This window comes from Clupea harengus, chromosome 12 (genome assembly GCF_900700415.2).
Source record: "Clupea harengus chromosome 12, Ch_v2.0.2, whole genome shotgun sequence".
Classification (NCBI taxonomy): domain Eukaryota; kingdom Metazoa; phylum Chordata; class Actinopteri; order Clupeiformes; family Clupeidae; genus Clupea; species Clupea harengus.
Window position 1 is genome coordinate 18085439 of NC_045163.1, and position 144179 is coordinate 18229617.

The following is a 144179-nucleotide window of genomic DNA, read 5'->3' on the forward strand; positions in this document are numbered from 1 at the left end:
CCACTGGACTGCGCTTCGAAGTCTCGAGCTAAACCGTGGCTGCGCAGGAAATGACGCAACGACATGTCGCTCTTGAGTTGCCTAGTAACCAACAACATGTTCACATTCGGCGTGGAGCTAATTTAGGCTTCGTTCACCGGCTATATATGGTTTACTTCATTTAGGTAGTGCATCAGAGTCATCCCTTTAAATATTTCTAAACTGCCATACTCATAAGTCAGTAAGTGCCTCACACAGGCTACATTGCTGCACAGAGCAAGTCATTCTTGTTTAATGCACTGACCCTAGATATCCCATGGCAACATGGCACAACATGCTGCAACACATTAGGCCTAATCAAATTAACATCAAAGTATAATCAAATGTTTTCAAGATGCTCTTACAACAGAGGATGACCCTTCTCCCATAAAGAAATAGTTACTAAACATAATGCCCACTCCAGAGCAAACGCATCTTTAAAATATTTAGCTATCGTTAAACATTTCAATTTTACATCCATGAAAATGTTTTCCTTTTGATTGGGGTGTTGGTTGTTTGCAATGTAGTTAGTCTTTGCTTACATTGGTAACTTTTAAGAGAAATGTCATGTGCAGCCTCAGTGCAGATATTAACAGCCCCGCCATATCAAGCTTGGATTAGGGCCTTCTGAGAGCGCTTCATCTCCGCTGAGTTTGACTGGCAGGGCCTGAAATAATGAGCACAGGGCTCTGCCTCCCGCCCGCCAGCCATCCAGGGGTCCAGGTTATCACTTGCAAATCTGCAGGATTCCCAAGTTGTCTGAGGGATCGCAGTCTACCTGGCAAAAGCTCATTTGAAAGGAGATAATGAGGAATTTAGTCATTTTGTCTGAGCTGTCAGAGTGCTGGTGACTCAGTGTGTGTGTGTGTGTGTGTGTGTGTGTGTGTCTGTGTGTTGGGGAGGGGGGTTGAAATGATTGATGTAGGTAATTAAGAGACGGAGGACTTGATGGCAGACAGCAAAAGCAAACAAATTTACGAAAAGAAAGGAGCGCTCCCTCAATTGACTGCCAGATTTAAAGACAAAAGTAGCGCCATTCAGCTGAAAGAGAAAAAAAAACAGAGAACAAAGGTAATTAGCACCTCTGCTATCAGCACTACTAATGGTTATGGCTATCTGTCTTATTTTAGCTTCCACTGCAGAGAGCTGCACCTCTCCGTGACTGTGGTGCATGTCAAATCGCCTATGGAGTGCAACGGCCTTCCTGGATGCACACCCAATTTGACAAGAAAATGGGTTTTACTGTGCTCTTCGGACATGAGTGACAGCGGTATGGAGGTAACTAATGATGAGTCTGTGTTCGTGTGTGTGCATGTGTGTGCATGTGTGCGCGTGTGTGAAGGGGTAGGAGTGTGTGGAGCGAGATGAGTGAGAGAGCGGACACACACACACACACACACACACACACACACACATTTGGATGAATAAGCTTGGACTAAGATAGCCTTTGGAAATGAGGGAAGATATGCGGCAGCCTAGACACATGAAAATTATCTTGACCGCTGTCTCATTATTCTAATCACCCAGCACTGAGAAAAAGAGACTTAAGTCAAGTGCTTTATGTAATAGGCTTAGCCAAGGATGACTCACCTGGAATCACCAGTTTTGCACAGTTGCAAAGTGACTCTCTCTCTCTCACACACACACACACACACACACACACACACACACACACACACACACACACACACACACACACACACACACACACACACACACACACACACACACACACACCTGACTAATATGAGCAGCATTACGATTGGACAGAGACAACCTAAACACATTCACAGATCAGTGGTAATGGTTTTGATCTGTGAATCTATCATCCCATCACATTAGAGGAAAAAAAATCACATACCACAAAATAATAGAAGAGAATAGAAGAAAGCCTATAACAATTGGTTGCATTGTTTCCTTGTTCAAGTATTGGTCTAAAATGTCTGATAGAACTATTGATTTTTAACATTCTACTTATTCTTTGATTAGTATTGAAAAGTATTTAGCCAAACCTGTGAGACTAGGTTGAGTAATTCCAAATACACACAGAGTAGAAGGAGATTTTAGACTCCATATTAGCTGAGATGTACATCTGCATCGCTAGGCAGTAAATATACTCTTACGCGGTTTAATTTGCCGTGCACCTCTGCAGAAACATAAGCTATATTACTTCATGGGTCACGCTTCCAGATGACAGTTTTCTAAATTACATGTAGAGATGTTGATTTGTCGACCTCTGTGTACCAGCGGTGTCACATCATTGAATTACAAAGATAATTTACCTGGTCCACCAGTTTCCGTATAGATTAGGGGGGAGAGGGGTTGGTTTGAACACAGTTAATGTCGATACCACTACAGGGTACTGCCACAAAAGAATTACATTAAAATCATTGACTTCTTGGCCTGAACACATCCATTCTGTCAAAACATCTGAAGGTCACTAACCGTTGAGGTGAGGACAACTTTTAAATTTTCAGTGTAAAAAAATAAAAGCCCCCCTCACTAAATACATTATAGAACTGTGTTATATAGAGATACCTGAAATGTATTATTCTCAGTTGATAGTGATAAGCTATATTTTGATAAGGAATTTGAAAGTCTGTGGTGAGTGATGCTAGCTAACTGGCTAACATCATTTTAGTCCAGAGGTGTGTCCTAATGTGGGTGGAGTTGATTGGCACACGGATTTAGTGTTTTAAATGAGAGAATGAAAGATCATAACTACTATTGTGTGAGCAAATGTTATTTTCTTGAAATGGTAATTAATGAAAAGGTAAATTACGAAAAACTGTTATTTGGTTAAAAAATTGAATATTTTCTGGTTCTGATTTGAATTAAATAAAATGATTTATATTTGCCATGTCAGTCTTTGTAAGTATAGCATTTCAAATCTGTGCCGGCCAACCCCATTGCATGTGCCAACCAACCCAATTGCATGTGCCAACCAATCTCAGTGCTGGGGCTGGATGGCACAAGCGCACAAGCGTAAATGTCTTTACTCATGAATAAATCATTTTAGGAACATTAAATGTATCTGGTTTTCTCTATCTTTCAGTTAGTGCTGGTTAGACACATTTAACATATGGCATGACTTAGAGAGTGAAAAGTGTGCCAAGCAACCCCGGTCTCCAGGGACAGACAGACTTGAGGTGGTTGCTATAGCTGTTATGGCACCAATGCATTTTTATTACTGGTATGAATTAGTTATCCTCCCCAGCAGGGGTGGAGCTAGGAGTTGAAAACATTCAGGGCTTAGCCCAGACCTGTAGGGGGTTAATTATTTTTTTGAATTCTGCCAGCTACACGCACCATTTTCCCACAAGTTGAAACAGAAACAGACAGCCTAAAGGCAGCACATGGCATGCAGGGCCTGTCGTCTGTCTGACTCACAGGAACATTACCCTATCCATTATATCACACTGCTTGTCTACATTAAAACTTAAGAATACTTGTGTAACCCCAGTTCTTTGAGAATATGAGTGAGGTATCTCAGATGTAGGAATGTGCATGATGTTGAAATGATGTACACATTTCGTTGCCTCTGTACTTGACAGACTGGATGTAACTATGCTTTCTCTGGCACATTGTGTTTAGAAATATTTAAAGTGCGATGACAATAAATTGAAATTAAAATAAATTGAATCCAATCCAATGTTGGGGTTCCACCCCACCTATACATGCAGACACAAGTCCCTCTCTCGTCATTCAGTGTGTTCTGCGTATCTGTTCTCGTGCACTGCTGAGATACCTCACTTCTATTCTCAAAGAACCGGGGGTTACACAAGCATCCTTTGCTCATTTGATGTCAAATCATACTTAGCCCTCCAAGATTACGAAACAGCATTATGACTGTCTGAGTCACAAACACGAATCTGTGTAGGTTTTTCTGTCCTTTGATGGGGACTTTTTCGTGTCTTGCAAAGTCCCATGTGTAAGTTGACGTTTGGGTTTGGGTAAGACCACATCTTAAAGCACCCACAAGGATTTTCAAGGATTCACTTGGTATCTCACATTTGGGAAGATATGGATAACTACCGCCTTGCAGATACGCTCACCGAAAGCAGATCTGCCAGAGGACTGAACAGTGGGGAAGTGCACCCCTAGATCACTTTGATCTGTGGCCGTTCCATCTCCTCCCAGTGGCGCTATGTGGGGCCATTAGCTGAGCTCACAGTCAAAACACAATGTGCCAGAGAAGGCATAGTCACATCTAGTCTGTACACACTCTTACAAATGTGTCAGACGATGCCCAGCAGACAGTGGCCATAATCTGCTGAAGAGATATCCCCCGAAACAATGCCCATGATGCAGCCATGCCCCTAGTGGAGTATACCCGTAATGACACCGGGGAATGCAGACATCCACTTACATACGCCATAGTTATCGCCTCTCCCACCCAGTGTAAAGATAGGTAAGCTCTTATAAGAGGGGCAAAGAGCTGGTCTCCTTTGCACCATGATCTTGTCTTTTCCCACATACATGCAAAGCACCCGTACGGTACACAGTGCCTGCAGCCTCCTCTGTTCAGCGGAGGGGAAAGGAGGAGAGCACAGAGCTGCTAGCTCCTACATATCACAATTCCTGAGAGACACCCGAGAGAAATCAGTTGGTAACCTCCAGTCAGGAGTGGACAGTCAGAATTAGAGGACTAGCTTTCATCTCAGTGGTGCTAATACTGAACATCCACCTGAAGAACACTGTCTGGTAGTGCAGCATACAGCTATACTTGCTGCTCTTGTGGTATGGTTAACAAGCCAACAACCACATGAAGTATACTCGATAGCATCCCTATTGAGACGGCCAAGGCAACCAAGGAATCCACTCAATGTTGGATTTGGCTGAGGAGAAAGAGAGAGAGTGAGCAGGTCATCAAATGAGTTGACTGCCTCCTGAGGTGTCTCACTTCAGCCCAATTTTGGATGCCAATTTCCATCTTCATCATTGAGCACTCTGAAAGCGCTGCCTTAAAATCACTCCTCTGTCCTTAGCCAACCCCACTTCATCTCCAACCACATCCCCCAGTCCAAATTAAACCTGCTATTGGGGGCTTGTGTTTAAATGTCACTCTGCCCCCCTGAATCGTCTCTGGGGTTGGACGGCAGGCCAGGGTGATATCCATCAGCTCATTTTAATTCAAGCTGTGGGACATACTTAATGAGGTGCTCACAAAAGCCAACATTAATCATACGTTTGCCACACCATGACCTAATATTACACATGCATATTCATTAAAAGTGAATGCATTACAGCATTATGAAAAATTTCATAAAGGCAAATCCAAGATGTACAGGAGTTATGGTTGGCAGATGGCATCACTTGGACATAACATATACACAATGTAAGTGCAGCATACCTGCAAATAAATGACAACGTTAACCTGGAAAAAGATTATCCATTCATTGCCATAAGGAAAACGCATTGGAAAACAAACAGGTGTTTCAAGTGGTTGCACTTTTTGAGCGAGTCTATTTTGTGGTTTGGTGATTTCAATACTCGAAATAAACAAAGTAATCTTTTTTCTATCATGCTCTGATATCTTGTTAGGGGGCAAATGAACAGCTTGGAAGCTTGCAGTGAGTGCGCCGAAATGCCTTCCGGCCCAAACAAAACCTCTCCCATCATACCCTTGCCTGCTGTCACAGATTGCGAACCAGGGGGGAGTGGGATTAGACTCCCAGGTTGAGGCCGGCTGATACCTTGCGGTGGCAGCTGGAAAAAAAAGATGTAAAAAAGGCACAATTCCCTGTTGTTGCAACCTCCTAGTTCAGCCTCCAGATTTTACGCTACATTACTGTTGGGTATGCCAATTATTCATCTGCAACCACGGAAGGAGAGGGCGAATTAAAACAAGCACACAAATCAGAGCTGAGGACTGTGACTAAATACATTATGTTCCCTCTTCATGGCTTTGAAAGCCATGTCTGCTAAGCCATGTTGAGTGAGACTCTGATAGAGTGGAGCTCACCCAGAGGAAACCTGAGGCTACAGACAAACAAAGGAGATGGAACAGGAGAGCGCCCCCTAGAGGCAAATATGCTTCTGCAACATCGAGTCAAAGAGCTCTTTGAAACACAGCCTACAGGTTGATAGAGACAAACACACTGGTTTAACTCGCACACCTCCATAAAAAGGCTTGTCAGTGATGTTATGACATCATGTTTGACTGAAAACTGAATAAACAGTTTGCCAAGCTATAGCCAACAGCGACAGCAGACAAATCTTGCATGACCGACAGGATTTAGAGCAGAGCTTTGACCTGTATTCTGAGCTGTCTGTACCTTCAGAGGATTGACGTGTGTCCAATTGATTTGAAATGGCAGGTCAAGAAGTTATGATTCTCAATAGTCTTGTCATCCCATCATAGTGGCTGGACAAAAATTGACCCAACTGATTTCAGTGGCAGGACAAATCTGTTGGTTGCGGTTGTGTTTGGGGAGGCAGAGGCCCTCCTCCTGAAGGGGCTGGGCATGTGTGCTGCTGTTGCAGGGCTGGTCGGAGGGAGATTAGACGCAGGCAACAGCAGCTGAGCTGGCCCGCTCCGGCACTGTCAGATCTCTGCCAACAGCAAAAGCTCCACAAACCCTCAACCCTCTGACTCCTCCTCGGAGTCTCATCACACCATGGGAGAAAAGGGAGAAACAGACTGGAGCCGTGTTGGCCCGAGCATCTCTCATGGCGAAGAGAGATGGTAACCTTTTAAATATCTATGTCTCAAGCCTCCAAAATGAGTTATCTCATAAACACAGCGGCTTCATGTTGGATTGACAAGGCAATTTGAATTTGTGGGTGCTTTAAGATGTGGTCTTACCCAAACCCAAATGTCAGCTTACACATGGGACTTTGCAAGACACGAAAAAGTCCCCATCAAAGGACAGAAAAACCTACACAGATTCGTGTTTGTGGCTCAGACAGTCATAATGCTGTTTCGTAATCTTGGAGGGCTAAGTATAATTTGACATCAAATGAGCAAAGATGTAAGTAGAGATGGGGAAACAATCATGCAGGTTTCATTTAAATTCCAACGTCAGAGGAGCTGGCACGTTGTCATAGATCACAGTCATGCAGAAAATTGCCTGTGTTGGAGGCACAGATGCATAGACGCCGAGCAGATTCACACACCGGTTCCGACAGCCCGATCTCCTGCCACAGCGCTCCCCACTTACACAGAGACAGCCCACTCGCCCGTCTGCGCTTTCGGTGCCGCGGAGAGGCTGTCACAGCGGTCTCTGCTCTATCACACACACGTTGTTCTCTTGCAGCATTCACTCCTCCTCAAAAAAAGATGAAATATCACAAGAGGTTAGCAATAAGACCGACTGAAAGAGCAGACTGTCAGTTAATAGAATTCTTAAAACATGTCTTTGACTACCGGAACAGATTGACATGGCTCATGAAATGGTTACGAACAAAAAAAAGAAAAATATGTTGTAGGTTTGTGTGAGTTCATTAGTTTTGAGGCGTTCATGGCGAGGCTAGTGGGACTAGCGGGCTAGCAGAACAGACATACACTGTGAGCCATTGCTGAGGAGTAACCTCTTCATCATAAACATGTTTCCTCACAGTGTGTGTATTGCATTGTTGCACTACATCTCTCTCAGGAAATGGACCAGTGTATCTTGCATTCAGCATGGCTGTCAATATCGTTTTAAGTATGGCATTAAGAAGACATAGTGGATTGATGGACCACTCACAAGCCTCGACAGTAGTTTCCTCACAATTTAAAGCCATCACAAATGACAACTGCATTTTCTACTTTAAGGTAGTTCAACCAACTATGAAATGTATCTCCTCATTCTCATGCCAGTGTAACAAATCCAATTACATTTCTCTGTGGAAAAAGGGAGTTGGACTGCAGTGACACAGTAGCCCTTTCGCTGCATTAACAGAAGAAGAGCCACATTCTTCATGGTCTTTGACATTCTGCTGAACTACTAATTTTGTGCAGCACTGGCAAGCAAACTTTATTTTGGCATCTACTGGCGTGAGCTGCAGTAGATCATAGCAGAATATAATTTTGAAGAGGTCATCCATCTCTTAAAAAAAAACAGCTGCTAGCTCATTATCCCTCAGTGGAGATCCTCTTCGCTGTGCAGAGGGCAGAAGGGCGGAGGGCAGAAGCATGTGTGAGTTCCACAGACTCATTATGGCCCAGTCGCTCCAAGCCCAACAAGTGCCCTACATGGGCTTGAAGACATTGGATGTTAAAAGACACGACTTAATGGTAGGCCACTGGAAGTCACTTCTTATATAGCACTTCAACTAAACCCACATGGCCACCAGACTCAAAGCTGGCATGGAAGGGAATGTCAGGCTACTGGGATATTTAATATGATATACAGTAATATATCTCATCTTCCTGGGAGAGAGACCTGCCAGTGGGTTAGAATATGCCGTAATAACTAGTTGTGCCGGCTCACGTTTCTGGTGCCTCCCTGTGGCCAATCAAATTGACTTGCCTTGTGAAGGCTCCAGCCTTTCTGCCAATGTCATTTAACTCAATTTGTTATTTATCAGATGAAATTTTATACAATAAATGAATCAGTGGTCTTCCTTTACACAATTGCCTTTCCCCCCTCTATTACTAACCAAATTAGAGGACGTTTTGCATTAAGTAATGCAGTTTCTTGTATTACTGCAAAAGAAAATAGAGAGTACACAGCAAATATCAGCAAAGGGCCAATGCATGTGTAGAGCACCAGAGGATCTATTAAGTAGAGAGAATAAACACAAACCTGTAGGGAGGTTCCACAATTTACAGGAGATGGAGAGACTTATTAATTCTGACAGCTCGTTGTGAGATTTAGGCTCCTACTGACAGTTATTTGGCAGCTGTCCTACATCATAGTGGCCAAAGACAAAAGGCACAGGAGCAAAATATGGCCATGCATAGAGAAGAATCTGTAAAAACATTAAAATAAACGAGAACAAGTTCAATCTGCAAACGATAGAGCAGCACGTGGTGAGAATGTACAATTGCAAAAAAGAATGGAATCATTTGGTGTGTAGTGAAAGCAAGTCTGAAGAAGGGCACAGGGCCTGTTTTTGACAATGTGACGGAGAATGGTGTGTTTGGATTCTGGAAACATAAAAAGACTCCAGCGTCCGCTTTTCATGTTTGCCTTCTGAAACACAAGATAGATTTGCATTCATCTGAATGTAGGGCCTGCCATTGGACAAGTGAAAGGAAACTACAGAGGAAAACGAGCAAAACAAGCAAAAGAACAGTCAAAATTCAGCAAGCAACTGAGTTTAAAGGAGGCAGACAATTTTTTATTAAATTGCTGAAAATGAAAATAAAAACTCCCTGTAGATGTAGTCAAATATGAATAGTGGGGTATCGTTTAGATAACTACCTAATGTTTGGTTCCTGTTAATGAGATTTTTTTTGTTCTGTGTGCATTTACCAGGTAGATCTAGGACAAAAGCTAGCCATTGTGTGCTCTGTATCATGGGTCTTTCTGACAGCTACATTTAGCCGACTAATTAAATCCCAACCTTCATTCAGTCTTAATAAGACTCCCGTTACGATAGGTCTTGTTACATTTGACAAGAGCAGAGTTTTAATAGTACCAGTTTGTTGGGTGACTTGTTGGGTTAATGTGCAGGGCTTCTGTGTTTTGAAATTCTTGCAGGTAGGTTCTTCTGTGCATAGAACCCGGTTGGTTGCATCAGCAAGGAACATTATTGCATGATGTAGGTCTTGGAAGATCACGCAAATAGAAAGTGGCTTTTAGGACAGGGCTTATAGCTCTTGTACACACATGAAAGTGTTTTTGCCCGCTCACCAACAGTTCCACAAAAAAAAAAAAAAACACACACACACACACACACCGGGCAGTCTAGTGGAGGCTGGAACATTGAGTAGTACAAGAATTGGCACACTGAGTAGGGCATGAAAAATCATAATTTGACTTGTTGCTATGGGAAACCTCACATTTTAAAGGCGCCTATGAAGTACAAAACAACAGGAATTTGGATCAGACAATTTAGATAATTAGACACCTCTGTGTATAATGTTACTGATTATGAAACAAGGGCTCCAAGTCACTATGCTATTACTCCAGTCCTGGTACATCTACATAAAGGCATCCTCCCATGTCCAGCAAATGTGGTCAATGCAAAGGCATACTCTGTGGTCATTTATATGAAAATTGAATATTAGTATCTGGCAGTCAGCCAGAGGTTTGTCAAGTGCATGACTGAATGGAACGACAAATGGCTTAAAGGGAAACAAACTGTCAGTGGAAAGGGCACGGAAAAGAGACCAATGCACTGACTACTGAGATTATTAGTGAACACACTGCAAAACAGAAACACTGCGAACACTGAAATCTACATGGGTAATGTACCAAATCAAAGCTTGCATTTCTGCAAGTTTGGCACTGACCTCAGTATACAAGATCCAATGAATGAGTTCTACTCCTTTCCATAGTAAACTGGCCATGCTATTTCACTGAGTTTCATATTATTCTTAGACAGAACATAGACTTTTCACTCAATTTTTGTCAGTGTGCAACCCACAACCACACACACACAGCCACACACACACACACACACACACACACACACACTTAAACAAGCATCAGCAGCTTGATGGAGGATCTTTATGTAGTGCAGGAAGCCAGAACAGAACACTATATACTCCAGACGGAAGGAGTCTGTAACATCTGCTACAAGTGTAGTTGCCGTTCCACACCGTTTTCAAAATGCTATGGCTCATCGGTTGGGATCTCACTGGGCAGTTGTGTCACCATTGAAGATAAAAAAGGTAAAATTGGGCAGAGCCTGTCAATCAGACAAACAAGTGTGGCTTGAGGCTCACGGTGAGGCAAAGTCAACTTGTGCAGACAGATCCAGCCGAGCACAGAGCAATGAACGGTCAATCAGTTCCAGACCGCAGTGGAAGATCTCAGAGCAGTGCCAGCATAGGCCGGCCGGCACCGAGCAGTCGCCCAGCCGACAGAAGAGAAGTAAACTCATTACCACTCGGAGCACTCCCCAGACACGGCCACTCTCTCACTGACTGGCACCGCAGGTGCGGCCGCCTTGGACCCGGGGACCACGGCAGAAGAGATCATGAGACACTAAGGCAAGACAAACGGATGAATTATTTATGTTTCAATTATACATGATGGCATAAAATGGGCGAACTGGCAGTAATGCATGCCCCCATCCTGTACATCATTATCGGAGATCATTCTCCAAATGAAATGTGGAGCATTCTCACCAAACAGAGTGGGAGAGTGACTATCTCATAATGCTGTACCGTAAAACTGATTGATAGTGCGCCGCCTTTGACTGATTGCATCATTTGGCACTAAACGTTTTGTCTCTAAACAACTGTTAGACGTACACAAAACATAATGCTTTTGTAACACACTCTTTCATCCTCTGAAGGCTTCTTGTGTCCCACTACGGCTGGCAAAAACATCCAGGTATAAAAAGGTCAGATTATTGCAGTTGGGTTGGCCTCAAATGAAGTGCAAAAGGGCATGCGTCGCTGATATTTAGTTATTTGAAAACAGTGTATGAAAGCACAGCAAGTTCGATACAGACATTAGACAAATGATGAATAAATATTCAAGATAAAATCCTTAGTTTTTTTATTAAATATTTTCTCTTTCAGTTACTTCACTTTCTTTTCGGTTTGCATACTTTGTTCACCTGGGTGTGTAATTGGGAATCAAAATAGTGACTGAAAGGCATAATGAATCAGCTGAAAGACAGAGAGGATAAACACGGCAGTGCGATAAATCTAGTGAAACCACATGACTTGAGCACTTTAAAGCCAAAGCCTTCTTCTTGCTGTGGAAAAAGACAAAAAAAGCATCACTGGAGGACATCCGTGGGGTGAAGCAAGCAGGCAAGATTGATTTAAATTAAAAGCTGCGGCAAGAGGACGCATACAAAATACCAGGTGTCTGATCAATCAAAGACTCTCAATGAATTATTTACATCACAGAAGCATTTCCAGAAGAATTCAAGTAAAAAAAAAGAATAAATCAATATCTAAAAAAAAGTGCAAAGGGTGACATGGCTGTGGGAGGTGTTTTAAATTAGACGCTCACTCGGCCCTAATTACTTTGACGGGCAACTGGCAATGAGCAAAGCAACGAGCAATGACAAAAGTCCGCCGCGCACAAACTAAAGCGGATTTAATAACTTGTCAAAATCATTTTGCCAATTTAATACCATGAGCAAGATCCTAAGCGCAAACATGGGTTGGTCAGTGCAACACTCCCACATGCCACACTATAGCCTTAAGTTCATAAATGACGGACTTTGCTTGTTGCCCTTCAATAAAATGAGGGCATTCTGTGTTCATACATTTTCACAGCATCAAGTAACATATTATGGACTTATTATTAACCCATAAGGACAAAGAGTGGTGTTGGCAGGTAAATCACACTGTGTATGTGGATTGGCCAGCTGGCATAAGGTTAACCTGCACTGTGCCAACCCCTGACCAACGACAATGTTATATCACCATGCCACCTCTAGCCTTGTGCAAGGCCTTCAACAAAGAAAACCTCTCATAGTAAACACACAAAAGAAGCGAACCACTTGAGACGCGGCATTCGCCTTCACCCTAGGTTGCAAGTACTTCTTTCAACCAAATACTGGGTATGTTTTTTTTGCACATCGTGTTTGTTTTTTAGTTTTTATTATCCCCTTTCTTCCTGTAGATAAGAGTTCGGCTGGTGGCTTTGAACATTTGATCTGTAATTAGAACCGCTGAAGCAGAAAAAGGGTCTGTTTACAGGGAGACTATTTTTCCACTTCACCAAACCAAATTGAGTAAAATTAATGAATAACTGGAATCGAAAACAAAATTGACCCGCGCGCCTTTGAGACGAGCGTACGTCGCAAAACTTTCGCTGCATCTGTGTACGGCAAAGAGACATAAATCCACCAGGCTTCTGAGCCCAGCGAGCGTTACATCTGACAGAATGCAGTTCCAATGCGTCTCTGTATATAGCTGAGGGGCTGAACGTCAACAAAGTGCTGAAGTAATAAAAAAAAAAATAAAAAAAAAAAAAAAGACACTGAAGCACAACAGCAAGGAGAGTGCAAGTGACATTCACTGTACCAGATATTGATATATTAAAAAAAATAATAAAACTTTATCAAAATAAACAGGCATTTGTTTATCATAGCCCCACTTGAACTGAGATAAAAAAAAAAAACGAAGATATATAGAACACAAATGGACACACTGACATTATAAACGGTCTGGATGTTCCGCATCTAAAACACGCAGTAACTGTGATTCATTTCTGTGAAATATCTGTCCTTGCAGTTATGATTGTGTTTTTCCCCACAAAAAACCCATTCCATTAATTTCCTTAAAATGTTAATTTTTCTTTTTTCTGGACCCAAGGAGATGTCATTTAGAATGATGATGTCTGTTTTTCGATGTTCCTGGACAGCCTCTTGGATAAGACACATTGTATACAAAACATTACAAATGATGGAAGTGCCAGGCATCTAAATCACAGTGTATGAGGCCACCATTCCTCTCTGGTCACTCCGAGTTCTCAGGCGTCACTGAATCTGTGTGAAAAGATCAGTGATTTCACGTCATCGCAGAAACAGCGTCCTCAACAGGATGTTCCTTATCAGGTTGGCACATAATCCACAGTCTTGGTTCAGTCTTCCAACGTGGAAGAAAGGATGAGACTAAAGCACGCTGTGTGTTTTGTGTTCTTCCAACATACCAAACTGGAAATAAATAATAAAGAAAACTTTTTTGCTCCGGAGCATCAGGTTTTCCCATTTCTTTGTTCAAAGTGTTTGATATACATTTTACATTTATACTCTCTGAGTCTAGAATTTTCATTGACCTCCATGTACGAGAATCTCAAGTCCAAGGACTGGAGAGAAGAAAAAGAAAGAGAGAGAGAAAAGAAAGAAAAAGAGAGAGAAAGAGAGAAAGAAAGAGAGACAGAGAAAGAGAGAAAGAGACAGACAAAAGAGATAAGGAGAGCGAGAGAGAGAGAAAGAGAGAGAGTGAGAGAGAAAGAAAGAAAGAAAGAGAAAGAGACAGACAAAGAGATAAGGAGAGAGAGAGAGAGAGAGAGAGAAAGAAAGAAAGAAAGAGAGAGAGAGAGAGAGAAAGGAAGCCCTCACATGGTCTTAAATCCCTTCATTTCAGACCTGTCAGAAGGTCTCACCTAACTGATAAAAAAGGCACACTGTAACAGCTGCCAGCCTCCACACACCGGGTCCCAGTGGAGTTTGACGCCCTTCTCTCAATCTGTGCGGCGTCCCGTGAGGGGGACAGGGAGGAAGAGGAGAAAAGTTGATCCCGTTGCCTGACCTCGCTTTCGTCCTTTCAGGAGGCGGATGGCCAGATGGGCAGTGGATGCGCCTCCGTGTTGAAGACGTATTTGTCCAGGCTGATGAGATCCTCGTCGTCGGAGAGGAGCAGGAAGAGATACTTCAGCGTCTCGCCCAGGAAGAAGCTCTCCATCTTGTCCCGCGGCCCAGGGCTCACCGGATCGCGGACGTTGGATATGGAAGTGTAGCCCCCTGTGGGCACCTGAAACAGAGAGAGAGAGAGAGCGAGAGAGAGAGGTGGGAGTGAGTGTGTCTGTTTCCGCTTACGATTTTACACATAGATACAAGACCCACACCCACACACACACACACACACACACACACACACACACACACACACACACACACACACACACACACACACACACACACTAGGGGTGAGGAACAAATACCTTGTGTCTGTGTGTCTGTATTATAGAGAGTGCAGACTGATGAATGGTGAGGGAAGTGTGTAAAGACTAGAGCCAGACACAACGGCCGTAGCGGCCCCGTAGAGTCCCCCCCCCTCCCCCTCCCCTCATTTCAGTTTTGTTGCTGGACAATTAGAGCTTGATTATCTTTCAACCATGCTGCGATGACTCACCCGCTTCTTATGAAATTGCTAAATTGAATAGCAGCAGTGAATACCAGAACAGCAGACAGTAACTGCTGCTTAAAAAGCCCTCTCCACGGGTGGCTGTGAAATCTCATGTATACTTAATTACTGTGCCCTGAGACACTTGCATAACTGTGCCGGTGGACTTGCACTCTCACCTAGTGTCCATGCACACCATTACGTACAAACGTACAGATTTGTGCTGTACCTGCAGACTCACACTTTTTCTTGCCAACTTGCATACCAACCACCCCCCCCTAGAATATATTTGAGTACACATCTTGTTTCGCTTGCATACTCGTGCTTGCATTTGTTGCATACTCACTCGGGTGTACTTGTTGAAGCTCTGCAGGATCTCCCAGCCCCAGTCCCTGTACTTGGAGTCGTGGGTATACCTGTACAGGTAGAACAGGCTCTCCACCGTCTCTGGCCGCAGGAGGTTGTGTCTGTCCGCGGGCTGCCACACAGAGGGGGAGATCAACGTAAGGGCCAGTGCAAGTCTTTTCACCCAAATCACCTACAGGTTGACGTGGATTTCCAGTATTTGATGGTCACTGCTATTGCTATTGTGCACATGTTCAAAAGGGAGTGAAATTAAATGTTGGCTTCATCCATGTCAAACTTCAAATTGAGTAATTTGTCTGGATTCAGCTCATTTAGTTCAGTTAATGTTGCTTTTTTATAGTTTGCTTTATTTAATCAGATGCAAGCTACAGAAGAGACAAGTTGTTTGTTTATTATTTGTGTTACCAGAAAAAACTAAAGTCAAAAGGGTTCCTCATGAGTTTGAGGATTATACATTGAACCCTTTCTTCAAGAACTCTTCGATAGCAAATTGAACACTTCAGGTTCTCCAGGGTTCTTCAGAACTGTCCTACAAGGAAAAAAAACTATATGGTTCTAAGTAGGCCCTTTCAGAACTTTGCTGTAGAGACAAACAGAAGAACTCTGGAAGGACTTTGACACTGAACCTTTTCTTGAAGAACCCTTTGATGGTAAACCGGACACTTTAGGTCTTTCAGGGTTCTCTTTATATCAATGGTTCTAAGAACTGTAGAGACCAACAGTAGAAACCCGCAGAAGAACTCTGCCCAGTCTCTGAGAGGGCACTATTTTTGAGCATGCACCTTGACTTCGACGTCACGCCTACTGTGGGGCTGCAGGTTGAAGTGGGCGATCTCGGGGCTCAGGCCCGTCTCCATCTGGGCGTACATCTGGTGGCACGTCTCCATCAGCTCGATGGCCAGCTCCATGTGCTCGGAGGGCAGGCCGTTGTGGGCGCCCAGCGCCAGCGTGCCCGGCAGGAAACACACCAGGTGGTCCTGAGAGAGGGGACAGAGAGAGGACAGAGAGAGGGAGAGAGAGAGAGATATTAAACATACTCCTCTCGAGCTCCTAAAAGATTTACACATTTTTTCCTCCACATTTCACACCTCTAAAATGAACAAAACCTAAACCAAGATACTCAATATCGAGCACAAAGAGAAGATCAAGAATGAAGAACAAAGAGAAGAAGATCAAGAATAAAGCTATATGCCCCCTTTTCTGTATTTTCCCCTTCATTTTCTCTTGGCTGGATTAAGAAGAGAGCATCTCTAAACTGAGAGACAGTGAGGCACAGCAATACCAAAACAGCAGCTAACAGGTCAGAGGAGACAAAGAAAGAAAAAGGAATAACAAACCATCTAAAAATCAATCCTCACACAACCAACAGGAAGAAAGAGTGGTGAGCCTTTACTTATTTTAGATTAAATAATTAAATCAGAGTACAACCTTTTCTAACTCTGATAGGTCAGCTAACTAACTAGCTTAATGAGCTAAGCAGCTAACAGACAGTGACAGTTGACAAAAATGCATACTTGTCTCAGACAAAACCCAGACTTGATGGTCAGATACCACTCAGATAGCAGGCAAGCCCAGTACCGTACACCTGCTCCTCTACACAGAATATTGGGATTCATGGCATGAAGCTATTTGCAAACACAAGCACTTCAAAAAAGAGGGAATTTGTCATGCAAGGCAGGTGCAAATGCACTAGCAACTAATCCAGGGCATTCATTCATCCAGATTGGGCTGGAAAACTAAAGCCCTGGAAATTAGGAAAAACATTCAAAACATGGATCTAATAATTTTTCAAGCAACATGGTGCAGGACTGACAAGGTGACACTCTGTCCCCACACAGGATACTGTGAAGTAGCAATTTCCTCCAGAAAATGTACAAAAGTCAAGCGTGGAAGAGTTTCGGTTGGCATAATTATTAGCTCAAGGTTTGAAATAGCAAAATGCATTACTATAATCAAAAAAGTAGTGTCATGTATTTGGCATAAAGTATTTAGTTAGAAACGTGACTAACGGCGACAGCAAACATCTTATTCCACTGTGGCCTGTACTTTCCTCCCTCTGAATCCCCCGACTATAATGAGGATAGTGTTGATAGTCTCCACAGTCTAATCAACTACTTTCAGGCCCAGGGAAAAGAACAGAATCTCTACCTGACAACAACTCAGATGAAGTGGAACAGCCACATATTTGGCATCAGCTACCCACAAGACTTGGTATACTTTGCCCACAATACTTCTGACAAATTGGTGGAAAACAAAAACAGTTACAAATTGGGAGGTTACACATTGAGCTCTGCCAAAGCCTTGGTCTATACCTACTCAATGGTAGGGTGCAAGGGGACTCTCCTGGGAGATATACTGCACCTACAGCTCATAAGTTGGCTGCCCAATAGTCGGTCTTATGATTACAGTTTAGGACCCATTCACTTTCAAAGCATTCACAGTCAAGCCATACTAACACCTCTGAGTTGACAGAGAAATTCCAAGGCTTGCAGCGCAAGCGGCGAGTTGGCGTGATCGCATCCTCAAAGAAATGCTTAAAAATACAAGCCACAAACTTTGTTTGGCCATTCTAACACTGTTCAACTTGGTTCTGAGTGTTGGATACGTCCCTGATATCTAGAATGAAGGACTCATTGCACCCATACTCAAGAGTGGAGACAAATCTAACCCTAATAACTACCGAGGCATTTGTGTATGGAGTAATCTGGGGAAGTTACTTTGTAGCATTTTAAACAGTAGAATCATAAACTTCCTTATCAAGCACAATAACCTGGGGAGAAGTCTAATTGATTGTTTACCTAAATGTAGATCAGAATGTTCTCACCCTACACCCCTTATCGACAACTATGTAAACCAAGACAAAACCAAAATATTCCCTTCCTTTGTACATTTCCAAAAGACTTTTGATTCCATTTGGCATGATGGTCTATTTTTATAACTTATTGAAACTGGTGTAGGGGGAAAAACATACAACATAATAAAAACAATGTATTCCAACAAGAAATGTGCAAATAAAATTGGAAACAAACAAACATAATTCTCCACTCAAGAACGGAGTGTGCAACAGGGCTGCCCGCCATCACGACCCTCTAATATTTACATTCATGAATTGTCAAAAACACTTGAGTAGTCAACAGCACCTGGTCTCTCTTGAGGATTTGCTTCTGCTGCCTCCAACAGTAGAGTGTCTACAGCAGAACCCTAAATGTCTTGCATAAGTTCTAGAATATTAACCCACAGATTATTAAAATACTAACAGCTTTCATAATACATGCTAATTTCAGAGAAAGAAAATTCACCCTGGGTTTAAATGCAATTGAACATGCCAAACATTACACATACCTCAGGCTCCAAATTAGTTTCAACTTGCCTGTGAATGATTTAAAAGAGAAAGCAAAAAGGGCTTTCTATGCCAAAAAAAAAAAAAAGTTGACTTACCAACAAGAACCTGGCAGAAATGTGTGCAGAGTTCAGTCAGAGTATTCTCAAGTTACAGAAGAACACACCTAACAATGTATTCAGGGGCTGAATTAGTCCAATAGTGGTGGAAAAATCTCAAAACATGTGACCACAACTTTCCACAACTTTCCACAACTTTCCACAACTTTCCACAACTTTCCACAACTTTCCACAACTTCCTTTTTTTTAAAACTCTGAAAAGCCAAGAGATGACAACTCCCCTCATCCAGCTAGTCTTGAGGCTCACACAAATGAATTTGACTAATAGAAAATATCAGAGATATATGTTAGCCTCAGGGCTGCTCAATCGATTTGGCCTAACGAAATTATAAACGCAGGTTTAGCACATCTACAGATAGCACATGTTGTACTGTGAAGGAGGGCCTTTGTGAATGCTGGATACAACATGCGGCACGTGTTGCAGCGGTCACCAGTCAGTTGTGCGTAGCTGTTGTATCCTGCTGCTCAGGATCTATGGTTGGGCAGTTGTTATATTGGTTAGGTTGTTGGGTAGGAGTACTTGCATGTGCCAGTGAGAGGACTGGCCGCTGTGGGAAGTCCCCAACCAATAGCACAAGGAATTTAACATCTTTTCCTGTCGGGGAAAAGCCTAAGACTTCCATCACATAAAAAATGCCCACACACTGTCATCATTTAAAAAGGCCCTCAAAACCCACCTCTTCAGCCTTGCCTTGCCTTGCCTTTCCCAACTAACCCTCATCTTAAATGGAAAAAGGCCATAAGCAACCATAGCCTAGATATTGAAAATGACACAGGCAGACCTGGCTGCCCAGACTAGACCCACGGCAGCCAAGGTATGATAGACATTTAGACTAGGTACCAAGACTTTCAAAAACCTGAAGACAATCAAATTGAAGATGCTTGCCATAGAGAAATAGAGCCACTTCATCAGTGAAGCGCACGCACGCACACACACACGATGTTCTGTTTTTTCCCCCCCTTATAGTTACCATTACTCATTTGAATTGAAAAAGAAAGAGAGAGAGAGGGAGAGAGAGAACGAGAGAGAGAAGGGGGGGGCGGAGAATAGAAAGGGCGAGAGAAATATACAGAATAGCATACGAGTTAAGGAGAGATTGAAAAGGTGAAAAAGTTTTTGTTTGCATTTTGAATACGAATGAGTCAGAGGCAGACAATGCAAAACAATAAAATACGCAGCGTACGTGTTCACTGGATACAAGTGTGTCTGTGGGGAGAGATGAGGGAAAACCAGGAACAAAGTACAGAACAGGGTGAATAAAACAGATAGCGTGTGTGTGCGTGTGTGTGAGTTAAATTGTGTGGGGATGGACCACCCTTTAAACTTTTCCACCTGTCACAATGACCTTTTCCCAGCTATTGTCACCACCTCAGCACTAGACAACTAGCGCCTGAACATCTGAGTCAAGCTCACAGATTTTTAATTGGTCATTTACTTCTGATATGCCATCAGACAAAGAAGAAACTGCTGGCGAAATCTCGGTTAGCCTTGAATGAATGTCAGTAGAAAGACCAGTCATTTTCAATGGAAGGGTAGGCACTAGTACCATTTTGGGGTTGAGGCGGCCGTGAGACAGCTCCCCCACAAACGTCAGGAGACTGGGCTGCGTCTTCCTCAGCAGGTTCTTCCTCACTCCCTCAATCGCCTGAAGGTAGTCATCCAATAGTCTGTAGAGCACACACACACACACACACACACACACACACACACACACAGACACACAGACACACAGACACACAGACACACACAGAGACACAGACACAGAGAGAGTTTTGAATATAATCAATTCAAATCAAATTATTTGAGATCATACAAGGTCAGGCTGTTCCAGTGATCCACATGTCATAATGGAGACTACACTGAAACTATGGAGCCAGGAAAATTACGTTGCCATCATCATTACTGTTGCACTTCTTTGGGATAAGGAGGGGCAACTGTATCTGCAGCAGTGATATGTCTGACTCTGAGCTGGCCTACTCCGCAGATCACTATTTAACGTCTCATATATTAAGAGTGTAAGAAGTGAATTGATACCCCCACTTCTCCCTCTTAGAAAGGCAACCCAATACACAGTAGAGAGCACCAAAGGGACCCAGAGAGACTGTACTTTGGATTGACTGACGCAGATAGAAATGTTCTATAACCAATTGTATTAGTGTGTGTATGCGTGGCTGCTCGAGTAAGTTGGAGGGGCAGCTTCTAATAAAAATGTATTCTATGATCGCTTATGAATGCCAAGCAGCATCTTTTCCCATCCGCTGCACCCTTTGTGATTGGCTATGTCAGCTCATGCACCCTTTGTGATTGGCTATGACAGCTTCTGTACCCTTTGTGATTGGCTATGTCAGCTCATGCACCCTTTGTGATTGGCTATGTCAGCTATACCATGAAGCACCAGTGTGCGCATGTATTCACTGTGCACTAGAAGCATGTTGGTGGATGTGAGGATGTAAGCGTGGTAGAACTCTACCACCTGGAGGTCATCACTGGAAAATACATAAGGGCCCCACCGCAGGTACCTCCCATCCCACGAGCGCTGGAGCTGAGGCCACTTTGAAGACAACTTCAAAAACTCAAATAAATAAAAAAAATGAATGAAACCCTTATCACCGGCTCTCCACTCCTCCACTGGTCAAGTCCTGTGCTGTGCTGTGCTGTGCTGTGCCGTCCTGTCCTGTCCCATCCCATCTTCTTCAGTGAGAGTGGTGGCAGCTGCATACGGCATCTATGAATTATTTAGGGAACCTGCCTCCTCCGCGGACAGTCAGGAGAACAGACAGCCGATTCCACTCCAGCAGAGACACACGCCGGGCCACACGCTCATCCCATCTCCATATCCACACCATGTGGTCAGAAATTAGGTGGCAGCCTCTGTATCGACACGGGCAACTCTAACGTGTGCCGCATATACAGGAAGACATGGAATATATGTCTGGTCATCGTTTGTGCTCACACAGTTTGCTGCCTCACTGAAGGCAGCAAACAGCTCGGGCTGTTTCAGAGCAGCGTGTCCTGCTTCTAAGGAATGAGTTACTGGCCGGTGTGGGCATGAGTCACCCTTTAAAATCACCACACAGTGGTGCCCGCGCTACCGTCCTTTCGCTAGAAGGCGGGGGCGTCTCACGTGGCTTGTGTCTCAAAACCTGTCCTTCATTGGCCACCAGCCAAGTGTGTTCCATTTCAACCCTCACTAATTTGATTCTAGTGGTCGTTAAGTCCTCATTATAATAACAACAACGCTCAAGATTGGTTGGTGGGAGCAACAGTGGGAAAAGACGTAAAACACACAGGGCTGGGGATATTTCCAGGAGCGACGTCTGGACGGCTCACATTAAGAGAACAGAGCTGGTTACGGCCTCCTTGTAACTGAGCGTATATCTGTCCAAAGCCTCATCGCACATCAAAAATGGCTGGCTGGGCTGCTCTTCCAAACACCGGATGGCAAAAAAAGGCCAAGCTCGATCAATAAATCATCACAACCTCTGTCCGCAAAGGACAGGACAAACTCCCGTGGATCGCTCTGACCTTATTCGTGCGTGGCCTCGCGGCTTAAATGATTCATTCGTGGGCCATCTTAACCATAATCCTCCGCTAACCAGCGAGGCCCTCCTCCATCCAGCTCATTTAAAGCAAGAATTTCATCATATTAGGGGGAAATTAATCCCGGCGCCGCTGGCAGACATACCTGCTGAGGGCGAGTTAAGATTAGTCCCCCCTTGGGCAGACTGCGCCAAAGCTGGAAGCAAAGACTCAGAAATGCCAACAGAATACTTTGTGTCTAGTCGGAGAGACTAGAAAATGCAGGACTGCACACTGGCTTTCAAACACCCGTGGAGAACAATCCTGCTGAACGCAGCTCAGAAACAATACTACAATACTATACTTGCGGAAAACAATTCTGCAATTTCTGCAATTGCTCAAAGCTTTTGTTTTCTCTTCTGTAAGGCTCGCACATCAAATACCTTACCTTTAGCCCCGCAGGAATAACCAACCTATTCTTCCCTGTATATAATTAAAATGAAGATCACATAGAAATAAAAACAATGGCAGCAATGAGGACTTGAATGCCACACACTCACGCGGTCTCGGTCTTGGCTCCCTGCAGCCACTGCTTCAGCAGGTACTCGTAGTAGCTGTCGGCGCGCGCGCCCAGCGTGTAGATGCCACGGTGGGTGAACTTGCCGCTGTTGGTGTTGATGAACATGGGCACCAGGCCGTCGTGCTTGCCCTCCAGGATGTGCACGCGGCTCATCACCTCGTCTACCGCAGCCTGTTGGCCAGAAGCAGAGACAAGCTGAGTCTGAGTACTGTTCTATTTGTTCTTGGATCACAGGGGCCACACACACACACACTTTTTTTTTTTCAACACAAGACATTTATAGTCATCACTTTTCAGTTTCATTAAGTTTTCGTTTGATTTTCAAAGAACAATTTTCCTGCTCTAAGGACAACAAACTCAATTAAACTCACAGTTACTGCTTGACAGTGAGACACTTGAATATCATCAACTTATGCCTCTAAATGCATTGCAGTTATCGCAGAAACTCAGTGCACAGTCAGAGAGATAGATTGGCTTCACCACAAGGGGTTGGAGATATTCCTGCGTGTGTGTGTGTGTGTGTGTGTCTGTGTATGTGTGTGTGTGAACAGATTGACATTGCACACTGACAATCAAATGATCTAATTTAAAGCCCAAATTGGTTTTCCTGCCACTCCTTTGTATTTGAAACCCATTAACTGAACTGCCAACCCCCTGAGACAGTGTAATGGATACACCACTTTTTTGTTTTGGACTTAATTCATTTTAGACTTCATAGTGGCTGGTCTGTGACTTTATAGCAAAGAGAGTAAGTCTGGCTGGGAATCTTACTATTGTTATTTATAGTGGTTTCTGTCACTCACTAAACTGAGTAACAAAGATAAAGATACAAAAAAAGTCAATGAAAATAAAATAGTAAAGGGGTAAAGAGAGGGAAGGTGAGAGCACTCCTAGTGGGCATACCTGGTACTGTGGGTCGTTTGTAAGACGGCTGAGCTCTCGGAACTCCAGCTGGATGCTGGTTACCTCGGCAACGGTGCTGTCGGTGGTCCAGCGAGGTGGGCGGGCGGTGCCTTTGCCAATGTTTACATCCGAGAAGGGGATTTTAGACGGGGTTTTGAAGGCAGGCATAAGTCTGGATCCAATGTCTTTCTACAGGAGAGCGGAGGAGCTGTGTTAAGAAGTGAGGGATCATTCCAGAACATAGGAATCTTCTCAAAGGATGTTACGGTTAAGCAGGACACCTGCTGATGAGTCATGTTATGCAGAGTGGCATGAAACCACCAAGGTTTCCCCCTTTCCCCTGGTTCACCAGACTCTACTAACTAAACTAGTGGTAGAGGGGGAAATCACTGGCTGAACACACACTTTTGGAATAGAGAATACTGCACAACCTCAATCTCAAGAGGTAGAATAACTATGGGTCTGCTCAGTCAGGAGTGCCACTCTGCCTCTGGCTATGCTCAAGCTATCTCTTCTGTGTGTATGCATGTGTCACTCACGGCCTTGTCCAGGAACAGCTCGTCTCCTGTCAGGTGATAGGTGCTGAGGAGGCCTCCCAAGATGCGGATTGTGCTCTCAAAGAGATTCACGTCCACATTCTTGTTGAATGACAGCTTCTCCTTCACCCACGTCCTCGCCTCCTCAAACTCTGATGGTGAGAGAGACTTTCATATAATTTCTGTCACTTCTGGAAGAATCTACTCAGAGCATCAGCACATATGGCATGTGAAATTTCAGCTGCCTTACATTAGCTATTCTACAATCACTGTCAGGTCAGGTCAGGTATGCCCCTTTCCTTACCTTCTTTGAGGCCTAGAATCCACATGGTGTCCAGGGCATCGATGAGGGTTAAGCCCAGGCCAAACCACTCCCCATAAGACTTGGTGATGGGCTTCAGCTCGTCATGGCCCCAGGCAAACTCCTTATAACCCTTCCAAGCATGCCTGAAGGCCTCCCGCACCGCTTCCACGCGGTCCTCTGGGCTGACAGATGCTGCTGATGCATACACACACACACACAGACACACAGACACACAGACACACAGACACACAGACAAAGTACAGTTACAATCACTTAATATGGCTAGAGGTAGATCAATGAATATGTCTTATAGTGAAAGATACACTCCTAATCTAATCTTTCCAATAAGCTAATCTCTCAATAAGCCACAGACTGAAAAAAGCCAGGTTGCAAGAATAATGGAGCACTGGGTGACAAATCATGACTGTGGCATTTTGATAAGCATACAGAGCATGGCTCCTTTTCCTCTGTAAACTGACCAAATCTTATCTGGTCGACTGATGATACTAATACTTCAGTCTTTTTCATTGGCCGATGAGAAGTCTGAATTCTCCATGGGAACAGACTAACTGGAACAGCCTTCAGGTTAACATGTGGTGTGTGAGGCTATCTGGGAGTGCGTGTGCATGTATGTGTGTGTGTGTGTGTGTGTGTGTGTGTGTGTGTGTGTGTGTGTGTGTGTGTGTGTGTATATATATCGCTGTGATATATATCGCTATGTATCGCTTTTAGAGAGTGAGTGCTGAGGAGTGCTGTGTGTCACCTGCAGGCAGAGGTGCTGCTTCCCCTGCCTTAGAGGGCCCTGCAGCTCCTTCCTTCTCCTGCACTGAGGGTGGGGGGTCTGTGGCCTGCTCTGCCTCGATCACAGTACCCCTCCAGCTGAGAATACAACAACACAAGACAAAAACACACACAGGCATAAAAACAAACAGGGTTTGTTATGTCCTAAAACACACTTGCCTTTACTCACAAGGAATTTACACACATACATGCTCATTCACTCTCTCACACACTCTCACACACACACACACACACACACACACACGCACACACACGCACACACAAACACACAAACACACAAACACACACCTCATTTGCAAATTTAGGGATAAACGTTTAAGAGCTGTAAAAAACAACTGTAGCAACAATTTACAAGGCAGAGCCAGCACCCATTTTTGAAATGAGCCTCATTTTGGTGAAGTCTGAATAATTTTAAATCAATTTCCTGCTTTGTAGAAAATCCTGTAATTCTTATTGGCCTGAGGACTTGGTCCCCTAAAGAGGTTTCTTAACAGAACATTTCATCTTTTCTAAATGTTACCACTGGTTAGTAGAATGATCGCCATGACGCTCTATCTACTTGGAACAGATTCTTGGGGAAAAACACACACTTGCATCAGATCTAAACATGAGCAAGACGGAATTGTGATAAATAAACAAATATGGGACACCATCAGCCTGCCTCCACAATAGCAATTATTTGAGGGACACAGGGGAGATGACCTCTTGTCAAGCTGTCTGTATAAATCCTTCAGTGATTCCCTGTTTGCACAAAGATGCGATTCTCTGAGTTGCCATTTCGTTTGTGTATCTCTTTCAAAAACAAACCAGGATAAAAACCTGAGTACAGCCACAAAACCATGTCAACCATGTTATTAAACCTGGTCTGACTGGTTGTTAAATAAAAGTTGGCACTTGTATTCAAAGGCACTAATTCTAGTTATATGATGTGGTGCTTGAGGGTTGTAACAATTCATGACCCAAGACCACCCCCCTCTAATAAGTGTTAGGTGGACCGTTCCAACACACCTGATGAGAGGCTTCTCTCCTTTCTTTTCCTCTTCCTGCACTCCTTCGTTCTTCTGTGCCGGCTCTTGCTTCTCCTTCACCTCAGGGTCTGATGCGTTCCCTCGCCTCTGCAGGACAGGGGGACCCCGTTTGTTTGGAAGTGGTTTCTTCTGTGAAGACATGTGGCCATGGGGGGGTCAGTACTACACCAATAAGGGCAGGATAATGACATTGTCGTGGCTAAGGACGTATGGATTTCAAGTAAAAGTAAGAAGCTCGAAGTGTTAACTAGATAAAATGTTATTTCTAACTCCATTGATTCGGTCAATCAAAATAGGATAATCCTTAATTAATAATTTCTTTATAGGCCCATTATTCATTATCAGTGAATCATCTGAGAACATAACTAGCTCCCCATACATCACAAGCTGATAATAGTCATGAAGAGTGATGCTGACCATTTCCAGTGGTTTAGGTAGGATGGGAACAATTGGCCTCGACAGCTCTTGGATGACCTCCTGGGGAACGACCTTTTGGGGAACGACCTCTGGGACGTAGTCAGGGTTGACCTTGGGCACGGCCCCTGGTGGGATGGGCCGTATGCCTTTGATGTCCTCAGCGTCCCATTCGTCCTCAGAGGCGCGGTCAGAAAGCCCTGCCGTCATGAGAGGCCACAGGAATAGACGAATCAGACAGAGTCAGCAGGTATAGTCCAGACACACTATTACATGTCAGCTTGACTGCCAAATTCTGAGTGGACCAATCAGATGGCTCCAGGGAGTGGCTTGGGCGATGACAATGAGGATGTAGCACCAATTAGAAGAATACCTGAATGGGCACATTTCTAAGAAACTGAGAAGACTGTTGTTTTGGAGGCCTTTATTTAGGCATAAAAGATGTTCTGGGTCATCTTCTCAAGCTACAGGATTAGGCAAGCCCCCCCCCCCTTTGTTGGGAAATGTATCCTGCTCTGTGTGCTTGCAGTGAGGAGGCTTTACCTCTCCATTGCTGAGTCAGGCTGGGGTAGGTGATGATGCCACAGGCCAGTAGCAGGGCCAGCAGGAAGAGGATCAGACTGCGCTGCATCCGGGAGAGCTGCTTCCATTTCTACGCACACGCACAAACAAACACACGCACACACACAAACAAACACACGCACACAGTGTGGGATACACTGTTAAAATGCTCACTTTGCCTGAACCCTGTTACACATTACATTTTTGGTTGTCCTGGTTTATTTACATAACTGAACAAGCCTGACTGACGACTGAACTTGGCTGTACAAGCTGATCTTGTTTACTTTACATTGAAGACCAACCATGGCCATGGCCACCCAAGCCAATGTTTTGACATACTGTCTTTGTGTGTATCTGTATGTCTGTCTAGTTTTTTTTAACAAATATATTTAGTTTGAATATTTGTACTTCTGAGGGTTTACCTTTCCCAGGGCTATTTTGTTTGTGTGTTTTCTTACTGTATTGTATCTTGTTTGGAAATGGTCTTGTTCACAAGGTTAAATATCACCAAGGACGTCTGTGTGCAGTCTGAGGCAATATAAATGAACCACCACATCAAGCCCAGGAGGACACAATAAAAGCAGCCACCACTGCTGTACAGTAACACAGTTATAATCAGAGCCTTTATCAGTATGTTGAATATGTACCCTACATAGGTGCATGGTGCACTTCAGATATGGCCTGTGTTTCCTAATCCAGGAGCTGTTTGTATTCACTGGACGTTCTAGAACTCACCATGGTCTCAGTCAAGGGGTCAAGGGCCTATAGAATTCAACTGAATGTCTCTTAGGTTCTCTCACAGGACTAGGTAAGACCATGAACCATTTTAGAATGGGGCTTACTGCATCTTTTGGGCAATGAAACAAATCCTTCTGGTCAGTCAGTGCACAGCCATGTTGGACTGATACAGCATTTATCCCGCTGACTTCTGAGAAAGGAAATCTCCGTTGTGCTTCTACAGCAACTTCAAAGACAGACCTTTTTGCAGTTTCTGGAGGCCTTGAACTGGTTTTTAAAGCTCAGCTGTCTGACATACAGCACTCCAACTTGGGCTGGCAAACGGCACAAAAAGGTCATATGCCATTGGCCCACTGCTATTTGAAGCTCAAAGATGGCCCGAGAACAAATAAACACTAAGGCACTGAGCACTCCTGAGAACATAACTGCTAATGGCATACATGATACTGCTAAACAAATCAGCCATAGTAGTCTTGTTATTTGCTTCATTCATTATTTACTTCCACTTGGTATTCCACATTAAGTGCAAGTCTCACCCTCCAGCAGGACTGCCTCCTCCATTGTTTCCCGTTGGTATAGTTATGGCTGTACTGGTCACGCAAGGTCAGCGCGACGTAGTCCTTTCTCACAGGAGAGTACATCCCTATGGTCAAGCAGGTCATTCAGAAGATAAACAAAGACGGCAAACGGCCAATAAACAGACGGTAAAAATGGGAGCCAAATACATTATCTCTCTCAGTCGTTGCTTGGCTAACCAGAAACCTGGCCAAATCTATTGCATGAAGGAAACGCTAGCACAGGCACCTGTGCTCCACTAAATAAAGTGTCACGTCCAGCATCGGCAGGGGCTGAGCAGGTAGGCTGCCTTGTGTAATATGATCTACCTACCTCTCTAACAACGTTACAATTACATGCGTATTTCTGGGTGAAGATGGAACCCCCACTGCATATAACCTACATAAAATGGCAAAAAAAACGATACTACTCACTAACAAATGGGACAGGTTCTCTGCCAGGGCCAGGGCAACATTCTCAATCATCACATTTTGTTTTGAGAAGAGAAGTCGAAGATAATGTCGCTGTTTAATATAATGCTGCTATTAGACGTTTAGAACAGATGTCGGATTTTCCCCAATTTCCTCATGTTGTTATGAAGAGATCTCCATGCTTAACACTAATCTTAGAATATTTAGACCAGTAATAGCATTGTCAAGTAAAACATAGCTTAGACCATCACGCCAGCTGTAAAACAAGGACCAGTTTGAAAGAATGGTACAGCAAGCAGTTTACATTGTACCTACATCAGTGCATGCAAACACTCCAAGTACGTAAACGCTAAGGCGTTAGGCAAATGGTTATTCCTTCGAAAGTGAGTGTTAGCTAGCTGTCTGCTATCTTTAGCTTGTAAGCTAGCTATCGTTAGTCATTGACCTACCTTTTTCGTCCCAGCCAACACCTCAGGATCGCGGCATTATGGTACGTTAACAACAGGCTCTGGTCAACTGAAAAGCGGCTACCTGAAACTGTAGACCCTCCACAAATCCCACGAATTCATAGGATTGGTGATAAACAATCTTCCAGGCTCGCTAGCTAACGTGACACACTCATCAACACCACACACTCCGTGTGATAGCTTACTTGCGTTACAGTACCATCACAACAACCAGAATATCGGTGTTTGTAAGATTTCTTCTGGCTAATTTAAAGGTCGAACATAGTCGAATAACCCATGAAATGTCCAAGGAAAGTGATTTATTCAAGTCCAGCGTTTATGATAGACGGACTAAGCGTCTGACAGCTCCTTTTGACCACATGACAAATGTATCAGCTGATGTCACTAGTAATCTTGCGTCGCTACTTGAATTTACGCGTGGGCGTGTCAGTATATGAATATGCAACTCATTTTTATTTCTAAATGTGTTCTGACGACCTAACTATGCCCTTCGCACCCAGAAAGCAGTATCAGAACAAAGTTAATTTAAAAAACATCTGAGCACAATATCATCTTCAATATGCGATAGCCTTCATTGTTGTTTCCCCCAGTATTAAGAAGCCAGAGAATCTCGCTCAGCAAGTGGCTTGTGGAATTCTTATAAAAAATTCCTTAGCAAAGCAACCTGAATATCCTGTTTTATCAGTGAAAATCAAGTTCAAGTCCCACATGACACAATGAAAGTGTAGGCCTTTGCAGCACTTTAGACACGTTATCATGCCCTGCGAAATCCATAGCTTTAAGGATCCACTTTGTTTTAAATTAAATTTGTTCTAATGATATATTGGTATCAAAATATATTAGCCAGACACCACTGTTGAGCCTTCTGGGAAACATGAAGGTGTCCACTTAACAACCCCAGTGAAATACTCACAAAGGTATCTTTGTTGTTTTTTGTTATATGTAAGCATTGGTATGCTGGTTGTGATGCACCATGATTTAATACTTAGGCTAGGTTGTTGGGTATGGGGACTCGTATATGAGAGTGAGAGGTTTGGCCGCTATGAGAAGTCCGCAAACCAAGAGCAGAGAAATTTAACATCTCTCCTGTGTAGAACTAGAAGAGATATACATGTGTTGCCTTGTGGTGCATTTAAAGTGTAGACAGAAGGGTCTTCAAACCAACCCAATCTATATGAATCCAAAGTCAGGTGCACACCGACACATACTACAGTCTCCTTTCAAAACTGATGACCAGCATATAATTTATTTATCTGCATATAAGTTAAGACACTGTCACCTCAAATTACAATATGTATAAAAAGTACATTGAAAACGGCAAGTCTTTTCCTTATACTGCAAATAGGGTAGCACCAGTAATGGGTCTCAGTCAGGCCAACCACAGTAACAAAATCAACTCTTCCTTTGTAAAGGAGAGGGTGGAGAGTCTTCATGGAGTATAACAGTGGAGCATAGTGTAACTCTCATTGATATGCCCTGATCTTTATGTTTAATGGAATGATGTTATTAAAATGAAATAAAGGATTCCCTAAGTTAGATCAGCCTGAGTAGCAATACTGTTGTTTTGTTGGATGCTCTTACAAATAATGCCACAACTGAGTGAACAAATGTAACTTTTGAATTTTAACCACTTTTTTTGCACCTCAGGAAAATATCCAATACTAGTGGTTTGATGTATAGGTGTATAGGCACACAGTTTACACATTCATGGGGAACAAATCTACACAGATGTGACAACCTCTGGTAACATTAGGCTGGTAGTAAATATTAACACACCCTGCACAGTGAGACCCATAACATTAAGCAGGACATAAGCTGATGTATTGGAAATGCTCCCTGAGACTGATGCCACCTGAACTGGTGTGGTTTAAAGGTATAGAGAGGTCAAAGTGCATGCCGTCATGAAGAAAAGGTTAAGAGCAGGGTTGCCATGTTGTCTTGGCAGCAACATCTGGCTGGCAGAGGTATCTCACAAAAGTGAATTATCTGAGATCTTTTTTTTTACATCACTATGTTGTTAATAATCCTGATTTTTGTTATATACCTCATCATCGGGAAAGGATTCAGACAGACGGGTCTACAGAATGGCAAAGGGGTACAGTAACTTCCTGTGTCTTATTGTTTACCAAAAATACATGAAATGTACAGTACACTAATCATTACCTATCTAAGATTGCATCGTATGAATATGAATGAATGTTGGTGGTGGTCGGAGGGGCCGTAGGCGCTGAATGGCAGCCACGCTTCTGTCAGTCTGCCCCAGGGCAGCTGTGGCTACTGATGTAGCTTTCCACCACCGGTATGACTGTGTATGAATGACTACTGGACTCTGGACTCTGTAAAGCGACTTCGGGTATTTAGAGAAGCGCTATATAAGATTGAATTGATTGATTGATTGATAAGATCTCAACTCCATCCAGTCAAGAATAAAGTTGGAAATTACGTTTTGTTTCACCCCTGCTGTATCAGACAACAGCTGTCTTTGGGATTATAAATCAGATGTCTATCATCTCTGCACTATGTCAGATGTCAGATCAGTTACAAAGTCAGGCTTGTGTAGTACTTAATGTTGTACCACCTTAGAGCCTCACAATCCTTGTGAAGTCAACTTTGACAAATAGCAATGGAAGTTTGACTTAAATTCTAAAAAGGATGCAAAAAGAACTTCGTGAGTGAAAAACTACTAGACTAAAGAGACTTTTAACTTCAGTCAAAGTCCTTGGAATCATGGTTGACCATGGTTTTGGATATACATAAGCTATTTTACAAGTTATACAAACTGAACTTTTTAATAAGTCAATTGTATTTTAGAATATTTGGACTTACGCTATACAAGGATCGGAGTTTCATAGCTAACATGCTAATTATAATTTAGCATAGTCAACCATCAGGAGTGAAATTAAATGAAGTAATTGGGTGCATCCTTCCTAAAGCCCAATGTCATGAATAATTTAACACAGAACTAGACTGATCACTCTTCCTTGGTATGGGATTCTGGCTGTATTCTAATAAAACACATCGCTGAAACGGTGGACTTCTGTCTTTTGTTTTGCTCCAAAGCGTCTGGTTTACTTCCAGTATAGCTTCCCATGAGATCATCTGGGGGGAAAGAGAAAGTCTGTAGCATACATATTGCTACTAATAAACAAGGTATTGAGAAAGAAAATGAAATGGGAATAACAAACTAAATCAAAATATATAAATTATTCATTGAAGTATTAAAAGTGTCTGTAAACAAAAAACTGACCACAACAAAACAAAACAAAAAACAATGCTCTATACAGGATGAGCTTGCATCCAAAGGCTTACAGATGTATTCCCCCACTGTGGGTTGACATCAGGAAGCAGCCATGAGGGCTAGTCCACTTGGGAGACAGAGGGCATAGAGGGCATCCTCGCTCTCCTCTCCATCTTTGTCTTCCCTCCAGCTCCTGTCTTTCGTGTCTGAGCAGAATGGAGGTGGGGAGATGTCACACAGATCCCCCTCCCCAGCTGACAGTCAGGTGGTCTCTAGCTGAAGCACACAGGGCCGATGGTGAAGCCAAACTGCTGCGTGAGGTCCCCACTGTGTGAGGACACAGCCACGTCTCGGAGAGGAAGGAGGTCCAGGTCCTCAAACTGCAGCACAGACTCGCGTGGGGAAGAGTCCACTTCCATAGCAGGCTGGTCCAACGCAAAGGAAAGACAAAATGCAGAAGGCAAAATATTTGTGTGTTAAAACTCGTAAGAAAACATTATATGTATTGTGGTGCTGTGTTGTCAGTCAGATGTTAGTAGACTCCCTATTTTAAAACATAATTTTTAGTATTACCTGGATGTCCATCATTATTCCGATTAAAGCAGTGACTATGAATTAGGTTTACTTTCCAATACCTCTTCAAATATACCTACAATGCACAACTCACACCATACCCCTTTGCAATATATGTGTGATGAAACAGGAGTAAAAGACCATAAAACAAACAAACAAACAAACAAACAAAAGCAAAAAAACTAAAAACAATAAAGCTGCGTACCACACAGTCTTGTATAGTTGCTAGGTAGCTCTGTTTGGACACGTCTGTCATGAACTTGGCCTCCCGACGAGTCTGGCCTAGCCTGTGCCCAGGTGGGCAGGAGAAGGTCACCCTCTGCTCCACCCGGCGGCTGTGCAGTCGCAGGAAACGCATTTGGACCACACTGGCAGCGGGGTACTCAATCTGGTGGAAGCGTTGGCAGATTTCAGGAGACAGCAGAGCAGTCAGGTTGCAGGCCACACAGGAATAGTGAGAGTTTATGTATTCATGAGGCATCAGCTGAAATTATTTAGTTCACAGTGGGGTGCTGGCGCAGTGAAGTGACACGTAGGCTGTGAATAATTGTCAGGTACTGCTGGTGCTGACAAATTGTCTTGTTCTATTCACACGCACGTGCACAAGAGCACAGTTCTGTCCCAACTCTAAACTGTAGTCCAGATCCAGGTAGTATAGTATATCTGGTCTATTTCTGACCCATCACTCCATACTGTCCTGTGCATGCAAACTACGACAGTCATTCTATGTAAAACAATGGTGGAGAACCAAGAGGGAATAGTGTGTGCACACAGGGCTGCAGAGAGGGGAACTATCCTACCTGAAAGCCTCTGGATAGAGAACTCAGCCACTGGAAAGAGTCTGGCTCAGCCTCTTGCAGCCAGGCTTTATTGGGTAGCTGGTGAGAAGGAGGGGGAAAGATGTCTGAGTCATTGGAGGTTCAATTGCACGTGTTCCCCTCTCATGTTTTTCTGTCTGTGAAGTTATTGTCTATCCCATTGAATGGGCGTGGTTGTAAGATAACCCAGCTGCAGTGTCATGTGAGCCTTGACCCACGGCAGCAGTACCTGAGGGTCTCTGGGATGCAAGCAGGTCTCCGCTCCCAGGTCAGAGAAGTTGCAGTAGGCTAGAAGTGCATCCCCTGAGCTGCCCTGGTTGGGGTCAATGTAGTAGAATCCTGCAACCACAACATTTAAAACTGAATTCCTGTTCATTCATGTCTGATAGGAATCTAGTAAATAGGAGTATTGCTGTGTAATATGCATAATTGGAAGAAAGTGTGTGTGTGTATGTGTGTGTGTGTGTGTGTGTGTGTGTGTGTGTGTGTGTGTGTGTGTGTGTGTGAGTGTGTGTGTGTGAGTGTGTGTGTGTGTGTGCGTGCATGTGCATGTGCATAGCATTTGCACGTGCATAGTATTTGTAAGAACAAATTTGTTAGACCGTTGCTGATGGAGATAATTTCAAAACACTGTTAATGACTTCAGAATATATTAATCGAGTGCCTTGTATTAATATATACCTTGTATGAATCATGTGCTTATGTAAGCAGGAACAAGGCTTTTCTGTGTTTCTGTGTGTGTGTAACCTTGATTATTAGGTGCCACTTAGTCTGCATATGTGCAAGAGCATGTTTGGGTGAGCTCATTGGTGACAGGGTCGAAATGTGCTCTCGACCCTGGGAAGAACAGACATCCTTGGAAGACATGAAGCTCAGTCATGGACCTAGAATGACTGAGATGTTAAACATTTATGGCGTCAGCATTAGATAAACTTCTATCTATATAAACCTTGTGCGATGTGTTTAATTTTGCTTCTCTCTCGTCTGCTGCAAGCTGGGAGTAGACCCGGGCTCCCTCTCTCTATGAGAGAGGGCCCGTGCTTCTCTCTGACCTGCCAGGACGTGGGTGAGCCCAACAAGCTTGTTGTTGTTTGTCTAATAAATATACTTATATGCAACTCCGGAGTCCTGAGGTAACTTGAGTGAATTTTCACCTAACAGTTGCACTGTTTGTATTGTTTTGTGTTGTGATGTATATTCTGTGTAAGCACACTGAGCTACTTTACCAAGTGAAATTCCTTGTTTGTGCAAACTTACTTAAAATAAAACCAAAAAAAAAGCCAATAAAACCTGATTCTGATTCTGAAAAGAACCAGGATATGTGGGTTTGTGTGCGTTTCTGACCGTTGGTGAAGTCAGGATGGCAGATCCACAGCTCCAGGCAGGTGGTGGCTGGACGCTCCTTGGTGCCATCAGGGGGGTCCAGCAGCAACTTGAGGTCCCTCTGCAGCGTGTCCAGCAGAGTCTGGAGGACGGGGTAGTTGGGCTTGTCTGAAACAAGCATCATGTCCTATTGAGGAGAAAAAGTAGCGATGGTCAACCAACTTTCCTTCGCCTGTTTATTTTTAACCATCTTGCTGACTACACGCACATCTTAAAGGTCAAGTCATAGTCCATATGTTCTGACAAAACACAATGAGCTATAGGACATGTGTTTGCCTCTAAAAAGCATGTCAAAGCACAGAATTGTAACCTCCTTTCAAATGGACACTAACTTTTCCTTTGATTGACATCTGCAGGATATATCTATATCTATATTTTTGGGGGCCGACCTCACCTTGATCTGGGCTAGTGTGTAGTTTAAGGGTGGGCCAGGAGGGCCTGGTGGCCCAGGTGGTCCCTAAAACACACAAACATGAATAGAGTTATGATTGCAGTTGGGGTTGTGGATGCCAGAGATGTAATGACCTTGGTAGTGGCTGGCAAATCAAGGTGTTAATAAGTTAAATATATTGTTATGTTGTTTGTACAGCTTTCCTTTGAATCCCCTCAGATAAGGGGAAATTTGATGGAAGAAATGTTAATTTAGTCAATTGGTTTAACTGTTATGAACAGCTGTAATATAAACAGTTTTAAAGACTACAAAGGACCACTCAAAAAACCTGATGGTGGCACTATTGTGAGTAAGCGTGGTATTTTACGTGTTTATTTCAGTGGCCAGTGTGGTCCCTGTTGGGTGAGGCCATCATACTGGTTTCATTACTTACTGGAAGGCCCCTCTGTCCAGGATGTCCTGAAGGACCATCAAAGCCCTTGGGCCCCTGGGAAGGAAGAGATAACATCACTGTTGGACTTACAATTCCCTGAGTAGTGTACAGCAATCATGTATTCATAATAATAAACAAGATGGCGGCATACCTTTAGTCCAAACAAACCCTTAGAAAGAAAGAAAGAAAGATATGAAGGGAAAAGAGCAAGAACAAAGAAATTAAATTTGAATTAAATTAATTGATTTGTACGAAATAGACTAAGAAAATACTTTTTACTTGAATAGGGTTACTCTAATACTGCAACTGAAAAAGTGATTGCTTTAAACATCTGTAAATCTTTTCTGGGGCTTGGTTCATTAAGTAAACATTAGCTCCATGGACCTCTTTGGCTCTTAAAAAGACAAGTACATATAATAGCTCTCGTCTGCTAATTTTCACTGCTCTGTAGGCATGAGAGCGCCACAAAACCATTTAGTGAATGAACTGATGACCAAGTAGCTTTGCTACAGTGGTTGCCATCAACACACATAAAAATAAAGTAATTATAGAAATGAGATGCTGCTATCAAAGGGGTAAGCTGGCCATCAGCATAACAGAGGCCTCACTAATGATGTGTGCAGCTTTGGGTCCAGGCAGTTCAGTAATCACTGAGATGTCCTTTTAAATAGAACTAATGGAAGCTCAGAATTTGTTTGATTTTCTTAACATTCTTTTAAAATACAGCCCATTCTAGGAACACTTTATTTGCCACATTTGATATCGGGTTCCAATTATGGTACCATTATTCACCTAAATATATGCAAAACTCAGCACCAGATAGTGCTCAAGGTAAAATCTTAAATGATACCAAGTGGAACCTGATCCTTTTTTAAAGGGTTTTTCTGTTTGGACGGGAACTTCTTGGAGGTTAACAGCTGTCTGCTTTCAGTATGACTTTGCCCTTTCTTTTCTAGTCTGAATTACTTTCCATGACAATGGTCCAAAGACCATGAAACATAACGATAGAACTATATTATATTGCCTGATTATATTCAGACCTTGAGCCTTGACAAGAGTATAACTGTAATATTTGTCATGCTCTGTGAATCAAGCATTTGACAACAACAGAAAAGCACTTACAGGAAGTCCAGGCATCCCTGGTGTACCCCTTGGTCCGGGAGGTCCAATATTACCCTGATAAGAAAATGTTTTATTGTGAGAAGGAGTAAAACACCGCTGTTCAAGAGACAACCAAAGTATTCAATATATTTCTGAGACTAGTCTCTGTATAGGTGCCCTTAGTACATCACATCAGCGGACTACATAATCAGCAGATATGGTTTGTCAGAAGAAGTCAGCGTGTTTGGTAATGAGCTTGGATACCTGATCTCCTTTTGGTCCTGGTGGTCCAAGTGGACCAGTTGTACCCCGGATCCCCTGAAACACAAAAACTCCACTATAAGACTGCTCTCATAAATGTCAAACAGCAAAAAAATTACTTATTTTCAATCTCCTTTTTAGTCTGCTCATATATATATACCCCACACATATATAAACCCCATTAGGTCATAAATGGTATGTGCACAACCCAGGAAGGCATGTACCTTTATTCCATCTCTCCCTGATGTCCCGGCTGCACCCATGTCTCCTTTCTCCCCCTGTGGAGAGGCACCTCTGCATTAAGGACAAACGCATTGACTGCAATACAAGATGTAAAGTGCGGAGTCACACTGTACCTCATCTGCCTTTGGGCCATCGTCTCCTTTCTCTCCGCGTAGGCCAGGGACTCCCTGGCACAAGAAAAAAAAAGACAGTTTGACACTCAATCAGACTAACAGGTAGATTTACCCAGAGGCATGCTATCTTTACAATGTTATCTTTTTAGCTATCAATTAGCTTAACTTCTGTCCCACTTCATATAAGTGTACTTCTTACATTGTGCTTAGGTAAGATAAAGCCATTGGCTCAAGCCATTTTCTTTTGATGTATGTGCATTTAGTATTACATGTTACCCAATGAAACCCTAAACCAATACATCTTAATCACCACCCAAAGTATATCACTGCATGCACTAAGGTAATATATGTACATGGTGCCTAATGCCACTTTATCTAAAGTGGGGCCAAATAGGCTACTAACAGAAGAGAAATTTGAAAGAAAAAAATGCAAAAAGCAGTCAATTATTAAGTTATTAGTGTTTACTCACGATGGACCCGCCCCATCCTTGAGGACCAACCAATCCTCTCTCTCCAATTTCGCCCTGCAGGAGTGGTGACACAAGAGAGTCAGGAGGGAAATAACAAGAATAAAAATGATCATATTCTGGTCTGCTAATGTTGGCCAGCTGCCAAAAATCTGCACATGGAGAAAACGTTATTTTTTTTAACTTTGTAACCTTTAAAGCATGAGGAAACAGGAAAGCTCTCCTAATGTAACTGATCTTTTAAGTTAATGAAGTGGCATTAAGTTAAGGTAGCATTTCAGCCTACAAACAACACATCGTGACTTAACAGCTGTGGAGGAAATCTCCTTTTTAGATTTAGATAAACCAGCAAAGGTGGGGAAGCAGTTGCGGCTTGAGTCCCACTAGGCCTGTATAAGTCATTCATTTCAATATATGCACCTGTTGTCCATCTTATATCCACTTGACATTTGGAAACTCAATATTAAGAGGCAGATTTTCTCAATTTCAAATAAACAACAACAATTATTCCATACAGGGAGCCCAACAAAGGGGTCTAGCATGTTTAATATCTACCTTTCCTCCTCGTTTGCCTCTTAAAGCCCTTAAACCAGCCTTGCCTCGCTTTCCCTGAAGGACAGAAAAGATCAAGAAGTCAAGACATAATCCACAGCACAAAATACTAAAGGTAAATAAATTCATAAACTTCATACCGGCCTTCCATTGAAACCTGTCTTTCCAGGTGGTCCAGGGAGGCCTTCTTCTCCCTGCAAATCAAAACAAACTTAAATCGGCAAGACTGTCTCGCTCTATTGAACTTCAGCCATGCTCCTGTCAACCTGAGAGGTTCCCATGATCCAAGGTTTGAGCAAAGAGATTAAGAGTAGTCTGCGTGTTCGATCTCTAACTGAAAGGAAGAAGAACAGTATACGGACCGGACTGAGAGACGTCCTGAAGTGACCTTTACCTTTTCTCCTTCCTGGCCGTGTCGTCCTCCTGATCCTGGTTTACCCATCAGCCCCTGGGGGAGTAACGGCACCATCATAACTCATGCGTAGTTTAGTTTAAACCAGAGAGTGTAATGTGCTGTGCCACAGAGGGAATTACAACAAGTACGCAGCATCTGCACTGACTACTAAACAGAGCCCCTAATGAGATCCTCAAGGCTGCTCTAGCTGATTTTAAATTAGGGTTTTAACCTTGAATAAACACCCCTGAACCACTGAATAAAGTAGAAGGACAGGGGCTGGTCATTTCAGAAAAGTGATTTGGCCTGTCAGTTTCATTGCAGTGGTGGTTAGATTTTGTATGATTTGAGTGCTTCTTCTCCCTCTATTACACCCAAGATTATAAGCAGATATTGTATATACAGAGAACAGAAATGCATTAACAACTTCTCAACAACCATTCAGTCCTGCTAGTATAGCAATTGCTTACCACTCACACAGTTTAGGGAATTGTAAGTAGAGTGCTTAATATTCAAAATACTCTGTTGGGGCTGACTATGTCAATGTGCAGCATCTAAATCAGGTAATTTAGATGCAACCTCAAGTCCAAACATGTCAGCAAAACATCTTTCATAAACAGAAAGTAACGAATGGTATGATCACTAATCCCCATCTGATTCCTGTCTGGCTCCCTCTCAGAAGGAGAGCATGGGTTCCCACGATCATGTAAGTGATAGCCACGGTCCTGTGTGAGAGGGGTCACATGGCTTCTCCTCCCAACTCCTCTGCCATACTCACTTGAGCTCCTGGCTCTCCTGCTGCTCCTCGAGCTCCTGGCTCTCCGGGGAATCCCTGATAATTTAGGCAATAGAGGGGAAGAAGCAGTGGATTAAGAACCTGGTGCATCATCACCATCAGACTGGAGTTTATAAAGCTAGTTTATAAAGTATGTTTTAATGTTCTGTTTTTTGTATCGTAAATATAAAACCCTCTCTATCATATACCCCCCCCCCCCCATATATATATACACATTTGAGAGTAGTTTGATTTGCAGCGAGAAGATGTGTATATACATATATACATTTTAAATGGTAATGAAATATATATAAATATTTAAAAAGAGAGCACAACACAGGTGAGCCCCAACAACATACCTGTATGCCTGGTAGTGCTGGAGGGCCCTGAATGCCTGGAAGACCTTCTGGACCCTGATGGGAAAAAGTCAGATATTTTCAGTTCTTTAGCTTTTCAGAGCATTAGACTCTTATGATGACGTATTCATGCGTAAATCAAAACCGCCCATTACAGCAGATCTTCACAGAACCATCAGGTTCCATTAATAGGTATAGCATGCCCCTGCAAGTACGTCATGTTGTTTTACAATCATACATTTTTATGACAGAATGCAATGTCTGACCATTTTTAGAGAAAATGAGATAAGGCTTTAGTACTATTCAGTCATTCCATAAACACTCCTGATAGAATCTAAGGAGCGCACCAAACTTGAAGAGGAAAACATCAATCTACAGTTTGATCACTCCATTTGCTCAAAGTGTTCTGTACCTGTTCTCCTTCCTCTCCAGGTGATCCTGGATCTCCTTTCTCCCCAACGGGCCCTGGAGGTCCTGGGGGCCCCAAATCTCCCTGAGGACCAGGGCGTCCTGTTTTACCCTGCAGAACAGACCCCAGAGTTACTGGTGCACTCATTCACATTTTAAAAAGAAATGTTGACAATAAACTTTAGACTTAAATCACAGAAGAATCCCTTTGTGTAAAATAATTATCAGGAAGTCTGACCTCAGGCCCTGGTTTCCCACGGTCACCTCTGACCCCTGCTGGTCCTGCTACTCCCTACATCAGAACACAATCAATCCCTACATTACTTTCATACTGGTACAATGATGCAGTGGCTCATTTCACTACATTAGACTCAAGATGAACATCAATTAGGGTATAAAAAGGATAGATATACAACCACAACCGTGACTGTCAATGACCTGAACCATTACCTGAGGTCCTGGATCTCCAGGAAGACCAATATCTCCAACAGGGCCGGTCTCTCCCTGTGTAGGGTAATCAGTATCATGCATTATATCTATGTATCTCTCAAAAGATGCACACACAGACTACACTGGATAAGTGAATAACATCTTTCTGAGCAGTGCAATACATTTCCCTCAAATTATATAGATTTGAATAAACATTGTCATCTGAACTGGAACAGAAACCTTTGGTCCTGGAGGTCCGTCAGGCCCTGCTAGTCCACGAGGACCTGGAAATCCCTGGAGAGAAGAGGCGCAAACAAACAAAAAAAGTTCTAAGAATACAGAAAATGCACTTGAGACCCGGTGATCTTCAGATATTTACATTTGCATAGATCACTCTCATTAGTCAGCTCCAAGTGGAGGGAACAGTATGATATATTACGTGCGCGTCATCAAGATGTTTGATATAATTTTAAATCATTATTTTAAGAAAGCATCTACCATCAGGCCTCTCAGTCCTGCTGGACCTAGTCCACCCATTAGACCTGGCTCTCCCTGAAAAACAAAACAAACAGATTTGATCCAATCCATCATAACAACCAATAAATCAAGTGAACTCTCTCCCATGTTTGTGTTCAAGTGGAATTTAATGTCATTAATTGCATTGGGATTCTGTCCACTCTTTACTGCCACTGTTCAATGTTCTCGAATGTCTTCAGAATGAAATAAATATCCCTACTGTCAAGCACTGAATAACACATCACAAAAGCATATTCCTCTTTCCATTATTCTTACCAGGAGGCCGAAGTGACCCTTGTCTCCAGCCTGTGCTTTCTCACCCCTCTCCCCTGAGTCACCCCAGGGACCCTCTATCCCAGAGAAGCCCCTTGGCCCAACATCACCCTGCAGAGGACCAGACACAACACACACTTATCTCAAGACACAACACACAACACACACTTACCTCAGACACAACACACAACACACACTTACCTCAGCCACAACACAGAACACAACACACACTTACCTCAGCCACAACACAGAACACAACACACACTTACCTCAGACACAACACCAACACAACACACACTTACCTCAACCACAGTGAAGGTTATATACGGTATTTGGTATAGATTCAAAACACTGACACAAACCCCTTAGTGGTTTACCAGACTACAATTCGTGGTGGCTATTACAAATACAGTAAATAGTGTAGTTTCCCAGTATTTACAGATGATAAAATACCATACTGACCTTTTCTCCTTTAGGGCCTGGGTCACCGGCCTCACCGGGACTACCAACATCTCCCTGTGTGACACAAAGATTAAGTAGTTATATATTAACACTAATATATAATAATAGCACTCCTGTTACTACATGAACAGCCACTGTTGTGTGTCTGCATATAAGTGCCAGTGCATGCATTTGTGTGCAATTTGAGGGACACTCACCTCTTTGCCGTCAGGCCCTGGAGGTCCAGACAATCCCTTATCACCGTGAGCCCCGACGACCCCTTTGAGGCTAGGAGTGCCAGGCTTTCCACAGGGCCCTTTGTCACCCTGGTGACGGTGCATTACAGTATCAGAGATGAGAAAAGTGCATAAAGGAGAAGCCACACTATATGTTCCAAAACTACACATGTACAAAGTTGTTAAAGTCAGCTAAATGGCTAAACACAAAATAGACAGTATGCAGTACTGAACTACTGAATTCCCTTAATTGTGCCCTGATTTTCCTAATAGCCTAAAGGTGCCATATTCAACATACAGTATAACAATGAGAAGACAAAGGGTTTGACATAAAATGCAGGATAAGTCCATGCAGTCACCTGATCGCCCTTTCTTCCTGGTGGGCCCTCCACGCCTGTGGAACCTGGGTTTCCCTACAGCAGAGACAGAGGTGTCAAAAAACTGATATTTTACCAGCCTCTTAAGTGGTGAGTTGAATAGCTGTTCGTTTCATATAGATCTCTGTGTGATCATTTTTATCCAGTGTGGAGTCCAGTGACTGCTGTGGTGTCATGTGTTGATGTACTACAGCTGTCATATTTTCAATCTTCAAAAATAGAGGGGCATACTGATGCAATGATCTTGTGAAGTGCTAACATAGTTATAGCATTTTCATACTTAGCCAAACAAAAAACAAGAACGGATACTCCCAAACGTTCACACAAAATAATGGCCAAACCCACCTGTTGTCCTTCCAATCCGACAGCACCTTCATCACCAGGAGGTCCCACGGATCCCTGTGACATTGCAGATTACAGAGAGACTAGTGGTTAACTCGATCAGTTCAAGATTTGCAGTTTAGGTAAAGGACCAACCTTAGTAAGTGCACTCACCATCACCCCTCTCTCACCAGCAGGTCCTATCAGCCCATCAGCCCCAGTCAGTCCCTGAGGGATGGAGGATGAGATTTTACAAAGGTGACAAACATGGGTACCACACAGAACCTTCCACTGCAAATCCTCAATTGGGTTTGAATTTATCAAAGCAATCAAATCATTTTTGAGGGACGCAATATCTTCGATTTCCAAGTTGGAATATGAGGTCAGCATTTTTGGCCTTTGAGGACCCTGTACTCAATCTCCACATACTATTACTCCTGGTTGCCCATCTGGGCCAGGGGGTCCCGGCGGCCCTTTGCTTCCTCTGGGTCCAGGTTTTCCAGGTGGTCCGCCTGAGCCCTGTGGTCCTGGATGTCCCTGGAAGAGACGCACAAGTAGGACCCCAAATACTTTACTTCCCAGATGTTTTCCCTTTGTAGTGAAGCCACTGAACCTCCTCCCTGGTAAGTTCATATTCAGAACAAATTGATAAGGTCTGAAAAAATCAGGCTGTGCACTAGACGTAAATCTACCTGTTCTTGTTCTACACCACGAGGTGTGTGTTGATATTCTGAGGCATTCTATTGTGTGTGCTGCTATTCTGTGATACTCACCAGTGGGCCATGTTCTCCCCTGGCTCCATCATCACCTTGTCGACCCTAACCATGGGTAAGAACAAAAATGCATCTGAATACAGGAATTCATGGTAAATTCACAGTTGAATGAATCAATATGTAGCAGCAAAGTGCAGCAATTACTTGCTTAAAGAGTACATCGCCACAGAGCCACAGTACACAGCGTGTACATGTCAAAAGAGTACAAATTGAACCCTCAAAGCCCCAAAGGCAAGTAAAAAGCCTGCAGTACCACAGACCCCCTCCATTTCCTGTGTATCAAATGGACCAACACATCTGTACTGTATCTGTTCACAATACTGTAGTGACGCAGTGCATTGTTATAGTAAAGCTAGCAATTAGCACTTGGACTGTGGATGGAACAGCACACTGATGTGAGTGGTCCTTCCGCAGGACTATTGGTTCCTTTCAGACTATGATGAGAGTTCACACATAAAATAAGAAGCCTATATGATCTGGATAGGCTACAATGATGCAGTTTGCAATATCTCCACTTATCCATTACCTGGGGTCCTTGAAGGCCTGACTCACCGACTGGCCCTGGTAAACCCTGCAGAAAAAAGACAGAGTTGTAAACATCATGAATAAATAAAATAGCAATATGCTCTGTTGACAGAGAATGAGCCGGCCGGGTTGAGGCAACACTGAATCAACTACCTATCAACCATCCATCAGGGAGGGGCGTGCAGGAGAGGTTAAATAGAGGAGAACTCCACTGTGGGTTCAAAGACTCTTGCAATCTCTTCCATTGGATTTTCATCATTTGCAGTACTTCCCAAAACGTTGATGTACGAGGGAGAAGACTATATTAATCTCTCTGGGAGCAAGCTGAGGGTCTCTTTGAGGGAAATGCTCTCAATATTGGGGCGCTCTCTCTTGGCTTTGGTGCAGATCCCTGTGTTTCTGTGCAGGATTAGAGGCCTGTGTTTGTGCAGATTTACTGCTCTGCCATATTCTGCCAGAACCTCAGACAGACAGACATAATACAAACTGAATGGGAAAGTAGTACTGGTCCCCTTATGACAACAAAAGACTAGACACACAGACACAAAAACATACGCACAAACATAATCATCAATATCATTAATGATAGAGTAAAGGATATTTACAAAACACACACATGCATGTATGCACAGACACACACACACTTTTTCATGTATAGCACAGAAAGATGGTTTAAAAAATTAAGCAATGCCAGCACACATGTGCACAAATGTAAAGGAGACTGCATCACACACATACAGACACACAGACACACACACACCCGCGCACACACACACACACACACACACACACACACACACACACACACACACACACACACACACACACACACACACACTTCCTCATGCATAACACAGAAAGATTCTTTGAAATATGATGCAATGCCAGCACACATGTGCACAAAGGTAAAGGAGACTGTATCACACACATACAGACACACAGACACACTCAAACACACACACACACATACTTACTGGCATCCCACGCATCCCAATGGGTCCTTGTAGTCCTTTTACACCAGGCTCACCCTTAAAACAGATAGAAAAGATAGCAACATCCCATCAGGACAGAGTACATTTCACGACTCATTCACTTCACATCACATACATGCTTATGAACTCTTGTGTGTGTGAGAGTGTAGGTGGGCATGCCTCATCCTTTTCTTAGTTGTGTACTACTGTGTATTGAACCTGTGTGTGGTCCACTGTGGTCCACAAGCCCTCTGTTGACCTGTGTGTGAAATGCCACCACCTGCCTCCTTTGATGGACACTGACTGGCCACTGACTACGGTGTTTCACCTCTCTCTGGCCCACTTCCAAAGGGACCATAAAGGATCACAACGGCCATGCCACCTGTTGATCCAACCACGCAGCAGGTGCCCAGAAGGGGCAATGATCCACAGTGCATCTCACGAACAAGCAAACCTCACCTATCGGGGTCGAGTAAACACCCAGACACGGCAACAGCACTGCTATCTGCATTCATCCACTGCAATAATGAGTTTCTGACCTTTTTTTCGCTGCACTCTAACTCATATTGCCTCAAATGATGCTGAAACTGTTTTCAGAATAACAAACGACCACGGCTGATAAATAAAACCAACTGCGACAGCTCCGCGACACTAAGGACGTGACTAGCAAACGATTCCTCCAGCTGAATGTACGAGTGAGAGAGATCTGGTGGTGTAATGAAACTGCTTTAGCTTGCTGGCAACAGGCTTTAAACTTTATTTTCCCCTCTATCAGCAAAAGATCAGACTAGAAGGTTGGTGACGATTACGTAGATATGTTTACTGACATATGGAATATTTACCATTTCTCCCATGGATCCCGGGCTGCCCCGCACGCCTACATTCCCTGGGAAACCCTTAGAGTGAAGGGACACAAAGAATTACACACAGGCAGACACACAGACACAGGCAGACATGAATGTGAGTGCTGCCACCCAGATATCAGTGATGGCATGGGGAGGATGGGGTCTGCAGGAGAATCACTTACATACATGCCTACAGGGCCCTGGGGTCCTTCTGCACCGGGCTTCCCTGTAAAGCCCTACACACACATTTAGAGATTTGCATACACACAGACACACAGACACACACACACAAAGACACTCTCTCACACACACACACACACACACACACACACACACACACACACACACACACACACACAGGCAGACAGACACACAGACACAGACACACACACACATTCCATTTGAGAATCTCAATTAACCAGTGGTACACATTTACATTTCAACCATGGTTAAGGCCATATAATCTGCCCTTTCATGAGACATATTCCCTCACACAGACTTTAATAGCGCCGTAGGGCCATCCCAACTCACCCTGTCTCCTGCTGGCCCAGGGCTGCCCAAGGGTCCGTCATTGCCAGGAGGCCCCTAAAGAGACAGCAGCCACATTTGCACTATTACTTATTAAGCGTACTAAATTGACCGAGACCTACATTTAAAGTGAGAAGATTATTAAACTCTCATCTCTATGCTCAGTTTTGAAGTGTTTGTAAACCATTGCCTTTTACAGAACACACAATGGAGAACTTTAAATATTAATCTGAAATCCTGCTCTGGATATTCTCTTCTTCATCAAGATTTTAGAGTTTCTCATTCAGTAAACAGGTCACATATTTGCTCAGTCGCTGAACAGACAGCATGGGAAAGAAAATGTCGGTCTATATCTTACAACAACTTTAAGACAAAAAATCTGGGGTTTAATTCTTTCAGACTGTTGTTGACCTCAAAGTCGATAGAGGAAAAGGAATGAGAGAGAGGGACTGAATTAGAAATAGAGTGAAACAGACAGTGTGTGCATGCTTGTGATTGTGTGTGTGTGTGTGTGTGTGTGCGCGCGCGTGTGTGCAGGCGTGTGTGTTTTTCTTTTGTTTCTATAAGGCAGCAGGACTTTCTGTTTCCCAGCACATAATCACCAACATCCAAACAGCAAACTCTGTCTAAGCAGCAGGGGCAATGACAGTATCATACCACCTTCAAGTGTGTGTGTGTGTGTGTGTGTGTGTGTGCGTGTGTGTGTGTGTTTCTGAGTGTCACACTAACAGATCATACCACCTTCAAGTGTGTGTGTGTGTGTGTGTGTGTGTTTCTGAGTGTCACACTAACAGATCATACCACCTTCAAGTGTGTGTGCGTGCGTGTATGTGTGTGTGTTGCTGTGTTTTTGAGTGTTATACTAACCGATCATACCACCTTCAAGTGTGTGTGTGTGCGTGTATGTGTGTGCGTGTGTGTGTGTTGCTGTGTTTTTGAGTGTGTGTGTGTGTGTGTGTGTGTGTGTGTGTGTGTGTGTGTGTGTGTGTGTGTGTTGCTGTGTTTTTGAGTGTTATACTAACAGTAGGTCCAGGGGTTCCATCCTGCCCAGGCTTCCCTGCACCACCGAGAAATCCCTGCAACATAGGGATGGACGGAGGACAAGAAGAGAAAAATGATGGTGAGGGCAAGATAGCGGGAGGAATAGCAATAGGAGGAGAGAGGGAGAGAGAGAGAGAGAGAGAGAGAGAGAGAGAGAGAGAGAGAGAGATGCACTTTCTCCTTCATTGTGAAAAAAATCAATAAAGAAAGAGCCCACTATTTTACGAAATTCTAACATATAATTCCAGATTTCTATTCACTGAATAGCATGGGCAAACTGAGTATACTGTAATATTTGGAGCCTATGGCTGAGTATACTGTAATACGTAGAGCCTATGGCTGAGGATACTGTAATACTTGGAGCCTATGGCTGAGTATACTGTAATACTTGGAGCCTATGGCTGCTCAGTTTGTCACAGCCTGCCATGACCTGAGAGATAGTGAGTACATTGTGGTTGTTTCTCTGTTGTTTCTTTGTTGTTGTTGTTGTTGTTTTTAATATAACGTATGCTTTGGCAACACTATACATTCATACAGTCATGCCAATAAAGCTATTTGAAATAATTTGACAGAATAATGATGATGATTATAGATTTCAACAATCTTGGAGAAAGGTGGAGCAGAGTGAGCAACTCATCAGCTCTCTAATAAGACTGTGCACTTGTTCTCCTAATGCAGAGCTGGAACAACTTGATAGTAATAGTATCAGACTAAAGCCTACCTCGCCCTAGAAGCAGGGTTCAGAAAGCTATTTTTAACTGAAGCAATGTCTCCATCTTAACCTCCAAAACGCAATGCAATGGTTTAGAGGCGCTGTTCCTTTTGATTATTTTGACTGCGTTCTGATTTGCTACCTTTAGCTTTGTTTAAGCCTCAGTAGGCCTGGCCATTAAGCATCACAGACTGGCTGATGCATTTTGCTCACAAGGCTGCCAACAGTCTGCAGATCTGCCAGTTCCAGCCGATGAACTCAAATCACCATGTCGATCACAGGACTGCGCAGGCACTTCCAGAAAACACATGCCAAATCCAATTGTTCAATTGCTCATTGTTCCAATCCAAAATGTTTTTTTACTCTTACTCACCGGGACACCTTTATGGCCTGCTTGGCCAGCCACCCCCTGGGGACCCTGGGAGAGCAAGAGAGAGAGCACAAGAACAAATAGTCCACCGTCACCATCCAACCATCCATACACCATTACCGGTTATTTGAAGCTAATTGAGGCTCGTGCTGATAGGCATGAACAGTTTTAATTTGCAATTAATGAAGCTGTATTTTCATCATGAGTGAATAAACTGCGCAACTGACAGCATCATTTACAACACACATTTGTTTAATTTCAGTTTGGCTGTTACTGTTAAAAAAGATCCACAAATGTCAGTCTGCCCCCTGCTGGGTAATAGTGGCCTGACTGGAACACACATTGTACAACTTTGAAACAAGGCATCACATTTTATCTTTACATGGGGATACATGTTTTATCAACGGTAAATTACAGTCAGGGAATAGGAACTTGATATTGTCAAATTGAACATCTTCTATTGAACATCTATATTGAATGTCTTTACACTAGTTCAATTAGGGTCCTTTTGAACAAAACCTACAAAGCCATATAATGCATAATGAACATATGTACAGTACCAGTCAAAAGTTTGGGCACACCTTCCCGTTCGGAGGGTGTGTCCAAACTTCTGACTGGTACTGTATAACCATATACATATCAATTATTTGGAGAGGGAAATGCTAGTTGTCAATTCAAAATGCCCAGCAAACATACTGTCCCACTGCATTTCTTCACAAATGTGTGTATGATACGTCATAATGAACGTGACTCTTATGCATTTCAGAAGTGGGCATCACAAAAATCCAACAGTGCAAGCAGTAATCATGGTATTAGAATATAGAATGGGAACCTGTGTACCAGGCTTTCCTTCAGCTCCCTGTGGTCCAGTGGCACCAGGCATACCCTGCAACATATTCACACAAAACATTCAACCACTGTGGCCGCCACTCTCCTTCATCCAGACACTTACCCTTCTGAAAAGGAATGAGGAGGCCACTATGGTACAGCCTTGGGCCAGTTCATATCCTGCCTAAATGGGCATCGCTTGCATGCTATGTGTCATGTTAATATATTATAATATAATATAATAGTCTTTTATTATGTCGGGTCCCCCAAGGATGAATTCTATGTTGTTATGTATGCTAGAAAGTGATATAGCATTATTATAGCTCCACAATGGTTCACCTAAGGGCTGTTAGAAAGAGCCAAAATATTTGTTCAAAATGCAGAATGAACACCTACAGAGGACACATTACAATAGCTAATGAGTCTAATTCAAGTACCACTAAGATGAGATTTTAAGACATTTTAAAGTTTTACCATTAGCAGTACAGTAGCCATGCTATGTAAATAGCAATTCATCCAAACCCCATCCTTAACTCATCTCTAACTTTAAGTTTAAAAGGAAGGAGTTACAAATTTGCTAATTTAAATTAACAGAGTACGCTTCATGCGGTCAGCATACAATGTTCTGAAGAAAAACATAATAACTAGCTTCCATCGTTCTCTTTCTACTGTTCTACACTCTGTTTAGTTCCTTGATGATTTTCAGCCTTTTCTTTGTTCTTGTCTGTTGTTGCACCCTCTCCACTTCGAAACTGATCAATAGCTTTTTTTTTTAAGTAGTTCTGGAAACTCATTATCTTCTCAACTCTCTTCTCTTCTCTACACTACACACACAAACACACACACACACACACACACACACACACACACACACACACCACACACACACACACACACACACACACACACACACACACACACACACACACACACACAAACACCCACATATATACACACACACACACAATCACACACACCTGGCAGGTCTTACAAAATTACAAATCAGCTTCCCCATACTGAACTGATCCATTAAACATGAGCTCCCCTTCAGTGTTGCCACTGTCTTCCATGCTTAATGAGATGACAGGGGACAAATGCATTGCGCCGCACTGCTCTTACTCTACCTCTTCCGGTGCCTCTAAGTTTATCAGAATAAAGCAGGATGTTCCGCTCCGCTACCGGCGGCCCCTGCCCACCTATCTTGTCCCACACAACAGTACTCTGTTCCTGAAGAGATTTCTACAGTGACACAGCAGACTGCTTGTTATGCACGCTCTGAGGACAGTGTGTGAATACATTACGGCTAAGCCGGCACTGCCAATCTAGCTAATAATTACACACTGCGGCGTGTCTGTGTCTGTGTCTGCTTGGTGTTTTTAAATGAACAGTAGCTTGTACAGCTAATTTGTCTTCCTCCAAAGAGGGTTTTGTGTGTGACACTGCTGGATGTGCGCTCCATTGGAGCTGCCTTCTGTTTTACTGGGCGAGTGGGTTTCACCAGCTCAAAGTAAGATGACAACATTATCTGACAAGATTTCTGAAATGGAAGTGGGAGAGCAAGAGCAGGAGAGAGAGAGAGGTAGAGAAGGGGGGGGGAGAAAGAAAGAAAGAAAGGAGGATCAATTTGGATCTACTTACCGGAGAACCAGGCATGCCAGTATGACCTCGCTGACCAGCGCGACCCTAGAAACAGAGGTCACAGTCACCCAAACTGAAATCTGATGCCATGGCTGGCCTAACACTACTAAGTGCATTTTCACATTTATTAAATCTTACTATCTTATTTATGTTACATGTCAACTCATGCCATTATGTGATTTTTTTGGGATACACTAAATGGCTTAATGCTAACTACTAAATAATGTCTGTGATCATCTGTGATCACTTGTCTATTCCTTAGCTAGCTAGCTATGTAGTGGTGGACAATCTGACAGTAGCTACGAGGATGGAGTTATTTCAGGACACTTTACTAGTTAGTGACACAGTGACTCTTATGAGGTTACCGGATTTGAGGCAATAAGAGACATCAGCAACGTGGAAGGAAACCAGCACAACAAACATCTTGTATAATGACTGTAAATGGATGTATCTGTTTACTAGCATAAAGTATGTTGCAGATGTTTTACCCTTGTATAATGACTGTTTATGGCTGTGAGTGTTTAGCATGTAGATAAAGTATGTTGCAGAAGGCATCATCAGTTCAAAAGAGATGTTTTTACCCTTGGTCCTCTGGGTCCTGCCTTTCCTTTCATCCCATCTGGTCCCCTGCCCCCCTTTATTAAAACACACAAAATACAGGTGTCACCTTAAAACGCACGTGTAACCTTCAAACTTTCATAATAAACAGACAACTTGTCTGCCTGACCTTTGATCCCTGTCTGCCCAGTTTCCCCTGAAGCCCAGACTCTCCATCTTCACCCTGTGAGTGAAAAAAAAAGCCAAAATGAATCAGCCAGTTATTTTTCTTTTTCTAATTTCTGTTGGTATTCAAATCTATCGTGTAACATATTCTTGGTGCACTCCTAATAGAGAGAGACCAGGATATGCCCATAGTCGGGCCCTGTACCTGAATTGCCTTTGGACCGGGCTGACCTTTCAGCCCCGGAAACCCCGGAGAACCACTCTGGCCCTGCTCTCCCTGGGGGCCCAGAACCCCTGGAGCCCCCTGGACACCCTGAACATGACGAAGAAGAGAGGGAGGAAGAGGAAGAGGTCATGTGATTTGTGTTAAATGGTAAAACACACAATCTCCTCTTTCCTTACAGTACAGGTGCTTTGCCAAATATTGTCAATCCATCCATGCGAATCTTCATGTTGAACTTACCTTTTCTCCTTTGGGTCCAGCATCTCCCTTGTCTCCATCAGGTCCTCTTCTACCCTGATACACAAATAAACAAGTGATTCTTGACTATTCAGGTGGCATGAAAACATGTATTATTGCCATATTGTACAAATTGTATGAATGCTACGATAACTGTTAGTGCCAGGGGAAAATATGTTCATGCATGTTGAAGGGGTAGAAGTCTTGATAACTGCTTAAGTGGGTTTGCTTTAAACTTTTGAAGCTCTTAAATGAGAGCATTGCTCACATGTGTCTTTGATCACTCTAACAACTGAACCCGAGTCCTTAGTGTTGCCAAAATCATGGTGTACAAGGTCAAGCGCATGTAAAAACCTTAATTTATATGTAGTATGCACTAATTGCGTAGTTGGGTCAACTTACCAGTAAACCAGGGAAACCCATTGGACCTTGTGTTCCTAATGGCCCCTAAAATAAAACAGAAGTCAAATGTCATGATTTTATTGATTTTATGTCTGATTCATACTGAAGGCTCCACACTCGCTGATGGTCCATAATATAAGAGTGCACTTGGCCTTCATGAAAGACAGCATCCCTCTAACAAGTAAAGGGAGCTTGGAGGAAAAGGAGCTATCATATTCCCACCACTGAATGTGGGTGAACACAAGCACATGTATTGCGAAACCTTTGTGTCTTCTTAAGAGACTATGTGGTCAAATTCCAATGTGATAACAAAAAGTCTACCATAATTCTAGCATCCACAGTGACTCTCACGTAACTGCGGCGCCAACGGACTGTGTCTGTGTCTAGAATCACTCTGTCTACCGCACGAGTAGAGTCATGATCATAATGGCTGCCTTCGCCTTATCTACAGTGGAGGCCACTGATAGATGATTCATGAGTAATTAATGAGGAGGCAGATGGACGATCCCATCCATCAAGAAAAACACAGAACATATGATGAGCTCCAGCTGGCCAAAGACAGCGTGGCCATTAAACAAAAACCACATGGAGGAAATTTATGTGGGAAACACTCAGCTCAAAGTGAAGATAAGGGACCTACTCTGTCAGACTTCACAGTGACCTTCAGTCACTTTACAGATCCAGCATCAGAGATAAGAGGAGTATTAGATTGCATGGCAGATCTGTGTGCATGAAAGCTTTGCTGATGATCAAAGCTTGACGTCAGTGCTCTGTGCTGAGAGAGAGAGAGCACTGGGGCATGGGGAACCACAAAGCAATATGTAACTACAGATGGCTGTACTGTACTCTGGACTCACCGCCGGTCCCTCAAAGCCAGCTTCACCACGAGGACCTGGGGGACCCAAAGGACCCTACAGCGAGCGGGAGAAAAGAGACAGAGAGAGCGAGAACAAGAGAAATGTGTTATGAACATCGCAGACATGAAAGAACACCGTAACTGAGCTAATATCAAGAAACAGACACGGTCATAGATGTAAACAGCTTTGAGACTTACATGATCTCCTTTAGGGCCAGGTGATCCTTCCATACCAGGCAATCCCTGTTGGTGGACAGGACAGTCATAAAAATCCATTTACATAACCACCGGGTGTTTATACTACAATTACCGAGGTAGAGCAACTGGTTTGAAAATATGTGATCTGTCTTCCTATCAGAAGTGCTTGCCACCTTCCCATGCCTCCAGAAATCTAGTACAGTACAGTAGTCATTTAAGCATTAGCAGAACAGTGGAACTCACCTGTAGGCCCCTGGCCCCTGGAGGCCCTCTTTGCCCCTCCAGTCCTGGGGGACCCTGCAAGCGTCACACAGAAATAAGGGACATGAAAATGATGAACACTCTAAACATACAATCACTAAACATGACACGAATTTGTTTTTTTGCTAAGCACTTGCTAGTTGTTTATCGTAACGGTGTCAATTATCGGACGGCGTGTGTTATCGGCAAACGTTCGCGTTGTCATGTTTTTCATCCATTATTAAACTGAGCATATCGATTGTTCATCTATTATTAAACTTAGCATTTTGATTGTATAACAGAATGGTCGATGTTTGACACTGCCCGATAACTGACATAGCTACGTTATGTTGTTAGTGTACCTGAGGTCCTGTGGGTCCAGGGGCTCCTGCAGGTCCCTTATCTCCCTACAAAACCACAGTGGAGATGAGAATATTTTTCAGCCATACCATCTGGAGTATAACCTTGTTCACATATGTTCATATACAATCTTTAAATCAAAGAAGGTTTGACAGTTCAGACTGAGTTCTGGAGCCATTTTGCCAGAGCAAAGCTGAGTAGATAAGATAAGAAAGGAGTACAGGTGCACAACTACAATTAATGAAGATCTGAACAGGTGCAGCTTGGAAGGGTGAAAAAAAAGGCTATAGATGAGGTAAAAGAATTTTGGCAAGGAATTCTGTAAATGGATGGTTTGATATATGATAGAGTGGCAGATAAATGAAGGGATAGATGGATGGGTAAACGAACAGTTGAACAGATGGAAGATGTTACCATGGAGACCAGGGGTTTTCCTCACCTGTGATCCATTGGCTCCCTGAGCTCCAACCACCCCAGTCATGCCAGGAGCGCCCTGAACACACACACACAGGACAAGAAATCAGAGTTGGACAAAACCTCAAAGTGGTGCATTTCAATCCACTTGAAATGCCAAACGTAACTACTTCTGAGTAACATTTATATAGGTAGAAACAATAATCAAAACGTTTGATCAATCTTGAAACATCTTTACAAACTCAGGCCTCAGCGAGTTCAGCTGCCGTTCTGAACTTGTTTTCTGAACCCATAAAGCTTGCTACCAGAATAATAGAAATTTGATTCAGTGGATGCACATCGAAATGTTTCTCTGCAGTATTATAGAAACGAACAGAAGTGTTCTTCGACTTACTTGAAGTCCTGGGGGACCGGGTGGCCCCTCTAAGCCATCTTCTCCCTGCAGAAGCCCCCCGCCCCACACACACACACACAGACACACACACACACAGACACACACACACACACAGACAGACACAGACACACACACACACACACACACACACACACACACACACACACACACACACACACACACACACACAAAGAGGAAGGAACGCATGAGATACAGCCGTTCTGGATCAGCTCCTTTGAGCTGAGGTGTCTCAGAGCAAATGTATTCTGCGCTGAAAGCCATTAGGGCCATGAGACAATGCAGGAAATATCTGAGCGATTGGGTACACATATCCACCTCCAAACAGCTGTAGCATCAGCTGTTAAATGCTGCGCTGACCAAGCCCAGTATGTTTGACACAGAACCAGAACCTTAGGTGAACTTAAGTGCGCTAATGGGAGACAGAGAGCTCTTCCTCGCTCCTCCATCGCCATCCTGCTTCCATTAGATGCTTTATAGACACAAGAGAAAAATCTGATGTTTCAACTCAGCACCATCTGGTAACAAGTTAGTCATGGATGGAGTAGATTGTTTGAAGAGTGTTTCACCTGATGTCTTAATTAAACCAGCATTGGTTGACTAATAAATGCGTTTTGTAATGCTTAGATGGTTTTATTTCTGCACTTGTGAATTTCATATCATGACAATGCTTGCATTGTTAAGACCAATCTATCAGGACAAGCAGCTAGCAACACTGCCAGTACATCAATGCCCTTGATCTGGCTCACAGGGTTGGGACTGACTTATTAGTTCTGTATTTAATAGCCCTTGAGTCTCCTCTTTACTGCATTTCATGCTCTCTGGCAAACCCCTAGAAGCCATTTGTGTTACAGTTCATCGCCACTCACATCTGTTCCTATTGGCCCCTGAGGTCCCTCCACTCCTCTGATGCCCTGTGGCCCCTGGGAACAATCAGAGGCAGGAAAGAAAAAGAGAAGATTTGTCAGCTTGATGTCACGGAAGTATGTCCACATGCCTCACGCAGTGTCATCGCAGTGACACAGTCAGGATGAAAGCAGAAAAAGATGTGTTCACAGCTGATATACTTTGAGATTTTGCTTTCATGCACAAATTGCTTACCCACACTGACACGTGCATAAACAACCACAACCACACTCACACAGACACACAGACAGACAGACAGACACACACACACACAAACCAAGCCCCCCTACATACATACACACACACACACACACACACACACACACACACACAAGCCCCCCTACATACACACATACATACATACACACACACACACACACACACACACACAGATTCACTTTCTCTAACAGACACACACACACACAAACCTAGCCCCCCTACATACACACATACATACACACACACACACACAGATTCACTCTCTTTAACTGACACACACACACACAAACTTAGCCCCCCTACACACACACACACACACACACACACACATTCACACACACTCACTAACTAACTACATTACTTACAGGTGGTCCTATAGGGCCAGCCTGTCCGTGGGCCCCCTTCAATCCCTAAATGATGAAGACATAATTGAAATGAGTTTTGTCAGCATGTGTCTAACATGTGTGTGTGTGTGTGTGCGTGTGTGTGTGTGTGTGTGTGTGTGTCTAACACATGTAATCAAGCAGACATTTAATGCATGACTAGCTGATATCAGCATCACCAGATCCAAGCGATTCTCCCTCAAACCACTAGATGGCCACGCAGTCTAATTCATGACAGGATAGCAGCACATTGAATACAGTATTAGTACAAGTCTGACAGTATAGAGATTGCATGCAATTAAAAGAAAGGAAGCTTACTTTCTCCCCAGGCTCTCCATCCTCTCCGCCTGGTCCCTGAAACCCTATCAAGCCCTGTGATGGAGAAGACATTACACAAGGCACATTACCCAGCGCAGTAGGAGAGTAGGAACTGTCTGAGCATCCTCACTTGGAATGTACACAGTACATTTAGTACCTACATTTCTGTTTGGTGGCTTCAGCTATGAAAGAATATCTCTTTGGTGTTAAACATGTGTGTATTTAGACACGTGTTGTGACAGTAATAGCAGGGATAGTGCTTTTAATGCGACATCTAAAAAATTGCTGCCCCCCAGCAACAATGATTGGAACTGCAATCCACTGCAAATACTGCAGAGGCAATGACATTGTTATGTAGGGAATCGCCCCGGCATGCCAACCACTAAGCACATCTCTCACGGGTCACCCTACCTCGTCTCCCTTCTCTCCCGGTGATCCTGGTTCTCCTCTGTAGCCCAAAGGACCCTGGGAATGAGAGCATGAGCCAGGATGTCAACACACACCAGCTTGACAGATCCGCTGCCTGTTGCAGCTCTACCCCGCAGTTCACAATCCAAAACACATTGCTCCGACATGTCCTACAGCTAATGCTCAAGGCACGAGGCAGAGCAATCAGGAGTGTTTTGTTACAGAGCGTCCGTGGAATCCTTTACTCTGTCTACTGCCTGCAATGCTTGGGTGCAAATGCATTGTCCAAATGCATAAACACTAGTGGTGGGGGAAAAAATCGATTCTGTTCAGTATCGCGATATTTTGCCCACGCAATTATATCGATACAGTAGCACAAACTGTACTGCCCCAGCTAAAGATGACCTTTGCCCTCACCTGTGGCCCGGGTGGCCCGTGAACCCCTTGCTGCCCGTCCTGTCCGTTGTCTCCATCTTTCCCGTTGGTGCCCGCTCTCCCAGGTGTGCCCTTTGGCCCTCTGTCGCCCTGACAACCAACACAAACACAAACACTGAGCATCTGCGTACTTCCTCAGGCAATCTCAAAATATCTACTGTGTTACATAAACAAAATGGCTCGCCATTCACATCTAATACATCAAAAGGAAAAAATAAATCTCTGGCGGCCATATCTTGCGCATGATTACTCTATCTCAGTGCAAGAGGCATTGCTCATAGACAACAGAACAGGGCCTTGGAGAGATAGACAGACACAGGGAGAGACAGAAGAGGAGTAGCAGAAGAACATCTGTGTGCATCTATCTTTGGGCTGTTATTCTGGAGAGAGACAGATATTGTCGAGGTCTGTAGATGATGGATGCAAGTTGAATGGAAGCCAGAGCAAACAACGCAGGCTTTTATGCACTGTAATGCATGGCAGGAGATACAGATGCTGACTCAAACAAGAGTCTGATTGGTCCTGTGCCACTGGCTCATTTCTCCTTATGGATGGTCTTATCTTAGTAAGTTCTAAAATGGCAGTAGAGTCCTTGCTAAGATACAGCGCATATTCACTCAAACACAAACAGTCTAAGTGAAATACCACCGACCACTCAAAGTAGGCCATATTAGTTTTTTTGTAGTGAACAGTAAAGTGATTCATACATTAGGCTTGGATGATACGCACACACACACACACACACACACACACACACACACACACACACACACACACACACACACACACACACACACACACACACACACACACACACGTGCATGGGGAAGCTTATACACTTAGATAAGGTGGATGAGGTGACACATTTCCATATTTGGGAGACTGTGACTGCAGCTTAGTGGATGGGTCGCGTGTATAAAAAGCTCAAGTCTGTGCACTCTATTAAAGTGCCACCACATCCCATTAAGAGCTCAGTGTCAACACACTTTATTAGCTGGTTCAAATGAGGTCTCAAAGAGGAGGGGAAATCAGCGCGTGCCAAAGTCCAGAGTCCTTGCAGTATTTCAGTACATTTCAGTGCATTTATGAGGTTGATGAGATGAACTCGGGCAGCTTAATGTTTTCTCCTTTCACTATTGATTACACAGGCACACTGAAAAATCAGCATGCCCAAAGTCCAGAGTCCTTACAGTATTTCAATACATGTCAGTGCATTTGTGAGGTTGATGAGATGAACTCATGCAACTTAATGTTTTCTCCTTTCACTATTGATTACACAGGCACACTGAAAGAAGTTATATAAAATATTAAGTTCTGATATTCATTCTCTCTGAATCCATATGGGAGCGAGATCAGCCGATCTGCTGCTGAACAGTTTGTCTTAATGTGGCACATGAGTAACACTCTGGATTGTGGAGTCTTTAACCAAATACTGTAACTCAACCCTAAGTGCACGGCCACAAAATCAAGCTGATGAGAAAAATATGGGATAAAAGCATTATTTTGTGAACAGCACATGACATGACGTCACGGTTGAGGCTACATGTAGTCCGTGGGTTAAGCAGACAAACGAATGATGGATGGTCTCACTTTCCCTTCGCCCCCTCTCTCTCTCTTTCTCTCTCTTTCTCTCGCTCTCTAATAAAATGATAATATTTATATCATTACCATGTCACCTCTGCTTCCTGGCCGCCCTCGGTCACCAGGTTCTCCCGAGGGTCCCTGGACAGAGAAGACAACAGTGTGAAATAATACAGAATTAAATGATAGAGGGATCAATTAGGCATTAGACAAATTAATTGAAAAGGATAGTTACGAAGGTAAACAAGAGAAGGGAGAGTCCCTCTTTAAATGAAATCATATTTTTGTTGAGTTTATCACACTCACAGAAGGCCCAAGCTTTCCCATCTCCCCCTCTGGTCCTTCAGGGCCCTGCTCTCTCTGCAAGTTCACAGAGAGGAAAGCACCATCAGTGATCATACTAAACTACACACACACACACACACACACACACACACACACACACACACACTCGCACAAACACCTACATTTACACACACCTACACACACACACACACACACACACCTAAACACACACACACACACACATGCATGCACGTATACATATGCTCACCCAAAAACAAAACATAAAACATAAACTTCACCCTATAAAACTCACATACAGCGCACTAAACACCAAATATATTGAGAATGAGCCACACTCATGCAGGCACAGTGGTACTCACAGGCCAGCCTGCATTCAGCAACTGGAAGAAGGAGCTTCGCTGAAGGAAGGGAGAAGAACAGGCATGGTGTCATTTCACAATCTCATCAAGCACATTCATTCATCAAAGAGTCTTATGAGGGAACATGACTTCAGTCCTCCCATGAGGATCCCTGTCTGTTGGTGTCTTCCAGCTGAAGACAGAAAATCACTAGACGAGTGCCTGATGCTAGCGTGATTTATGGCTAATGTCTGGGAGGCAATGGCCTGTGCCCGTGTGATCAGATACTTTAAATGATGTTCATGCCTTGACATGCCATGACATCTTAGTGCAAGAGGATTACAGGGACTGGTGGTGTAGATGACTTGATTCTTCTGTAGATCTCAATCCTGGCTGAAGAACTCCCTTTAGCTTTGGTGTCAGTAGTAGGATAGACGTAACTGATTCTCCCAGAAGAAAATGCAGATGGGCCCAGTTTTATTACCACCTCTTTGGGTGTAATATCTCAGTTAGCCAGTAGGTGTAATTTATATGCTGGAGAGGCACTGAAAGACCATCAACTCCCTCTTTCTCTCTCTTTCTCTCTCTTTCTCTCTCTCTCTCGCTCTCTCTCTATGTGTGTGTGTGTCAGACATTGGGCTCATTGATAAGGAAGTATGAAGCAGCAAAGCCACACTAAGGGTCTGAACGAATAGGGGTCTGTGAGCACATAAGAGCATAGATCTCAGCAGAACTAATAAAAATAACAATAATATTAATAATAATAATAATAATCCTATAGGAGAACCTGCTGGGAAACAGAGTTTCCGAAATGCAATGGTGACCACAAGGGCTGAGACACACATTATGTATACATTTGTAAGCCAGACTTTCAGTCAAAACATTCAAAATAATATTTCAATAAAAACTCAAATATATTAAAATTCAAATAATTGTCATGGAATTAGATTCTCAAAGAAACATTGTACCATGTTGTAATGATACATTTGATGATTCAACTAGAAAGGGAACCAGGAACTCTGGTAAAACTACTTCTTCTTAATATTTTACAATTGATGACATGCCATTCTGGTACGAAGTCTATCCAGGTCATGGAATGTTCTGGAACTTTAAATAATTCCCCATCCACAATGTGGTCTCCCCTCTGAAACATCACTTAAAAGTGAACGACAGGAACTATAAAATATGTTCAGGATGTACAGTTTATGACGAACACACCACCCACACATAAACTCCACACACACACACACACACACACACACACACACACATACACCACACACACACACACACACACACACACACACACACACACACACAGAAAACTCAGAGACAAAGCCCAGTGGCAAGCTGCTTTCAATTATTTAACAATTCATTGCCTCTATTTTGCTTCTTAGATGTTTTAAAGCGGCGAACACAATATGGAAAGGTTTGGGAAGAATGTGCCAGCGAAGGTAGAAGGTAGGTAGGTAGAGAGAGAGAGAGAGAGAGAGAGAGAGAGAGAGAGAGAGAGAGAGAGCAAGGCAAGGAGATAGGGAGAGAAAGAGAGAGAGAGGGGGGGGGGATAGTTTGTTTGATTGATGGGACTTCGGTTGACTCAGAGAAGTGCTATTTCCAGACAAGCCTATGAATCCAACCTCTGAACCCATGAAGCCAGACAGCAGGATCTGATGACCTGAGAGTTCTCCATCACACCGAGACAGTAGAACCCTGGGCCCATGAATGAATGAATGAATGAATGAAGTTCAAAGCTACTGGATAACAAATAGCCCATTACTTAACAAGAGACAGACAGACAGCAAGTGAACCTCCATCTTTATTCAATCAGAGGCTCTCTCACATTACATACATGTGTGTGTGTATGTGTATCCGATGTATGTGTGTGTGTGTGTGTGTGTATGTGTGTGTGTGTGTGTGTGTGTGTGTGTGTGTGTGTGTGTGTGTGTGTGTGTGTGTGTGTGAGTGTGTGTGTGTGTGTGTGTGTATTCAGTACGTATGGACATCCATACTACTGCACACAGTATACTCTGGGAAAGGCTGTCAGGTGGGCTTTGAGCACTACTGACCAAGAAACTGTTCCACCCCAATCGATCACAGACAAGTAGACTGAACCCCAGCGGCCTGGTTTAGCTCCTATTACGACCTGGTTGTTTATCAATGTAAAGTACGGCATATCTCCTGCTGATACTTGTGTATGATTGATTGAGTTGCGGATGATTGGGTTGGTCGTGCAATAATACCACAGCTGTAGGAGAAGGCGGAAACTCTTGTCTTGAAACCTTACAAATTGAAGGGTGAGGGACCATACCGTAAGGGGCAAGGGACACTTACCCGAAATGCGGCCCAGTCCTCATTGGTGTTCCTCGACAGGTAGATAGTAGGCAGGCCTGGAGGACCCGGGGGTCCTTGCTCACCTGGTCGCCCTTGTCGCCCTTCTGGTCCCAGAGCACCCTGCGGATATAATAATAATAATAATAATAATTCATTTAATTTATAGCGCACTCTATATTCATCTGAATCTCAGAGTGCTCATATGGCATGCAACATTCCACAATTAAAATCAGTAGACAGTTCTCTATTGGCCTTATATACAACAAAAGCAATATGTTTTGACCTGTCTGTATATGTATAAATTGGGTTAAGAACAGAATGACAAAAACATGCACTGGGATAAAATGAAACTGAGTTTACAGTTAAAAATATAGACACCATATAACTGCTAGTTAATGTCCCAACATTGACAACAGAAATGTAAATTGAATAAGTACATTAATCCAAAACCATTAGACTTGCTGGAGTCACACTACTCTCATGACTCATGTGAAGGAGTAGCATGTGTTTTGACAGATGGAAGCTAAGGGGCAGGTAGGGCTCAGCCTCAGAGTATAAACAGACAAGGAGGAGACCGTAGAGGTCAGCAGAGGTCAACAAAGGTCACACAAGGGGGGGTCAGCATCCGCGAGCAGAAGCATATGAACTTTTTCATGAACTTCAGAACCAAAACTCCGCGCTCCCACAGAGCTTCTGAGTGTGTCTTGATTCACTATGACAACAGGGGCTAGGAGGGCGGGGAAAAAGTCTGTCAACCCAGAGAGGGTCAAAGTGACCCCTCACTGTTTACAATCACAGGTCATTAAGCTGTAAATCTGTGCCTGAAAACGGTCGTTAAGTTGTTAAAGGGTGGACGATCCTTACCCTGTCACCTTTGAAGCCAGGATGTCCGTTCGGCCCTGGCCATCCCTGCAGAGTGATAGACAAAGTCAGAAATGACACACAGAGTACGAAAGTACAGGTATCGGATTCCTTTTAACACTTGTTGAAAACACTGTAAATATGCATTTGTAACTACTATATTCATACCATATATAACGCAAAGACTAGAAAGTATAGTATGTGCAATAAAAATAAATAAATACAGATAATGCCAGAATAGTACCCACATTTAAACTGTCTTCTATATGATAACATCATATTGAAGTGACACTTTTCTGTGCATTTAGTGCAATTTGCCACAGAAACATTGTCTCAGTATAACTTTTTTAATATTTTTTAATATTCCTATCCACATGATAGCTTTTCATTAGTACTTACTTTTGATTCATTGCCTGACCCTTCAATCAACAGCTACTCTCGCTTATTCAATATTGGAAATAATCTGCTCAGAATGGAAAAGAACACTCTCTTTTCCATTCTCCGCTGCCTTGTTATCAACTTCAAAGCAATTAAAACATTCTGCTTGATCACATGCAATTTTAATTGTATTATAGGCATATCGTTTATGAATCACTGTTTATTTTGGGACACACAGAGGATAGAAGTTGGGCCAACAGCAAAAGTGTGCAAACTTCACCACTGAGCAGGTAACCAGTGTTAACATGGCTTACAGTACAAATCTACAAAATGAGTACAGCAGAAACCTTGAGCATCCCCTGAACCACTACCGGCCATTTACCTTAAGTTCCTGCATTTATGATATACTCAAAACATCTTAGTAATCTTTGTCAACGTCATGATGTTCAAGAGGTTGTAAATCTGGGGTTTGTCCTTCATGCGCTGTGGTTACATTAAACTTAAGCACTTGCAATCTCGTTTGGGTCTTTTCTTCCCTTTTAAAGCTTTTCATTATGCAAGATCAATTGCGTAGGATTCTAGAGGCAGACAAGGAATGTGATATTGAGCCATAAAACTCACCAGCGCTCATATGACAGCTGATATATTTCCTTTACACATTAAAGTGGTGCCAAGACTAGAGGAAGCTGAATCTGCCTGCAGCGTTGGTTGGCACACGGATAACTACGCTCTTGAGTTTAAAACCATGTTGAGTTGAGGTTAGTCATATCAGTGAGGCTAGAGAGAAGGATATTCTCATTCTCACCTCAGAAAAAGGAGATTTTAACATACATGCACACAGGCACATGCACACATACGCACACACACACACACACACACACACACACACACACACACTCTCTCTCTCTCTCTTTGCTCAAAGTGGAAGCAGAGGATTCGGAACATCAATTGTGTCAGCCCTGTTACAGTGGAGAAAGATGGAGAACAACGCAGAATGTGTGTGTGTGTGTGTGTGTGTGTGTGTGTGTGTGTGTGTCTGTGTGTGCGTGTGTGTGTGTGTGTGTGTGTGTGTGTGTGTGTGTGTGTAGATGGGGGTGGGAGGGGAGGGAGGAGTTGGAGGGTGTGTGTGTGTGTAGAGGGAGGGGGGTGGATGCAGTCAGGGCTGTATTTTTCCAACAAATGTTTTAAAAATGTGTTTAAAATAAGCGTTCTTTCCCCTCTGATGGCACTTGCTCCCTTATGCTCCCTCATGTGTCCAGAGCAGAGCGGGGGGCATAAGGCTCAGGCATGTGGGCTTGTGGGCTTGTGGGCGCAGCGGAGGGGCACTGCATTAGAACGCAGTGCCAACTGCCTCCAGATGTGCCATCCGGGGACGGTTCTGGTTCTGGTTCTAAGAGGGGAGGCCCAGGAATTCCTCATTGGCTGATCCAAACAACTGGCCAAATGAAGTACAAGTGGAGCTGGATGGGCTAAACTAGAACTAAACAATAGATGCAATGGGAATGTTTTTTTGTTTTTTTTTTAAGTGTGAATTACATGCAGCCCTTCAAGAGAGACTTCAAAGCAAAGAACATTTTCAATTAGCTAATGAGGGCAGGTCTTTTCCGGTCCACAATAACAAATACGATTCGCTAACAAACATGCTATTTTGTGGGACATGAAGTAATGTTTGTGCGCATAAACAGGATGTGGGTTTAACATGTCATTTGGAGCAGGCATTGATTACATTTATTTATTTATTCATTTTACAAAAGCGACAACAGATCCCACCACTTCTCATCAATCATGTTAGTTATTGCAGCCTCAAGTGCCTCAAGGAAATAAAATATTTCCAGAAGATGTCACAGAGATGATGTCATCAAGAGGCATCAGCAAATCATACAAGATGGCAATAAACACAGAGACATCTCTTAACAATGTTGGAGATCAAGCATAGCGGAACATGTTGGCTTCAGAATAATGAACCCACAACCGACATGAATTATATGCAATAAACTCGTGCCTTGGTATAAAGGAAAGACTATAAAGGGAACTTTTAAAAGAAAGAGAATAAAAGACTCACTGATTCTCCTGGGGATCCCATGAACCCTTTGGGACCCTTCTGAAGCCTGTACCTCCTTCCGTCTGAGAAGGTCACAAGGTCTCCATCCCTGGATGTAACGTGGACCCTCCCAGGCTTCTCTCTGGAGCCCTTATGTTTGGGTGTTCCAGCACCTTGAATGATCCTATCAGTGGAAGGGACTTTACTGGGTGAACTAGGCTTTGAGCTCTGGGTGTAGTCAGGTGGGTCTATGTCCTCCTTCAGACGGTTAGCATCCGCATCATCAGGCCCTGGGAGAGTCCTTCCACTGGGGAAGACCACAGCGGGCTTCTTCCTTGGCCTGCCAAGGTCCAGGTCAATTATACCATCCAGTGGCTTTCCGGACGTGACTCCCCCATCTTTCTTCTTATCCGTGGTGACGTTCTCGTCCAGGAGCTTGGAGGCCGGATCCGCCTTGCCCTCACTGCCGCCCTTAGGGTGACGTGGGGGTGTTTTTGTGCCCGACGTAGAGCCAGGTTTGGGTCTCAGCACATCTGCTAAGTCAGTGTCCTCGTCCACCTCGAACACGTCCCCACGGCCCAACAAGCTGGGCTGCCTGGAGCCGGAGGAGACCGTGCCGTCACCGCGCAAGGCCTCCGCACGCCGGAATGCATTCTGGAAAAGGGAAGAGAGAAGGATGGATTTGTTAGGCTCATCTTAATGCTTCACTGGCAAGCCGGTTTGGAAACATTCAACTCTGAAAATGAAATGCTATTTTCTCTTTACTCTAATGTTTAAGAGTGTTACCTCATGTGCCATATAAATACATTTTGATTTGATTTGATTTGATTTGATGTTTTAATCCTGAGGAGAGAGTAATACAAATGATTTGCTATGGATGAATGAATGAATGATATACAGACTTATTGTGCAGAGTACTGGCTGTAAATAAGTGTCTGGGTTGCCATGCTGTAATCTCTTTATGCCATGAAAGGTGGGGTCTAAAACTGCTTGAGAAATTACATTTATTCCTATCTAAGTGGAACATATTTTCATCTTTTCAAACATTCCTAAAGCAATCCCATGGAATATAACCAGAGCATGGAACCAGGAGCCAGCACAAGACAACGAGAGAGATTGAGAGAGAGAGAGAGAGAGAGAGAAAGAGAGAGAAATTGAGAGAGAGAGAGAGAGAGAGAGAAATTGAGAGAGAGAGAGAGAGAGAGAGAGATAGAGAGATAGAGAGAGAGAGATCGAGAGCGCACGAGAGATAGAGAGACAGAGAAGAGAGAAAGAGAAGTTTAAAAAAGTCCATAAATGATTTTGTGTGATTCTGCATTATGGGTAGTCCCATACGCATGTGAGCTTGTGTGTCAGTGCTAGCTTGGAAAGCTGTATGTATCAACCTGGATGCACACTCTGCTCATTCTCAACTTCTACCTCTTCTGCTGTGGCATGTTCTAGCTTTGCTTTCTTCGCTGTCAATTTAAACCGATTGCTTTTTCATTCAGGCATTTCCAATTCCGCTTTGTGATGGAAAGCAGATGAGCATGTCAGAATGAGCTATTGTCAGAGACCACTTATCCATTTCCCCAAGAGTAAACAATTCTCGTAGGCTTGTACTCATCACGCTGTTACGATGGAAATAGAGAGCATCCCACTAAAAAAGTGCTGGACAAAGTGGTTTATAAGTGGGTGGTCCATTTAATAGTGACAGCTTAAAATGGAGAAGAAATTGATAAGAGACTGTGCTGAGGGGAACTCAAATCAAAAGGGCTTAAAATGTAAGGTTATGCATATAGTAACTGTTCCCTGAAGTGGAGGAATGGGGTTGAACACATATAGTATGGGATATCATGCCCTCATATGTCTGGATGAAGATACCTCTATTCACGCCTAAAAGGCAGAGGACGTGTGGCGTGGGTACCTTTCCAGCGTGGGTAGAATCAGCTCCACCGGAGGGAAAACATACTGAAGACACTTTGGCCCTCTGTGTGCCAGGGCATCCACTCCGAACGGAGCACTGACATTTGGCATCACACAGCGGACCCCCCCCCCCCCCTGTCTGTTTACATAAGACACCACTGTTGAGTTGTCTGTCCTGATTAAAATGGCCATGATGCTTGAGAGCTAAAAAAGAAGTGACAGTAACTCTAGATTATAGCTCTAGATGGGTTATATGGGGCCTACTCTGAGATAGGGACCGCTCCCCACTGACCGTCATGGCCTCACATAGCGACCCCAAGCCTCTAAGAGAAGCATCAGTAGTCACCACTTTGTGAAACAAAATTCAGCCTACGGGTGCTTTTCGACAGAGTAACAGGTTCTATCTCTGCAGAGAGAGTGCCATCAGACAAGCTACATGCACTCTTAATCTACTGTAGAGATGATGTGACATGCTCAGACAGTGGGATAGAATCCACCACTGGAATGTACCTGATATATGACAAACCCAGCGGTACTACTGATATCATTGACGCCATCAGACCCAAAAGTCAGAGGAATGTCTGAAAACGCTGTTTGTGTCCAAACTGAAACTGAAGCCAGGCATTCACAGAACGCAGACATTCTGTGCTCTGACAAGTAAGGTCAACTGGTGAGAGAGAATACCTCCACACCCAGAAATTCTAAACGTTGACGTGGAATCAGATAACCCTTTGGGGTTTTACTGAAAAGCCCAGTAATAAAAGTCTGAATGTGTGACAGCACCATGACCGTGGTCAATTCTCTCTGCTCCGTTGAATGAGAAATGATTGCCAAATCATCTAAATAAGCGAGAATCCATGTGCCTCGGGGGAGCGACAGCTGCTTCCAAACACTGCTGCCAGGCTGGACTGACGAGGACCCTTGTCCGATGCCACCCTAATTTCCTTGAGCAGGGCAGTCGCTGGGCAGTCGCTGGGCTCCCCGCTGACAGCATGCTATCAAGTTCGGCCAAGCACATAGCCTGATAGGTATGTAGGAGGGTAACCGAAATAATCCAAGCTATGGTAGCCTGTGTGTGAGAAATCTTCTCCAGTTGTGAAGAAGAAGAAACAGTAACGCTTAGACGGTTGCTGGGTCCCTAAACCTCTGGTTGTGAGAGTTAAGAGGCGAGGGACGGCTCCATAGGAGGAGGGCGCAACAGCTGAGACTTCTCAGTGCCATCCAGGAACTGTGCATAACCGGGCACAGAGGCACGAATAGACAGTAGCTTATTCCAGGACGATGTTAGCTCTGCCACGAAATCCCGAAACAGTTGCAGACACTGGGGAAATCCCAGGCAAATCGGGCAGGCAAAGTGGCGGTTCTTCTCATGGAGAAAATGCCTGCTTTTTGCTGTGGTTAATGTAGGCAGCAAGCTCGTGCTAGACAAACGTTAGCCGGGCTGAGCGGTAGGCAGCCCCACTCTTCGAACCTGTTGCAAACAGCTCTCAAAAACAGCAACCCCGCGGAGAGTCAAAGCACCAATAAAGGATGTTGTCGAACAAATCCTGTTTGGAACAGTTTAACTGCTTCGACAGAAATTGCTAACTTGCTACACCTCAAACTAGCTAGCGAACTAGACAGGTGTTGCAAGACTGAGGTGTTTAAATCAAGGTGAAGAGAGCTTGAACCTGAGGAGGAGATGATGGTGTGGCCTGCCTAAGTCACCACGTGTCATCTGCCTTTTAGGCGTGAATAGAGATGTCTTCAGCCAGATGTGCAAGGGCGTGATTTCCAATGCTATCTGTGTAATAAGTGAATCAACCGAAAGGGAACCTCCCCACATGGGTAATAATCAGTAGTAGATGATGGTCTTGTAGTAATTTGTGAATGTGACAGAATGTGTTTATATGAGCGCACTGCGCGTGCCCAATGTGTTGCAGACATACAGTACTAACCAGCTGATTAACACAATGTAAAAGCCATTGATATAAGAGTGAGAGTCCCCGCCAAATAAGGGTCATTCAAGTTTTTTCCACTAGGTGGCCACCACGAAAACAAGTATCCTCTACAGACAACACCAAACCTGTGTGACCACTGCTGTAGTGCAGGTACTGTACTCAAATATTTTCAAACTGCCTCCAAGATTTTCAGCTGTCTCCTGTAATCCAAACATATTAAGGCTTTTAAAACCTGTACTTCTGAACAACATGTGTGCAAATCTTGTGTGTAGATCTTAGATCCAGTTGAGCTATCAACACTCTATCTAGTTTTCAAACAATGAAAAACATTCATTGGAATTGGAATATGACAAAAGTATACAGACATTTCCATATAAATTGAGATGAGGTTTAAAATGTCAAAATTAAAATGGCTAAGGTTCTGGGAGCACATGACAGCAGCATGTGCTAAACACCAGTCATCATGCTTAATATCTCCCTGCTGGATAAATACTCATGCTTGTCCATCTAAAATGTCTGACACATGCTGACATTGGTTTGGGTTTGCGTGAAAGGCAAACTAACATCCATCAGTATCAACAGGTGAAGGTCAATGGTGGCACAACTGTCTAATTGGGGGATGGCTAATGGCCCCCTGGAATGTGCTTCTGGGGAGGACAGTGAGGAATGTTGTGGGAGGGTTTAAATCGAGAGTGAAATGCCCTTAGAGTGCCCTGTCAGTGGAAACCCATCATGGATAGCAAATGGCTTCCAGTGCCAAGGGCCGAGATTCACCTCCGTGTTTTCACTCATACTCACTCTCTCTCTCTCACACACACACACACACACACACACACACACACACACACACACACAAAGACACACGGAAGACATACAGACAGAAAGATACACACACACACACACACACACACACACACACACACACACACACACACACACACACACACACACACACACACACACACACACACACACACACACACACAAAGACACACGGAAGACATACAGACAGAAAGATACACACACACACACACAAACACACACACATGCCCACACCTGATTGAGACTTATAAAGAATAATTGCAAGTCCATCTCCACACAGATCCTTTCAATACTTTCAAATACTAACACACACACACAGCGCAAGAAATAACCTCCACACTCACAACCACACATACACATAAATTGCACAGGCTTTGAAAGGCGGCGACCATAAGTCCGTAAATCTATCTTCGAGACACAGGTATGTATCAGGGCAATTTCAAACTGGCTGTGTCTTGCCAGTGGAGGAAAGCAAAACATGTTTTTGCACTTCTTTGTTGGACACGTGAGATGCAGTGCATTTTCACAGTGAAAGCCTACAATTAATATTTAAGAGCACAACAGCTTGAATAGCCAGGTACAGTACTGGCATGGACTTCATTCATCATGTCTTTTACATTTTAAAATATATTTTTATATTATTTCAAAATATATTTAATAATGAAAAGTTATGGTTTGTAGAAACATGCTCATTTGTACATTTATACATTACTATGTATGTAGGCGGTATATGCTGTATTAGCCTACTGGAACATACTCAAAGCAACACAGTGATAGATTTTTGCTTGATAGGGAAACGTGCAGGATGGCTGTGATTTTTCCTACACCACAAGCTGTTTTGAAGAATCATCAGTGGAGATAGCTGGCATGGTCACGCCAGAGAGGAACTGAAAAGGAGGAGCAAGCCAGTGCGGGCGGCCAGGACAAGATCCAACTCCGCCATTTACACACACACACACACACACACACACACACACACACACACACACACCCACACCCCCCCCCCCCCCCCCCCACACACACACACACACACACACACACACAGTGCCCAAACCCAACACTCCCATGCTCTGTGCTCAGTGGGGCTTGTCAGGACCTTGTTGCCACGGTTCTGTTTATTCCCTTCCATTCTCATGTAGACAGCAACAGACAAGACAGCAGACAGAATAACTGCTGCATGGATGTTCCCACAATTGCAGTCAGTTTTAATGGAGGCTTTCCGTTAGACAAAATGCTTTAAGAATGTACACTGCCAATGGACTGTCTCTAGTCATGCAGTCTTCCAGCAGTAACAGGCCATGGCGGTTTTGCTGGATATTTGTGTACGTGCATGAGGACATTGGTAAACTCAGGCCAAAGTGGACTATTTCACACAGCGAGTATGTGATGCCAGGACCTCGAATGAAACTCCATCTGTAATCTGAGGTGTGACGGCAGTGAAGGAACACACAGAGAAAACAGCCTGTGTGCCAGGGCAATCTGGTCATTTCACTAAGCTGTTGTAGAACTGGATGACAAAACTGTTTGATTAATCTTTGGCCAACAACATTCAGCCTGATCTTAGACCATAAAGTGGCATTTGAAACTTCTAAAACAACACAATACAGATCCCCAAGTGTTTATTGGACATATTTCTGGTAGATTTAAAGTACTGCTTAGAAGAAGATGTCGATGAACTAAGAGATCACAGAGGATGGTGAATTGATTAATGGATGCCTTCAACATATGCTTGAAGTCCTGCCCGATGCAAGTTTGCCTTGAGAAATCTCGAAGACTGAGGAACGAACCAACAAACTGACAAGATTCAACACATTTACAAAATGGCACTTGAAAATATAAATAGCACCTTAGGCCAGACGAAAAACTATTGACTGTCTCCTTAATAACAGAAACCAAAACCCCAGTAACCCTCTTTTGCTCTCGAAAGGAAAACCACAAATAGGTTCCACAGGGAAGCCGAGGTATTCATGCACACATACACACTCACACTGACAACACATTCATGCACACATGGATACACCACAAAGCACGCGCACACGCACACCGCCACCGCCAACAGTTGCCTCAGCATACTCAAATCAACTCATAATTGTTGTTTGCACAAAACCAATTTAAATGACACAATAAATGAAAACATCTTTCATATTTTTAAGCTTGTTTCATTTGTATTCCTGCTATGAAGCCTTGGCCTGTAAAATCTGAAGGAATAGTGATATACATAAAATAAAACCCATATTCGATGCAGCAGAAACAAATCTGCATTGTAAACCAAGATAATATATTTCAAAATGACAAAGTTCCATATGTTCTGATCTATTATGTTTCTATAGAGTACATACCAGCGCTGACTGAAAGATAATGCAGGCTTGAACATATCCTAACTCCAATATCCCATACTGCAGCACATATAGAAACTATAGAAACACATCAGATATCACATTTCCGACAGCAGTTTGGCGAACGCGCAAACATTACTTCTACCCTTTCACTCACTGTATCATGATGATAGACTCATGGAATCAGGTTTGAAATTGAATCTAAACTCATGCCTTTTGGTTACTGTAGTGCCGAAAGAGAACTCAATAACTCTACTGATGGAATGGGTCAAAGTAATATGTGTCCTGCAAGAATATGATACATTTTAAAGGGGGACAATACACCATTATTCCACACACACACACGCACACTGACACACACACACACACACACACACACACACTGGACTGGCACAGCATAAGTGGCTGGAATCCTAAAACATACACCAACAACAGCGATGAGAGTTTCGCAGTTGTATGCAGTTCTGTGTGAGATGTTACCATGGGATGTGATCTTACCTTCCTGAACTTCCTCCTCCCCGCTGTGCAACAACCCAGTAAGTCCAGTGATAGGAAGGCCAGGAGCCACACACAGCCGTAGCACCGCATGGCAACAGAGACACACACACACACATACACTGACTACGCTCGCTGTGCAGCGCACTGACTCAGGAGTCTCACACCAGGAGCCTTTCAGCAGCATACACACACGCAGTCATAGATACAAGAACACACATGCGCGCGCACACACACACACACACACACAAACATACACACGCTGTGATTCTTAGAAGAGACACCTGTTTGCTGGTGTGGCCTCAGGGATAGAGGGGTTGGGTCAGTGTCTGAGCCAACCCACAGAGGGAGGCAAACAGACCTGGATTCTACACATACAATGGGGTAGGAGTGTGTGTGTGTGTGTGTGTGTGTGTGTGTGTGTGTGTGTGTGTGTGTGTGTGTACGTGCACATGTGTGTGTATGTGTCTACCCATATATGTCCAATCAGAAAAAAGTGCTAGGTTCGTGAAATGGAATAAAAAAAGCTGCAGAAGTCAATCAAATGGATGTCCTCTGCTTGTGCATGTACACAGTGTTTGAACATAATTATTTAGCGTGCCAAAATGTCTGTCTTTGCTGATCTAACGCATATCACATGTGTCAGGAGTTATGGCTGTAGTTAAACTTCCTCTATAGGCAAAATGGCTCTAAGTGATTTACAGTAATGTCTGCAGTTGTGGCTTTAACTGCACTGGTAGCTGGCATAAAGACTTAATCTCTCTTTCAGGAAATGAAGAGTCTATAAGTCTATATTTAATTCATTTAATGACTCTCTGTGTGAGCGAGCACTGGAATAAAGCATTCAGATGAAAATTCCCCTTTTCCGGTGCAAAAAAATAAAGCTCAAATGGCAGTTTCATTAAAACACAGAAGCGCAAATCCATGTGACTCTTTTATCTACCACTAATAGGAAACACACTGTGTGTGGTGCTCACAAGCACACAACATGCTCAAATAGTGAACGAGAAGGCTTTCTCCAGATCCATTTAATTGCACATGAAGGCTTGAACATGAAGCGGACAGAATCAAAGAGCATCATGGGAGATCAACAGTTGGGGCCATCCTCGCCACAGGAAGCATTACCTCATGTCTGCAGCAGTGACACAAAACCGACGGCAACAGGGATGGGTGGCGGGTGGGGGTGGGTGGGCTTTCGAGGCAAGTGGGCCGATTCTAAGTGCTTCATCAAATCTGAGGCACAAATTCCCAGGGACGTGGGGGTCCTTTCTGAAACAGCCCTCGACAGCAGTTGATGCTCTGTGAAGAGGCTGATTGCTTCCAGAACTCCAGAGCAGGACCACGAGAAATGAGGGGAACCTTAAGCTCGATAAATCTACCAAGTGGCAGGCCCATCTTCCAAGACAGTGCCAAATGGTAGGGGGTTTGGTGAAAAGAAGGGGTAGAATGAACAGAGAGAGAGAGAGAGAGAGAGTTTTTGCTTTCCTTTAGCTGTAGTCTCTTTTGCGCATAATAATATATACCTCATTGTATACCCATGTAAACCTGCATGCACCTCACTTCTCTTCTTCTCAAAGATCTCACTGTTTTTTAACCCTTTATCTCCCTCCTCCCTCCTCTCTTTCTTTTTCTATTGTATCGTATGTGTGATTTATGTTGCGATCTGAGACCTCTGCTCTAAATTACAGTCTCTGACAGTATAATTATCAAGTGCCTTGAGGCCAGGGGCACTGAAAACAGCAGGCTCCAGTGGTAATGAACCAGACACAGGAGGGCTGGGAGGTGCCGATCCCATGATATGAGCGAGGCACTACATAGATCCACTATTATGAGGCTTCTGATAAGGGAGGACCAGAAGTCCCTTACCAGGATGATAGCTCCTGTTTTAGTCTCATGTTTTAGGAACCCCCACAACTAGACAGGAGGGGATGATAAGACGATGATGAGCCACGGTTTTACATGGTTGGACTGACTTTGAGATTAGCTTTATCTTCAGCTAGCTTGAAGAGGCTAACTCCATCTACTTGTCTTGCCTTGACTTTTTGCCTGCTAAAGTAATAAGGTACCTCTTATTGTTCGTTACAAAGCATAGTAATGGAATTGAGAATACAATAACTGGCAGTAGACTAAAACCACAGTACTAAGCCACACAGCTAGGCAATACTAGTTTTCCTTTGCAGATTTTCTGAGGACATTTAAGACTTTTCTCTTCTCACACAGGCTTTGGAGGACTAAACCCTTTTTGAGGAAACAACGGGCCTCAGAAGTTGTCTCTAGGCTAAAGGGGTTCATCGGAAGGAAATCCCAAAGGAAAGTGTCTCATACTTTTTTTGTCTGAGGAGAGGGAGAGTGAAAACTACCACTTTCCTGCTTGATACAAAGGGCCTGGAGCCTGGGAGATGCATTGCCCCAACTTGATTTCACTGCTCTTTCTTATTTGCCTGTAATTTCGTTAAACCAACTTTGGTGCCACAGGGCATAGGGGCTGACTCACACCCAGGGAACCGAACCAAAGTGCTGGCTTCAGCAAAGTACAAAGTGGACTCACACAGCTCTGGCTGCTTGGTGAGGTAATAATTCCATCAAGGAGGGTAACGCGGAGGACTGAGCCAACCGCTCCTCCGACCAAGATCAATGTTTGAACTTGAAGGTGATAGCAGGCCCAGGCCCAAAAAAGACAGGAAGCTCAACGTTTCACACAAACACCTCCACGCTTAACCTGACCTGAATGGGCGATAAGACTCTCCAGCACACAGGGCTTTATTGTAGGAACTGTGGGCTTTTTTGACGTTCCCTTCTTCAAACTAAACGCAGTTAACTCTTGACAGGTTCGGTATGATTTACAACTGGAAAAATATGTTTTTTTTTGTGTGCATAAAAACAAAAAGGTTCTTCAGTTTTTATTCCAGACAATCATCTCAGATACTTCATATTATTTGCCAAAACATGTATGTGCATGCTTTGACTGCCTGCCTGTTGTGTGTATGTTCGAACGTGGTCATGTGTGTCTGTGTGAGTTATATGCGTGTAATATACAGCATGAGCATAGGTGTGGTGTGCACCAGGCCAGTCTCTCATCGCTGGGCTCCATGTGAGGGTGGGGGGAAAAGGACTCTTATATCAGAGTGCTGATGACATTTGCCAAGATGATTTACGGAGCTCCTTTCAGTGCAAACCCAGGGTGCAGACACACACTCAAACACTCACACACACACACACACACTCAGACACACACTCAAACACTCCCCTTAGAAACCGAGAGGGAGGGGGCAGTGCTTCACTGCTTATGTTCAGGGCCTGGCTGAACTCAATCTGGGAGGCATAATATAACCATGAACGCCTGACAATGGTTTCATGTTATGAATGTACGTGTCTTCTATGCAGACCCAGGACATTAGCTATGGGGTGAATCAGTCCGTGCAAGCATTCATAGCATTCATCCAAACAGATTTACTGAAGTTGTACACAGACTGCAGGGTAGCTTTTAATAGCCAGTAATATTTTTTTGCTTTTTACTTTACAAACAGTTTTCTCCTCTAAGCATAAAGACAATAAAGACAATACATCCCGAGAGGTTAAAAGCAGAACAGGAAAAACAGACCTGAGTGAGACTGACACAGATTTTCCATTTCCTTGCCTATTTTAACACTTTGGGCAAAGATTCTGATCATTACTGAAGGCATAGCTGGAACATTGCACATAATGCATCTTGGCAAACATGGGGTCTACATAGCAACCACCAAAAGTGCATTACTGGTACTTCTTGTACTGAACAGTACTTCCATTAGTGTGTCCATTAAACTCAATTTAAATGAAGGGACAATAGTTGTGGTATACTGTAATTCATAGGCAGGTCTGTTGTGTTCCTAGAGGTTAGTAAGTGAATATGAGTGAGAACTATACTATAGCCTTTTTGACCTTGCTTAAGGTGTTGGGGTGAAGACAGGCCACTACAGGGGTCAAGAAAAGGGCACCCAGGGGTCACAGAGAGGGTCCAGCTGTGGTGCCCTGAGCCAGATCTCAGGTCTGAAGAAAGGTACGGAAATGTCCAGGCTCATCACATGCACAGTCAGTCACAGTCACACAGACAAAAACAAGCAAACAAACACACACACACACACACACACACACACACACACACGCAGAACAGATAGACAGATAGAGAGAGAGACAGAGAGAAAAAGAGAGAGAGAGAGAGAGAGAAAGAGAGAGAGAGAGGAAACAGAGAGATGCACCCCCTGTTGAACACCCTTCACCTCCTGATTGCACCAAGTAGGTGCCACTGGGTAGAAGTACAATAGGAGCACTGATGAGTGCAGTCAGGTGTAGCAGAGCAAACACAGGAGGCAAACAGGCCTGGTTCCCCCTCGCTAGAACCCTGACTTAGTGAAAACTCAATTTGACAGCATCTTTACATTTACATTTACATTTAGTCATTTAGCAGACGCTTTTGTCCAAAGCGACGTACAAGGGAGAGAACAGTCAAGCTAAGAGCAATAAAAAAGCATGGTGTAACAATAAATACTACTTTACATGAGAATTAGAAAAACAACAACCTAGAAAAGAGGAAAAGAAGTGCAGGAATGTAACTGCTGAAGTGCAAGTTAAGCGCTAGTCAGGTGCCAGTTAGGAGGGGAGGTGCTCTCTGAAGAGTTGGGTCTTCAAAAGCTTCTTGAAGGTAGAGAGGGACGCCCCTGCTCTGGTAGTACTAGGCAGTTCGTTCCACCAACGTGGAACTACAAATGAAAATAGTCTGGATTGCCGTGCTTGCACGGACGGCAGTGCCAAACGACGCTCACTAGACGAGCGCAGCGTCCTGGGTGTAACATTTGCCCTTACAAGAGCATTTAGGTAGGTGGGAGCAGAACCACTAAGCACTCTGTAGGCAAGCATAAGTGACTTGAACTTAATGCGAGCAGCTACTGGCAGCCAGTGGAGCTCGATGAGTAGCGGGGTGACGTGTGCCCTTTTCGGTTGGTTGAACACCAGACGCGCCGCCGCGTTCTGGATCATCTGTAGTGGTTTCACCACGCAAGCCGGCAGGCCCGTTAGGAGGGCGTTGCAGTAGTCAAGGCGGGAGCTCACCAAGGTTTGCACCAGCAGCTGGGTGGCATACTGGGTTAGGTACGGCCTGATTTTGCGGATGTTGTATAGCGCAAAGCGGCACGACCTGGAGACAGAGGCGATGTGGGCCGTGAAGGTCAGTTGGTCATCAATAATGACCCCGAGGTTTCTTGCTGTTTTGGATGGAGCAAGAGATAAAGAGTCAGTATTGATCTTGATGTTGTGGTGGATGACCTGTTTGGCTGGGAAGACCATCAGTTCCGTTTTGGCCAGGTTCAGCTGAAGGTGGTGATTTTTCATCCATGTGGATATATCAGCGAGACAGTCCGAAATCCGCGCCGAGACCGTGGTGTCCTCAGGAGGGAAAGACAGAAACAGTTGAGTATCATCGGCATAACAGTGGTAGGAAAAACCATGCGAGCGGATGATAGGGCCCAACGAGGTGGTGTAAATGGCAAAGAGAAGTGGTCCCATCACCGAGCCTTGGGGCACCCCAGTGGTGAGGCGGTGAGGTACAGACAGCTGACCTTGCCATGACACGTTGAACGAGCGCCCAGTGAGGTAGGATTCAAACCAGGAGTGCGCATTGCCAGAAATGCCCATACTTGACAGTATGGACAGAAGGATGCGGTGGTTGACTGTATCAAACGCAGCTGATAAGTCAAGCAGGACGAGAGCCGAGGATTGAGCTGCTGCTCTAGCTGTTTTGGCATCTGCATTACACGGAACCAAACAACCCAATACCTCTGCCTTAACATCTAGCTTTTGATGGCTTGAAAAAAGATTCTGGATGTAGCCTATGGCAACACCATCCCTCCATGGGCATGTAGCCTATGGCAACACCATCCCTCCATGGGCATGTAGCCTATGGCAACAACATCCCTCCATGGGCATGTGTCAGGGCTCAGGTCTGAGATCTGCATCTAGCCCAGCTGTGTGCTCTGGCCACCCTTCACCCTGACTTTTGCACACAGCCTCAAGGTCCTAGAGTGCTTGACATGACCTGCTGGATGGCTTTGAACCCACGGTGACTAGTTTGTTATGCACAGGCAGGTTGAGTCATACCAAAGCCAAACACTTTACCAACAATACGTGGAAATAGATTTAGGAGTTTGAGTTGATTGATTATTTGTTTGAGTCAGATATTTTTTGGTGATCTATCGTTCTGCTGAACTCAACTGATCACCACAATTGGTCAGCTCCAAATGGATGTTTTCCCAAAGGGGGACATCCTTCACAAGAAAGCATTGTAATAATTGCTGTTTATAAATGGCACTGTGGAGTGGAGGGGGAAGAACATGCAGATTTATGTCCTTCATACCATGTTCATACAAGACTCCAAGGTCCACAAAGGGACAGATGTTAGTCATTAGTAAGTATGAAAAATCTAAACGCACTACTGTATGCACACAACAGCATTACAAACATGCAGTTTGACAAGTTTATGACATTTTCGACCTCAGGTATTGACAGGATCAGCCAAATATCTTAATGGAAGTTAAAAGGGAATCTATTAGGAAACTGTACTTACTTCAAGGGGCCTTGCATCAGATGTCCAAGCCAGCTGCTTGGCTTGGCTTGGCTTAATGACCACGCAGTTAAACCATTCGAACTTTAGTTTGAAGTAGACTGCACTCTGGAACATTTACAGTTGACCTTTGCTCCCAAATTTGTTGAGTACACAAAGTGGGGTGCTGTTTTTTTTCACGTGGGGGGTACTTGACTGAGTTTGACTGGAGTATCCCTAACTCCTGCCAAACTCCTGCGCCTGCAGGCACTTTACTCTAGTAATGACAATTGTTCCCAAAAATGGATCAGGACCATCAAAGCTACCAAAGCATCAAAGCTAATCATCATCTCTGAGGATCAAGTTACACTTTAAGGGACAAGGAAACGTCGGAACAAAAGAAAAATCAAAAAATGGTTATTTTTAGATGTGCAGTGTCAGCCCCAAAAGGCCTAATGCCATGTAATGAGAAACAGGTGTGTGTTTGTGTATGTGTGTGTGTGTCTGTGTGTCATACAAATGTGTAGACATAGGCACAATGTTATGTGGGATAGGGGATAGACCAACACAGTAGAACATTTCCTGTCCAGAGGCAACACACACACTCCTTGGCTGTGGGCTTTGGCATCAGGAGTTTAGCTGAGCTGAACTGTCTGTGTGTCTGTATGTGTGTGTGTGTGTGTGTATGTGTGTGTGTGTGTGTGTGTGTGTGTGTGTGTCTGTAAGTGCTTGAGGCCAGTGGAAGTTAAGAGAAGCACAGACAGTGTGAATGGGAACCAGGGGATATGAACAGACCTGGGCCAAACAGCACCCCAACCCCCCCCCCCCCCCCCCCCCCCCCCCCCCACCCCCCACACACACACACACAAACACACCATCTGGGGCACGTATGGGCTCTGCTACTCCTCATAGATACACATTACCAGCTTTTGGCTGGGTAAGGAGAAAAGGGGAAAGGAGACAAAGAACACCCTCATGTTGGGGGGATGGTCTCTGTTTGGGTGTTTATGGTTTGCGTGTGTGTGTGTGTGCAAAGCTTTTATTCTCCTCTGTGGTTTACTTTCCCTTTCTGCTGTTGGGTAAAACAGAGCTAAAACATCAAAGTAAGAGGTGGAGTTGCATAAATTGCACATTAATAGCGGGTCAAAATGCTAAACTACATCTGTTTTATACCCTCAACCCAACTTCTTTCAATAGGTTCATCTTCCTTGAGTGCTCTCCTTATGTGCTCTCAGGTCAAGAAATTACTGGACACAAAATGAAAAACCCCAAACAACAGAAATAAGTCATGATAAATATGCCGACTTGGGAAACCCAACATCAATACTTGCACACATTCTTTGGCAAACATAGTTTAACCGGTCTAACAAGTAAGGATAATTTGCTGATATAGAGTAACACATTTAGCTTCATCCTGTTCCTGACTGTAGGTCCAGTCTTACACATATTATGTTTGCATTCAGTCATTTAGAAAAACCTGCTAGTCCAAAGTGACAACTTAGAGAAAGGTGAGCATGAAGATTTATGAGCATATCCACCCTGGGGGAATTAAACGTTTGACGCAAAGGCAGCCTGGAGCACCCCCAACCCTCTGGAAGTAACACTTCATGACCCTTGTTTCCTTAGGAGGGACCACGTCAAAGGCCAACCCGATTCCTGCTCCTTCGAGCGAACTCTTGATTAATCATCCAGCTAACACTGCTAGCATCAAAGTGTTAACTTAGTGTAAAACAACAAAAACACTTTGTATCACTCAGCCCGGCTCTAATACATGACACCATGAAGAATGAGGTGTTGAGAAGGAGGTTCCGCCAGCGCTATGGAGACCTGTTGTGAGAGAACTTCCTTACATTGAGATTTCCTGACCTGGGAATTATATTTCCTGGAAACAACATTTCTCTATTGATACACCTGGGATATGTTACCTTTGAGTAGCAAGCGTTTTTAAATCAAGCGACCTTGGTGAGCTACTGCTGTGTTTGGTGAAAGCAAGGAAGGTTCATGAAAGGTTCTACTCATCTACTGTCATAAAACTTCCTACAGACATGCCTCTGCAGAACAGAGGAAGAACAAAACTCAAATCAAATACAGTTTTATATTGATATATCTTTGCATATTTATATATCTTGTGATTATCTAGCATGTGAAGCAGGGATCTGCAATAGGTGGATACGGTGTTTACCGCCGGTCTACTCACAATGAGAGCACGGCTCTTGAAAGAGTCCTCGGAAGTCTCTAGAAGGTCCTCCAGGTCATTTGAGGACAACAAGAGGTCCTGAAAAGAGAGAGGTGTAGAAATGAGAACAGAAACCAGAAGCATGGACGTGCCATAACAGATAGTGAGCAAAACCTGTAATCAATCGCAGCAAAGCGTGCTGACAAACATGCTTCAGTGCAGCAGTGCCGCATCTGCCAGACTCGTTAGTGAGTAGCATGACGACAGGGTCTTAACTCACAGAGACTACGAGTCTGTTCGTGCCCTTTTTGTTCTGTCACGATGACTTTACTGCAAAAACCCCCTTTGCATGGTCCAAGTACAGGATTCAATCCTTGCGTGTTGTTGTGCAGAATACATTCATGTCCAAGATAAGCAATAAGCGCACACTGCATTCATTAAATCCTTTGCAGCTGAAAGATAGCAGACGCCGCTGACAGTAAACACAGATCCTCACTCACTGTGCATGCGTGAGAGGAAGGGGGAGAAGGTGTATGGGGTGTGAGGGTCTGGGACGACATGGGGTACCTCGTGGGGTTGTTTGGTCTTGGGTGAGCGGGGTGGTTTGGGGGCAGTTCCGTGGCAGCGGGCTGGGTAGAGGACACAGTGCTCCCGCGCCGCGTCGGCATCGCCCATCAGGAACATCAGCTGCTTGATGTCGCCCTGCGGGTAGAGAACATAGTCGAATGGGCACGTGTGGTCATGCCAGGACACATGATGACAGAAACAGGCCATGGGAAAAACTGAAGGAAAAATAAATCAAATAAAACACGAGACCTGTGAGCGAATTCTGTACTATAATATGCAATTATATATATATTTGTGGTTATTTGTGTGCGTGTGTGTGTGTGTGTGTGTGTATGGATGTCTGAGTGGGTCTGAATATTGCGTGCATGTAGTTACAGTTTTCAGAGCCTCACTTTATTGCCAGAGTCATTGAGAAAAAAATTATTAACAGATTATGTGTGTTTGCATATAAAAAGTCAAATATATGTGTTAATATGGATATACCAATATCAAGGGGACTCTAAGCATAGATGCAATTGCAGACCCAATGCAGACCTATGACATGAGCTAACCATGGATTCAAATGAGCAAATCCACGGGGAGTCGTAATTTCTTCTTTCTACTGATCCACCATACGCACATGCGCTAACTGCCATAGCTAATGAGGGCAGGAGTGTGTTATCGAAGAGTGTATGTGTGTGTGTGTGTGTGTGTGTGTGTGTGTGTGTGTGTGTTTCGGTGGAGCTCTGAGGTCACCCTGTGAGCGGCTGCCTAGACTTCACGCTGTATTGGCTCTCCCGTCGCGTGACCTTATTAAGCGCTGCTCTTGCGTGACGCCTGGATGCCCGGGCTCTCCCCGAGAACGCTGCGTCTGATTCTCATTCTCACCACGGACATCTGGGAGGGTGGCGGCTGCTCTTCCAACACACAGTAAACTGTGTCTGGCTATCAGCTTGCCTCTGATTTATCCCTTTTATCACAACTGAGTCATTTATCAGACACTTTAAGCCAAGTTTACTTACAGTATTGTGCTGGCATGCCTTTTACGATTACTAGAGCTTCATGGGAGCTGAGCCCATGACCCAAGCATTTCTTGACTGCCATGCTTTACCAGTTGAGTTATAGGAGCTGTCAGTGCCCACTTACAGTTACATGCCCTCACGAAGGACTACATACCTCCCTATGAGCCCTGAAATAGTATGGCGCATCAGCTGCTTTCAACAGAGGCTTTTCATCTACTGATATACATCTGGCAAATTTGGAGATGCGGGGCCCAGAATGACAATGAATGACATCGAGAGAGACATTGTGATTGGCCGGAGCGCTGACGGGCAAGCCCAGATCCGACTTAAGGGATGACTCTAAAACTCTAAAAGTAAAAGTGAGAAACAACAAAAGAATGGCTTATCACACTTACACAGATACACATGTATCCAACTCACCAAGTCAGATCTTAAGACATCAAATGTATAAGTTGGGTGCATGATAGCTATACCTGACCTAATGTGCAATACCTGGAATCAAACCTGTGACTTTGATGATGTAATCATTTTGGCTATCCTAGATGTTCAACGGGATCGTAATTAACCTCATCATCACTTCCTTCCTCTTCCCCTTTTAATCCCCCCATCATCCTTCTATATATCATATAGTTCGTGCTACCTTGGTGCTTTTATGCTAGGGAGAGTGAGGGGTGATGGCAAGCAGGCCGACCCACTGGTCCCCCCCCCCGGGGCAGGGATCATGTGCTCTCCATCACCCCCACCTCCTGGGAAAGCTCTGGATTCAATTAGCCATCCTCAGCGGCGTGTCAGCCGTGCCCCTGAGAAACTGCAGTGTCTGAGGTGCGCTCAACCTTTCAGAAGTGATTTAGAGGTGGTGAAAAATGTGCTCCACTGGCAGAGGCTTGTCAGCAGGTTCAGCACAGAACAAATTATAAATAATGAAATAAAAAGGTAGACAGATAGATAGTTAGATAGATAGGTAAATAAGTCAATTCAAACTGCATTTCGTAGTAGATATACTATTCAGGAGGAAGGTATGATTTGGAACTGTCTGGGTTGTTGCTTTATAGATTTTTTTGGAAGCATAAACAAGACTCATGAATCCCCTAAATAGTGACTGAATAGGTGCTTGTTCCTCTCAGAAGTTCCTCTCTGTTACATAACTCCCGTTAAATGTCAAAAACTCAAGCCTTGACCTTGCCAGAAAGTGCTTCAACATATGAAACCGTCTTCGGTGCTCTTTGCCCGTTATTAGGTCGGTTGCTAGTGGCCTGTTGCGCTGGGACACTCAGTCGCCCCGATGGAGAATCCATCTTTGGCTGGGGATGAATGCAAAGGCAGATGTTGACCCTGTAACCCTTTCTCTTCCCAACTCTCGCTCCCTCAGCCACCTCTCCTCAGCTGTGGTGGTGCTCCGGTCACAGACGGGTTAAAGGCTCATCCAGCTCAAACATGAGCCTGACACCAGAGGCAGGCAAGTCAGCAGGGACGGACCTGCCGATGTCTTCATGTGTCAGGTGTTGAGATGATAAATGCTGGGGCTCTGCTCAGTGTCCCCAAACAGCAGTAGGGGCTGGGGCAGGGGGGTTGTTTGGGGTCTGTGTATATTCAGTTTAGTTGTTCAAGTTGTGAAGCAAACCATTCTAAAGGCCTCTGCTGTCCCTCTGTTTTCCAACTGACAGACAGAAGTAGGGAGAGTTCTACAGAACAGACAGTGATCAAGTCAAATGTAAACTGTCAACTTGAAGAATGTAATTTTCTTTTAACTTATTGAAAGGTACTGAGACAGCATATCATTTTGTTTAATCTGCATATGCAGCTTCAGGAGATGAATCACCAGTTCCTAAGGGGCAAAGAAGCTGGCAAAGGAAATGTGGACATCTGTGGAGAACATTTGGACGCAAGTGGACTAAATGTTAAACGGGTTTATCAGGACATATTTGTCAATTTTAGCTGTTATTCCACTGGGATTGCAGAGGTAACTTTTCTAAAAAGTAATCAGTTCTGTCAGGTCAGCCACAGGTGATTCATGCCAATAGAGGTTGCCTTTCCGAGCTACAATCAAGGGTTAGGAGACTGACTCCTACCTCAAAAGGCGTCTCGAAGCCCTCGATGATGCCTCCCATTATCAGCAGGCCGTCGGTGCTGATGCCCAGCCCGCGGTAGGTCCAGTCCACGCTCTCCACCTTCATACAGTCCACGTACAGCGTCAGCCGACCCTTCGACACACTCATGGCAACGCGGTGCCACTGGCCATCAGACAGAAAAGACACTGGGAACCTGTGTGAGAGAGAGACAGAAGTAACAGGGGTTACTGTTGCAGCGCTTACTGCACCGTGGGACTGCTGGTTCGCTGAGCTAAGATGCCCTTGAGCTAAGGCCTTCAGAGATTCCATTACAAGTATTATTCTATTAAAATGTTCTCCTCCATAGATATCAGCAGTTAACTGAGTATTCTGGACATGCTCATTTTCAAATGCGTGTAGAGATAATTGCACACAAACAAGCGTCACCTTTGGCAACCACAGTATATATGTTTTCATTTAAATATAATAAGTGTAATGGTTGGACACCAACTGGAATCGCAGGACTTATCCTGGCCCGTATCCTTCGCAAGTTCCCACTGACGAATCCATAAAATAAACACAGGGACCACAAGGCAGGTGGTGCAGCACTGCACAGCAACTCCCAGCCTTGAGTGGATAATCAGGTAATAAGCAACAATTTCCAATCAGTCCCAACAGTCAGCCCCAGACGAAACGCCAATCAAGGCGGCTTTTATAAGCCCCCTCCTGGCAGTAATGCTAATCCTGGAAAGCTTCCTAGGCTCCTGGGGAAAGCCTCCTGAAGCTCAAGCCAGGCCAGGCCAGGCGTACAGCGGTGAAAACCTGCACCGGTTTATGGTGGAACCCTCCTCCTCCTCGGTTCATGCGTTTAATAGCCTTTTTTTATATGAGAGGAGAAAGGGATGAATCTGGTTTTATCATTACTCAGGTTGTTGCAAACCAAATGTTTTTGGGCGTGCTCGCAGAAGTACAGTATATTGTTTCAAATGGGCTAGCTCTGTTGGAAAAGGTCAGGGTTAAGGGGAGATGCTGGTGTGTTTCCATTGTTATTTCTGAAAGTGTTTATAAGCGTGAGGTAACCTTTGGGTTACCAAGGCGTTGCATGCGCTGCAAAATGCATCTATTAAATTAGATTTGTATAAGAAAGTGGCCAACAAACATCTAATGCTCTATGGCCACTGTGGAAAGACACACACATACATACACACACACACACACACGCACCCACAATCATTGGAGTATAATAATTTGCTCTTAAAGTCAGCTATGTGATACTGAAAGGTCTTTTTCAACACAATTAACGCAAATGATCACAGAACACAAACATCATGATACACGAACACCATAAACACCATGATGCCTTTAGTGATTACCCACGTGTGCACATCCAGACACACACGCGCAGTCCTACTCACTCATAGTGTCTTTGCTGGGTGCCGATGAAGGTGAAGGCATGCTGGCTAATGCGAATCTGCAGCAGGATGTGGTTGTCTGGATTGAGGAAGGACAGCAGGCTGCGGTCACCACGCTGGGAACTGCGCAGCTGCAGCAGCAAGCTGAACTCATCCAGGAACCTGCAGCACACACAAACAAACACACACACACACCACTCACACTCACATTTCTGTTTTCTTACATTACACTGCTAGACAGATGTGAGGGTAGGGCTGAACGATTAATTGCATTTGCGATTTAATCGCGATATGATAGAACGCGATTTTCTAACCGCAACGTTCGCGATTAAAAACGGGGTCTAAAAAAAATAAAAAATTACAAAAATTAAAAAAAATCTTAAAATGGTACATTTTGCACACAGTGTTTAAAAAGTGCATGCCTTGTGTTTATTCTTACAATGACTTTGTTTAAATTACTTAAATGCACAGTGGCAAAGCCACCGATTTGTTGTTCTTGATTCTGTAATGAGCCGTTAAATAAATATTTTAAATGTGGGAAATAATATTTTACACTAAATGTGTCTAATATTGTGTTGGTCATAATATAAATAATTCATAACGATTTGTTGGGAAAAAAATTGGGATAAAATGGAAAAAAATCGCATATTAAATCGCAATCGCAATATTTTGGGGAAAAAAATCGCAATTAGATTATTTTCCCAAATCGTTCAGCCCTATGTGAGGGGGTACTTGGACTTTCATGGATGTTTGTGGCATTAATTAGACACTCATGAACAGGTCATCTATAGGTCATGAACAGGTCATCTATAGGGGTTTCCATTGACCCTAACATGCTTCACTCATTTGAGGCCATCTTCAAACAAGAAGTTTACAATATGCCTGCATTGTATGTATATGCATATGGTGTGTGTGTGTGTGTGTGTGTGTGTGTGTGTCTCTTACCTGTTCCCAAACACCTGGTGCATGGGCAGTGTGAGTGTTGAGTACTGGCCAACATGTAGCACTGGGCAGCGTGGGCCCTCCACAGACACGGAGGCATTGCAGCTCTTAGCCACTGGCCACAGCTCCTCTAGAAGGTCCACCTCCTCTGTATTTGTATATGTGCACACACACACACACACACACACATGACAGTGACACACACACACACACACACAGACAAACACACACACACACACACACACAGAGACAAACACACACACACACACACACACACACACAAACACATGTATAGTCAGTGCAATTCCATCTTCACTGCAGCATTGCATTAAAAAGGGAACATACTGTAACGCATTTGAAATAGTTCGATAATATGATCAGAAGAACTGCAGAGCTCAGAGGCCCACAGAATAGCTTTGCAAAAAATGGCTTCCCACATCTCTCCTCTGAGAAATGTACACGTTACGGCTCCACTCCACCTGGTTGTCACATTATAAGTGTGGGCTGACCACAGGTGAAGGAATGTCAGGATTCTCCAAAATGAATAGCTAGCTGTCATTTGTGAGTTATGTGCCCCTATGTGTGTGCCACTGATGTAACATTTCATCACATGGATTTTCAAGCATCCTTCATGTGAGCTGTCCGTCTAAACCAGCGTTTCCTATGGGAGTCTCCAGTACAAGGCAGCAGCCACGCAGAGGAGAACCACGGGCTCTTAATCAAAGAGCACTTCTTTAGCAAGTGAGTGTCATGATGTTTTAATTTCCGTGAGGCACAAACAGGCGGTGGGACTGTGTGTTTTGGTGAGCAGCAGAACGGCATGAAAGGAGAAACAGAGACTGTTCAAATCATTTGGTGAAATTTTAATGGCCAATCAAACATGCACCGTGGGCATGTACCACACTGGTCTGCAGACTCGCAGTCTGATCATTTCCTGATGGTACAACAGGCCTGCTTTACACAAAGATCACTCTGTATGTGTGTGTGTGTGTGTGTGTGTGTCTGTGTGTGTGTGTGTGTGTGTGTGTGTGTGTGTGTGTGTGTGTGTGTGTGTGTGTGTGTGTGTGTGTGTGTGTGTGTCATTGTCCATTGTACCAGTAATGTTCATTAAACAGGAATACTTTAGCATGCTTGTGAGCACAAGGGGTGGTTATACATAGAGGACCCTGTGTGTGTGTGAGTGCGTGTGCAGCAAAGTGTGTATTGATGTATGAGTGTGTATGCACACTGCTGTCCAATCTTTCCCCTGAGGTGTGTAAAGGCCGCCACACATGGCAGTGGGGTCGATAAACACAGAGGATATGAGCACATTACTACACTCAGCTCAGCCAAAACAACCCAGAGGACAGATAGAACCCAGGGAAACACGAAACACACCGGGGCATACACACACACACACACAAACACACACACACACACACACACACACACACACACACAACACACACACACACACACACACACACACACACGCAGGCCTTTAACTGCTACCTTAGCGGCAAGGAGCCTTATATCTCCGGGGAGCCGCATAGAGCGAACTGCATTTAGTCAGGACAGTGGAATGAGATGAGGACCAGCTGTTGCATTTGATACTGTGCAGCCTGGACGGTAAAAGCTGTCATTGAAGACATCACTGGCATTTATGGCATTTATGGCGTTCGGCAGACGGTGATCCTCTGTGATTTTCTGTACAGTGAGCGCGTGCGTCATCAGTGCTTGTGATTCGTCGGAAAGGAACCTACAGCCCTGACGCTGGCAACAGTGCACTCTGATTGTGAAAAGTGTGTACGTAGGGTATAATGTGGAAAAAGGAAAGCCCTCAGAAGTCCTCGCAAGCAAGTCCAGGAGCTGCTATACAACAGTGCACTATACAGCACTCCAAATGCACATCAATCCTCTCTCAAGGAAAGATCTGTCTTAGCCTACACTATAAGCACAAGTCCAAGAGTATAACTGGCACATAAAACATGCATCGCAACAAACAACAGACTAATAAAGATGTCTGGCTGCATTTGACAGTATCCTTCAAGCTGGCCCAAGGTCTGTAGTTTCACATGAACATGGATGAAAAATAAATGTGTCATTACGTCACACTGTCTGCCCTTGTTCTCCGTCTGGCATTTTCATAGCGCCAATTACGACGCATCAGTGAGTTGGAGTATGTCGACCACTTGTATCATTTCATTTCCAGGCAAATGTGTGTGAAAAAAAAACTCTCCAGCGATAATAGGGTAACCAGTCAGGGCAATCATAAGGTAAATCAATTAAATCAGCAGCTCCCTCATTTGAGACTGTCAGTCTGTGGGCTAGTGGCCATGTTAACTAAGGACTCTCCTGTCAGAGGCTGAACTTGGATCTCAGTGATTTATACAGACAGCTTGTCTCTGTTCCAATGAACCGGACCCCAGCTGACAACCATTTTCCATACAAATGTATTATAATAGGTCCAAAAGGATTAACGATGTTTTTTTGCCGCATTTTCTACTTCCACACATGGGAAAGTACTGGGGGATGCCTCGCTGGCATGTGCAGCCTATGGTGGAACAGTGATGTTCTGTGCATGTGCTGTCAGTGTTAGTGATGGCTGACGTGATAGATTTGCACATTATGCACATGCACAGCTTCATGCATACTCAGTTGTACACCAACAGTTCTAGTCCTTTGAAATTAACATGTTTCTCTAATTCTCTTCTGCCATTTGCATATGCGGACACACACACACACACATACGCGCACACACACGCGCACACACACACACACGCGCGCGCACACACACACATACACACGCAATCAAACACAGACACATACACACACACTCACACACACACACACACACACACACACACAAACGCAATCAAACACACACACACACACACACACACACACACACACACACACACACACACAGAGGGGTTGCACATGGACCGCTCCAGCCACACTCAGACATGCTCCAGAATGGAGGAGACCTCTGGACAGACCTTGTGTCGTGGTTGACCGACATTCCAGCATTCCAGAGCCCACACTGCCGGTGCATATACCACCACAAGAAGAGTAGAGTGTAAAGAGAGGTGCGCCACCAGCAGGAATCTCATAAAGTGTATAATATTAAACACATCCAAAGCACACACAAAAAGACTGCACTGTGTGTGAGCAAACTTATATACACACACATACATGCATATTTAAGTGTTTACAAAATAACTATAAGAAAGGTATACTCAAACACTTTTACTCACTCGCCAAAAGTATGGGCAGCAAACATCGCAAATGCATGTCCACACAAATGTGAGCATTAGCATGTGCAAGTCTATGCATTTTAAAATCAGTCGCCAGTGTGCGATCACACACACCACACACACACACTCATATGTGCAGACACACACACATGTGCACACACTTATGCACACATCAAAGGCTCTCTGTCCAAGAACAGGCCCACATGTGGCTCATGCTTTTACATGCTGTCATCGGAGATTACACCAGAATAAAGGCAAGCCATTTGAGAAGAGATTACCCACATTTAGATTCTCCCTTCCCACAGATCTGCGGGTTAAAATTCACTGCAGGCTCACAGGATGATGCCATCAGCCAGCTGCCAGGGCTCTCACTGGCTCTGTGGTCTGCTCAGTAATTAGCGCTGCACGCAAAAAAGAGTGCTTGTAATGTTTTACAAGGGTTTAGGGACTCGCATCACATGTCAATCTGAACAGAGGGCTAAACCCAAAGAGAATCACGCAAGACGCACGTCAGAAACTGGGATAGAAAGATGTAGTGTGTGTGTGCGTGTGTGTGTGTGTGTGTGTGTGTGTGTGTGTGTGTGTGTGTGTGTGTGTGTGTGTGTGTGTGTGTGTGTGTGTGTGTGTGTGTGTGTGTGTGTGTGTGTGTGCATGGGTGTTTGTGTTTGTGCAAAACAGAGAGAGAGAGAAAGAGAGGCAAGAGATGAAAGTCAAGGAAAATCAAAGTGAGGAAAAAGTTAGACAGAGATCACCTTTGACCCCACTGAGATTGCAGTGGTGGAGTACAGGGTTAATTATGTCCTCACCACACAAATAAACAAGCACATGTGGTTTCTCCTCCACAGGAAACTCAACCCTGGCCGTAAGGGCCCTGCCACCTCAGAGCAACCCATGATCAGCAGGACATGCTGCAGAGCTTTTCCCTGTGACACGGTGGATCACTGAAATACTGTGTGTCATTTACTTTGTCTATATGCTATATGCTATATGCTATATTGTAAAAGTCGGGGGAAAGCAGAAGAGCTGGCCAGGTCCGTCACAGAAAACCACATCCAGGCGAAGTGCACAACACATGATCTTGTCAGAGTGTCTCGTTCGAAGAACAAATGTGTCTATAATGCCTTACTGCCCAAAAGATGAGATTTTGTGTCACACTCATAGTAAGAGTCACACTCATAGTAACCAGCTGTTCTTTGGAAATGAAAAAGAACAATTTGACATGTATTAGTGAAGAAGAATTTATAAAAGCAGATAATTTATCTAAGGGGCTAAGGGGCTTATGATTTATTTTTTATAGTAAAACCTTTTGTAACCAAAATTAAAAAAGCTTGATAGATGATTAATCAGTTAAAGAAGAAGCACCATACATATGCCGTAAACTTTGCACAGCAGGAGTTAATTCACCCCCGCGTCAAACTTCCCAATTCAAAGTTGCAGAGCGTTTTGGAGCTGAGAGTTGTGTTGATGGAGACCACAGCCTCAGCCTCAGCCTCAGCCTCAGCCTCAGCCTCAGCCCTGTGGGGATGCTGGTGGTTTGGTGCCCACTCATCTTCTGCCTCCCAGAAGAGCCTCGGTGGGAGGCGGCACGCTGGCAGCCTGGGAGAGCAGCGCTGTAGCCAAACTGAACATTCTTGCCAAACAGCTCATGTCTGAGAGAGCGCTCCTTCCTGCTGGGACTTCACACAGTACACTTGAGACACAGCATGGGGGCCTGACAAACCAAGACAGAGCCTGTAGCTTCTCTGGCAGATACAGGTCCAGGGGACTGTCTCTCTACAGTGCGCTCAGGTGCAGGGGACTGTCTCTCTACAGTGCGCTCAGGTGCAGGGGACTGTCTCTCTACAGTGAGCTTAAGTCCAGGGGACTGTCTCTCTACAGTGAGCTCAGGTGCAGGGGACTGTCTCTCTACAGTGAGCTTAAGTCCAGGGGACTGTCTCTCTACAGTGAGCTCAGGTCCAGGGGACTGTCTCTCTACAGTGATCTCAGGTCCAGGACAAGGAATATGAAGACAAGGAGTGAAATAGGGAGATAGACAGAGACAAAGAGGCATGACAAATGCTAATTCGAAAGGAAGGCAGGCAGAAACCAAAACAAACCAAAACAAACAGAGGGATAGACAAAACAACTCTGCTGATAAAACATAAACAAGGAGCACATACTTTACACATACATATATATGACACATACAGTAAGATACATGTTTTCAATAAGACTGTATTAAATCAACGCTGTCTGAGATATGCAGCCATGGACTTGCATACTTGAAGCCCCACCTTCTGGAGTGCTGCTGGATGTTTATATTCATCAATACTGCAACAAAACACAGCATGTTAGAGCGCTGCCAAGTTCTGCTTTAATATCTAACAATGATTCTGGATTTCAACCAATAATATACTGACCAATTTCCGATATTTTTGTTTTAATTAGTTACCCAGCATGCAATTGTGTTGAGGGTAAGAAACCCAAGAGAAGCAACCAAAGCACAGGCAAGGTTACTTCAGCCTTGCTGAGCAACCTGAACAGACAGCTGTAAATATCTGAACTCTTAGCCCAGCAAGCTTCCTGGAACCACGAGAGGGGGAAGGACGGAAACACAAACACACAGTACCACAGTGGACCACAGCAGGCATGGAAATGAGAATTCCCATTAAAACACCCCAGATCAACCAAAACACTATTTACAAAAGCCCTCGGAAAGGAAACCAACAAAATCCCATTAAAACCTCAAAAAAGGAGGGGGGGAGGGGCCACATCCTTCCAGCAGCACTTAGGTTCCTGAAGGTTAGACCAACACACATGTGTGTGTGTGTGTGTGTGTGTGTCTCATTCTAGCACAACTACTTAGCATTCTCGTCAGACAAAACAGGTCTCCCAAACACAGCAAACAACAGAGGGTCTATGTGGAGGCCTCTCTGCAGCGGCCCATCAGGCATAAAGGCAGGCAGGCGGGCGGGCGGGCGGGCGGGCAGGACTTTTCCTCCCGTCTATCTGAGATGAGAAGCGGGCCAGATGTCGGCTCGGCTTGCTCACCCCCTTCAGAGGAGATGCAGATGCATGACAGGGGCACTAAGGCATCATGTTTATAGATCACAGATGCGCCAGGGATCCAGGGCTGCCCTACTGTGAGAGAACACCAGTTTTTACCATCACGTTTGGTGCTACGTCCTGCCAGTGGGCTGGTAAAAAAAAAGCTAGTGCTGGGATGAGGAACTGGAGTGGTGACAGGTGTTGACTGTTGTGCTGTTTTATTTCTGTGAGGGCTTGATAAGTAACTCTGCTCAGTCAAATCAGTCTAAAGGCATACAGTATTCAGACAGGTTTGAAGGTTAGCATCAACAGATTTTCATGCAGGAACCAGCCGTGGATGAATAAGAATCTGTCAAGGCTTTGCACATATGCACACCAGCATACCAGCATGCACTGACATACACACACACACACATGCATACAGAAACATGCGTGTACATACGCACACACATGCACACAGATACATGCGAGAGCGTGTGCACGCACACACACGCACACACACACACGGATAGACACACAAACTTGTGACCTGTTCTTGTCCTTTGATGCTTTAAAGGTTTTGAACCCCTGTCCTCCTCCATCTTGTTCAAGCACGCAAGCATGCAGTACATGCAACTTTTCAATCACCCTCTCTCTTGGATTGATGGGCTGTGAAAATAGTGCCCATCGATCTCTGAAGCAGTTCACTCAAAGTGAGGCAGCGGTAGAAACAGAGCAAAAAGCTGAGGAATGTTGGGGCTGCACATAGATTGGCAGAAGCAATTCAGCTGGGATACACTACCCTCTTTAAGACTACAACTGTTCTCCACCCTACCTGAAGTGATTTAGGGTAAACTTGAAAAATATTCTTTTCTCAAGGAATCGCACGCATTCATTTCCAATTATTTTCTCTGGGCTTGATGTCTAAATGTCGGATATAGAGCACTTCTGCATGGCATGATGTTTCGCTATGAATACAAGAATGTATAAGCTACACAAACACTACATACTGTTGACTCCAAGAGCAGCAACAACTGAGTGGATTATACACAGACTGAACAGTACAATTAACTTCAGTTCAGGCTTTGCCATTTTGTGCCAGGCTCTACACTATAGCTTCAGACAAATATACAAGCATGAATGTACAAACTCTCATGAAGAAAAATACAAATGTAAGAGGATTTGGATCAACATAAATCTAACAAGCCTCGCAAATCTCGCTGAACTAATAAACTCACAAAACCCTAAAGTAGCTTGGGAGAAGCATGCATTGCAGCTGGGTATAGGGGAGCGTTCCCAGATTTATGTTGGGATGTGATTTTTCCCAGCTTCTCTCCAGAAACCAGAATTATTTTCCTCTTTAAAGAGGAACCATATGAGACTGACACACACACACATATCTCCCCACACATCCACTGTCCATATATGCTGAGCCAGCAGTCACACTATTGCCAGTGTGAATGAGAGTGCTTTAAGTAATTAAGATGTGGAACTGCTAATGGTTTAAAACTGCTTGAGGGTAGGATTACACCCCTAGATAAGTCTGGGTCTGTTGTCTCTCACACAAGTATTGAGAAGTTCAGCAACAGTTCAGATTGACGGAAAAAACGCAGATTTGATTGTTCCTCTTGCAATATCACAACCAGGAGGCACTGTGGGGTATAAGTACCACCACTAATCACATTGGTCCATTTCATGAAAATGAGCAATGATTATATACAGAGGGAATGTTTATGTAAACATTTTGCGTCATACCAAAAATGTCTCAAAACACATTGTTGATGGTCAGTGATTGCCAGGTGTAACTAAACAAGAACCAGCCCTTACCTTCACAATCTGAAAGTGCGAAACCGTCATGTTGCCAACAGTCGAGTCATGGTCAACATGCGAAGCACTAATATTGCATTTTTTGATAGCAGATAATTGGAATGGCAGTGCTGTCTAACTGTGTATTATATTATATAACCAATCACACTGATTGTGAAGATACACAACAGATGAGAAAATAGCTTTAGCCCCTGGGACAAAAGAAGAAAAAATCCCCACAACTCAATTTCACCGGCAGAAAAACGCAGACTTGGCAAGGCCGAGTAAAAGCTCTGGCTCTGTCAGGCCCAGGTGCAACAGGGATTTCAGGCTCTTAATGAGGTAACAGCCATGTCAGATGCTGAGGCTCAGTGGGGCAGGGAGGCAGGCAGGCAGGCAGGCAACGCTCACGTCAGACTCAGCCACTGCGGTCAGACTGCAAGCTGGCTCAGGTCCAGACCGGCTGAGAAACCCAGCCGAGAGCGGAGCTGCAACAGTTGGGTGGTCTGCTGAGGGGCGCGAGGGCATCGCTGGCACCGGTCCCGCCTTGCCCACTCTTGGGCCCGGCACAGGACTGTATTACAGACTGAGAGCGGGCTCAAGTCCTGAGATGTTACGGCTGTAGGCTATCCGTTGAAAATAGGCAAAACTAAAAAAACGAAATTGTATTTGAATGAACTGTCCAAAAGAAGGGGGCTACATTTTCCTACGAGACCACACAACTCACAACACGTAAATGGTGATCCATCTCCAATTAGACACAAATTAAGTGTTCAGATCTGAATAACAATGTAAAAAAAGAAGTCTGAAAGGTTTCTGCTCTTGTCCCATCACAATGATTCCATTACGAAGATTTCATTGAGAGGGGCACTTGTCTGACCAATCTCTTGTCATTGACATAGAAACTATTATAGAAGTAAGGTCTGGATCTTGCCTCTGAGGGGGCTGAACAAGAAGACAAGTAATGAAAAACCTTTAATATCCCTACAGCTGATAACCTCCTGTTGGCATGTGTGCCCTTGCCCTCTCGGTGGACGGAGGATGAAGGGCAGTCTGCCAGTGGTGCTGAAAGGCTGCCACTACTCCAGGAGGTGCAGACCTTAACTGTTCCGTGCACGCCATTCATCTCCTTGTGCCAGACGCGTCTAATGGAGGCAGGCTGCTCGGGCTGCTGGACGAGCCCGACCTTGTAAACCCCGTGCCCAGCTGAGATGCTAGATTACTGGAAAACCCTGTCATACTGATGCATGATGGGGATCAACAACGTTATTGTTGAAAGAAAGAAAATAAGTTTCTTATCTTTTTGCCTCTTGTGTTTTAGGCTTGGGAAGAAAATGCACATCAGTGCTCGCTCTTCTTCCCTCAAGGTATTGCTGATGTCTGCTCATAGCTGTGTGAGTTCTTAGAACCATGCACATGTTCTTTTGCATTAACTGCTCAATCGAAATGTATGAATACCTGCAGAAACCTGATTATTCCCCTCCTCGCCATAAGTATGTCATATTAGTTCTTAGGGGTGGATGATGGGTGGTTGACTTTCTCCACTTTCCATTCGATAGGCATCAGAGGGGGCCTGCTGAGCTTCCCAGGGCTCCACTTACAGCTAAGAGCTGACATGTATTCACGTATACCTGACAGAGCCTCTCAAAGCAGGAACCGGGGAGGCAGAAATTAGCTCTGGTGGGAATAGCACAGCTAATAGACTATTAAACACACAGCACTGGTTTAAATCAAACCGGGACACACTCAGCTATGCCTCTGGCAATGTAATCGCCCAGATGAAAAATGAATACAATGGCCCAAAACAGAGGGCTGTACCAGTGTATTGCTGTGGTGGTAAAAGTCACTCATCTATGTCTCCCATGACTTGTGCTGTAGCTGCGCTCTGTCATGTCGAGGAGGATTCATGGGCTCCACTTGGCAGGTGGTTATTTTAAAGCTCCCATTTGGAAAATCCATCCTGCTCCAGTGAGGACCTCACCCTGTGTGTAATCCTTGTCTCTGGTAACGCGGCACATAAGGGGTCCTCTATCACCTCTGCTCGGCGGCCAGTACCAGTCCCATCTGGAACACACAACTGTCGGAAACCCCCTACATTCTCAGAGCTGGATCTCCGCACCGCCGCTGGTGCAACATCCTCTCCCAGTCCCCTGACTAGATGGCTGATTTCCATGGGATAAGGCTATGCAGCTATTAGGACATTAGCTTGCTGTGCTGCCTAAACGCCCCCATCCTCCTCCCCTCCCCTACCCGCCCCACCCCCCCACCACTCCTCTAGATCCCCTCCAGACGTGCCCTAATCACAGGGAAATGGAGCAGGCTGTCCAGCCGACCAGCTCTGGGGATCGCGTTACCGTAATGGGGATTGGGTGGGTGGGTGAGTCTGGATGTGCCTGCGGATACTGCAATTACTCCGTCACAATTACGTGGGCCCTTCCCAGGGACGCGGGGGTATGATTAAAGACTTCCACTTGCCCCCCCACTCGACTGACTGGACACGAGGTGCGGGCCATCCACTGAGGCTATCCTCTTAAGCATCTACAACTACACAGCCTGGAAGTTCTCAATCTTCCAGTTAAAGTTTGGGGAGATTCCAGAGACGATAGGCGTTGGGAAAATGAAAAGCACTGGCTCAGCGGCGCAGCCTAGGCGGCCTGTGTGCATTAGTGTCACTGAGGCTATATGGATCTCAAATATCACCTGTGATGGATGCTGTCAGCACACTGAGGCCTGGCTCAGGCCATACAGTAGAGGTTTGAGTCCGATGACAGATCCCATACACACAGTGTGATTGGCTTATATTTTAGGCACGGTGCCTACACCTTATCTCTGATGACAGCGCTGGCTTGGGTTGCATAGCATGTGATATGTGCTGTATTATGTAATAAGAGCGAGAAGTGATTTAGCAGGCCTGTCTTTGCTTAAAAAAAGTGGCACAGGGTTTTTAAAGTCAACACAAGTTGTGTTGTGAATTACCCAATGCATTTAGCAATAGCAAAACATGCAAATGATGCATTGAAATAGCCAAGGCCTGACAGTGTGCTGTATGTACTATGGATGAGATGAAGTATAATTTTTTCTTATCTGTGTTATTGAGAACATTGGCTTGTTCACGGTTCCAAAAACTAGAGAACATGTATCTGGAGCTCTTCCACAGATGTGAAACTACTTGCCTTGTGCTTGTGTTCAGGTGCCCCCCTAGTTCCACTGGAGTAATTATCTGGCCTGTTCATTGCACTGGCTCGTGGCTTGGCAGTACTTAACAGATCCGGTCCCCTTTCTTTTAAAGGAGGACGGGGGTGACCATTTTAAAACATTTCCTATCTGGAGCAAGGAGGAAGAGCAGCAAAGCACAAGAGGAATGAGTTAATGGGTCCTGGGAGGATCTCTGACAGGGAGGAAAGGAGGGGCAGAGAGAAGAGAAAGAGAGAAGAGAAAGAGAGACAGGTATAAATAGACTGCAGGGCATTTCTCTTTCCCTCCTCCTGCCACGATCAGACTAAAGATCACAACATGTAATCCAGAGGAACTTCTCATACCGTGTGCTTCTAGGGGATACACCATTATGGGTCCTTAACATTTCAATGGCCTAGTGTCATGCCTCCATGTGGCACGGACAGTGTTTTCAGTCAGAGGGTTTACCATTACAGAGTGCAGGCAAGCACCAGTGACCACAGTGTTTAAGTGCACATGGGCGGAACAACCACAGAACAGTGCGGTCTGTGGTTCTCAAGTTGTCTGCACATCAAATGAAAGGTTTTGCATAAATATTTGTGCAGAATAAATGCAATTCAATGAGTCACCAGGACTTTATTGGTCAGTGACTTTTTAATACTAGCGGAGTAAGCTGCAGATTTCTTGATGAGGGGTTTTCTGACAGAGAAACTAATTGGGTGAAATACTGTTTCTGTGGAAAAACCAGGCACTAATGTAAAGCCTGAAAGGCATGATTAATTAGTGTTACTATTTGGTGTTAGATTCCTGTGTTTATTCTCAAATTAAATGCATTTGAGTTTTGCCTGCTATTTAAAACTACCAGCAGGAGTCCTCATGCACCATCATGAATCGATCACCTTCATAAGGCTGTCAAATATCAAATCAACACAGCAATTCATCACACCCATAAAGGTGTGTAGAGATATTCTTACAGGTCACACAGGTCACAGGACAGCAAACCAAAATAAAGCCATTCAAATGATATAATCAAGAAGGAACTTCCATTCCAAGTTCCTCTTCACATCACCATCAGTATTCTGCGGTTATTGAAAGTCAGTCAAGGAGGGTGATGTGCACTTGACATGGATCATTTGAAAACATTACTGAACTAGAACAGGCCGAGACCCTACAAAAACCAACCCTGCTCTGACCTTAGATACTTGACCCATGACCAATAAAGTTTGTAGCTGACGACTACTCCTCTTAATAGGGTGGCCTTCAATTTGACATGGGTTATTAAGAACGGCTAACCTGATAGCTTCTGACAGGGGGCAAGGGGGTGCAAACACAACGCAATTAATAACCACAATACACTATATTTTCACAAATTAAACAGGTTTATGCTTTTAGGTCTAATTAGCAGAGGCCTGCGCGTGTGCATGTCACGTCACTCCATTGCTTCAGCTCTTCCTGTCACTAGCCTCTTCCAGGAACCACCCTTACAGTATAACCCCCCCCCCCACACACACACACACACACACACACATACACACACACACATAGTGAAAGAAACCAGTACCAGTAACTGTCACCGCATACACACACACACACACACACACACACACACACACACACACACACACACATAGTGAAAGAAACCAGTACCAGTAACTGTCACCGCATACACACACACACACACACACACACACACACACACACACACACACACACACACACACACACACACACTCACATACAGTACGAGAGTCCACTTAATCCCTTCAAACATTTTTTCATTTCCCCTTGGCGCGAAGAATAATATTTGAGCACGACGGTGTGACCCTGGGCGGCAGAAACCCGAGACCACCGCGCTCGCAGCCTCCCCGTGCTCAGGCATGCGCCGCCATTCAAGACCTCCTCACCCCGCGCGCACACCGGGGGCAAAGTGGACAGCCCTCAATACCTGGCAGAGGTTTCAGCAAACACGGGGGGAAACTACCCAGCGGCCCGTTGACATGTGAGAAGAGAAAGCTCTCTTTTGACTCGACCTCCACCCACACCCCAACTCCAACCCCAACCCGCCCCATCAGGATTTTTTCTCTCCCTTCTGTCTTTGCTGCAGTGGGCTATAGGAAGTCTGGCAGCGAACCAGTCAACACTTGCCCTCGTCAGAACACAGTTGGATATTTATCAGAGAGAGCGAGAGAGAGAGAGAGAGAGAGAGAGAGAGAGAGAGAGAGAGTGAGTGAGAGAGAGAGAGAGAATATAAAGAAAGGTCGGAGAAAAAAAGGAAGGGAGGAGAGGAACCCCTGACATTTCTTTGGTTTACCTGCACTTTTGAATGTAGCGAATTAGAAATTTTACAAGGGCACTTGGCTCCGGGTAGTCTAGGTATATCTCGCATCCAAGTGCTTCTGGTAAAAGGCATGTATGTCATGGGCCTGGCATTCATTCATCTTGATTATAGTCAGCACTGTAGAATGGGGTATGGGCTCTGTGTTCGGCCAGCTCTTCAAATGTTACAGCAGCTGATCATGGGTGGTTCTGTTATCTTCTGCCCTTATGTAAGACTGTTTAACAACAGAACGGCAAGACTTTTCATTAACGTAAGTTTTCCTTCAATTGTCAGTGTAAGGGAAAGCTGATTGACCGAACGCACCAACCAACGTGCAAAATACCAATATAACAAAACAAATATTTTGTAAATAATATTAACATTTTGCTTTCAGAGACTATTTAGGCTACCCACTCTGGGTCCTATACAACAGCTATCTGCATACTGCCTCACAAAAGACTGAACACTCAAAAGGGTTCATTCATTCAGCAAGCACTGAAGATGTTTTTTTCTTTGAACCACTGTCCTGTTATGCAATTCATTCGATGTGAAGATACCCTGTGGGTCAGGCATTACGTGATTTCACACCGGGGTGGATCCTCTACTTGCAAGATAGCATCAAAACACATCTGTGCTGATACAGTGTTTTAGCATGTGTATTCATGTCTCTTCCTTTCTCTCTCTCAAGACATCCACCATCACGCACGCAAGCACACACACACACACACACACACAGACACGCACAGACACACACAGACACGCACACACACAGACAGACAGACAGACACACACACACACACACACACACATACAGACACACACACACGCACACACACACACACACACACACACACACACACACACACACACACACACACACACAAGTAATTACACACTTTTTTTTATTTTACAAAGCAACAAATGAAAAAAAAGCTCGGAGGCATTGCAAAAACAAACACTGATGAATGTGGTTTGACAGATGTGGATGAGGGTGGCTGTTGAAGTAAATGTGTGTGTGTGTGTGTGTGTGTGTGTGTGTGTGTGTGTGTGTGTGTGTGTGTGTGTGGATGAGTGTGTATGCTTGCATTTGCTGAGAGTGGAAGGATGCACAGCATGAGAGGAAACTGTTTAAAAACCCAAGGGGATGAGACAGTTTGCAGTTGTGATGTGTGTGCATGTCTATGTACATGTGTCTATGTGTGTGCGGATGTATGTCAATGTAAGAGCGTGTGTTTGTTCCAAATGGCCCTCACTTTAACTCCTGTTCAACATATGAGGAGGGAAAGAGAGCATGCACCATCTGGACAGAGTGTGTGTGTTTGTTCGGGTGACTGTGTGTGAGTGTGTGTGAGAGAGAGGGTGAAAGAGAGCTAGACACCAAAGGCGCTTGGAATGTTCCCCTCGTAAAACGCATCCAGATCACGCATCCAATGCACGGCCAGAGAAAAGAGAGCCACTCCAATAGTAGCCCGTGAAAGCGCCAGGAACCTCGCAGAAACGCATAGCTCAGTCCCTCGCGTCAAAAGCTAATGTTTCGCTCTCTCTCTCTCCGCTGTCTGGCGTCACCCTTTGTTCTGCCGTCTACTCCGTCACCCCTTTGGATGACCCCCATCTCCACGTCTGCATGCGGTCACACCGAGTGTGATGTCATGCTCCAGAGACGTGGCGGATAAGATTTACATCCCTCATCGTAGATGGGGCCGAATGGCACGATGGGGGGGGGGGGCACTGACCCAGGCTGGAGCCCAGCTGTGTGGGGTATGGGGTTGCATAGAGTATTTGAGCATTTGAGAAGGTATATCAATTCTCGAGTTTCTATGTTGATATTGAGTAGTTGTTAATCAGGTGATGCTAGATCCCGCGTACACTCAGTTTCCAGTTAGAGCCCCTGGTAAACAAGAGTAAGGATGGCGACAGCAGAAAAGGATAAATCTGTTTGTTTAAATGTACGATAATTGTAAGATGTGGATAGATTTCTCAAGGATGGCGCTAACATCGAGTCTGTCATATGCAACGCTACTACACTAACACGGCTAAATGAATGTTGTTAAAAAATAGATGCAAGCAAATATGACTAATTACATTTTGTAATCGGTGTGGCTTACTAATGATGAACGGGTTTCACCGAAGCAAACTTCCCATCCTGGGCTACTGTAGAATGTTGGTAACAATAACATTGAAATATCAGCAGTATCATCCATACCTCACCAATGCAAAACCAAGTGTTATCTTCATACACACACTAACTAACACATTTTCAGGAAACGATTTGTAAAATGATGCACTCATGTAACCCAGGGAAGGAGCTGGGGTAGGGGGCTGGACCGGAGTCTGGCTGTTCAGAGGAATCTCTTGGAAAACAATCTCCTTGGACTTCCCTGATCTGGAAGAAGAGGGGTGAAGGACATTCTCTATGGCTGGTGTGAGACAGGGAGAGTGAAACAGTGGCCTTTTAATGACCTGCTTGTCTTTTCCTTCGGTGCTACACCTGTCAAACTAATCATCATAAAATGCCAGGGTTTACACCTGAATGTACACACACGCACACACATGCACACGCGTGCGCGCACACATACACACACACACACACACGCATGCACACACGCGCACACACACAAACACACACATACACACACACACAAACACACACATACACACACACACAAAGAGCATGGAATGGAGGACACAGATGGAGTGAAGGCCCTTGGGCCAAAGCTGTCCATCAGACCACTGAGGAAACCAGATGAGGACTGACCAAGAGAGGAGACTGCATGTGTGCGTCTGCATGTCTCTGTGTGTGGGGGGAGGTAGGATGTGGCAAAGATTACAAAAAAGGTGTTTTGTGTGTGTGTGTGTGTGTGTGTGTGTGTGTGTGTGTGTGCATGTGTCTGAGTGAGTGAGAGAAACTGAGAGAGAAAGAAGGAGAGAGAGAGAGAGGGTGTGTGGAGGGGTGTAGGTTGTAGAAATTAAGGCTGGTATGATGTGGGTGGCAGTAAGACACATGAAGTAGTGTGTGAGCTGCCTTGTGCAGATGTGTGTGTGCGTGTGTGTGTGTGTGTGTGTGTGGTACTGAAGCTGCTTTTGAGAGTGTGGTGAGCGCTCATGCGTGTGTGTGTGTGTGTGTGTGTGTGTGTGTGTAGGAATGCATACACGTTTGGGAGGGCATTGACACTTGTAACATGGGTGTTCTCGCCTTGATGAGAAAAACAGCAACATGTATGCTGAGCAGACGCCAGTGAAGGAGGAGTGAAAAGAGGAGCATGTTAAAGAATCATGTTTAGGAGGAGAAGGAAGAGTGAACTGAGGAGCATGTTAAAGAATCATGTTTAGGAGGAGAAGGAGGAGTGAACTGAGGAGCATGTTAAAGAATCATGTTTAGGAGGAGACCGGCCGCTCATGACCTAACAGCAAAGAGAAAAGACTGAAAAAAGAAGCAGACACAAAAACCTAAGTGAAAGCAGAGTCAAATGAGAGTGGCTGTAAGCAAAAGATGAACAGTGACATGAGAACGAGGAAAGAAAACAATAGGATTCTACAAGTCCAACTTGAACGCCAGACAGAGTGTCTTGGCTTCAGTTTTCAAGGAATAAAAATTAGGGAAATTTAAGGAGAATCCCCCAAAACCAAAAGCATTCTTTGAGGAATTGATTTTGACCACATACTGTGCATATGAAAGCTATCACCTTGACTCTCAAGAGTTAAGGGCCAAATTTGTAAATCTAAAATTAATTTCTGGGTGTTTAGTTGTACACTGTGACTGTCTATGCATGACTATCTTTGCCAAACCACAACTCAAAACAACATTTCTGAAATAAAATTCCTTTATCGTAGTCGATCACCTTATCACATGAGGGGGATTAAACTATCATTTGGAATGTGAAGGGCACGGAGACTGTTACTTTATGTATGAGCATAGCTGAAACTTAAACCTAAGCGTTATGTTTATTTGTGTGTGTATGACTGAGTGTGTTGTGTGTGTGTGTGTGTGTGTGTGTGTGTGAGAGAGAGAGAGAGAGAGAGACCTTATATCAGAGCACAACGTTTTTTTTTCCTGAAACATGGTATTAATCCTGGCCCCTTTCCAAACATATTTCATCTTGTCAGCATGCCTCGAAGGAAAACATGCTTTTAGAGAGCGACCTCAAGCCTTAACTACCATAACATCCAAAAACATGCTCTCTCAGATCCCGGGACCAGAGCACACCTTTCTCTCTCTCTCTTTCTCCCTGAAGAGCAGTACCTGTCTCATTGAGGTCATCACCCCCCATGTAAAGGTGCCATTTAAGGGGCCACTCCACACTGGAGTAGCACAGACAGAACCATTTGGGGTCTTGTAAAATCTTGAAAAAATCTTTTTATAAGGGGTTTCTCCCTGCAGACTGTTACAAGACTGACCCTCATAACCTCCCCACCCTCCCCCTACCACCACCACCTCAAGCGGGCCTGTTCCCAAGCGGAGCACTATGCAGCACCTCAGAGACTGAATAAAAGCTCAGATGCTGACAGGCAGGCCATGCTGTTTTGGGGGGCCCTGGGCCAACAATCCCGTGACAGAGGCACCAGCATCCACGAGCCACGGTCAAAAAAGCTGGGGCCTTTTTTACAAGCCTCTGCCTTTCATTCACACACACACACACACACACACACACACACACACACACACACACACACACACACACACACACACACACACACACACACACACACACACACACACACACACACACACACACACACACACACACACACACACACACACACACACACACCTCTGCTACCTTTTCTCTCACTTTTCCCTCCAGTTGTTAGTCATAGGCATGAAGTCACTGCTCAAATCCCAGCGCGCCAATGAAAAGTAACCATGTATAGGGATCAATTAGGGAAACTGCCTGCACATCAAATATACAAGTAACAACTGCAATAACACTTGGAGCTTGTTCTCAGGGAAAGCTTAATATAAAATACCTTGAGGGTGAAATGAAGAAGAAAGACTTTATTTCCCTCAACTAATTCTCAGTGCTGAAGAGAGCCTAATTGAGCTTTTAAAATGTGGTTTAATGGTTTGCTTAGGGTGGGCTGTGGTTTTGAGAGTCATTTCTGGCTGTGTATATTCTAGACCCTCTACAAGCTTTTCGGAGTTGACCTGTTTTGATGTGATCCACTGTTCATGTTTACAATCTATTGGATGTTAACACTTACTTTGTAAGTCTTCCACTTTGTTTAATACCATATTCATCATGTCAAGTGTTTGACTAATGATGGTTGGCACCAATTTTTGGACAGTTCTGTTGATGATATTTAAACTGGCCAGTCATGTGACGCATATCAACCTAAAATGGAAATCTTTAGGCATGTTCATGTTCGTCTACACTCTCAGTCTCCACAGGACGTGTAAACTGTTTAAAGCATTTAAGTATAACATTTGAATGAGGTGGAACTTTAACATATCTGTAAATATAAACTGTATCACATATGTGTTGACCAAAGTTTCAGACTCTCCTTTCAGCTACAGAAAAGCGGAGTTGGCTTTCCAGTCACCGGTCAGGACAGCAGACTCAGAGCACGACATACTCGCCTGATTCTCGGTAGAACAGGGTCAGGGTCCCACATACTCTCCTGATGCTTGGTAGAACAGGGTCAGGGTACCACATACTCTCCTGATGCTCAGTAGAACAGGGTCAGGGTACCACATACCCTCCTGATGCTCGGTAGAACAGGGTGAATCTGCACACTCCGTTAGAAAACTGTGAGGGGAGGACCCTTAAAGAAGGGGCCACCAAGACTGGACTGAGCAAGCAATAGTGGGATGAGATGGCCTACTGTTGAGTTCAGTGGTCTGAGTCAGGCCACAACCAGTACTGTTAATGCAATGTATTACCTCTTCTTAACAGAACTGTGTTAAAATAAGGAAACCACCACGTCCAAGTTCTCAACCACTTTTGCATCTTAATCTTGATATTAAAGTATGTAACCATGTTGATCATATATGGCGATGCCAAGAGAAAAATTGTCTGTTCTTTATTGCCTTTTAGTACTCTACCGCCTGTTATTTCATTGCTATGGTCTCTCTACTGGAAGCGAACACTGTACCAAAGTTTATAAGAAATGTCTCCACACCATCTATAAAGCACAATTATAGCTGGCTGCTTTTACAGTAACCATGGGAAAGAATATGTATTTAGAGGAAGGGGGAAAGAGATTTTGTCAGTATGTGTCCACAGGTGTCACTGGCGAGACACATTTCTGGGCACACCTCCACACAAACCCTGTTCAGCGGGGAATTTGAGCCAAATCTCTGCAAAAGAAGCTGAAATAGTGACACCCACATAAAGTCCTCATCCCAATCCACACCTCGTTAGACATTCTGGCCAGATGCGTCCATGCACTGGCTTTCAAGATCTATGAGGGGCCGTACAAGCCATAATTCATTCTGGCACTCTCACTTACAGTGCATTCAGAAAGTATTGTACTTTTTCCACATTTTGTTATGTTGCAGCCTTATGCTTAAATCGTTTAAATCCCCCCAATTTCTTTTTATCTCCCTGCTCCCCTTTCCCTTTTGCTGTATTTCTATTTCCTGGAAAGAGGAGTTGAGGGAAGGAGGTACAAATACCCACAGCTGTGCCATACTGTCTGTTTTCTGTCTTCTCAGGCGAAACATTTTGCGGTGTGGAGCTGGTGGGCAGGTGGAGGTCGTTTACCTGATTGGCCTGCTGGGACCAAAAAAAGCTTCTTGGCTTTCCTCTCTTCCTTCCAGCACGCATGAATTTATGCTTTTTTATGCATTTCACTCCATCATCTTGACTCACGTTACACTTTTGTTTCTTACCACTATACTTATCCTGATGTTATTTCATATTTTTGAGTTTTCCCAATTACTTTAATAAAGTAACTTTATTTAAATGTTATCCACATCTGGTCTCCTATTCATGTTGCCACACCAAATGAGCCTAAAAAAAAGCTTAACAGCCTGAGGTTTTTGGATAAGGAAATGAAAAAAAGTTGTTATCCAGTTTAAATTAAGTTGAACTGTAGCATTTGGATAATACTTTATTTACTCAAGCCTTCTTATTCAGTGGAAATTGTAACAGGTCCCAAGTTTTTATGTTTTTATGTATGTTTTTACTGTTTTTGCACTGGCAATCTATTAGACCACTATTTATTTATTTATTTACTTATTTTTACTTCTTCTGCCAGACCATGTTTCATTTAATTGCTTTTGACATTTGCCAAGCCTGCTTAGATAATGTAACATGCATGAAGGCCATTTTGTTCAGGTCACTAGATCTGTGATTTTGATTACTAATTACATCACTTACAGTTCATTCACAAGCTATGGCAGTTGATGCACTCTGCAATTTTACTGAGCTGTACCTTTTAGTTTGTGTCAAACTGTGGAGCTAATGTTAATGCTAATGTCAATTCTAATGTTAATGCTAATGTCAATGCTAACTCAAGCAGGTAAAGTGAAGTGCTTTCAGCAGTAGCAGGTTCAGACAGTCCATATCAAAATAGCCTCAGAACTTGTTTAATGCAACATAGACAACTACAGACCATTTCACACTGTTCAGCCCTTAGTGACATCAGCAACCCTCTTAACATATTGATGGTGCCTAACTTCAGTGCAATGTTAAAGGGCATGCATGATGAAATGAATGACAGCAAACCTTTTAAAAAGCGCTGTGGTAGGATTCTAAAAATACAACATCCTACATTTCACCATGTTTTATGGGTTGCTGAAATATGAGTAAAAATACATGTATGTGAAAGGAAAATGTATGTTTGTGAGTGAAAAAATATGTATGTGAAAGGAGAATATATGTATGGGAGAGGGTCAGAATGAATGATGACTTGTACGGCCTCTCATAAAGATCAGAGATGGCCTTTTGCTAGGTAGTTGCACAGGGTGAAATGCTGGATGTGCATTCCATCAATCAGTCAGTGCCTTAAGCATTAAGCGGTCCGGTCACCTTATTTGCCTTTATCCCAGGGCTGGCTCTCCTGATGAAGTGTTGACAGAAGTCCTTATTGAGGCTTTGGGAACATGACTTGCCTTAACTGGTCTAGACTGAATACTTGCCTCTGCTGTTAGCATCTGCAGGACAGGGAGTGAGGTCTGCTTTCCACATCAGCAGAAGTGATCTAATGCGCTCTAAAGAGGCTAGAGTAGAGACAGCTCAGGATAATTACGCTCACACTGAGAGTCATTCATTGGCAGGCAGAGTGACAATGAGGAGATAGGTGATTTTTTGTGTGTGTGTGTGTGTGTGTGTGTGTGTGTGTGTGTGTGTGTGTGTGTGTGTGTGCAAATGTGTCCACTTGTGTTCATATCCGGATTGATTAGGTCATCTCAAAGTAGATCCAGCATAATGATCAGTTCTGGGGTCATTACAAGGTGCCTTTGTTTAGTCAGGTAGAATTAACTCTCGTTAGGTAACCGTTGCTGCAAAACAAGGTAGGTGTTTCGGGTGATGCCATACCTAATGACAGCCTATAAAAGTCACATAAACACATTCATAAAAGAGATGAACTCAGATCTAAGCTTAGCTAAGAACAGAAACACTCACACAAAAGAACATAGCCTTGATCAGGCTCAAAGAGGAAAAAAAGGGGTTGGTTTCCTGGATGTACTAAACTTGTAAGCAACAAATGCAGCCTGTAAAACAAACCTCTTGCACAGATCACACATCAGGTGAGATCATCTGAGCATATCCGGCCCTTCCTTCCGGCGCACTGACAAGAAAAGGCTGACAAGACGCAGTCAAGATTGTCCAGCGTGTATGACATAAGCCGCTGTGTAACCTCACATGTAAACACACTTTCATCCGCCGTGTTTCCCGCCTTCGATGTCCGTACGTAAACAATCTTTCCCGTTTTCGATTTCCTGTCATCGAGTTTCGTCTCACTGCGCTGCAGCATTTCACATGCCCATCTGCTCAACATTCCCATGTGGTCGTTAAAGCGACTGCAAATGAATTTATGGTCTAAATGTTCAGTGGACTCCTGCCCTTGATTAACGCAGCCTGCGCTGCATATTGTATGAGAACTGATTATGGTTTTTGGGTGCACTTCACACAATGAATGGTATGTGCACATAAATAACATGTACATGTGTTAGTATGTACAATGTGATGTTATCCAGTGAGATTCCTGTGTTTAGGGGGATGAAGCACTAGGCTATTAGGATTGCATCTGGTGTCCAGTATTTGTACTGGCTGTCTGTGCATGTTTAAGTATCAATATCCTTTATCTGGTTATACATTTCCCCCAAAACACTTGACATCATCATAAAGGGACATTGACACTGACATTAGGGGACACATTTCATTAGCAGCGTGTACTCCCTCTGAACTGACCGCACACTACCTGCCTTGCGTTGCATCACCACTTCATGTAAGGTGGTAGAAACAGTCCGCTTGGCCCAATGCAGGCACAGAGGCGTAGGAACCAGAGACCAGAGAACAGACGGCAGGCAGAAACACCCAATCGCCCTGAATGCACAAACGCATCACCCACAATGGGGAATATGTCTACTGTTACATAATAACAGCTCCATTCTCTCGTCGCAAGCCCTGTCCAACACAAACATCTCATATGTCTTTAACTAGACTCCAGAGACAGACGAATCCCAACTCGACCGGGTCAGACAGCAGTTGGAGTGTGTATCTCTTGGTATGAGTGTCTTGCATGTACCCTAAGTGGCTGTGTGTTTCTGCCTATATGACTGTCCATGGTGAGCACGCCCACACTTGTATTGTCTTGTATTTGAACATCTCTGTGTGTAAAAAATCTGGGCCAAAAAGTACCTCTAAGGACGTCAAGTGTGTCCTCACAGAGGCCAAGCCAAAGACAGGAATGTCAGACAGTGGCCTCTTTGGGAGCCAGGGCCAAGAGGAGGGACGTGGAGAGAGAGAGAGAGGAAGAGACAGACAGAGAGGAAAAACAGAAAACAGATTTGGCTTTCCCCCCTGGCTAGCAGCTGTCAGCTCTCTGCCATGTCATGATAATGGCTGACACAACCCTGGCTCAGGTGAGATCCCCTCATTAATCATCAGTCAGCGGCCAGAGCTGACTTCAGGATCATCATCATCATCATCATCATCATTACTGGCAGTGTTACAGCTAACACACTCACTCACATACACACACACCCACCAGGCAATTATATGGAGACATATATATTGATGACAGACACCTTACACAGACATATAGAGACACGAGGGATTCACTCAAATATTCAAACAGAACCGACCATGAAGTTATTTTCCTCTTTCTATATATAGACTACACATGTGGACGCATATTTAAGCACATAAAAACTAAAACAGAACTCAGTCACACAACCCAGAAAAAGGTTCACACACACACACACACACACACACACACACACACACACACACACACACACACACACACACACACACACACACACACACACACAGAGACACACAGAGACACACAGACACACAGACACACACACAAACACAAACAAGCTGAGACATTTCACCAGTAATCCACTGAACAAAGCTCTGAGACAGCAACAACATAGCCGCAGTAGCTTGGCAAGTGTTTGTGAATATGCCACAAATGGGGAAAAAGTACACAATATTTTGAAAGACTTTCTGTAGACGGGAGGAAAAACGTTTTTGTTGTGGTTTTCCGGGCTAATAATAAACTTTTCTTGAACTCATAACTTGTGTGTCACACGAGACTTGCTCTTTGGCGACTCCAGTTCCACCTGAAGTTCATTCAAAGTCAAACTGACTTTATTTGTTCATATTTTTTTGCAAGAATAAACCCACTATTCATCAAGACCCTTCATAACAACCGCTGCCTCTCATATTGTAGTATGCAGACTCCTTTAAATAAAAAGACCACTTGCCTTTTTTCAATCAGAACGTTCGGGAATCGGGGTGAGGGTGGGGGGGGGGTGGACTGGGAATGGGAGATGGAGCTGATTGGGAGCAGGGAATGGGGGTTGGGGGGGTTGTTCAGGATCAGTGAGCAGGGCTCGTTGGGACCATGGAGAGCGGGCGACGTGTTGGCCCACCTACGGCTCCGGGTATCGCCGATGTACTCAGAGAGTCCATAAAGGCGCCGGTGAGTGGCATGTTTGAGCCGGGGCGCTCCTCTGTTTGTTTTCTCAAGCATGGTGCGCTGATGATGTCATCCACGGGCCACGGGCAGAGTGGCGGGCGAGCGTGAAGGTCGGCGACCCCCGAGAGCGTGTGCCAGCGAAAACAGGTCACATTGTCTGGGTGAGTCGCTCACAGTCCCTCACACACACACACACACACACACACACACAAAGACTGGGGTGTGCTTGTGTGTGTGCTTGGGTGTAGCCAATATCCAACAACCCTTCCACTAACCTCTCCAACATGAAACAACATTATGTCACCTGGGATCTATGTTGCGGAATACAAGCAGCTCGATAGGGTCTTATGTGTGTCACAGCTCAAGACTTTCTGCCTCCACCCCGTGCCTGCCTGTTTTTTTTAGGGTGAATTACAATATTGTGATAGATATAGGGACTCCCAGAGGCTAGAGTTGTGCCAAGTGAAGTAAAAGAGAGTTATTAAGCCCATGTTCACGACCGCCCTGCCCAAGCCTGCCAGCGGCTAAACGGCACTCCACCCCACTCTCTCTCTCTCTCTCTCTCTCTCTCCGCACCCTAATCCAATCCACTCCATCCCTCCCCCATTATTTGGACACCTGTGGTATTCACAAATGAGAACGAGTCTCTGTGTCACACACACACACACACAGTGTTAAGTCTGAGTCTAAGTCTAAGTCTAAAAGACTAAGTGACAGGGAGATAGTAAAAACTCAGGAAGTTAAATAAGTCCTTTGAAATATACCTCCAGCTGAACTAAACGACCTGAGGCACCAGGTGTTCTGCATCCACCATCCATTTTTTTCCAGCACACTGTAGCTCAGGGCTGCTACTGCGCTGTTTGGAGAAACTAACTGGCCTCAACACAGGCCTGGCCCCATAATGGCTGTGGTGTTAACAAGCTGTTTGGAAACTCACAAACATTAAAAGGGCCAAAACAGCGACCGGGCCGCCACATCCAGCACATGTCAACACTTAAGAGCCGAAGTCGGGAACAGCGCGGAATGCCTATTGGTGTTTTTCTTTATAAAAACCTGAAATCAAACACACCACGGGCATCTCCCCCCCACATCTCCAACACACCCCGAGGGAACCCATGTGTGGAGCAGGTAGATGTGATGAAGCGGTACGCACGCCTGCATGTGATTAGTGAGATTCTGGTTAAAAATATGCATGGTTATTGGGTACGATTTGTTCTGTTCTAAATATGTCTTAGCTCTGGCCTCGGCTGGAGTTGTGAAGACCACAGAGCCCAGAGACAAACCATTAGCACCCAAATCCCATTCCAGTGCTGTCTCACTTAGCTGACACATTAAAAACTTGCTTCCTTTGAATAAGCCATAACGAGTACTTTTCCAGTTTGGTTTGGTGGCTCATTTGTCTTCACTAACATTAGTCCAAGCCCCGTGTCAATGAAGGGGGCTGAGGCCGAAGTGATTTGTATCTAGTTGACATCTTGCTGGGACCCTAGATGGGTTTCTGTCAGTGGTGCAGAAGTGCGTGCCTCCACCCCGGGTCTAACAGGCTCTGTAATGGGCCCCAGGCCTGCAGCCAGAGTCCGCCTGTGATCAGGTTTCATTGAATACAGACATGTACTGGAGGATCGGGGATTATGCTGGTGATAACATCATACAGTCGAATGACTCGCAGCTCACTATAGGAACGCTATATCTTTCTCTCTCTCACTCGCACACACACACACACAGGCATACACACATACACACACGCATGCATGAACGCACTCACAGCCCTTTGATCTATCCTACGAAGAGATCAGGGATTTGCTAAGGTGACAGAAGGACTTTGAGTCAAACCAGAGAGAAAGCTGATGTAATATAGTGGAACCAAGATAATGCTGGAGTAGCATAATACAACAGCATGCATTTGTGTCAAAAAATTCCAAGGAGCTCAACAAAGGAAATCCATTCCATAGCTAAGTCAGACACTAAGATCATCAGGCTGTAGATGGCTTTAGCTGAGCAGTTTGGACAAACTGTAAACCATCATTAAAGAGCTGCAGAAGTTAATATTAGCTATCTGAATGTCATTGGTATGTGGCTGTAATGTGGTGTGACTAAGAAGTCAGCAGGAACTTTTTTAAAGCCTGTGTGTGTGTGTGTGTGTGTGTGTGTGTGTGTGTGTGTGTGTGTGTGTGTCTGTGTGTGTGTGCGTGTGCGTGTGTGTGTAATCCTGAGGGCCACGTTAGGCTGTTAATTATTTCTGTGACTGAAGCATGTGGAAGAAAATAAACACTCAAATAAAAAAAAAAATCTTGCCTAAGGTCTTTCAGTGCCAGTGTTAACGTGAATCAGACTGGGATTTTCCGCCTTTGTTCTCCCGTCTGATTGGCCTCTGCATCGGCACTCTTCTGACCGCTAAACTAAAACACACATTCATGACTGCCTACAGACATGCTGACTGGAAGACATGTTCATGCAAACGCTTCAAGTCCATAACACTGAGCTAAGCACATCATGCGAAACTGACCAAATACCAATGATAAAACTTCATAAGCGTTGCTACTCTTCACCCTTTCTATACTTCGTACCTGAACATGAACCCTACTGACGATGCCCCACTGGCCCCCCAAACCTCGCTAAGATTAATGACCCGGCTGCCAGACAGGAGTGTTAATCTCTTTCTAATAAAACAACGCCAATCACTGGGCCTCGCTGAGACACAGAGAGTCTTTACATACATGAATAAGGCTGGAAGGCATTCAAATATGCATCAGGGTGAAAAACAAGGTGATGACGTGAGAGAGAGCGGGTCTATGTTTCAGGCGGCTGATTATGGGGGGGGGGGGGGTTAGACGCAGAGAGTGAGATACAAGCGCACATAGCTGAGGGGTTAGTCATCTGAAATGTGTCAAACCTGTGAAAATAAATACTGTGTTACACACACACACACACACACACACACACACACACACACACACACACACACTCACACATACACACACACACACACACACACACACGGATCAGGCAGGAAAAGGTAGACTTTTACTATATGTATTTATATGAGCTCATTGATTTTAACTACCATTAGCTCCCCACTCTCACACTTTCAAGTGTTTGCTTTCACAAGCTCCTAACTAATCCCCCCGTGAACACAACCATGTTTATTACGGAGCATAATAATTGTAAAAGTGCAATAACTTTGCGCCTTTCACACAAAGGCAGCCTATATAGCCACCTTGAGGCCTATTATCTTGTATTACATAATCGCTCAGTGAAAACCATGAGCTGTTTTAAAAGTTTCATGTCTCCCTCTATCCCTCCAACACACACCCGTGCACACAAAAAAACCACACACTCCAAACAGTAATCTCTTGGATACTCTTAGAAAACACAGTGCAAACATTCAGGATAGGGTGCTGGACTCTGCCAACTCCAAAAACAAGCAGTGCGACCAGCTTGTAAACTTCAAGCACTTCAAGCACTCAGGCTACTGTTGCATGTCTCTCTTAACAAAGTATGACCATTATCACCTCAACCACTCACATTCATCGAACCCAATAAATCACTTAATTTAAACGATTGGCTTAACTGCTCAGAAGTAAGTTGTTTTTGTATTGCTTGTGTGTTTCTGTGTGTGTGTGTGTGTGTGTGTGTGTGTGTGTGTGTGTGTGTGTGTGTGTGTGTGTGTGTGTGTGTGTGTGTGTGACGGTGTGTGTGTGTGACGGTCATTTAAAACTTCTTTGGACATAATAACTTTCAAAATATCTACATTTTTTAAACATATTTACTATTTCAAGTTCTTTGGAGCTATTACTGTGCATTTGTACCTTTTTCATATCCCTATATGTGGAGAATGGTCAGCCTCATCCAGTGGAGCACAAACTACAGGTAAATATGCACACAGGTACTGCAGTCTGTATGTCCCAGGGTCATCCAGTCCCATCCAGTGGAACCACGACCCTCTACTGGGACATATATATATTACACAGTATATATATATACACATATACATATTATTCCTATCATATATATATAATGTAATGTAATACAAGATAATATATATATATATTATTCCTATAGCCTGGAATATTCCAGAATATTTCCCAACACAGGTTTGATTCATTAATAAATAAATAATTGCCTACCCATTTGAGGTTTATTCTCCCTCTGCCTGTTATCAAATTGTTTCAGCACTTCTTCACTGTCAATTCTCACATTTGCGTGAATGTTCATGTGGGCACGTCCAGTGAGTGTTTTGTCGGCCTTAAGACGCCTAAACGTGCTCGAGGCACACCAGCAGTTAGTTGCGTCTGCGTCATTGGCTTTGGGCTTGGGGTAGTTGTTTAAGGCTCGTCTGTTTACACATTTTTAGGCAATTGTTCATGCATTGGTAGACTAAAACTAGACTAATAAGCCAATTTGGAGGGAATAGACACACAGGGAAGAGATACAGTTTAAGTGTTTACCTGTCAAGTTCCAATCAGGTTTATTGGTTTTGCACCTCCCCTCAGCCCCACCCCACACACACAAACAAATGACGTATATTCAATACGCTCCTCTCTCTCTCTCTCTCTCTCTCTCTCTCTCTCTCTCTCTCTATCTCACTCTCTCTCTCTCTCTCTCGCTCCCTCCTCATTGCCTGATGGTACGCACAGTGTGTATGGCTGTACACCTGCAAGCACCGCTGTCCCAACATCACATAGGCAAGTTCCAACACCGCTTGAAGACTGTAGATGTTTACCGCATATCTAAACAATGCCAATGCCTGCATGCTGCATCAAACAACACTTAGAAGGTGCCAAGCAGAAATTTAGACGGCTATGCCAGATAAGGTGTGTTAGAAGTCATCCTGAATAGACAACACAAAACAAACAGTCTTCTTTATGTGCGTGACCCTTTGACTCGGCATCAGAGAATGTCTGCAGTTCAAAGACATCACAAACAGATGGCTGGCAAAGGTCTGGACGAGGAAACAAGCTCCAAGGCTCTTTACGGTGTCAGAAGCTATTAGAAGATTGACGGGACATACGTTGACCTCCTGAAAGACGTCTTAGTCAAAGAAAGGCACAAACAAAAATAAAAGGAGAAACATTTGGATGGATGGAGAGGGATGGGAGCCAAGATCTGGCATGACATGTGAAAGGCTTTCATTTGTTATCTCCAGTCATGCATGCTGAAAACACATTCTGGCTCATGCTAGGGGAACACCACAGAGCAGGAGAGAAGTCCTGACTTGGGAGCAATCTTTCCTCTTAGCTTACTCTGTGGAGGGATAGGATGTGCACTGAGATATGCAGTCTGGTTCGAGCGCTATGGATGAGGACACAATTGGTTAGGAAAAAGAAAAAAAATGTATTAAGGTGATACCAGGGGTTGGGGGGGGGGGGGGGGGGGTGCTACACCAATGCCACAAACTGTTAAAAATAATTATTTACACTAGAAAAAAATATTCGCTACATTACGCAAGAACATTTCATTAGAGGATTCTGTAGACCCTTTAAGATTAGGATACAGGAATGACAGGAAGACCATTTTAGCAAGTGTCCGATATCATTGCCTTTTAAGAACAAATAATAGGCTACAAGACAAATCCACACAAATGTTTGGACTTTTTCCGCCTTCAAACTAAAAATGGCGCGACTAAAATATTTACGAAACCTTGACTCATTTAAGACATGTGATGCAAGGACATCTGTTTTTAAGCTGTTTGATACGCCAATGAATGTGTCTCCGTTAACGAAAATAAAAACTAACATCAAAGTGTCTCGGCAGGACATTAACCTAAATAAGGTTGCTGCCTAATAATCTGAAATGGCATTACCATTGTATCTGCGTCTCTCAACAGTGTTTCATTGAGTATAGACACGGACTATTACTCGGAGCAACTTCACAAGTGAATGTATGCACCTGTGTCACGTTCGCAGAGATTCATTGAACAACAGTGTCGCCATGAGGAGATGTGTGAAATGGGAACGAAGTTTAAAGCATCAGAGCATCCTTAATCTTTCAACTTCTTATAAAGAATAGATTAATGGGCACAATAATCCACTGCGAATATGTTTCATTAAAACACCGCCGCTCAAAACAAGTTTATTATATTAATGATCAAAAGCACTGGGGTCACTAACATTAACTTACTCAATGAAATGATGGGAACAACTGATAACAGCTTACCCGTTGGTGCCATTCCCGATCCCGTCTCACTCATGTCGGTTGGAACCACTTCAGAGGGAGAACAAGCCTGGAGCACCGCCATAAGCGCAATTACCCACTTTATCATTTTGGGAAACATTGCTTTCTTGTTCTGGAACATTGCCCGCGGAGAAAACAAACAGTAACTTAACAGATTCTAAGGTGCGCTCGTGCGTACCTCAATTGCATGCGGAATACACATGCATTCCTTATTAAGACGTGTAGGCCTACAATGTTTTTTTGTTTAAATTAAATTAAGCTATGAGAAATAACTTTCCAAAAATGCTTCACTTTAAGAGCTGGGCATCAACACGAATTCGCTGCGCGCCTCTGTAGTTGCCACCCCGACTGCAGCCACCCCAGTTTGAGCGCGCACGAGCTGGCTGGCAGCACAAGGAGCATTGTATATCTGTGCGCGAGTGTCCGCCCCGCCTCCGCTGTAGGCCAATGAACACCCCGTTCAATATGTAATCCATTTCACAAACATAATCCTCACCTGTTGCGACCTGGAAGTTGCATATAGTTCCGACATTAATGTCAAGATGGTCTGTCATCATCCCCCAGTCCCCTACCGCAGGTGTTCAGACAGGCACCAAGTGAACATGGAAAGCTGCACCAGTCCTTTCTGTAGATTGAAGCGTTTTTTTGTTGAGTGTGAGTATTAAGCAAAGAAAAAAGACTACGCTGTTATTTAGGCAGCAAATATACTTACAGAAATCCAAAGACTACATTGGGTTAAACGTGGTTTGGTTTCATAAGAAGTTATCTACAGCCACACGACGCACAAGAGCTATTTCAAGGCCACAGTATCCCAATAGATACTTTTCTTGCAGTCTTTCGACATAACCCAAATACCCACACACTGACACACACCAGAGAAAACAATGCCTAATGAGGCACTTTTTAACAAGTTTTATTTTCTTACATAACTCAATTTCAAGGACATTTCTTCATACAAAATGCAATGCTAGAAATTACAGCAATATTGACCAGCGTGAACCGAAGAGAAAGAGAGGCAGTGCTAGAGTCAGCTGATAACGAAGACATCAAGACGAACACCACACCGATTTCAGTCCAGGACACAACACTTTCCTACTTTGTTCGCCTTTGTAAATTCGTTAAATGTCTTTGCTTCACCTCCTAATTCATTCCCAAGGGATATCAAACGTCATTAAAAACGACCAGCAAGTGAACGCATCATATAAAATAGACTTTTAGATATACAATTTCACACATGCACATATTTCATTTGAACATGCAAACATGGACGTGTTCAAGGACGTAAGCCACATTTTAAGTGGATGAGGTATAATAAGTAAAAAAAAAAAAAAAAAATGGCGCAGACATAAATTTGGCACCTGATTTTTAATTAGCTAATTATTTGTTGCTTGTTCAGAGCATTCTCCTCTTAATTTCCACCATGTATTCTGGTGATGACAAAGGAAACAGAATTGGCAGAAACATGATAAGGGTTTATTATGACACAGGATGCTACTTACAAGATCACAAAACCTCTCAATTATCCATTGTTTTTCCCAACTGCTAACTATCTGGGGGCAAAAGTAAAATAACCATGACCCATCATACTTTTAAAAGTAACCAAATCAAATACTCTCACAGGAGTTCATGGGGAATCTGGGGTGGCTTCATGCATTTTTTTGCCAGGGTAACAAAATCTCACGTTAGGCATTTTAAGCCACTTGTGTCTTTGTTTAACATTGTTTGTCCATGCCCATGTTATTTTACATGTGTACTTTACAACGCTGTGTAGAAATTCGTAAGAGTTTGTGTGTTTTGGTCACAATCATGCTGAAGCCTGAATGTGGAGATCCCTGGAGGTAAAGCTACAATGGAGGCCGACTGGTCCTAAAGTGTCATCTTGTTGCATAGTCCAACCGCACTGTGAGTCAACAGTCAACAGCATTGTATATCTGTGCGCGAGTGTCCGCCCCGCCTCCGCTGTAGGCCAATGAACACCCCGTTCAATATGTAATCCATTTCACAAACATAATCCTCACCTGTTGCGACCTGTAAATTGCATATCGTTCCGACATTAATGTCAAGATGGTCTGTCATCATCCCCCAGTCCCCTACCGCAGGTGTTCAGAGAGGCACCAAGTGAACATGGAAAGCTGCACCAGTCCTTTCTGTAGATTGAAGCGTTTTTTTGTTGAGTGTGAGTATTAAGCAAAGAAAAAAGACTGCGCTGTTATTTAGGCAGCAAATATACTTACAGAAATCCAAAGACTACATTGGGTTAAACGTGGTTTGGTTTCATAAGAAGTTATCTACAGCCACACGACGCACAAGAGCTATTTCAAGGCCACAGTATCCCAATAGATACTTTTCTTGCAGTCTTTCGACATAACCCAAATACCCACACACTGACACACACCAGAGAAAACAATGCCTAATGAGGCACTTTTTAACAAGTTTTATTTTCTTACATAACTCAATTTCAAGGACATTTCTTCATACAAAATGCAATGCTAGAAATTACAGCAATATTGACCAGCGTGAACCGAAGAGAAAGAGAGGCAGTGCTAGAGTCAGCTGATAACGAAGACATCAAGACGAACACCACACCGATTTCAGTCCAGGACACAACACTTTCCTACTTTGTTCGCCTTTGTAAATGCGTTAAATGTCTTTGCTTCACCTCCTAATTCATTCCCAAGGGATATCAAACGTCATTAAAAACGACCAGCAAGTGAACGCATCATATAAAATAGACTTTTAGATATACAATTTCACACATGCACATATTTCATTTGAACATGCAAACATGGACGTGTTCAAGGACGTAAGCCACATTTTAAGTGGATGAGGTATAATAAGTAAAAAAAAAAAAAAAAAATGGCGCAGACATAAACTTGGCACCTGATTTTTAATTAGCTAATTATTTGTTGCTTGTTCAGAGCATTCTCCTCTTAATTTCCACCATGTATTCTGGTGATGACAAAGGAAACAGAATTGGCAGAAACATGATAAGGGTTTATTATGACACAGGATGCTACTTACAAGATCACAAAACCTCTCAATTATCCATTGTTTTTCCCAACTGCTAACTATCTGGGGGCAAAAGTAAAATAACCATGACCCATCATACTTTTAAAAGTAACCAAATCAAATACTCTCACAGGAGTTCATGGGGAATCTGGGGTGGCTTCATGCATTTTTTTGCCAGGGTAACAAAATCTCACGTTAGGCATTTTAAGCCACTTGTGTCTTTGTTTAACATTGTTTGTCCATGCCCATGTTATTTTACATGTGTACTTTACAACACTGTGTAGAAATTCGTAAGAGTTTGTGTGTTTTGGTCACAATCATGCTGAAGCCTGAATGTGGAGATCCCTGGAGGTAAAGCTACAATGGAGGCCGACTGGTCCTAAAGTGTCATCTTGTTGCATAGTCCAACCGCACTGTGAGTCAACAGTCAACACACCACGCGATGCCAGGGACGAACAGAGAACAGCAAACTTTTCTTTGGAGGGACACCCCACATTGTTTCTCTTGCTCCTTGAGAACCCTGGACTGAAAAGAATTCATCTTAAGCCCTCTATTCACATCCTCTTCATGGATGTCAGACAGCTGAAGGCAATATGGCTGCCATTCCAGATACCCTGCCCTCAGTCTTTCTTAAGACACTATCAGTCCACTGTCTCTTGGAACAGCTCTCACAGTATGGATTTGACATATGGAAAGTTTAGAAGTTTATATTTGTTTTGTTTCTCCACATTCCATTAAGCAACCTCGGGTCAAGTTGTCTTTTTTTAAGTTACAGACCTATTTTATAGATCTGATGGAAACTCAATGAGTGAACACAGCAGCATGTCTCCCTGGTTTCTCCCTGTCCCGTCTCTCTGCCCACGGATCAATGCTCTTTAGAGAACACTGCAAGGAACGGTGGCTTTAATAGGACTCTCAGAGTTTGAATCTCCTGGCAGGATATAAGAGGCTATGGAAGCTAAATAAGCCAATGACTTTAAACAAGAGGCTGGGCTGCCATCTCTTTGCTTATATGTATGAGAAAATCTTGGGGGGCGCTCAATGTGAACATGGAACCAAAACAGAGACTTATATTCAATAACACATAACAGGACACACAAATCATGAAACAACTATCACACGGAAGATGGCCTTCTACTCAATAGTCAGCATCTAACACCGGATGAGGAAAGGGGAAATTTGAGACTTAAGGTCTGTCGTGTATGTAGTGAAACGTTACATGTATGCCAGGAAACGTAAGCTCACTCATTCACTCAGGAACCACTCTTGCACAGTGGAGGAGTAAAGGCAAAGTTTGCCATGCCCTCTGTTTTATACCAAATAAAAGACGACCCACACAAATGCATTTATCACAGGCAGCAGCTTTAAGACAATAATAACCACCAAGTCAGACAGGGACCTTCTTGCATGCACTCCGACCACACGTGTACCGTAGTTCACTCTGAATTGGCACCAAACTAACTACACACACATTTATGTCATAATAGTAATCTAGATTAGCAATATAATAGTTGCATGTCATATTCTCCAGCTCTAATATACCATTTCATATAAAGACCAAAGAATTAACTCTTGTTTAGCAGTCGATTTAAAAATCTATTCTTTTTTTTTTTTTGTGCAATCATATAAATCTCTGTTTCCATGTTTGTGATATGGGATGTTGTGGAGATGCCAGACCACTTCTGCTTGGCACTGACAGGCTGCATTCCAAGATGGCAGCTCAGTTTCATCTCTTAGGTATATGTCTCCTGTACAGATCTGCATTTTAGCCACAGACGGGAATACTTTTAAAGTTAGGCACTTGGTACAGTATTTGACGGCTTGAGCACTGCGTTTCAAAACAGGGAAAACAGAAGAGTAGAGCTTATCCGCGACGTCCAGCTATACTCCTCAAGGATCCCTTTGAAGGTCCAATGATACAAAAAGAGGAACACTGTTATTCAATGTACTATTCTATAGCTTGATACAAAACAAATTACAATTTTGGCCTCAGTTTTCCATCTTTTGCTTTATACGGATCCGTCATCTCAGTGTGTTTTAGTGTGTGTGTGTCTGTATGTGTGTGTTCAATTCGTCATTCCTTTGTCGCGAAGCGACAGAGGAATAGAGAAAAGAGCAGGAAGTCTTGAAAGTAAGAAATATCACTTTGCCTTCACATCCTCTGTCACAAAAAAAAACAACAACATGGATGTGAGACTGATGGGAACAGGTCCCAGTGGCGCTATAGTAGTGCATTTGTCATCATCAACGTCCTCATCGCTTGGGTGTCATGGCTCCAGTGCCGCTCAGCGTGGCCTCCCCAGCTTCAAGCCCTGCACTCCGTCTCCCCCCGGAGTAAGCTCGGCCTCGAGGGGTTGCCCTTTGACCTTGTGTGTCCATCAGTAGCCCTATAGAGTAAACTTTAAGAGAGAGAGAGAGGGATGGCTTGGGGAGAGAGGGAGAGAGAGAGAAGGATGGCTTGGGGACTCCCCATCGCTACAGAGTCAAATGCTCCTTTTCGTGAAGCTGTGTCTGAGTAGGTAGGTATGCCCAGAGCAGCTTTCCTACGCACAGGTGAAGTTCTCTTTGTCTGAGGGGACAATAGGGCCTTGCAACACTGTAGTCTTTCTGAGGTGTCAAACCACCATTACGTATTAAGAAAACTGTGACCTGCGAAGAGTCTTCTTCTTTTTTGTTTCAGGCTCATCTATCTTACACTGTTCCTTCAGGTCTCCAGCTTTTAGAGAACAAAGACGGACATACATTCACAACATGTAGGTCTTCCAGATATCCATTCATCCACACACACACACACACACACACACACACGCACGCACACGCATACACACACACACAGACACACACAAACACGCACATGCACACAAACACATACACACACAAACTCAGAGAATTGCAGTGTGCTCAATGTGGCCCTTCAAATAGAAATCTCATTTCCATCCCTTGACTTGACCTCGTCTTGACCTCGTGGCCCCGCTAGCACCAGTCCTCTTTCTCAGTCTCTTGGTAGCCGCCAGTGCCTCTGGCTCCGGAGCCGGAGGCCGAGCTCACGCCCAGGGTGAAGTGGTACCCGTTGGGCACCCCACCGCGGCCCGACTGGGGCAGGGCCGACGAGGAGCCTGTTCTGGTCCCGGACCCGGCGTGACCGGCACTGGGCAGCGTCCGCACCGAGCGGCCCATGGCGTGGTGGTGGGTGCTCAGCGCATCCTGGAAGTCGTCCGTCTCCTCGGGAAGCAGGTGGCGCGACTCTGCGGCCAGGCTGGGCACGGAGCCAATGCGGGTGACAGGCACTGGGGAGGGGCTGGCGCTGTCGGCGAGCAGGGAGTTGTGCTCCGAGAGGCCGCGGGTCAGGCGGCTGGAGCCGGGGGCAGGACGGGCGCTGGCAGGCGGCGGCATGCCGACGGGGGACGAGTTGGCGGTTTTGTAAGCGACGGCTGGGCGCGGGGTGAGGGGAGTCTGAGGGAGCTGGCGGCGGCTGCGGCTGGGGGTGTTGCCACTCGATGCCAGGATCACTGGGCTGCCCCTGGCAGTGATGCCAGCCTGGGGGAGAGAGAGAGAGAGAGAGAGAGAGAGAGAGAGAGAGAGAGAGGGAGAAAGCATAGTGATGTGGTGGGCAACTGGTGTACACTAATGAATAAAGAAGGGCACCGGCACATGAGGAGAGGGGCTCGGGAATTGACAAGTAAGTCACACACACAATTAATCTTCCACAGATGCACCACCTGAAATACATGCACATGTGTTTGCACTCTAGCCTGTAGGAATTACAAGCTTTCAGGTCGTGCCCAGGAAATACATTAATCAAGCCCACTCACACACACACACACACACACACACACACACACACACACACACACTCACAATCACACACGCACACAGACATACACAGAAACACACACACACACACCTGTTTCAGGCGTAAGGTCTCATGTTGTTCCCCAGGGGAGGTGGATCGGCTTGGTCCAGCTGAGTGGGCGTGGCCCTGCTCTCGGTTGCCGTAGCGCTCGCACGAGTAGTAGCGTGTCTTGGGCTCGCCCGACGCCGAGTGGTGCTTCCGCTCGTGCGAGCGGCCTCGATCCCGATCCCGCTCACGACTCATGTGCTCGCCCGCCACCTCTGCCGCCGAACCTGCGAACACATGGGAGCGGGGAAAACACGAAAAACACCATCACGCAACTTACATCTGCAGCGCAGACGAGCAACAAAGTCGAATGGAGACCATGTGAATTGCCGGTAGAGCTTATTTCTCATGACTCGCTCACTTCACGTTGGCCTTATAAAATGGGAATTAAAGGGCTAGGTGTCTCTCTGGAATGATTTTCATCATTGCCTGTGTTCTGTGCTGGTAGACCGTGCGATTGTAACACATGACGTATCTCAGATCTTTGAGCTCACCAAAATGTGTTCTATTAAAGTAAACTGTGTCCACAAAAGTGACTACAAGTCAGAGTAATAAACTAAAGGCCTGGAAAGAACAGGATGGTTGTTGGATGAGTTCACTCTCTTAACATTGTCCCTCTCTTTCTCTCTATCCCTCTCTCCCACTATTGTTTCACAGGTGCAGGTGTCTATAAAGCAGGTGCCGTGCATGTCGAGTATGGATTTCATGGCAACAGTTAAGAACCAGATACTGCCAACCAACACTAACAGAAAAGAAACCAACTAACTCCAACACTAACACAAAAGAAACCAACTAACTCCAACACTAACACTAACACTAACACAAAAGAAAACAACCAACACTAACACAAAAGAAACCAACCATTCCAACACTAACCCAAAAGAAACCAACTAACTCGAACACTAACACAAAAGAAACCAACCACCACTGACACTAACACAAAAGAAAACCGCTCCTTTGCCACATAAATGCGTACACATACAGACATATAAACATACAGTCTAAATGAACACAGAGCACTGCCTGAAGACACAACTATAACACACACCTCCACATCACAAGTTAAGGTTGCTAACACACTTGCACATTTTCATAGACTCCCAGCAGCAGAGACAACATAGATACAGTGTATATCTCTGTTCTTCAGAGTGTGTGTGTGTGTGTGTGCGTGTGTGTGTGTGTGTGTGTGTGTGTGTGTCTGAAATTAATTATACTTCATATTCTGTAACACTTCATGATAGCCAATCACTGAAAGGCCATCACCAGGTCTATAACAAATACAAAAAACATTCCAGTTATTATAAAATGAGATTTCTGATACAGCACAGAGCCTCCTTTGAGGATAGCAACCGTGCTGGTACATTAGACAGACTTACCCACAGTTCCATGGCGCTGAGTATAAAGGACCCCCCCCCCCCCCCCCCCCCCCTCCAAAAGCAGCTTTGCCCCTCCTGATCTCTGAGCTGGTAAGACTGCTTCTAGAGTCGCCAGAGCACTTGACACGGGAATATTCCCTCTGAGCCCCTTCGGGAAGTCAATGGAGGGCCTTTTGCTCTATAACCCGATCAGGTTTAATCCAGGGAGGAATTTATCTTATCGCCACGCAAGGGCAGCGGAGCAGGAAGGAGCAATGACGCCTGCGTCGCCACGCTGTTCTTTCAAATTCAGTAAAAGAAATGAGAAAAGTGAGTCTGATGTAATGGTTGACAGCTGACATTTCCTTCGTTCATTCATTTACTTTCATGGATTTGACACTTTGCCATACCGGGTGTTTTCAGCTACACGTTTTCGTGGTCTGCCTTGTGTGATTAGGCTTAATGGCTGACAGATGCACATGTCAAAACCCTTTCTGACCTGGAATACACCTAAGCATTTTCCATTTCCCGTATTCTTTGGAGAACTTTTCCAAATTGAATCAATTACTATCTGTGTGGGGGTGAACAGTGGAAGTGCATATCCCAGGGAACAGGGGCCAGGGAACATCAGAGATCTAAGATGGCTTCTCTGGGAATGCTTCCCTCTCTCTCTCTCTCTCTCTCTCTCTCTGTATATGTGTCAAAATCTTTGTTTGTGTGTGAGCAAAGCCTTTTTGCGAGTGTGTGTGTGACTACATGCGGTCGTGGTTGCATCTTACCCCGTGTAGTGGTCGTCTGCTCCGTGCTGTCCCTCTCCAGCGAGTTGTGCTTCTTGTCCCGCTCTCTGCGCTTGTGGCAGTGGTGGTGGTGGTGGTGATGGTGGTGGGCCCTGTCTTGGCCCTGCCCCTGGGCCTGCGAGGACCTCTGGAGCCCGTACTCCCTCAGGTTCACCTCCTGGGGGCGCTGTGGGTTCAGCGTGGATGCCGAGCGCCTCATGGTCAAGGGGCTCACGTCCAGAATGGGCTGGTCAGAGCGGAGGAAAGGGCAGAGAGATGAGAAGAGGAGAAGGACAGAGTAGGGGGAGCTGGGGGGGGGGCTCCATCCGTTTGTCTGCTGACGCTTCTACCTCTCCATCTATCGGTCATGCATCTACCGTTCTTCTAAACTGCACACACACTCCTGACAGGCCACAGAGACTGTGGTAACACTCAATCAGGAGAGCATCTTTGTAATGCATTATGATCAATTATGAACGTATTCATAAAGTCATACGTACTATCTGCGATGCTTTGCCATCAATACATTGGTATCTGTACCACATGATAATCATTGCATCCATATGACATTATAATTTACATTGTAATCCAGTATTATAATGTCTTATGAAACAATGTCTTCATAATGCAGAATTCAGCTATACATAAATACTGTCATAATGCATCATGGTGTTACCAAATGTATTTTTTTAATTACTTTACACCACCTGGTGGAGGTCATTTACTGATAAATGAGCACAGCGCTGATGCAGGCAGGTAGAACTGAGGCAGGTTATGTGCTAACAACCTGCTGAGGCTGCTGAGGACAGATAGCGCAAAATACTGCATAGAGAAAACCTTGAGAGAAGGACAGAGAGAGAATAGATACGAGGGAAAGAAAGAAAGAAAGGAAGAAAAGAAGAGGGACAGACCAGAACAACTAGCATAGGTTGCCCACAATAGCAAAATTACATTCAGTTCAGCCCACTGGCCCACAGACATAACGTCAGCTGTTTTGGCCAGTTCAACTGAGACAGAAACACGGGATGTTTGTGTCAAACATTCAGAGAAAGCCACGCTGAGATCGCACCTCTACTGTCACAGAAGAAAGGGGTCAGAGAAGTTGGCTTAGCCACACAATGGCTATGGGTCTCGTTTTCTGTGTCAAGTTGACCATACATCAGTTTGAGATCAGACTGAGAAGAGTTAATATGATTAAAATAGACCAGATATACTAGAATTGAATAAAAGGTTTGCTGACATAAAACAAAAAAGGTGATGATTTAAACTTGTAAGTGATCTGCTCAAGGACTGTTTACTGATTAACAGTGTTACTATTATTGATTGTATTGTAATTTAATTATTGATCAGTACTTGTTAATCACCCTTCTACTTCTCAGATTTCAAATGATATCTGCCGTTGCCTTTCTAAGATGACCCATAGCCAATGTTTAACAGTCTCATCAGTAACAACAGTCACATCGCCACAGCATCTGAAAGAAAAGCTTGTCACAAGCCTGCTATCACCATCTAGAGACCACAGCAGGTTTGTGCTCTGCAAATGGTTACCCCTTCTTGGCACATCTTTACCAAAGCAGATGTCAATACCACACACTACCATACAATATGCCTTTAATGCCGGTAAATTGACAGAATATGTTACATATTGACTAAAGGTAATATGTAGGTCAAGTATTGTGACTATATGTAGAATGTGCATATTGCATATGTATGGACACGTTTGCTATACGTATATGAATCAACGTCCATAATGCTAATGTGACTGTCCACTTTGTCCATTAACACATTAAGTGCCGAGACCGTGTCCCGGGTTAAAATGCTAACAAGTGCATCTCTGAACCATTCAAATATTAGAAAGCCTTTAACAAGAGGCTGATTTCCTCACGAGAGTCATTAAGTGTACATGAAAACTTGCTGACAAAACAGTGTGTCAGTATGATGGTATTTAGACTCCTTTGGCAAAGATGGGGGCTCCAATGGAGAAAGCGCTAAAGATGAAGAAAGGGGAGAACCACAAACACCACTCATTATTTCACAACCATCAAACACTCAGCACTTTACAAAGACCCTGAGATATAATCCACACACACACACGCACTTGCACACACACTCGCACACACACACACGCACACACTCAGGACAAATGCGCTCCACAATGTATTCTCAAAGCACATAATACACAAACTACATCACACAGTTGCGTACATCACACACACGAAAGAAGCCACACTAGCCTTGGATACGTCACTCCAGGAAGCCAAGACAGCGTGGTGACATAGGTTTGTGAGGGAGTGAGGAACCGTACCAATTTCCTTTATAAGGACACTTCATTTTAAATGGCGTCTTGTGGTCTGAAGTGATTAAAAAGATGAGTTTCATCTATCTTTCTAAAAAAAATCTGACATCTACAGCCAGGGTATGTAGTAATAAAAAAACAGCATGTTCTCTTATGGAAACATCGTAAACTCCCCAACTAGCACGTGGCCTGGGAATGACATTCAATTCTTCAAGGCTCGTGACCAATTTATTCCTTCAAAAGGGAATTATGGGAAATGCAGGCTAATTCTCAATCCCCACAGCAGCCTATGCAATATACCTCAGTAGAGAGGACCCAGTGTTGGAACACAGCATTAGGAACACAGACACAGACAGACACAAAGACACATGGGAGCGACACATAGACCAACACAGAGATGAGAGAAAGAGAGAGAGAGAGAGAGAGGGAGAGAGAGGAATATAAAAGGGAGGAGAGAAGAAAGAGAGAGAGAGGAGGGCTGGTACATACTGGCAGGTAAGGTCCAGTGGTGTGGCGAGGGTGGCTCCGTTGCTGAAACACACAGGTGAGGAGACACACACACACACACACACACAAGCAGCGTCAGGAGAAGAGGACCAGTGTGAGGAGACACACACACACACACAGCGTCAGGAAAGGAGGACCAGTGTGAGGAGACACACACACACAGACACACACACACACAGCGTCAGGAGAGGAGGACCAGTGTGAGGAGAGAGCAGAAAGACAGACAGGGGGAAGAGAGAAGAAGACTGAGAGAGGAGGAGGAGGAGGAGGAGGAGAATGAAAAGCCAAAGAAAGAGGACAGCAGATACTAGCAGACAGGTGAAAAGACAAGAGCGTCAGGGAAAAAAGAAAACAGGGAAAAAAAGACAAAAGTAGAAGAAAATATACTAAGTGTGTTGAAAGAAAGCAAAGACAATTTAGAAAATGAAACTGAAATTGGGAGAAATGAAATAAAAAGGGTAAAACTAAGAAGAAGGAATAGAAGAGACCAAAATAAAAAAGAGTACGGCTAGAAATCAAATCAAAACTTAGTCATGAAGAGGACAGGCCGAGGTCTGAAGGTTACGACACAGTAAGACAGACAAGAAGAGTCAGACAAGACACCGTTTGACAAACAACACGCAGGGACAGAGACCCATCCACTCCAACAGTATTGGAGCATAAAAAGACACTCAGACATAAGAGAGCAGAATTTGAGTTGATGTTTCAAAACTAAATATATGTAAGTATGAAATGGCAGAAAACTGAAAAAATGATTTGACCCTTTCAGGCCGTAGGTGTAATGAAAACATAAAAAAGTTGTAAGTATTTATCTATTAGTACTCAAGGTCATCTGACTCCACTTTCGCTCACAGCGAACCCCAGGGTGTTAGAGCTGACGGGTTAATATGAATGCTATCCACACACAGAGAATGAGCGATCAGAGAGACAGAAAAGTCTTGTTACAGAAGAATGAGTTCACATGAGTAATGGGAAGGAAAGGAAAAAAAGAAAAGAGAATGTTAGAAATATGAGACATGCACAGCAGAGTTTAGTCCCAGCAGTGACGGGAGAGAGAGAGAGAGAGAGATATGACTACAACAGACTTTTGTTTAAAATATCTGTGTGACAGAGGAAAACAGAGATACTGACACTCTCACCTGCGGGGAATCAAATAAAAAAAGTCAACAATCTGTCAAAAATACTGTTAAAATCTATTAACATTTTATCTTTGTCTATCAGTTATGACGTACCAGTAGCAGTAGCAGTTTCTGGAGAGTGTAAACTTGAAATAATATATGTCAAAATATGAATTATGACATTATTATCATTATCACTTTAATTTCCCTTTCTAGACTGTGTGCTATGTGATGGGCTCCTGGGTGCTTGTCTGCAGCTGTAGGGGGGCAGAGGGCGGAGGAGTGTGTGTGTGTGTGTGTGTGTGTGTGTGTGTGTGTGTGTGTGTGTGTGTGTGTGTGTGTGTGTACCTAATACTCAACATTGAGCCTGGGTGTGTGTGTGTGTGTGTGTGTGTGTGTGTGTGTGTGTGTGTGTGTGTGTGTGTGTGTGTGTGTGTGTGTACCTGGTACTCAACATTGAGCCTGGGTGTGTATGTGTGTGTGTGTGTGTGTGTGTGTGTGTGTGTGTGTGTGTGTGTGTGTGTGTGTGTGTGTGTGTGTGTGTGTGTACCTGGTACTCAGCATTGTTGAGCCTGGGCATGGAGGAGGCTCGGCCAGGCCCCTCCAGGATGGAGAATCGCTCCATGTCTGAAGTGTACTCCAAATCACTCAGCTCCGCTCCTGATTCCTGCAGCATATAAATATAGACAGCAACACACACACACACACACACACACACACACACACACACACACACACACACACACAATTACAGTGCAAATTATGCACACCACAAAGTCATGGAGTATTAGTGCACACTCACACAAACACACATCATGACATTATGATAAAAGGGATGATTGGAGTGATGTGTGTAACTCAGGAGTAACTCAGTGTGTGTTTTGTCTGCGTAGTCCTACCTGAGTTTTGCTTGAGGTCTGCGTGTCGTCTGATTGGCCCCTCTGTACCGACTGCCTGCTTCTCTGCTGCCCTTCCTGAGGTGCCTCCCCTGAGGGAGACTTCTTCATGGCACTGCTCTGGGTTTGGCTGAGAGGGACACACACACGCACAGACGCACACACACACGCACGCGCACACGCACACGCACACGCACACGCACACGCACACGCACACGCACACACACACGCACACACGCACACACGCACACACACACGCACGCGCACACGCACACGCACACGCACACGCACAAACACACGCACACACACGCGCCGCACACACCAGAACAAATACAACCTGAAAATTGCATCCACATGTACCTGCATACAAATACCAAATCTGCATTACATTCTATTTAACCTGATCAAACCTGATGGCTATTACTGACAGTAACAACAATAATGGTAATGCTAATCTGATTATTGCAAATTCAGGTTTAAATTAGATTAATGAGTCTGTAAACTAAGTTTGCAATATAATACAGACACATAATGATATAGTGATGATATAATCCTTTGATGCTTACGCTGCCTCTACACTGGTCAAGGAGGTAGTGGGCGGCGGCTCCGGCTGAGGCAGCGAATCAGGCTGCGCTGCGGGCGGGGCTTTGTCAGGGGTGACGGGCGGCTCCTGAATCTGTGTCAGGGGCAGCATGGGGCGGAACAAGGCCCCCACCTTCCCCTGCAGACATCACACAGCCGCATATGAGATTGGCAAGAACAACAACAGCCATTTCAGACAACAACAACAACCGCCATTCCTATCCAAATGAATAGGACCTTTTTAAAACACTTTCATGAGTAGCTGACTCCAGAAAGCCCAGCTTAGATTTTTTTTCTCACTGACAAAGCCCTCTTGGCTAACCTGTTGATAACAGAATCGTTATAAAAGTAAGCCTTGAAAAAATAAATCTAAGCCTTGCAATGAATTGAAAAAGAAAGTCAACAATTCATTGGGGCACACTAAGCTGGAACACACTGGCACCCAAACTAACTGACAGAATAAAACTCCATTTAGTTTTGAGGTTCTGGCCCTGTGTGCTAGTGTATGCATGTGAGTGTATGCATGTGGATGTGTGCATGTGAGTGTGTGCATGTGAGTGTATGCATGTGAGTGTATGCATGTGAGTGTGGGCATGTGAGTGTATGCATGTGGATGTGTGCATGTGAGTGTATGCATGTGAGTGTATGCATGTGTGGGTGTATGCATGTGAGTGTATGCATGTGAGTGTATACATGTGTGGGTGTATGCATGTGAGTGTATGCATGTAAGTGTATGCATTTCGGTGTATGCATGTAGGTTTATGCATGTGGGTGTGTGCATGTGAGTGTATGCATGTGTGGGTGTATGCATGTGAGTGTATGCATGTGAGTGTATGCATTTCGGTGTATGCATGTAGGTTTATGCATGTGGGTGTGTGCATGTGAGTGTATGCATGTGTGGGTGTATGCATGTGAGTGTATACATGTGTGGGTGTATGCATGTGAGTGTATGCATGTAGGTGTATGCATGTCGGTGTATGCATGTAGGTGTATGCATGTAGGTGTATGCATGTGAGTGTATGCATGTCGGTGTATGCATGTGAGTGTATGCATGTGGGTGTGTGCATGTGAGTGTATGCATGTAGGTGTATGCATGTGAGTTAATGCATTTAGGTGTGTATGAGCAGTGGCTAGGCAGCGAGTAGTACCGGCACTCCCACTCCCAATCCCACTCCCACGCCGGGCTGTTGCTGCTGCTGCTGCAGCTGGAGCTTCTTGGCACGGTTCTGCTTGTAGTAGTCAAAGATCATCAGCGCGGCGTACACCTTCCCCACCGTCAGCTCATTCACTGCAGGGACAGGAGGGAGAGGGGGACAGACTGCAGGGTTGAGAGGAGGAGAGAGCTGACTGGTTTAAAGCAGCAATAAGGTGTTCTGTTCCAAAACTAGCAAGCTAACTAGCCAAAAAGCATGCAAAAACCTTGCAAACACCACCAACAGCTCAGTTGACACTGATAGAAGCTTGCCAACACACTTACTGGTGTCTTTTGGCAGTATAGCTGGCAATATCATGCTGTGAAAGCTTTTCTTCCATTTTTGCAAGGTGTTCCAGCCTGGATATCCTGGATCTGTCCTTCACATGACCATATGCTATCAAAATGAATTTGAGGATGGTACCAAAACTAGTTGCCTATAAAACCACACCTCAAAAAGTGTCAAATTGTTGCATAGTGTTACTTTAAGAAGAGGTAGAGGTAAGGTTGAAAGACTTAGTATGTTTTACATTTTAAAATTCCCTGAAATACAATTAACACATTATAAAAAACACAAAAACACAGCTCCTCAGCAACTTGTGGATAAGAGAGAATGAAGCTGTATTCCATGATGCGTGTGGATCACAAATATCCACTAGATGGCAGTATAGCAATATGATTTACGGATAGATTTACTGGCAGTTACTGCTATTGCTAACTGGCTCTCTATAGGTTTACTGGCTCTCTATACTATACTCAGTATTACTTAATCAACCCACTGATGACAATTGATCTCCCTTGGCATCTCAATCACCCAGTGGATGCTGTCACCCTTCTACTACATCTACCATTATTTCTTTCCTCTTTTTTTGTACAGCTAATGTGTTCCAGGTGTTCCAACCCATTTGCTACAGTTGAGATCTGCCAGGCTTTTTGGGAACAGCTCCAGCCTTATTTCACACTGAAGAGATTAGAGCCTAAGCTGTGTTCATTACCGGCTCTCATGGTCGGGGAGAGGGTTCGGGAGTGTGGGGTCCAGAGGGATATAGACCAAGAGTGTAGCGCCATAGCGGCGGTGGTTAGCCGTGAGCTAGCCGGAGAGGGGAGCTGCAGGGAGGGGATGATGGGCGCTAAGAGACGGGCTAAATTAGCTTTCAGGCTTCTGAAATGAAAGCTGTTTATCTGCCTTCCTGATAGACCTGGATGAGCAGCGACGTGATTTAGTTTGTTTACTGTGTTCTTTCATTTCTCTCTCTCTCTCTCTCTCTCTCTCTCTCTCTCGCTCTCTCTCGCTTTCCACAAGATACAGAGGAAATCTTTTAAATGTAGGTTCAGTGTTCAGAAGTTGTTTTTTTACAAGCTGTTTGTGCTTTTATATCTCTCTCTCTCTCTCTTTAACTCTCTTTCTCTCTCGTACTCTCTCACTTATAGACAATCCGTCAATTACCAGACTGTCTGTGTGTGCGTGTGTGTGTGTGTAAACCCATCAGTCAGTCTGTCTATCTGTTTGTCAGCCTGTCTGTTTCTGCAGCGTGCCAGCCAGTCCTCCCTCGTGTGCCTGTCTAACGCTCTGACTGGCTCTGACTCGAGAGCCAGCGACCAGGCAAGCTGTCACGCGTCTCCCGTCACTGTACGGCCCTTGAGAGGGCTGGGTGCCGGTTGATGGGTTGATGGTTGGTGGGGGTTGGCGGCGCTCACGTTTGGGCGGGGTCACCAGCAGTTCGACGGTCTTGGCGGGCAGACTGGGCCACACTCGGTGGATCTCTCTCTTCAGGTCAGCGTCGCACAGCCGCTGAGCCAGAACACCTGCAGGCACCAGCGGAAAGGTCAGGAAATGTTAGAGCTCAAGGTTTTTTTTTTTTTATCAGTGGCTTTTTTCCTGAAATCACAGCCATTTGCTTAGAAGTAAGCGTGGTTCAGAAATAGAGCAACAAGGATTTTAGGTTAAAGGAATGATTCTGAGTTGCACTCCATCTACATTAGCTTTTGTTAGGTTATTAAAACTGAAAAGTTAATTTGACCAACATTCTATTTCCACTGACAATCAATGTAAAGTAATGTTGTCAGTATATGTGATAACACCTCATATTGCAATAAGGCTGTCTTCATCAATTTAAAAGCAGTGGCTAACACAGCATAGATAAAACGAAATCACAGAGAAAGCATTCACTACAGCACTCAAAATAATATTGCTCATTAGTGCTCGAGTTGGTTTGTTTGATATGTTGTGTGTGTGCGTGCGTGTGTGTGTGTGTGTGAGTGCGTGTGGGTGTGTGTGTGTTCATGTGTGCGTGTGCGTGTGTGTGTGAGTGCGTGTGCGTGTGTGTTCATGTGTGCGTGTGTGTGAGTGCGTGTGTGTGTGTGCGTGTGTGTGTTTGTGTGTGTGTGTGTGTGTGTGTGTGTGTGTGTGTGTTTAGGAAGGCGTGCCTGACCTGAGGCCAGTTTGACATCCAGGGCAGTGCGGATCAGTGCCATGAGGGTGGAGGTGAAGTGCACTGTGTTGTCCTCAGCAATGGGCATGTTCATCCTGACCAGGCGCTGCACCGTCGCCATGGGAGGGCCACACAGAGACGGAGAGAAACACACAGTTACACTTGAGTGAGTCCTTCTGGGGAGGGAGTTACAGGAGAGAAATGTGTGTGTGTGTGTGTGTGTGTGTGTGTGTGTGTGTGTGTGTGTGTGTGTGTGTGTGTGTGTTAGAGTGAGAGTGAGAGCAAGGGAGACTGAGACTACTGAATATGGATTAGAAACATGAGCAAGTCATCTCACTTATCTCAACTGAGCACACTAAGAAACTCTCCAGGAAAAGGATGTGAGAGAAAGAGAGTGTGAGAGAGAAATAGAGAGCGAGAGACAGAGAGAGAGGAAAATGAAAAAGAGAGAGACAGTGGAATAAGAAGGAGTGAGAGAATAATACCCTAATACTAGCCTGACGATGTCATACTATTCTAGTCAGAATATGAGTCTGATACCGCTCCGTTGGGCTGTGATTATGGGGCGTGTTTCAACCGAACCAGGAAAAAAAACGCCTCTTCGCTCAATTGAATATATCTAGAACCAATCAGAGCAACGTAGTATGACCATAACGTAGACCATGGGGCCAGCTGATACATTAAACTTTTACCGGATCCCGTAGGAAGGACGGCAAAAACATCTTTTCGATCGACAAATGCCTTGATCGCGTTTATCTGTTCCTCTTTCAAAATGAATGTGCTGTCAATGTCTTCTAAAACAGACTCGAATTTCCACATTTCAGCTCTCCAACGGCAGCCATGTTTGTTGAAAACAAATTCACCCCAAAAGCTCTTTGGTGACGTGGTTGATTACGTTAGGGTTGATCATCTGTCCATCATCGTATAAAGCCCGCCCTGACAATTGATTGGTCTATCTATCTCCTCACAGATTTTTGTGAGGAGATAGTTTCTCCCCAACGGAGCGACACCAGACCGAACTTCCCGACCTAAATTTTTGTGGGCGTGGCTAAGTTCGTCAGGCATCCAGGCTACCCTAATACCCTAATCAACTGAGATTAAATGATTATGGCCAATATTATATTCTGTGCAAATGTGTGCTTTTTAATTTTCACTATTCTCAAAGTGGTAAAACAGGTGATTTGTACAGCAATTTGTGTGAACAGAGATATAAGACAGTGAGATAGAGAGAGATATACAAAGAGAGAGGGAGAGAGAGAGCAGACATTCATGCAGTATTCATGCAGATGTAATGTCATATGTCATAGCAGGGACAGTTGGGTATAGATGGTGGTGGCAGGGATGGGGGTTAGAACAGGAACAGAAACTCCGCACAATACTGTAGTATGTTCCTCTGCTGTACTACAACACCCAGGCAGTCTGTGGTTATGTGGGTACATGAGCAGGAAAGAGCGAGAGAGAGAGAGATAGAGATAGAAAGAGAGAGAGAGAACATATTTAGGTCTGCCCCCCACAGACAGATCTAAATGCTCGTCCCATGAGTGCAAGCAACAGTTTCTGCTGTGAGTTGAGCTGCAGGCTGTTGCGCTGAACCCTGACTAGTCACGGCTAATTTACATCACAGTGTGACACGCCAGTACCACAGACGCACAGTTCAGCGGGAAGCATGCAAATGCAGAACACTTTAGTAACTTCTCTTATGAAGTGAAGGAGAAACTGCATACTAATAGTATACAACTGCATACTAATATATGCATACTGCATACAGAACCTTCTTCTTCCTGGCAGCGGAGGCTCACACTGCTAGCATGTGCTATGAGGTGGTGTGTGGCCGAGTTGCCTGACGGTTGCTAGGGGGTCGGTGTATTTGCCTGAGCTCAGCTGATCACACATTGGCATGGTAACCACGGTGATATAGGGGGAGGGGAGAGGGCCTCACATCCACATGTGTAGTCAAGGTCATGGATCCTTTAAGACAGCGCGCATGCACACACACACACACACACACACACTCACACTCACACTCACACTCACACAATCTGGCTCATATCCCCCACCTCTAAAGTCACACCCACCCACAGCCATTTAAGACAGATACTATAAAAGAACACCAGATAAGGGCCGCCCTTGGAGACACGAGTGACATGCTGAGAAACAGGAGCATGTGAGGGAAAAATTAACAAAAGCTGATAATTGAAAAAGTTTGCATATCCAATCCAGGCAATTGCTCCGAAAAGAAGACAAATAGAACAGAACAAAAACAAAACAAACCAAAACAAAAGGCCATCAGAATGTCTGTCGTGCAGACTGATGGAGAGAGGAGGAAGCCCACTGACACACATAGGCAGGCCTGTGCACACCACGGACCAAAGCAGAGAGAGAGAGAGAGAGGAGGAGAGATGGAGAGAGGGAGAGAGAGAGAGAGAGAGAGAGAGAGAGGAGAAAGCCTACTGACACACATAGGCAGGTCTGTGCACACCATGGACCAAAGCCGAGAGAGAGAGAGAGAGGAGGAGAGATGGAGAGAGGGAGGGAGGGAGAGAGGGAGAGAGAGAGAGAGAGAGAGAGAGAGAGAGAGGAGGAGTGATGCGTTTCCACAACGGCACACAAGAAGAAAAAAAGAGATGCAACAAAGACAAGTCTCGCTTCAGTGCACAAATACAGCCTCCTCGCTACTGTCATCTCTCTCTCCCTCTCCTTTTCCTTTTCTCCATCCATCTTTTCCTCTCCCTGTCCCAGCCTGATCTCCCTCTCTCTTTCTCCCACTTTGTATCCCCCTCTCTCTCTTCCCGTCTTTCTCTCCCTTCTGTCGTCCCTCTCTCTTTCTCCCTCTCACTTTCTCTCTCTCTCGCTCTCTCTCTCTCTCTCTCTCTCTCTGTGGATTGACTGCTCACGCCTGTGGGTTATGTTTGGACCGAGTCGTGGGACGTCACAGACACCCTCCTCAGACTGCACAGGCAGACATAGTGGCGCTTCTGGCCCGAGCAAAGCCAACACTACAATCTTAACCCTCATCCCATCACACAGCTGCAGCCACAGACAGCCCATTCACACCACTGTGTGTGTGTGTGCGTGTGTGTTTGTGTTTGTTTGTGTGTGTGTGTGAGAGTGTGTGTGTGTGCGTGTGTGTGTGTGTGTGTGTGTGTGTGTGTGTTCATCTCAGGTTAAACATTTATACTTAACCTGGAATTCAACCTGTTCTTTCAGTACAAATTATCTGGAGATGCAGTGCCCAGTTTCTCAACAATTGGTGCAGAGATACAGCATCATGGTACTGTGAAACGGTAGCAAGTGGGTACAGTGCTTTGCAGTGCAGCAACCCATGGGCCTCCTTGCTAGCAGGCATGCCTTCCATGTCCGAGGTTGCACGTTCGAGTCCGGTGCGGGACTTTGCTTGGCTACACAACCCAAGTAACAACCGCATATCAAACACAACGGACACTACAGTCCACCTGTCACCAGCTAAGCCGCAAATAAAGAACACAAAAAAGCAGCTTCCACAGGTACAGCACAATACTACCCACTACTAGCCAGAGGACAGCCTATTGCAAGTATTGCACAGAGGATGTGAAGCACAATACTACCCACTACCAGCCAGAGGACAGCCTATTGCAGGTATTGCACAGAGGATGTGACTGCACAAAAATGGTGTCTGTGCACAAGTGTGTGTGGTGTGTGCGTTTGTGTGTGGTGTACCTTGTAGGCAATTCGTGGCGGACATTTCTTTCCCAACCCCAGCGGTGGGGACATGTGGCGGAGCATCTCATACATATCGAGGTAGTTCATGCGGCCACTTCACAGGGTCAAAGGTCGCAGGGGAAGGAAAGAGGGAGGAGGGCAGTGAGGGAAGAAAAAAAATGGCAAGACAAAAAGAAAAGACCATGAGAAAAAGAAAAATGAAACAGAGCGTTATTCTTTCTTTTTCTCCCGGGAATTGGTTATGGCAGGGGCATTTTAAAGACATCCCAGTCACATCCCAATTCCCAAGACGAGGATGACGCCCAGTATCTGAAAGAAAGACTGAAAACGCTGGCGTGGGGTTGAAGTGGGTTTGCGAGACATGGATGGGGGAAGGGGTGGTGGCTGTGACTTTCTCACTGGAGATGTCTCTTCCTGCATGCTAGTAGACATCAGCGGATAACTCACATGGCAACCAGGAAACACAAGCTCACAAGGCTGCCTTCTTTTCAGCAACTTCTGTCTTTGATGTTCTACAACACTAAAACCAATTATATTTCCCCAGGCATTGGTCTTCCAAAATTCAATTTGGAGAGGATAACGGAGGATAAAAATAACAAAACTAAAATCTCAAATCTCACAAAAATCTCCAGAGCTAATTGGTTTTCAATTGTTTTTGTTATGATTGTTCCACTATCATAAAAAGTATTACAGTGTATGGATTATGATATATCAGTGTCTGTCTTTTTGAAAGCAGCATTGCTGGAGTAAAATTTATTGAGCTGCTGTGCATTTTCCTCTTGAAATTGAAATTGTATAATAACCTGTACAGCCCCCCCACCCACCCCAATTTATTGCTTGTCTTAGACTTTGCTTTTGTTTCCTGCTGTTACCATGGTTACCCGCTATCCAATTAGTAGGGGGAGGGGTGGCAGGCCAGTTATTTCTCAGGCAATATGGCATCTGCCTCTCGGCACCCTCTAGTGGAGGAGAGGAGATGTGCGGCTTCTGCAAACCTTGTAGGCCACTCTGTTGGGGCAGTTCTTCCCTAGGCCGAGGGGAGGGGAGATTACACGCAACAGATTGTACATATCCTTATAGACTACCCGCCCGCTGCAAAGAACACATCACAGTTAGGGCACACAGAAAAGAGTGGAGCAGGACATTTCAACCACGGCATAGAACAAAACAACAATGATCATAAACACAGTAGTTTCAGTGAATTAAACTTGAAAACAGTGCTGAAACAAAAGAAACAATCTTTTTTTATATACACAAGATTTCCTCTGCAGAAGTGTTGTGTGCCTGAGGTCAGATCGTTCTGTCATAGTGTGAATAGTTCTCTGAGTCATATGAGAAGGATTACTGCCGTTAGCCTGATAAACTCCAATCCACAGTCTATGACTGCCTACAAGTGCAAGACCACTGACCACAAAGATATCGATTGAACGGCGGGTAGCATGTGACACTGCCAACCGCGGAGTCTAAAATGGGAATACTCACCTGGATACCACCTGGATACTCACATACTACACATGTGAAGCATTTAGGTGGAATTCTTGCTTCCACCTCAAAATGTGAAGCTATTAAATAGTCTCCTGAGAGTCTGTAGGAGTCTTCATCGTGTACAAGTGTTAATAATTTCATAAGAGGCCCAAAAAGATTCAGAAATGCATTTTCAGGTTGTTTACGGAATAGTCGTGACATTTCGACAGAGCTCCTCTAAACTACCTCCCTCAGTCAATTTCACCCTGATTTCCCTAAAAGGGAATCATCCAGGGATGCAGAATCTACAGAGCTTGCAGCCTGCACAATACAACACTTAATTATAAAACAGCTGTTTGTCTGTAAGTGTGTGACACTGAACATATGATTAAATACATCTATGCTTTCAGCAACAGCAGCGTTTCATATATGCCCTACATACACTTCACATATAGTGAATATGAATAATAACTATTTCAATGGACCGCACCCACACATTCAAGACTTTAGAAGTCTTTTCATGCTGTGCTTCTAGAAGCGTTTCTCGAAAATAAAAACGTCTTGTGACTCAACATGCTTTTTGATGGTCTAGCCTTCTGACAGCGACGGCGTGAGCAGAATTTTGTGAAGGATCCGAGCGGAAGGAAGGAAAGAGGGATAGAGTGGAGGAAGAAAGAAAAAGAGGAGATTTACGTGCGGCGCCGTGACGATAGCTCCCTGGGAGCTGAGCGGGTGTGTCGGCTTGGCTTAACCGACGGGCAGAAATACAGAATACCCAGCGATTTAAGGGGAGAGGCTTTTAGCACGGACGCTTGTCACCAGTGTCACATCGGCTACACGCCGTTTCTAACACTCACGCTCACGCAACTCAGAGTCTGTTTCACAAGTGCCGCCTGTTTTCCACACGCTGCTGAAGTGGGAGGTTTGGTACGTACCAGGCTGCCGGGTCGTACTCGGCCCAGACACGGATGAACTCGTCCAGGTGGTGAGGACCCAGGATGGAGGCATCTCGCGTCAGGTACTCAAAGTTGTCCATGATGACGGCCACAAACAGATTGAGCATCTGCAGGCAGGCAGGACACGTGACAATAGTTAAGGGATATCAATGCGTGTGTCTGTGTTAGATTAGATAGTCAACATAAATAAAGAGTGAACATCAGCTTACAAAAACATTCCACATTAGCATTCAACAGTTCAACTGACACATTCCATCAAAGAGAGAACTGGCTATTCACAGTCCAGGCTATTCAGTCCTCTCTTTGGAGTTTGTCGAGTAGATGAGAATCTTTTTGACAATGCAAAGGAATAACATCATTTTCAAAACATTCTGTTATCGCTTTCCACCGAGGCGTGGATATAGGATGTCGGCGTGTTGACATATTCTTCATTTGACAAAAGCAAATCCCTTCAGAGTCCTCTCTTTGGAGTTAGCTTC

General features: G+C 44.4%; 9 protein-coding genes and 2 long non-coding RNA genes across 12 annotated transcripts in view; all 11 read right to left on the reverse strand.

Moving 5' to 3' along the window:
- The window catches only part of whrna (whirlin a), a 90745-nt gene extending 90706 nt beyond the window's left edge, over positions 1-39 (reverse strand). Inside the window, exon 1 of the mRNA XM_042709430.1 lies at positions 1-39. This exon is cut by the window's left edge and continues 1586 nt beyond it. The gene's annotated coding sequence lies outside the window, so the exon portion shown is untranslated.
- A 14025-nt stretch (positions 40-14064) lies between these two features.
- Positions 14065-29934, reverse strand: man1b1a (mannosidase, alpha, class 1B, member 1a). 2 transcript variants are annotated; one of them, XM_031577786.2, is made up of 14 exons: positions 29578-29934; positions 28679-28785; positions 27387-27495; positions 26847-27043; positions 26410-26558; positions 25364-25479; positions 24601-24792; positions 24300-24448; positions 23761-23949; positions 22838-23028; positions 20305-20425; positions 16081-16275; positions 15279-15410; positions 14065-14560 (listed from the first exon to the last, which is right to left on the reverse strand). In XM_031577786.2, exons 2-14 carry the CDS (start codon positions 28781-28783, stop codon positions 14354-14356), a joined length of 2052 nt encoding a protein of 683 aa, XP_031433646.1. In that variant the 5' UTR covers positions 28784-28785; positions 29578-29934; the 3' UTR covers positions 14065-14353. The 2 variants fall into 2 exon arrangements, with proteins under 2 accessions (XP_031433646.1, XP_031433645.1); XM_031577785.2 differs by having other exon boundaries at positions 24601-24795.
- A 2592-nt stretch (positions 29935-32526) lies between these two features.
- Positions 32527-33775, reverse strand: si:ch211-196i2.1. The gene is made up of 2 exons (XM_042709450.1): positions 33612-33775; positions 32527-33258 (listed from the first exon to the last, which is right to left on the reverse strand). Exons 1-2 carry the CDS (start codon positions 33762-33764, stop codon positions 33106-33108), a joined length of 306 nt encoding a protein of 101 aa, XP_042565384.1. The 5' UTR covers positions 33765-33775; the 3' UTR covers positions 32527-33105.
- A 2226-nt stretch (positions 33776-36001) lies between these two features.
- LOC105912628 lies at positions 36002-38051 on the reverse strand. Its single transcript, XR_004164863.1, has 6 exons — positions 38018-38051; positions 37797-37850; positions 37554-37607; positions 36583-36600; positions 36432-36485; positions 36002-36064 (listed from the first exon to the last, which is right to left on the reverse strand). It is a non-coding gene; the product is annotated as an uncharacterized LOC105912628 (long non-coding RNA).
- Positions 38052-38604: 553 nt separating this feature from the next.
- LOC105912640 (collagen alpha-2(IX) chain-like) lies at positions 38605-41632 on the reverse strand. Its single transcript, XM_031577974.1, has 9 exons — positions 41552-41632; positions 41340-41393; positions 41106-41213; positions 40697-40750; positions 40341-40394; positions 39563-39616; positions 39309-39362; positions 39172-39225; positions 38605-38673 (listed from the first exon to the last, which is right to left on the reverse strand). The coding sequence occupies exons 1-9, from the start codon at positions 41630-41632 to the stop codon at positions 38605-38607; spliced, it is 582 nt and encodes a 193-aa protein (XP_031433834.1).
- An 87-nt stretch (positions 41633-41719) lies between these two features.
- Positions 41720-44327, reverse strand: LOC116222891 (collagen alpha-1(I) chain-like). The gene is made up of 9 exons (XM_042709431.1): positions 44124-44327; positions 43869-43922; positions 43719-43772; positions 43356-43409; positions 42979-43086; positions 42782-42835; positions 42323-42430; positions 42029-42082; positions 41720-41824 (listed from the first exon to the last, which is right to left on the reverse strand). The coding sequence occupies exons 1-9, from the start codon at positions 44325-44327 to the stop codon at positions 41720-41722; spliced, it is 795 nt and encodes a 264-aa protein (XP_042565365.1).
- A 151-nt stretch (positions 44328-44478) lies between these two features.
- On the reverse strand, positions 44479-46001 carry LOC122133363. Its single transcript, XR_006152713.1, has 3 exons — positions 45967-46001; positions 44994-45038; positions 44479-44512 (listed from the first exon to the last, which is right to left on the reverse strand). It is a non-coding gene; the product is annotated as an uncharacterized LOC122133363 (long non-coding RNA).
- Positions 46002-52457: 6456 nt separating this feature from the next.
- On the reverse strand, positions 52458-54649 carry LOC116222964 (pulmonary surfactant-associated protein D-like). Its single transcript, XM_031578350.2, has 5 exons — positions 54565-54649; positions 54368-54421; positions 53511-53555; positions 53112-53165; positions 52458-52961 (listed from the first exon to the last, which is right to left on the reverse strand). Exons 1-5 carry the CDS (start codon positions 54640-54642, stop codon positions 52758-52760), a joined length of 435 nt encoding a protein of 144 aa, XP_031434210.1. The 5' UTR covers positions 54643-54649; the 3' UTR covers positions 52458-52757.
- A 2189-nt stretch (positions 54650-56838) lies between these two features.
- LOC116222892 (collagen alpha-1(XI) chain-like) lies at positions 56839-58795 on the reverse strand. Its single transcript, XM_042709432.1, has 4 exons — positions 58642-58795; positions 58228-58281; positions 57817-57870; positions 56839-56913 (listed from the first exon to the last, which is right to left on the reverse strand). Exons 1-4 carry the CDS (start codon positions 58780-58782, stop codon positions 56839-56841), a joined length of 324 nt encoding a protein of 107 aa, XP_042565366.1. The 5' UTR covers positions 58783-58795.
- Positions 58796-60323: 1528 nt separating this feature from the next.
- On the reverse strand, positions 60324-88736 carry LOC122133359 (collagen alpha-1(XI) chain-like). Its single transcript, XM_042709433.1, has 11 exons — positions 88714-88736; positions 87772-87930; positions 86378-86570; positions 83308-83442; positions 82762-82839; positions 66517-67149; positions 64080-64124; positions 63216-63335; positions 60906-60944; positions 60560-60600; positions 60324-60381 (listed from the first exon to the last, which is right to left on the reverse strand). The coding sequence occupies exons 1-11, from the start codon at positions 88734-88736 to the stop codon at positions 60324-60326; spliced, it is 1524 nt and encodes a 507-aa protein (XP_042565367.1).
- A 35136-nt stretch (positions 88737-123872) lies between these two features.
- The window catches only part of cacna1bb (calcium channel, voltage-dependent, N type, alpha 1B subunit, b), a 144786-nt gene continuing 124479 nt past the window's right edge, over positions 123873-144179 (reverse strand). Inside the window, exons 37-48 of the mRNA XM_042709342.1 lie at positions 143680-143807; positions 141278-141374; positions 137582-137687; positions 136848-136955; positions 135106-135245; positions 133942-134096; positions 133379-133505; positions 133030-133146; positions 131344-131385; positions 128562-128805; positions 126434-126654; positions 123873-126066 (exon numbers count right to left, since the gene is read on the reverse strand). Coding sequence (XP_042565276.1) covers positions 125503-126066; positions 126434-126654; positions 128562-128805; positions 131344-131385; positions 133030-133146; positions 133379-133505; positions 133942-134096; positions 135106-135245; positions 136848-136955; positions 137582-137687; positions 141278-141374; positions 143680-143807 — 2049 coding nt within the window. The 3' untranslated portion in view covers positions 123873-125502. The remainder of the gene's footprint in view (positions 126067-126433; positions 126655-128561; positions 128806-131343; positions 131386-133029; positions 133147-133378; positions 133506-133941; positions 134097-135105; positions 135246-136847; positions 136956-137581; positions 137688-141277; positions 141375-143679; positions 143808-144179) is intronic.

Bases quoted from the DNA above. Each gene is read 5' to 3' on its own strand.
- LOC116222891 (XM_042709431.1), bottom strand. From the start codon at position 44,327: ATGAACTTACCAGGGAGGAGGTTCAGTGGCTTCACTACAAAGGGAAAA. The intron at 43,410-43,718 runs GTGGGTTTGGCC...TCTCTGCTGTAG, and splicing joins TCGGATTGGAAGGACAACAG to GGAAACCCAGGTTCCACAGG. The intron at 43,087-43,355 runs GTGACTGCATGG...CACCGTCACCAG, and splicing joins CAGGAAGAAAGGGCGATCAG to GGTGACAAAGGGCCCTGTGG.
- LOC105912640 (XM_031577974.1), bottom strand. From the start codon at position 41,632: ATGCATGATACTGATTACCCTACACAGGGAGAGACCGGCCCTGTTGGA. The intron at 41,394-41,551 runs GTAATGGTTCAG...GTTCTGATGTAG, and splicing joins CTGGAGATCCAGGACCTCAG to GGAGTAGCAGGACCAGCAGG. The intron at 39,617-40,340 runs GTGAGTATGGCA...TTACTCCCCCAG, and splicing joins CAGGAGAGCCAGGAGCTCAA to GGGCTGATGGGTAAACCAGG.
- LOC116222892 (XM_042709432.1), bottom strand. From the start codon at position 58,782: ATGCTCAGTGTTTGTGTTTGTGTTGGTTGTCAGGGCGACAGAGGGCCA. The intron at 58,282-58,641 runs GTGAGGGCAAAG...TCTCATTCCCAG, and splicing joins ACGGGCCACCCGGGCCACAG to GGTCCTTTGGGCTACAGAGG. The intron at 57,871-58,227 runs GTAGGGTGACCC...TCTCCATCACAG, and splicing joins CGGGAGAGAAGGGAGACGAG to GGCTTGATAGGGTTTCAGGG.
- LOC116222964 (XM_031578350.2), bottom strand. From the start codon at position 54,642: ATGGATTTTTATGACTGTCCTGTCCACCAACAGGGATTGCCTGGTATG. The intron at 54,422-54,564 runs GTAAGTCTCAAA...CGCTCGCTGTAG, and splicing joins CTGGCCCTAAAGGAGATCAT to GGTCCTTTGGGTCCCCCAGG. The intron at 53,556-54,367 runs GTGAGTCCAGAG...GTTTTATTTTAG, and splicing joins CTGGCTTTGAGGGACCGGCG to GGGCCATTAGGAACACAAGG.
- LOC122133359 (XM_042709433.1), bottom strand. From the start codon at position 88,736: ATGCACCAGGTGTTTGGGAACAG. The intron at 86,571-87,771 runs GTGAGTAGGACT...TCTCTCACACAG, and splicing joins ACCCAGCAAAGACACTATGA to GTTCCCAGTGTCTTTTCTGT. The intron at 82,840-83,307 runs GTACCCCATGTC...CTCTCTTTTCAG, and splicing joins AGACCAAACAACCCCACGAG to GACCTCTTGTTGTCCTCAAA.
- man1b1a (XM_031577785.2), bottom strand. From the start codon at position 28,783: ATGTACTCTCCTGTGAGAAAGGACTACGTCGCGCTGACCTTGCGTGAC. The intron at 26,559-26,846 runs GTCAGCATCACT...ATGTCTTCACAG, and splicing joins TACCTAAACCACTGGAAATG to AAGAAACCACTTCCAAACAA. The intron at 24,449-24,600 runs GTAAGGAAAGGG...TCTCACCATCAG, and splicing joins GATTCTAGGCCTCAAAGAAG to AGTTTGAGGAGGCGAGGACG.
- si:ch211-196i2.1 (XM_042709450.1), bottom strand. From the start codon at position 33,764: ATGCGTTTCCTGCGACTGCACAGCCGCCGGGTGGAGCAGAGGGTGACC. The intron at 33,259-33,611 runs GTACGCAGCTTT...GCGTTGGACCAG, and splicing joins CAACTATACAAGACTGTGTG to CCTGCTATGGAAGTGGACTC.